Source organism: Macaca mulatta, chromosome 15, assembly GCF_049350105.2.
Source record: "Macaca mulatta isolate MMU2019108-1 chromosome 15, T2T-MMU8v2.0, whole genome shotgun sequence".
NCBI classification, from domain to species: Eukaryota; Metazoa; Chordata; class Mammalia; order Primates; family Cercopithecidae; genus Macaca; species Macaca mulatta.
The window spans coordinates 97,112,743-97,256,921 of NC_133420.1; positions in this window are offsets into that span (position 1 = coordinate 97,112,743).

A 144,179-nucleotide genomic window follows, 5' to 3' on the forward strand; every position below is an offset into this window, starting at 1 on the left:
TATGGGGGGGAAAATCATGGGACCTTCTGCCATTATGTATCCTTTAGATCTTAGGCTGTTACTTGTGTTTTAAAGTGTTTATACTTACTTTAAGAAGGTGGGACTTATCTTTGCAGGAATCAAAATGTTATACTAACAAATGCCAAATTGTATTATTCAAGACCTACAATGGCTTAGCCTGATGAATAAGTCCTATGGGTTTACCTAATTTGATTTTACTAGGTCCTTGTGTTTTGCAGCTGACCTCAGCTGGGTTGTCCATGGTTCCACTGGGCAACCAGGAGAGATGGAGGCAGGTGGTAGTTAAAGATACCAGGGTTGGCATGCATTGCATGTGGCCTGACTTTAAGCAGGGGAAGAAAAAGGTCCATGAAGGTTATGACTTGTACTCCCCCCAGCAGCACCCCCGCCTGTCCACTAAAATTCATATGCTGAAGACTTAACTCCCAGTACCTTAGAATGTGACTATATTGGGGGTAGGGTCTTTAACAGGGTGATTAAGTCAAAATGAGGCCTTTTGTGTGGGCTGTAATCCAATCTGGCTGGTGTCCTTACAAGAGATTAGGACATACAGAGAGAGACACTGGGGATACAAATGCACAGAGAAAAGACAGAGATAAGAAACAAGCACACAAGGAGAAAGATGGTGGGAATCGAGTGAGACAAAACAAGAAGCCCAATCAATGTCTTAGGAATCATCAGATGCAGCCAAGAAGACAGCCCTGAAGTATAGCAGGTGGTAAATTCTGTTGACCACAGTTTTCAGCCCTTTGGCTTATGAAGCATACTCTTCCTCTAGTAAACGGGCATGACCAGTAAAAACTACCAAGTCTAATATACACTTTTCCCATCCCATGTGCAATAAAATAGATCCTGTCTTTTCTCTGTGAGCAGGAGAGCAGGACGCAACTAAGCAAGACGGAGGTTCTTAGGGAAGCAGAGAGAAGGCAGATGAACAAACCAGGTACCTTCAGTGTTAAGATGACCTCCAAAGAGCAGAAAGGGGATGCATTGGTGCCACAGGTTACACACATCATGTCTGTGGTAGACAGAGTAATGTGCCCCTCAAAAGATGCCCGTGTCCTGATCTGCTGAACGTGTGAATATGTTACCTAAGTGGCAAAAGGGACTTCATAGATGTGATTAAGGACTCAGGCCTTGATGTTAGAGTTATCCTGGATTATTCAAGTGGATTCAATGAAATCACAAGGGTCTTCAAAGAGGGAGGAAAGAGAATTGCCGAAGGAAAATGTAATGTGACAATACAACCAAAGGTTGGAGTGATGCACTGTGAAGATAGAGGGAGGGGCCATGAGCCAAGAAATGTGGGCAGCCTCTAGAAGCAGGAAAAGACAAGAAAATAGGTTCACTTCTTGAGCCTCCAAAAGGAACCAGCCCTGTCAACATGTTACTTTAGCCCAAAAAGACTGATTTTAAACTTCCAACCTCCAGAAATGTACTATAATAAATTTGTGCTGTTTCAAGCCACTAAGTTTGTGGTAATTTGTCAAAGGAGCAATAGGAAACTAACACAATGCCTTTGGCCCTCCCCTCCCCTCCCCTCCCCTTCCCTCCCCTCCCCTTCCCTCCCCTCTCCTCCCGTCCCCTCTCCTCCCCTCTCTTCCCCTCCCGTCCCCTCCCCTGCTCTCCCCTCTGCCCTCCTCTCCTCCTCTCCAGTCTCTTCCCCTTCCCTACTGTCCTCTTTTCTTCACCACCAAACCCCCTCCCCCTTTTCCCTTACCCACTGAGCCCTTCTTCTCAACCTTCCACACTGGCTTTCTGGCCATTGTGAATCATGAATTGGCAGAGGCTGCCCTGAGGAGAGTGCTGTGTGGCCCCTCTAGCCTGTGGATGCTCACCCTGGTCACAGCTGTGAAGGTCTCTTTAGGACCAAGGGTCCAGGTGCCCTGCGACAGCTAACTTTCTATCACCGACATCCTGTCAGCCTGGACCCTGGACCCTGGACAACTTCAAAGTACATAGCAAAAATTTTACCTGAGCCTGGTAACTTCAAATGAATTGCTATTTTATGTATTGTAAAAAAATTTGTTCCAGATACCTTGCTCTGGGCTTTAGAGGCAATAGACCTTAGATGCAACTGTGCAAAGTTGGCACTATTTTTATTCCCATTTCTCAGATGAGAGAATGGATTCGCAGAAAGACAAAATAGCTTGTCCAAGATTGCAGAAACCAAGGCCTACCTAACTTCAAAGATTCACAGAGACAAATGCTTGTGAGGTGAAGATTCTTGTTAGGCAATAAGCTGTAATCTGATGTTTATATGCTGTCCACTAGGTGAAGCATAGCAGGAACCTCACTACGAGCACAGTGATTTTATATGATTTGCTTTATCCATGGTTCTGATTTGGGCAGCAGTTTGGTTTAATGAGCTTTGGAGTTAGAGAATGCTCATTGAGTGCCAGTTCTAGCTGTGAGATTTTGAACAGTATAGCAAAGTGGCTATTAAAATAAAATTATGCAAACCTTCAGTTCAGCACTCCCATCCCTGGGAATATAGTCCTTAGAAATAAAAGGGCCAATCACATAAAACTACAATACAAGGATAATTACTTCAGATTTGTTTATAGAAGAGGGAAAAAATGAAAAAAAAATGAATGCTTATCCTGAATGGCTGAATAAATGGCCTATATCCAAACCATGGACTATTATGCAGCCATTAAAACAATGAGCTAGATCTAATTTGGAAAAAAAATCCACAAAGTATTATATAGTGAGCAATAAGATAAAGGTAAGTGTATATAACACAAAACAATTTCTATCAATTCTATAAGTCAATGACAAACCCTCTGTGTTTGAGATTATATAAGCGTGGGGGGAAATGTATTAAATGATGTCACCAGACAAAATACAACATTCATTCTTAATTTTTTAAAATTGCAATAAAATAATGTTAGACAAATCAAATCTATACCAACATCAAGTAATTCAGTCATAACCCCAAAACTAGCATTATCTTTAATGGGAAGCACTAAAATAGTCCCATTGTAGTCAGAAATAGAACTTGACATGTCACAGACAACACAATTGGGGAAGAGAAAGGAATCACAATTCTTAGAGTTATGAAAAGAGTAGAAAAGAGAAAGGAAAAAATATTATTTACAGAGGCTATGACTGCATACTTGGAAAACAAGAAAACTAACTGAAAAGCTATTACAATCAATAAGAATTCAGAAAAGTATTAGGGGTATAGAAATAATAGATAGAAACATTAGCTTTCATACGTACCCATACATATGCACATATATGCAATAATCACATAGATGATATAACGTAAGAAAAGACCACATCACTATAGCAACCAAGACAGGAATTAAGTTAATAAAAATATGTAGGACCCATAATAAAATGTTTATAATAATTCTGAAGCCTAAAACAACTTTTTAAAAATGGAAATACAAACACATACCATGACAATGATATGAATTTTTCATGTTCATTTATAGTTGTGATGCAATCCCAAGGAAAATACCCAAAAGCCTATTTTAACAAAAACTAGATAGTGTCATTCTGAAGTCACATGGAAACATAAATCAGAATAACCAGAAATACTCTGAAAAAAAAAATGGTGAGACACAGGGAATTAGCCATAGTAGATATTAAAACATATTAAAAATCCTCTATTATTAAAACAGTATGGTAATAATATATGAATAGGCTGAAGGAGTAGACTGAAAAATCCAAAAAAGACATATATACAGACATTTATAGATATTTCAATACAGTATATGATTAAAAACTTATCTTAAGTCAATCATAAAATGATTCAATAAATGATACTGGCAAAATTGGAGATCTATCTAGAGATATATATAAAATTGGATGTATGCTTCAATCCAAACAGTGGGATTGTCTCCAAGAGGATCAAAGGTTTAAATGAAAAAAAAGACAACAGAAGAGTTCTAAATGAAAACATGGGAGAATTATCTCATAATATTAGAGTTGTGACAGTCTCTCTAATTAGGACTCAAATTTGGAAGTGATCAAAGAAACGACTAGTAAATTTGACTCTTAAAAAAAAAGTAGAAAAATTTCTCCATGGGAAATATGCTGTGCTTAAGGTCAAAAGCTAAAAGACAAACTAGGAAAAGCTTTTTGCAACTCAAATCACAAGACACTAACTCCCTAACATATAAAAAAGCACAAGTAGAAAATGAACAGAATACAAATGATAATGCACTAGAAAGGAAATATTTAGTATAAATTTTTCTCAAACATATAAAAAGATGCTCGACCTCATTAATTATAAGACATACAACTAAAAATACCTGACATCAATTTTTCATCTATCAGATTGACAAAGATCCAAAAGTTCAATAAAAAGTGTCAGCGAGGCTATGTAAAGACAGGCACCCTTAAACTCTGCTAGTGAGAGGACAAATTCACACAATCCATGGAGGTCAACATGGCAGTGTCTGCTAGAATTATAAGTGCCTGCCTTTACTCTTTGACCCAACAATACATTCAACAGGTACACTAGTACTTAGATTTAAAGACACATGATACATGTGAGGGGTTATTTTAGCATTCACTATAAGAGCAAAGACATGAAAACAACTTGAGTGCCCACTAATAACAAAGTAATAAAGTAAATCATAAATTTTAATTTTAGAACTTAATAAAATAGTGATGTGGCTTGGATACTTGTCCCCTCCAAATCTCATGTTGAAATGTAGTTTCCAGTGTTAGAGATAGGGCCTGGTGGGAAATGTTTCGGTCATGGGGGCTGATCCTTCGTGAATTGTTTGATGCCCTCCTCATGGTAATAAGTGAGTTCTCACCCAATTAACAAAAGAAAAGTCTAGTATAAAGAAAGTGCCTTTTTGTTCCAAAGCTAGCTTAGGGGAAAAATTATACACTTTTGCTTTTGGAGCAGAAAGCAGGTATTTTAAAAGGCATATGGCACGAATGGCACTCAGAGGAGGGCAATGCAAGTGGGGGATCATGAACTCATTTTGATGCTGTATCCCACTGGGTGATCGAGCTAGCCACTGCTGGCATCTTTGTGGGCAGAACTAGGTTGTAAAAGTGGTCAAAACTCTCCAGGTGGAAGAAAGTTTCATAGCAGGCATACTTTGGGTTGTGAAATGACTGTTTCTTGAGGCAATCTCCTGGTGGGAGAAAGTTCTGCCCTGGAGTTTCTAAGCATAATGAGCTTCTCCTGCAGGCTGTCTGGTAAAGAAGAGGTAAAAAGTTATGATTGCATTTCTAAAAAGCTCATGTATTAACCTGTTCTCCAAACTGTACCTCGGCCTCTTTGAGCCACAGCTGGAAAAACCGGGATTCAGGGAGCAGTGTCCTCAGGATGCACAGGGCAGTGGGGCCCTGGGCCTGGCCCAAGAAAGCATTCTGTCCTCCTAGAACTCTGCGCCTGTGATGAGAGGTGCTGCCGTGAAGGTCTTAAGGTCTTAAATGTCTTCAAGCCCTTTTCATTATCTTGGTTATTAGCTTTTGGCTCCTTTTTAATTATACATATTTCTGCAGCCTGCTTGAATTTCTCCCCTGAAAATGGACTTTTCTTTCTACCACATGGCCAGGCTGCAAATTTTTCAAACTTTTATGCTCTGCTTCTCCTTTAAATATAAGTTCCAACTTTAGGTCATTTATTTGCTCACACAGATGAACATAGTTGTTAGAATCAGCCAGGTCACTTCTTGAATGCTTTGCTGCTTATAAATTTCTTCCACCAGATACCGTTAAGTCATTATTTTCAAGTTCAAAGTTCCACAGATTTTAGGGCAGGGGCACAATACAGCCAAGTTCTTTGCTAAGGCATAACACATGTCACCTTTGCTCCAGTCCCCAATAAGTTCCTCATCTCCATCTGAGACCTCATCAGCCTGGCCTTCTCTGTCCATAGAACTGCCAGCATTTTGGTCATAACTACTCAAGCAGTCTCTAAGAAATTCCAAAATTTCCCTCATCTTTCTCTCTTCTTCTGAGCCTTTCACAGTCTTCCAACCTCTGCCTGTTACCCAGTTCCAAAGCTGCTTCCACATTTTTAGATATCTTCATAGCAATGCCCCATTCCTTGGTACCAATTTTCTGTATTTACCCATTCTTGTACTACTATAAAGAAATATCTGAGACTGGGAAATTTATAAAGAAAAGAGGTTTGATTGCCTCACTATTCTATAGGCTGTATAGGAAGCATAGTGGCTTGGGCTTCTAGGGAGGCCTTAGGAAGCTTCCAATCATGGCAGAAGACAAAGGGAAAGCAAGGTGTCTCATATGGCAGGAGCAGGAGCAAGAGTGGCGGGGGGAAGTTCTACACACTTTTAAACAACCAGGTCTTGTGAGAATTTTATCATGAGGACAGCACCAAGGGAATGGTGCTATAATAAATTATTCATGAAGAATCCATCCCCATGATCCAGTCACCACCCACCAGGCCCCACTTCCAACATTAGGGATTATAATTTGACATGAGATTTGGGTGAGGACACAGATCCAAACCATATTATCTCAGTGGGAAGTGGGGGATAGGAGGAAAGAGAAAAGAGAGAGAAAAAATAATTAAACTATCTTTTAGAAAGATGGGAGTACTGGTTATAGCCTCACCAGAAGCTGAGCAGATGCCAGCACTATGCCTCCTATATACTCTGCAGAACCATAAGCCAATTAAACCTCTAGTCTTTATAAATTACCCAGCCTCAGGTATTCCTTTAAAACAATGGAAAAATGGACTAACAACAAAAATTGTATTAATACCAAGGAGTGTGGTGTTGCCATAAAGATACTTGAAGATGTGGAAATGGCTTTGGAATAGGGGAATGGGCAGAGGTTGGAGGAGTTTGGAGGACTCAAAAAAGACAGAACGATATGGGAAAGTTTGGAACTTCTTGGAGACTGGTTACATGGTTGTGGCCAAAATAGCGATAGAGATAGGGACAGTGAAGGCTAGATGGAGGTCTCAGATGGAAGTGAGGAACTTATTGGAAACTGGAATAAACGTCACCCATGTTACACCACAGCAAAAAACTTAGCTGCATTCTGTTCATGTCCAAGGGATCTGTGGAAGTTTGAACTTAAGACTGATGACTTAGGGTATTCGGTGCAAGAAATTTCTAAGCAGCAAAGTGTTCAAGATGTGGCCTGGCTGCTTCTAAAAGCCTTGGATCAGGTGTGAGAGCATATAAATGACCTAAAGTTGGAAGTTACATTTAAAAAGTACCCAAGTGCCAGAGAAAGAAAAGTCCCTTTCAGGAGAGGAATGCAAGCAGGCTGGGGAGCAACCACTTGCTAGAGAGATTAGCATGACTAAAATGGAGTCAAGTGCTAATATCTAAGACAATGGGAAAAATGCCCCAAGACATTTTAGTAGTCTTCTGAATAGTCCCTTCCATCATAGGGCCAGAAACTTAAGAGAAAAGTATGGTTTTAGAGGCCAGGCTCAGGACACTGCTGTCTTGCTTAGCCTGAGGATGCTGCTCCTTGCATTCTGGCTGCTCCAAGTATAGCTTCAGCTCAGAGAGGCTCAGGTGCAACTCAGGACACTTTGCTGGAGGTCACAAGCCATCAGGCTTGGTGACTTCTATGTGGTGTTAAGCCTGCAGGCACATGGCATGCAAGAGTAAAGGAGGGGGTTGGAAGCTTCTACCTAGATTTCAGACAATGTGTCAGAAAGCCTAGGTGCTCAGGCAAAAGATACAATGGTGGGCCTGGAGGAAGCCCTCAATAAACATCACTTATTATTCTCTCATAGTACTGCTATGGAGAGGAGTACATGAAATAATGCATCTAAAGCTACTGAAGCAGAGCAGGCCTTCAATGAATATGCATGTCCTTCTCTGTCTCTTCTTTCAATTCCTGTATCACCTACCTAGTAATAGCCCTCATTGCTGGCAAATGTTCCCTGTCTTCTCAACAAAGTTTCAGAATCATTTTCCCTGACAGTGTGCCATCATAAAGGAAAGTACACCTAAAAGATGTAAATAGTGATAAATGACTTGTTGTCTCAAAGGCCATTTACTCTCCTTATACTACATTTCTCTAATAATTGTAAACCACAGATTTAGTCTTGAGCTGCTCAGCTAGAAGACAGTAGAATTATAAATGCAGCTAAGGAATCTCAATGATCAAATTCTGTTGCACATTAACAATTATGCTCAGTAATTTTAAATTTCCAAGTGACCAAAATTTAAGAGATATGCAAATTAATTAATTAACCAATACTTTTTAGCTTCTTTTTTCTCCCTTCTTGATGTCAATGTTTGCATTGACTGGATCTTCTTACTTCAGTCTAAGGAGAAATCATATCTCAGAGTGTGTCACTCATCATTAATCAATTTGATCAATAGTTATTAGGTGCCTGCTAAGTGCAAAACATGATGTTGGTCTCTATGCATGGTACAAGAAAAACTGTATAAAAGTCATGACTTTACTTTAAAAACTGAATAACACAAAGTAAACCAATACTTAGAATAAGAAAGTAAGATGTAATTAATTCCAGTCCTTTCAATTTAGAATTTTCCTATGAAAAAAGAGATTAGTATGCCAACAATTTATATCATAAAGTAGAGACAGGGAATGCTAACCTACTTTAGATAGTGAGCTTCACAATTTTTGAAACACCCAGTTACATTTTACATAAATAATGCATGTTGATTATTAATCATTCTTATCTGTTCAATAAGGGAGATCTAAGTGTGTTTACCATGCTACATTTTATAGGCAGAGTTTAGTTAACATTTGGGGATATAAATCTCACTTTTGAATAAGATAATGTCTAATTCAAGTCTTATTTGGAGCCTAGAGGGGGAGATCAGTTAGAGGTGAGGAAGTTTTAGTTTTACGCACTATCTTGTTTTTTCCCACAGCCCTTCAATATGGCTGTCATTATTCCCACTTTATAGGCAATACAGATAAGGGCTTAGGAAGAGAGGGGCCTAGCTCAAGCCTCCCTGAACAGTAAACAGCCACAGTTGGGGTCTGCTTGCTGCAAGGCACATGCCCTTGGCCCTCTTCAACCCAACGTCGAGTTCTGCTTGCACTTCACTGTAGGTGTGAGTGAGACAGAAGGCCAAGACTAGGCATGCCCATGACTGTAGCAGAGTGTCAGCAATGGCCATAGGGGAACTCAACTCTTTGCAGTGGCCTCCTGAGAGCAGAGAACTGAAAAACAGGCCATGATTTCAGATTTCAAGCCCTCAGAAGAAAGTGCTTCTGGTTGAGTAGAGGGAATCTACTTTTCAGGCCTTTGTAAATGATCACTCAGCTGTGCAGCATTTTTAGGGTGGGGAACTGCCTTTATTTATACAATTTCATTGCATATGATACCCCAGGTTCACCTGAGCTATCCTTCGGAGATCTCCTCTCTTCTTAGTAGTCTGTTAGTTATTCTGAAAAGATTGTGTCAAATAAAAATTTTGTTATCCACATGTTTCATACCCTGACTAATTTTTCATTCAGACACTAATCATTTTGGAAATACCAGGGCAACTGGGAGGAATTTCCAGGTTGTACTCCACAGAACAAGACTATTTAATCCGCCCCAGTTCATTTCCCATCCTGTAGACTTTCTGTGCCCTCCTCCATGACCTGTGTAATCTCTCTTCCAAAAAGCAAATGAGCCTCTAGTTGATCTGGACAGAAAAATATGCAAAAGGAATCTGGGGTGGGAGTGAAGGGATATAGATATAACCTGATACTGTAAGTATTCATCCATCTCTCTGAATAGAAGAATTAGGAAAATGAGTCCCTGTGGTGCAAAGAATGTAAGATAAATTCCTGATATTTTTCTTTCTTTTTGTTCTCTTCATTTCTCTATGAGAGTAGTAGTAATAGTGGCCACAACTTCAAGAGAAACCTCGTCTTTCCAGCCAGTGAATTGGAAAAATACACCCCACAGAACCAAAGAGTGGAAACAATATTGCAAAAGGGAGAATGGGAGAAAGAGATCCCCCAATTCCACATATGAATTGATACAAGTCCCAGGTTCACCCCAAACTGCATGTGTGCACCCAAAGAAGCACAAGCCTTGAGAAGTGAACTACCATATAAGTCACTGATCACATCCAAGACTCACCCTTTCTGTGACATATGTGAGAAGGAGATCCAAATAGACTTTGAATATGGAACGGACTTTGGAACCACTGTTCACAGAAGACAAGACAGGTTTATTATCTGCTTAAAAAACAACAAACAAAAACAGAAAATCTATTTTCTCCAGAGGATTTTAATAAGACCCAGAGCTTCACAGTGTAATATACAAAATGTCCAGGCAAAATCCAAATTACTAGAAATACTAAAACCTGGAAAATCTGACCTATGCTCAAGTAAAAGACAGATGTTGGCCATGCGGGGTGGCTCACACCTGTAATCATAGCACTTTGGGAGGCGATGTGGGTGGATCACCTGAGGTCAAGAGTTTGAGACCGGCCTGGTCAACATGGTGAATCCCTGTCTGTACTAAAAATACAAAAATTAGCTGGCGTGATGGCGCACCCCTGTAATCCCAGTTACTCTGGAGACTGAGGCAGGAGAATCGCTTGAACCTGGGAGGTGGAGGTTGCAGTGAGTGGGACTGCACTCCACTGCACTCCAGCCTGGGCAACAGAGCGAGACTCCCCGCCCCCACCCCCCAAGAAAAAGATGCGAACTCTGAGGTGACGCAGATGTTGAAATTATCAGGTAAAAACTTTAAAGCAGCTATTTAAACCTTTCTTTATGAGGTAAGCTGAGGTAGAGCATACTTCAGGGAAGGAAGGGAGAAAAGAGAATTGAATTGCTTGCTCTTTCTCATCTCCTGTATCCATTAGTCAAAGTTTGCCCTACAAAAAATTAACTCATCTTCACACTTTTGGTCATGTCACACAGCCCCTTTGGAAGCCCCTTAGCAAACAAGAGCTCATGTCCTAAATCAGAGGTCAAGAAACTTTTTCTGTAAAGTGCTGGATAGTCAATTTTAGTAAATTTGCAGTCCATGCAGTTCCTTTCATAACTGCTCAATTCTGACATTATACTGCCAAAGCAAATATATACAATACATAAATAAATGGGCATGATTGTATTCCAGTCAAACTTTACTAAAACAAGCAGCAGACTGGATTCAAGGCACAGGTCATAGTTTGCTGACCCCTGTCCTATAGGGTAATTCTTCATCCAAATTCAGAAGTAGTGGGGAGATCTAGAGATTTCGGGATGATGGTGTACATGATAAAACCAGTGAAGCCTATGATAAAACCAGTGAAGCCTATGATTGAGTCCATTTGTCATCTCCTTTGCCGTAAATTATGTGTGTTGGTCTGAGGCAGTGTTGTATAGGATCTGATGCAAATAGACTAGATAATCTGTAAGCTCTCAGGTTGTGAAGGCACCGTGGATAAATCCACACCAGGAATAGTCACTTCAAAGGTAAATCACTACCCTCTCCAGAGAGGAAAAGATCTAAAATAATAAGACACAAAGGGTCTTGGTGGTCTTCCCAAGGATGGTGTCACATTGCTGGCTCTATGTTGATCACTGCTGGTTGATTGGCCTTTATTGGTAGCAATAGCTATACAATCCTTGATGAAGGGAGCCCATTTGGGTCCATACAAAGCTTCCATTCCTGCTACCATATGGCTACTCTGTTAGTCCATTGCAGAATCCCTAGAAAAGACAAAAAAACAAAACAAAACTGATTGGTACCCATAGGATAAAACACTCTGACTACCTGGCTGGCTGTTGATAGATTTTTCTGCAGTTGATTTTTTTTTTTTATGGTAGGCATTAATACGAAATCCAAATATCTGTACAATTTGTGCCGATTCTCACAGACCCATCTAGAGATTTCGGGATGATGGTGTACATGATAAAACCAGTGAAGCCTATGATTGAGTCCGTTTGTCATCTCCTTTGCCATAAATTATGTATGTTTACCAGACCTCGTAGTCAATGATTTTCTGGTCTTGTTATTCTCTGTCTCCTCCTCAAGCCTCCATTCACCACCGCTCTCGGGTCAGTGTATATCTATCCCTCAAGCTGCCTCTTCCTCCATAGGAAATGATGGCAAGTCTACTGTACACAGCCCTGCCCACTAGAGGGTTTCCCTTTACCCCTTTTCTTCGCCATCAATTCAGGTCCAACTTGCATGGTGCTGTCATGTAGCGGCTGCCCATTTACAACTAGCACCAACATATTGCTCAGACTCATTACTGAATTGGAACAGAACCCTTTAGACCTTTATTAGTCAATTGTGGAAAAAATCTCATTGGTCAAAGGTATGATGAGTGAGGGAAAGGCATCAATGTAACTTAAGTAGTTAATACAGGGATCTGGGCCATCTGATTTTGTAATTTACTCATTCTTTAGGAGGTCCTGGACCCTTGTCCCCAATAAACTCCTTTCATCATACAGTTATTTGCTGTTGTGCCTGCTCTACTACTTGGTTCAATGGACCTGGTGATATCCAGACCATAAAGAGCATCTGAGTTCATAGAGGCGCTTGGCGCTCCATGATGACGTGTGCAGTCTCCAGTAGGAAACACTTAAATGACAGGAGCTGTTTTGCAAACATCGTAATTCTCTGCTGAAGAAGGCATGGCCTTCTCCAGAACTCTATGGATCTGCCCACAGCTCATTTTTAATGACTTTCCAGAAACTTCCTACGTTATCTTTATCTATCCAAACCGTTAGCCACCACTGAAACTGCAGCTTGTTGAGTCTAAAGCTGCTGCAAAACCCTATTTTTGCCCTGGGCCTTGTTTGAGGTCTTCTGAGTCAACCCATGAATGGGTTGCAGAAAGATTCCCAAGTATAGCATATCTTCCTCCAAAATCCAGAATGAGATACAAGTGTTGTGCCTCATCACAAATGACAGAAAGTGAGAGGTAGAACAACTTGTCGTTTACATTAGAATGAATGCCCTGGCACGTCCTTAACTATTGGACACCTGAAAACTTCACTGATGGGGCAGACTGTTACATCTCCTTTTTTTCCCATTTCCCAACTTTGGGCATGCATATTTCTTACTAGAGCAGCTAGTGTACACTCCACTTTTAGTTCACCAGTCCACTTAACATGGTATTATCAGTACAGTGGACCAATGTGATGTTCTGTGGAATGTCAAGATGATCAAGGTCTCTGGACTACATTATAGCCTTATAGCAATACAGTAAACATATACTGATATCCTCTTCATATTATGACATGCTACTTTTAATTCTCCCTATTGTTGCGTATCCAGAAGAAAGCATTCATTAAATCCATAGCAGTAGATTTTGGACCAAAGGCTATGTTGAAATTCTCTACTGAACATACTACATCTGGCCTAACAGTTGTGATTGTGACATTTCTAGGTTAAGTTAATGATACTCCACTTCCCTAAGTATTCTGATGTGTTCCTTAACACTACACCAGGGAAATCTGGGCATCTTAAACTTCATTTTTATAGAAACCATCATCATGTTCAACATTCTATATCCCTTTCTACAGAATATTGAACGAACTCCAGATATCCTTGCCAAAGCACTGAAGCTCAAATCATGGTGCATTCCCCATATCAATACATTTTTCTGTATTCAATGTATATTCTGTGCCCTCCATCTCTCTCAGCCCAACATTCTCAGGATCCATTTCATACCATGTGTTCTTCTGGAGCTTGTCAGTATATATCAGACCGAATAATTCTCTTGGTATGTAAACTATTGTTTTCCAAAAGCAGAGCTTGTACTTTTTCACTTGGGCTGTGCTGACTCCTGGCTGTGTTCTTTGCCTGGAAATAATGAGAGGTGATAGGGAAGATACTGACAAGAATAAGCATCATTGAATGGTATCCAGGCAAGGTGGGCTGTTGGGCTATTGGAGAAAGGGCAGAAGAACTTGGGAGTTTAAAATTCTCAGGTTCACCCATGCAGATATCCTCATTCTATGTTTCAATCAAGGCCCCAATTTTCACACAAGAGGCCTGTGCACGTTACACATATATAAGTATACTTTGCAGGAACTGTGCTTTATAATTAGATCCTGGGCCTGATTTTCATCAGAGTCTACCTTGAAGTTTTAGGCACTAAGAGTTTCTTTTAAAGACACTAAAGAGAGATTTTCACAGTGTGCAATTATAAGCCCTGGGACAAACACTTTCTTTTTGCAAGGAGTACAGTACAGTCACATTACTCCAAAATATATATAATTATCATTGTCCTCATACTGATGAAATGACACAATTACTAGATCTCTCAATGCTTTCCTTTTCACATGCACCTCACATCAACCAGCTGCAAGTGAATGCCTAAGTACTTGCAACATCATTGCATACCGGGGGTTATTAACAATCCATTTACTACCAGCATTGCAGTCCTTATTAATTTCTGATCTGTGGGCAGTCAAACTCCAAATCTTACGGAGGACCTGCTTTCTGTAACCATTTCTGAAACAAACTGTTTTAGCCCAAGTTTCTTAGAAAACAAAGTCTTCACCAAAGATTATGTGGGAATATATATTTTTGGAGCCCAGGGCAATGAAAATAATGGAATACAGAGTTGAAACACAAGCATGGGAAGCAATAGAAGGTAATGTGTTACCCCCTGGACAATAGTTCACAATGAGTCATGAAGAGATTTAGCCAATTACTCAGCAGCTTCACCTACCCAGTCACGCAGGAAACCTCCATACATGCTTTTCCTTGGGACAACCTATTGTAGGGAGGACAGGAGAATTTATGTAATGACTCCTTCCCATCTGCCGCTCTTAAAACCTTGCTACAAAGACTTGTTTCTGAGTTGTTTTCTTAGTCTTTTCAGCAGGTGTCTGGGAAACTCTGCCATGTGTACTTCATCAGAGCCTGGAAGTGATAATAGGAGCTGGACACTCTGTGACTGGTTGTCCTAACAGGGAGACACCTTGCCACAAGAGTGGCTTAGGTCTAATAGACACTTACTACACCCCTAGTCATTGTGCACGAGCTTGGGAATACAATAGGAATATTTTCTGTGATCAAAAAACTTTGTCTAGTGAAGATAACAAAACTAAACATTTTGTAAAATACTTACTACTATAATATAGGTTTTAAAAAAATGCTGTGGCTTCCTAGAGGTAAATGAAAGTCCAGTCATGTCTAGAAATTTGGCAGATGTTCCTGACAGCAATGACTTAAGCATACCCTGAGAATGACCCTATGACTTAAACATAATGTGCGTTTGGAGTTTTGAGCTGGGGAATCTGGGAGTGACCAACCTGCAGATTCATTCCTCATCTATAAGGAACATCTAAATCCCTGGCCCAAGCCGTGGAATGCAGGCCATACAGGGAATCAAGACCCTTTGTTTTGGGTTAAATGAAGGTGGTGGAAGTACCTTGCTAGGTGGAAGGAGCTAGGGGAAAGATGTTAAGCAAAAATGCTGTATGAACTGCATGATTTTTACAAATGCTAGTGGTTCTCCTGTCTAGCCTGCTGCCACTGGACTGCCCTGTATGTAAGTCCCCTCAAAAAAAACCTGTGCCTCATTTGCTGGGCCTCTTCTTTGGCCTCTCAAACATGGTGCCATCCATACTGAAATCAATAGGAGTCCAGCATGACAAGTTCCCAGAGGAAAAGATCATAAACTGCATTCAATTTTGTAAAACCAAAGTCTTTAGTTAGAAAGGAAACAAGAGTTCATTTGGCTAGCCCTTTATTCAATCACCTAATTAAGCCTTTATTATCTTGAGACCCAGAGAAGTTAAACATCATCCCAATCCCCATCTATCCCACTCTGCATAACATATTCTAGTGTTATTAACCATGCACTTTCCAAATCAAAGGTTTTACACATCTGAGATTTCGCAGATAGAATTTCCTGCTCTTCTGTGTGAGTCGTGGCAGACTAGCATACACTGCAGTATCAACTCTGGAATTTGATGGCTTTAAACAACAAAGGTTTATTTCTGCTTATGGTAGTCACCCAAGAACCCAGACTGATGGAGGGTTTATTTTAACACAAGCTTCTACAATTTCTGTAGCAGTGGGAAAAGAATATGGTAAATCACATATATGTGTTTATAGCTTCTGCCTAGAAATGACATATATCGCTTTCACCCACATGTCATTGGCTCAAACATGTCATGTGGCTATATTTACATGTAAGAGGACAGGGACAGGCTATTCTATGTACATGAAAGAGGGAAAAATCAGAAATACTTAATGGTTAGCATTAATGACTAGCACCTTCCTAAATTTTTTTTTTACCATTCTAATTCCTATTCAAGTTTGTAGATTCAGCTCAGATGTTGTCTACTCAGAGATGCCTCCTTGTGTCGTGCTCCCCACCTGCAGGGTGGGTGAGAAGATCCCACCTGTGCTTCAGACTTCATGCACTTACTTCCATTATTGCATAGACAATACAGCATAGACATTATCTCTCCACTTGTCTATCTCCCACATAGTACGGAGTGCTCCCCATGGACAGCAACCACTTTTTACCACTGTGTGCTCAGCACACAGCACAGTGCCTGCTACATAACAGACACTCAAATGCATGTTTGTTGAACTGAGCAAAGCTGGGTGACAGCACTGAAAATAAAACTTCCTTTTTATAAGACTCCATTATGCCAGAGCTAACTGAAACATCGTGGAGTGTTTTAAACATTTTTCAATGCCAGTCTCTCCTCTCCTGCTGTTTATCAAATTACAGTGACCTATTCAGGTGATAAAAAGAGCTCCCCTCAGGCAGAACCTAAATATAAACATTCTAGAAAACTGTTACCTTCATCCTTTTCACTAGTCAGATGAACCTTGCACAAATCCTCAAGTTTTGGGTTGTTCGGTTTTTCTCCCTAAACAGAGTTTATTCAGCAAGTAAGTAGGGCCTGGACTGGGAAAGTAACTCATTTCTCTCACACTTTGTGGAGATGTAAATCAGGTCATAAGCAAAAGTCATTTGGAAATCTTATTTCTCTGTGGGCTCATCTATTCTGCTCTGCTGCGTGGGTGAATCCCAGGAGCACCCTCCTGTCTTTTCTATGCCATTAAGACAGAAGAGGAAATTGTACTTACAGATTTCCTCAAGCCCAGACTCATTTGATTGTGGTCAGGAAAACTTAGGCCAAGTTCACTGGGAAACTGAACCCAGAGCCAAGGACAGCTCCGTGGCAGTGTGTGGCTAGTGGTAAGGCAGAAATGATATCCTGCCATATTTCTATGTGGATTCTCTACAAAGACAGCAAAAAAACTCTTTCCATTTTTTTTTAACCTAACACCCTTAACACCCTTCTCAGTTCATAATAGAGCATTTCCTAATCCCTTGCTAGGCAAGGTGTGGTTCAAAGACCAGCAGCATTTGTGTCACCTGGGACCCTGTTAGAAATTGATAATCTTGGCCCTCTCTCTACACTTGCTGAATCAGAACTTGCAGTTTAGCAAGATTCCCAGGTGATTCATGTAGACATTAAAATGTGAGAAGAACTGAGCCGGGCTCTGAACACATTTTATGGAGGAGTCTCATTAGTATAAGCACAGCTTTGCCTATCATGGTCCTCATCTAACACTTTGGGAAAGGTAAACACTCCTTGAGCCAGGAGGTATTGCACTTTCTTTATTCGTTGTTTAGGAGGTGACAGGTGATTGAAGGTGAAGGGAAAACCATTGTGTGTCCAAGGATCTCAGGACCAGTTCCTCCTGCAAACAGCTCTCTTTATAACTGGGTAGTGGTCAGCCAGGCTGAAAATACGGGCAGTCCATTTACTGTAGGCTGATTAAAAAAAGACCCAGAGATGCTGCAAAACTGTCTCCAAAGATCCCCAGCCTCCTATGCTACAAGCCACATCTGGGAGCTCTTTTACAGCCTTTGCCTTAGGTGAGAGTGGTGAGAAGTAGGAGACAGCAGGATTTGTGAGCTGGTTAAAACTTCCCATGTCATTTTTCTCCTTTGTACACACACATGGACTCTTCTGCCCCTGTTTCTCTTCTCCTCTGACTGTTGTTTTCTTCTTTGTGCTGTCTGATTTCCATGATCTCTCTCTTACTCCCCAGTTTCCCTCTCTCTTCACCACCCATGACGTCACTTAGGTTTACTGGTAACTTGACTATCCTGTAATATAACATTGTCTCATTCATCATTTTGCCCTTCCCTCCCCACCCCTCCGAGACTGAGTTTTGCTCAGTCGCCCAGGCTGGAGTGCAGTGGCGCGATCTCGGCTCACTGCAAGCTCCACCTCCCGGGTTCGCACCATTCTCCTGCCTCAGCCTCCCAAGTAGCTGGGACTACAGGCGCCCGCCACCACGCCCGGCTAATTTTTTTGTATTTTCAGTAGAGACGGGTTTTCACCGTGTTGGCCAGGATGGTCTCGATCTCCTGACCTCGTGATCCTCCCGCCTCAGCCTCCCAAAGTGCTGGGATTACAGGCGTGAGCCACCGCACCCGGCCCATTTTGCCCTTTCTTGATAGACTATTTTAGTTCACGTCATTTCATGTACCCTGAGATTAAGGTATTTCTCTAATGACTTCTGCTATCTTTTCATTGTATTTTTGTATTATTACACAATGACATTGAGTATTTCATGTGTTCTTTTACAAAGACCAATGCTAATGCACTGCATGCAGTCACTTAAAAGAAACTCAGCATGCTAGGCTAGCATGGGTAAAGGTCTTCATCCATTATCTCCACTCTCTCCTGTACTATCAATCTGTCCATCTCCAATGGCAACTGACCTTCAGCCTACAGCATATTCAAATCTCCTCCATCTTAAAAAAAAAATCTGGTTTCAGTCCTGTTCTCCCTTAAGCATACCACCCAATCTCCTTCCTTTGGCATGCTTAACTATTTCCTCTCTGCCTGCATTTCTCTTTTGCACTGCCACCTAAGTGAACTTTTTAAAACGTAAGCTGTTACTGCAACCCCTGCTGGAAATCTAGCACTGGCATTCTTCCTTTAATCCCAGACATCCAGACATTGATTGCCCTTTGCAGCTGAGTCCAAGGCTTACTTACCAACCTATTTCAGGTCATTCATTACCTGCTCAAATGCATACCCAACCCCACGGTGCTTCCTGTTGTCTTCTAAACACAATAACGGGTTTTCTTGCCCACTACCTGTATCTGTTCATTTTTCTATGTACATTATTTTCCCTTTTAGTATTTGCTGAAGTCCTGCTTAACCTTTCAAGACCCAGCCGAGGTCACCTTTCTTGTGTCAGAAGCCTAAAGCCTTACATGACCTCCTGTTTGTTCCTAAGCATCTTAGCCATGCCTCTGTCTCATTAATTGCCATGCAAATATTTATATTTCTGCAGCGTGAGCTTCTTGGACTCTTGGATTTTTATTCCACTTGTCTTTATAACCCAACGTCTAATATAATGCCTGATATAAAAAGATATGCAAATGTTTATTGAATTAAATTTCATATGGTCTCTAGATTTTTTCAGTTTATTTCATACTGTGATTTTAGACTCGTAACTTGGTTATCAATTCAATCAGGAAAGAGTCATTTATAGAGATACAAAGTCAGAAAGCATAGTTTCTGGGAGGTGTGCAGTTCTGGTTGGGATCCAGCCTCCCAGAGGAAAGTAAGGCATGGAGAATCACCATGCCTCTTAGTCCTGAACTTCCTCTCCCCGTATGCTTTTGATTTGACCTGTTGAAAAAGTAACTTCTCTAGCCTCCTTTGCCACCAAGAGATTACCCTGGATGATTTGGCTATCATGAAGGAGGAAATGCTGGACCTAGCCACCACTGGCCAGATATCCACTGGAAATCAGACCAGAGGCCAGAGTGGTCAGCAGTTAGGCCTCAGCACTTAGGGGAGTTGAATAAAGGGAAAGAAAGCTAGGAAACTGTGAATGGTTTCCACATCTGCTTTACAGAGTTAAGGAACAGATGCAGGCTGTGCTGGAAGCACCTTACAAAACCCCACTGCAGTCTTCTCCTCCTCTGTATTGCATACTCAGCTGGGTTTCAAACTTCAGGTGCATGGTTCCTTGATGGCACTGAGTGGCGCTGCCCAGAGCCATGCTGTGAACAGGAGGAATGACAATCCTGAGACCTCCCAAACTGGCTTTACCTCTGCTGGGGGTGAGCAGGGTTCTTGGCTGGCTCAGGAGCTCCAAGTGGTCCAGTAAAGTAAAACCCAGTATGTTTTACTCCCTAGAGGTCTGTGGGGCACTCCACAAGTACCTCCAAAGCCAGAGTGGACTGTAACACACATTTTGGACTTGCACTTGCCTGAGTCCAAACTTTGGAGTTTTTCAAATGTTTCATGGTGGATAAGGTATATCCACATGCTCCAATCAACTCTCCTATTGCCAGACATCACAGGAACTGTTCTCAGAAGAAGCTCCCTCTCCTCACATTTTATGTTGAGTCACATCATCATGCAATGACTAAAATAGGCAGAAACTTTACTAAAAAATAGTTAGATGTGTTCGTATGTATACAAGTATACTGTTTATTTATGTCTATGCAGTGTTTTTTGTTGTTGTTGTTTTTGGTTTTCTTTCTTTTTTTTTTTTTTTTTTTCTGAGATAGAGTCTCACTCTGTGACCCAGGCTGGAGTGCAGTGGTGTGATCTTGGCTGATTGCAGCCTCCGCTTCCCAGGTTGAAGTAATTCTCCTGCCTCAGCCTCCTGAGTAGCTGGGATGGGATTACAGGCCCCCGTCACCATGACTGGCTATTTCCTTTTGTATTTTTTAGTAGACATGGGGTTTCACCATGTTGGCCAGGCTGGTCTCAAACTCTTGACCTCAAGTGATCCGCCTGCCTCAGCCTCCTGAAGTGCTGGGATTACAGACATGAGCCACCACAACCAGCCCAGTAGATGATTTTTAAGTATTGAAATACTGCCATGTTTCTGGAAGCAATATTTTTGATATTTTTTTAAAATTCTGAATCGTAAGACTGAAATACTTATATTTTTCTTGGAACAATTTTTTTAATATTTTTTGAAATTCTGAATCTGAATCTTTTACAACTTGCGATATACCCAGAGAGCTATTTGCTGCATTGCAATTTCTAATCCAACAAAACTGCACTCATTTAGAAAGTACTCTTCTATACCTCCAGAATCCTCGAGAGGAGAATGAAAATGACAATCGATGAAGCCAAACTTCTATTGCAAGGAATATTTCTCATTCCAGTTCAAAGACTTTTTGAAAAAGTGGAATATAAATGATACAAAATTGAAGTTGATGCAGGTAACTGCATCAGATACTCCATCTACGATGATGAGACTGGAAGAGTCTGAGATAAACTGGCAATGCTCTCTTTAAAACAAGGTTGTAGCTCACGAGCCACAGAAAGATCCTTGAAAAAGGAAGCGTTTTGCAGAAACACCTCCTCAAAGTTGCTAAATAAAAGGAAGGATTATTTGAAAATGTTAAGCCAAAGGAAAATATTTGGAGTTAGTTTATAACCTAATGTCACCATTCATGATGTCTTACATTCCAGTACAATGTCAAAGATTTTTCAACAGCTAAACAAATTTGCAGGACAGTAGACTCTCATTATGACACCTTTTTTTTGGTAAATTGTTAAGTACTGAATTTATTAATAAGTTAATTAATACTTAATTATTTAATACCTAATTTTCAACTTTCTGGGATTACTAAAGTTTTTATTTTATATAAAGTTTTTTAGTAATTTTATTAATTTACTGCTAATAAATAATTTTGCAATAACAATATGTTTAGTATACATACATTTAAAACTTTGCATTTTTACTTGTCTTAAGGTGTATTGAATTTTTAGTTGTTACATATTAAATATTTGGTTTAATTTTTTGCTTCACTAACTCTGAATACATTAAAAAACATAAAATGCCAGTATCAATACTAGTATTTTAATGTTATGCAAAATAAATATCAAGTTACTGAAACTGGCATTTTGCTTTGGTATTGTAATTAAATAAACCAAATAGTAAAACAATAAATAAATAATAAACAATAAATAAATAAAATAATAAAACAAAAGCCCATAATTATACACATAACACACACACATTTATACACATATATAGATGCAGAGGGAACATTTAAGGTATAGAACTGGTTTCTATATCTTTCCCCCTTATATTCCAATTTCCACCATTTGTTAAATTGAATGCTAAACAAGTTTCTCAGAGCTTCTCAAAATAAGGACTATCATCTCAATCTGATTAAAACCATACTTTGATTGATCCTGTGTCACAATCGAATAGAAATTACAGGATACCAGGAGCTAGAAACGAGCCAAAAGGGTTTCATTGTTTTAGCCCTTAATAAATGCAGTGCAAGCAGTATTCATACATGATGGATTTCCTTTTCACCTCTGAGAGAGGGATTCATCCATCGTCAGTTCATTGCCTGTGAGCTGGATCGACTTACTCAGTGGCTCAGGTCAGTGGGTGCTGACCTCTGAAAGGGTTTCATTCTCCACAGCCAGCTCCCTGCAGCATGGACTCAGGCCCCCACTCCAAGAGGGACATGTGTTCTGGCCTTCTCTCTTACTTTCCTCAGGGAGCCTCAGAGGCCCATGAAATGTCTAATTAGAACTCTTTCAGTGCATTCGGATTAGGTTTCTCCCTAATCTTCAAAAAAAAAAAAATATATAGGCAAAGTATAGTTTCTAAACAAAGAAAGACTCTTAACAGGGCATTTGCAGGTATTACAAGTTTTCTTCCCTTGTTTCAGGTTCTCTCAGGCTGTCTTCAGGAAGAGAGAGCTTGCCCAAGGTCAGAGAGGTAGTAAGTGGTTCAGCCAGGACCAACCCCAAGTCTAGCTGCTTCAAGAGCTTACGTTCTTCCAGCTCTATCAGCTCTACCTACAGCATGCATCAGAATCCCCTGGAGGACTGGTTAAAACACAGATTGCCAGTCCCTTTCCCACCCCAGGGCTGAGGACCCACAAATTTGCATGTCTAATAGGATCTCAAGTGATGTCCTCAGATCGCACTTTGCAGAATCACTGCACTGTATCAATGCCCTCCAACCTAAGAGGGAACTTGTTAGGAGGGTACCCTGCCACCACCACTCCCAAGTGATTCTGATGTAGGTGACCCAGAGGTATATTTGGGATGAATTATGTCAGCCAACAGTAGCTACGGGTAAGTGCATAGTATCTGTAATTCCAAACAGCATGGCACAATGAAGTACAAAATACAAGTTTTAAAATAATTGAATGTGAATGACAGACAGCAATTTTTTTTTAATTTTATTTTTTTATTTGAGACGGAGTTTCACTCTTGTTGCCCGGGCTGGAGTGCAGTGGTGCGATCTTGGCTCACTGAAACCTCTGCCTCCCAGGTTCAAGTGATTTTTCTGTCTCAGCCTCCTGAGTAGCTGGGATTACAGGCACGTGCCACCACGCCCAACTACATTTTTTTTGTATTTTTAGTAGAGACAGGGTTTTACCATGTTGGCCAGGATGGTCTCGAACTCCTGACCTCAGGTGATCCCCCCACCTTGGCCTCCCAAAGTGCTGGGATTATAGGTGTGAGCCACTGTACCGGGCCAGCAATTAATTTTTGATGGTCAATGGCAGTAACCAAAGATGACTTCAGTGACACATTTGGGCCACATAATTTGCAGAGTTTAGTGCAAAATGAAAATTTGGGGTCATTTGCTCAAAAGGCAGGAAAAGCATCTTAATGACACTAAAATGTAACATTTTCCTTTCTTTCTCAGTCTCTCAACTTGTTATGCTGATTTTCACTTGCTATTTAACGAAGTTCAAAATTTTTAAAAATTGAATTATTTGCTTTTTTTTTTTTTTTTTTTTTGAGACGGAGTCTCTCTCTGTTGCTCAGGCTGGAGTGCAGTGGTGCAATCTCGGCTCACCGCAAGCTCTGCCTCCCAGGTTCACGCCATTCTCCTGCCTCAGTCTCCTGAGTAGCTGGGACTACAGGCGCCCGCCACCATGCCTGGCTAATTTTTTTGTATTTTTAGTAGAGACGGGGTTTCACCATGTTAGCCAGGATGGTCTTGATCTCCTGACCTCGTGATCCCCTTGCCTTGGCCTCCCAAAGTGCTGGGATTACAGGCGTGAGCCACCGCGCCTGGCCACCATTCATCTTTATGTTGTGCAATGTCAGCTTTGAATGCAAATTTAAGAGCATTTAATTTATACGCAAAATCACTGATATAACACAATTTATATTTCAGAGTTCCTACATATGTGTGTATTTCATTCTTACCAAAACAGGAAAAACACTGCACAAAACCAAGCTTCTTTTGTTTCACTTCTTTACATGTGCACATTCCATCAACACTCTCTACCTTCAGCTTATCGATCAGAAAGGAAAGATGGAAGGAAAAGAAACTATGGTTGCCCTATCTTTCGCTTGCCTTCTGTGTTACCATTTTCAGTGTTAAGTGGTTAGCTAATACAGGGAAGTAACATGGGTAAGAATGGGTATAAGATTTCGTTGTCAGTCTTTCTTACAACACCACTGCCTTCTTTCTGTGTTGGAAGTGAGTTCTGGTTAGAGCAGAAATCAGGGCTTCTGCAGGATATCAGCACCCCTCCTACTTGGGCATACTTAACATGCTTTCCTTGTACTCACTCACTTTGAAGTGCCATGCATGAAGGGTCCACTAAAATCCTGTGCTCATGGAATATCTTGAACACTTTATGTGAATAGGGGAAGAAAGAAGGAAGGAAACTCATATTTTGTGCATCTCCGTGTGCATGCTCTACTGTCCCATCAGGCTTCACTTACAAAATACAAGTTCAAAGATAAAATTATTAAGAATTTCAAGACAGGGAGCATAGAGCATTAAACCATGCATAGGACTCTTCTGAGCATGGGGCCCTGTGCCCTGCATGTGTTGCATACCCACAAAGCCAGCCTATTTGGGTGCTAGAATGATGACGCAGAAAATAGAAAATTATGGAGGGCATTCCAGATAGAGGATCATGTGAGATTGAGGGCGTGGAGGAAAGCACACATTCAGTGCCATAAAAATGTAGGGGAAATCCATCAATGATAGAATGGGTAAAGAAAATGTGGTACATATACACCATGGAATACTATGCAGCCATAAAAAGGAACAAGATAATGTCCTTTGCAGGGATATGGATGAAGCTGAAAACCATTATCCTCAGCAAACTAACACAGGAACAGAAAACCAAACACTGCATGTTCTCATTTATAAGTGGAAGCTGAACCATGATAATACATGGACACAGGGAGGGGAATAACACACACTGGGGCCTGTCAGGGCAGGGATAGGGAGAGCATCAGGATAAATAGTTAATGCATGCTGGGCTTAATACCTAGGTGATGGGTTGATAGGTGTGACAAACCGCCATGGCACACGTTTACTTATGTAACCAACCTGCATGTCCTGCACATGTATCCTGGAACTTAAAATAAAATTTTTTTAAATGTTGGGGAAACCTATGTTCTATCTCAAAAGAGGCTTGCTTTCTGTTAGACCTATGTAGTGATGTGTAGACCTATGTAGTGAGTGGATCCAAGGTCCAGGGATCTAGCTAGCTGGGAATAGCTTATTCTCTTGAGAACAGTACCCTCAATCATGAGGCAAGGCCCTTCCCCCCCCCTTTCCTCTATTAAAAATATAGCTTAAATTCATGCATAAGATTCAAGGTAAATGTGAGATTATTTTACTTTCATGTGTTATATTTTCTCACAAAAGCAAGAAACTATCTCACAAAAGCTATATATGTTATTGATCAGTGTAATAAAAGTTATCAGAAAATAATTTTCAGCCTCGAGTGCCTAGAGGATACTTTAGTTTCTTTAATGAAATTATAAAGAAATATTTCCACTTGTTTGTAAGTTTTTTATATGAAACCATGTTTATTAAATCATAATGTTATTACTTTCTTTTTCCCCTTGGTTATTACTATAAAATTCCAAGGCAAAACACCTACTATGTTGGGGATTGTTTTGTAACAAAGCTAACATTTTATGAAAGAGTAATATATCTTTTTGCTTTTCAAATTACTACTCTGTGAGCTAAAGTTAGATGTTACATCTATTTGTGTTAACCAAACTAGAAGAAAATTCTTGCCAAAGTACCATTATCAACTGACATGAAATGCATTCACTGTTTGCCTAGAGATTACACATTGTATGTTGTAAATTAAAGTAATATTGTAAGAATCCGGTTAACATTTCAATATAAATTTCAATTTTAAATACGACATAAAGTATTTTGTAATGAGTTTTAATATATGTAGTTAGCACATCAGGGTTCTAGACTAAATTCTAGTATTTGAGATAAAAGAATGTCTTGTTAATTTATAGCTTTTGGTACTAAATTTAAATTAGATAAGTAATTTGTTAGTACCTTCTCATTGCAAAAAATGTAAACAATACAGATAAATAGTCCTCCCTGAGCCTCTAGGGGTAACAATTATTATCAGAGTAATAAATATAATTTAAATGATGTTCTTTGCATTTATGTCATAATGTATATACAAAAATTTGATTATTTAATATGTCATGTCATTTTGAGATTTTGTTCTAAAACTTGCTTTTATAAAAACAAATATCAATATGTTAGAGAGTTCTAAATAAATATATTCATATATTTTTTGAGACAGAGTTTCCACTTGTCACCCAGGCTGAAGGGTAGTGGCACAATCTCAACTCACTGCAAACTCCACTTCCCAGGTTCAAAGAATTCTCTTGCCTTGGCCTCCTGAGTAGCTGGGATTACAGGCATGTGCCACCACGCCTGACTAATTTTTGCATTTTTAGTAGAAATGGGGCTTCACCACATTGGCCAGCCAGGCTGGTCTCAAACTCCTGACCTCAAGTGATCCACCTACCTTGGCCTCCCAAAGTGCTGGGATTACAGGCATGAGCCACCATGCCTGGCTAGTATATATGTATTAATTTTGACTGCTGCCAGGATTTCTTAGATGTTTGTTCATTTATTCCTCTCTTCATGACACTTTGGCTGTTTCCAATTTTTTACTTTCCATACAACCCTATAATGAACAGCCTGCCATATGCCTCTTTATTCATATGCAAAGGTATTTTTGAGTATCCAAAAGAAAAAAATAGAACCAACAAGTCAAAGGTGCGCATTTAAATTTTTATAGATCCTGTCAAAGTACTTTCCAAAAAAACTTTGCCACTTTACATCCGTATCAAATATCCATGCCAAAACTTGTTATTTTGAACCTTTTGAAGTATTTGGGTAAAATATATAGAATCTTTACAAATATTTAGGTAAAGACTTGTGTGGGTTCTCTTACAAGTGCAAAGAGAGTCTAATATTCAAGATGTATTAATAAAATTAGGTAGAGGATAAAATTAAAATTAACAGAGGATAAAAATAATAAAATACATATCAAACATGTGCTTGATAAAATCCAACTCTTCGTGATGGTTAATTTTATGTGTCAACTTGGCTAGGCTATGGTACCCAGATATTTGGTCAAACATTATTCTAGATGTTTCTGTGAAGGTATTTTTTAGATGAAATTAACATTAACATCAATAGACTTAGAGTAAAGCAGAGCACCTCTTGTAATGTGGGTAGGCCTCATTCAATCATTTGGAAGCCTTAAGAGAAAAAGGACTGACCTCCCCAGAGGAAGAAGACGTTCTCCCAGCAGACCACATTCAAGCTCAAACTGCTGCATCAGGTCTTCCTTGAGTCTCCAACCTGCAAGCCTACCCTGCAGAATTTGGATTTGCCAGCTTCTGCAATGGTGTAAGCCAGTTCCTTAAAATATCTATCTATCTATCTATCTATCTATCTATCTATCTATCTATCTATCTATCTAATCTATCTGTCCATCCATCCATCTGTCCATCTGCCTGCATGCCTGTCCATCCATCCATCCATCCATCCATCCATCATCCATCTTCTTGGTAATGTTTCTCTGGAGAGCCCTGACAAACTGATACACTCCTAATTTTAAACCAAAAACAAAAGAGAAAGAGAGAGAGAGAGAGAGAGAGAGAGAGAGAGAGAGAGAGAAAGACAGACAGACAGAAAGAAAGAAAGAAAGAAAGAAAGAAAGAAAGGCTCTTAGTCAATTAGCACTAGAACAAACCTTTTTGAATTTGATAAGGGTATCTGCTGCAATCTAAAATAAACAGCATACTTAATGTTGAAACACTGACATTTCCATCTAAGCTGGATACGTTTGGTTACTGTAACCATGATTATTTAAAATTGCACTGAGGTTCCTAGACAAAATGATAAAAATAAATTTTAAAATGAGAGGTATAAATATGAGGAAGAAAAAGACAAAACTGTAATGATTTGCAGGTGGTATGATAAACTACCTAACCACGGGAGACAGCCAATGATCAGTGCATTAGGAGGTCTTCCCATCTCTGTGTAGCCTCTTCAGCTCTCATGTGAGACTACTGCCTTCCAGTTTTCACCTCCTGCTCCCCTCTCAGGTCAGCAACTGTGGTTTCAGTCTTTCTGTGAGGTGCTCTCAGGGACAGAGCTCCCTGCTTGTTATCACAGTTCATTGTTTGCTGGTTCAGCGCAGTCTCTGAAGCAGTGCCGTTTCCATAGATCCAGTCTCTGCATGTGGATGTTCACAAACCTAAAACAGGAGAAGTTTTTTTACAAACTCTTTTAACATAGAGTCATACATGTAAGAAAACGGAGGGTTACTAACAACTAATCAGCTTAGAAAAGAAGGATATGGCTAACGTCACACCTCTAGCAAGGGAGATGGAATTGGGACCCAAGTGCCTTGACTCCTAATCTAGTGCCCTTTCCTAATACGGCATGGATGCATGAACATAATAGTAGTAACATTTTTGAGTGCTTACAGATGCTAGGGATTATCTTAAGTGCTTCATATGAATTAATCTGCTTAATTTTTGCAACAGCCTTGCGAGACGGATGTCTACTTTTATTGTTCTCATTTTAAAGCTGAGACAATTGAAGTACAGAGAAGTGAAGTAACTGGTCAAAGGTCACACGGCTAGAAAAACATGGATCTAGAATTTGAACCCAATCAGTTTGTGCATCTCTGTCATTATCATCATCACCATCTCATGCTTTCAAGAAGCCTCAAGAAAAATTTCTCCCTGGGTTTAACCTCTTTTCCATGAAAATAAATAAATATAATTTTGAGGTTTTCTAAAAGGCTACTTAGAAAAGACCCAATACAGAGTATAGCTCCTGGCCTGGTTGGGTTCTCATCACTCCAATATCATCAGCCTGTCCCTCTGGTCACTTCTTCCCAAATATACATGCAATGGAGATCCTTTACACACGTCTTAGGCTAACTCACTCTCACTAATACCCTTTCCAGATATTAGTGTTAATATAATTCTGGAAAGAACATGGATTTCAGAGTATAGACATGAGTGAGAACCCAGGCTTTTCCTCTTCCTAGCTATGTGGTTATTCTCTTAGTGCTGTATTCCTTTGAGGCATCATTGTCAGAATGAAATAAGTCATTTACTCCTTTACTTAAATATTTTTCATCCCTGATGCTACATTTGTATAGCCTTGTATCTTTAGTAAGAGCCAGACAGCAGAAATCCTACACCCAGCTCTGTTACTCACCAACTAGGAGACCTTGAGCAAGTACTTAACCTTGGTTACATTCCTCTGTGCCTCGGTTTCTTCACCTGTATGGGGATATTAATGGTATGTCCCTCTCAGGATTCTAGTGAGCACTAAATGCATTCAATATGTAAAGCTTTAGATGAAGATGTGGGATGCAGAATCCATTACATAAAAGATGGCCATTATTATTATTATTGAGTTGTGTCTGTCCTGGAAATACTGAGATGAATGAGAAGCTTATAGTGAAGGAGTCAGATGCATGAAGGGACACTTAGAATCTAACGTAGTTAAATGTGGGGGGGAGGGAGAAAAGGATGTACACTGAGAGATCTGAAAGCCTGGAAAAGAGACCCCTGGTCTGTGATAAGGAGACAAGGGGAATCTTGATGGAAGAGGGTAACCTGAGCTGAGTGTAAAGCATGGATTCAGAATCAGTCAGTGCTGTCAGAAGTGGGAGGTGTGATGTATGACAAGCCTTCAACCTGGTAGACATGAAATACATGTTTCATCCCTCCACCTTGCCCTCCCATCTTGTTCCCTGCTGATGGCTTTTCTTTCCAGGCTGACCTCATACGTGCAGACATCCTTTGGCCTGAGTGTACAACCTATCTGCACCTTTGGCTACCTCCTTGTCTAGGCCTCCTTCTCTTCAGAGGAATGAGCAGCAATCTTGTACATTTCCTTACTACCAGGACCAGAAATGCCGTATTCCCCTTGAACCAGGTGGGATAACCCCATCAAAACCTGACCAGGTCAACCATACAGTAACTCTATAACCTTGCAAATCCCAATTCCCACAAAGAAAATAGAAGAATCCTCACTGACCTCGAACATGCTCCCAATCAATAGAAAATCAGCTTCATTAACTTAGAGTCCCTCCAGACTTGCCTGTAGGTTGTCTATCTTTATAATGATAAATTAGCTAGTGCTTCTGTGTTATCATCCTTGCTCTACTGCGTGCCCATTTTATCTGGAGCTCTCGACATGGTGAAGTGGACAAATTAAAAATTGTGGATTCACAGAGAACTCTGTGTGTGTGTGTGTGTGTGTGTGTGTGTGTGTGTGTGTGGTTATTGTTGTTACTGTTCTGTAAGAAGACTGTCTGCTATGAGACTACAAGTCTCCATTCTTAGTGTATTTTTCAGTTGGTGTAAACAAGTACTAGCGCTCTGGGTTTTGGTTTTGCTTACATATAGTAGGTTCTTTTTCCCAAGCAAAAATATACCATCATAAATAGGAAGGAAAAAAATAAACCACAAATAATTCAGTTCAAGGCAGTATCCAGATTCTGGCTTGAGGGTTCCCTAGGTATAACACCCTAGCATTCTAGAAGTCAGGCTTGATAACCCCACAGTTAACAAAGAAATGTCTGCCATGCAATTACACAAAAATTATAACTTCTGGGTGATAGAAGATACTATAAAGAAAGCTAAATGACAAATGACAAACAGAGATATTTGTAACATGTACAACAAAGGATTTATATCCAGAATCTATAAAGAGCACCTACAAATTGATGTGAAAAAGACAAATGTCCCAACAGAGAAATGGATTTGAGAAATGAATAAGCAATTCACAGATGAAAAAGCAAAAACTCAACAAACATATGAAAAGATTTTCAACTTTATTAGTAATCAGAGATATACAAATTAAAACCATAATAACCTATCTTTTTCTCTTTTCACATTTGCAAAAATTTAAGTTTGAGGACCTGGCACTTTTGTACAGTATCAAACTCTTTTAATATAGAATTATACATGTAAGAAAATGTAGGGTTACTAACAACTAAACAGATTAGTATAAATATAGATATAGATATAGTATTAAATATAGATTGGTAAACCTGTTATTATTTTAAATATATCAATTTTAAATTGACTCCTCAATTCCATTCTACAGAGATGCTCACCCATATGTGCAAATATTTATGTAATAGGTGTTGATTGCACTATAATTTGTACATGGCAATAAATTTGGAAAATTCATATCAATAAAGGAGAATTTAAATAAATGTTAGTTCACTCATAAGATGGAATACTTTGCCAACCTTGAAAAGAGCAAGATAGACATGGAAAGACTGCCACAGCACATTATTGGTAAAGAAAGTAGTTATTTTCAGCGCTTTGGGAGGCCAAGGTAGGAGGATCACTTGAAACCAGGATTTTGAGACCAACCTGGGTAACATAGTGAGACCCCCACCTCAACAAAATAATTAAAATGTAGCTGGATGTGGTGGTGCATTCCTGTAGTCCTAGCTACTCAGGGGGCTGAGGCAGGAGAATCACTTGAACCCAGGATTTCAAGGCTGCAGTGAGCCAGGATCAGGACACTGCACTCCAGCCCAGGTAACAGAGCAAAACGCTATCTCTAAAACAAAAAAGATAAGTAGTTACGATGCCATTCATGTTTTTAAAAGTCATGTAGCATATGTGCCTATAAGTGTGTGTAAATGCATGGAACAAAATTAGAGAAAGACACAGAGCTATTAGATTGAATTACATGATATTGTAATATTTGACAGTTTTGACCTAAAAAATGGCAATGTTGGCCGGGCGCGGTGGCTCACACCTGTAATCCCAGCACTTTGGGAGGCTGAGGCGGGAGGATCACGAGGTCAGGAGATCGAGACCATCTTGGCCAACACGGTGAAACCCCGTCTCTACTACAAATACAAAAATTAGCCGGGCGTGGTGGCGGGTGCCTGTAGTCCCAGCTACTTGGGAGGCTGAGGCAGAAGAATAGCGTGAACTCTGGAGGCGGAGCTTTCAGTGAGCCGAGATCGCACCACTGCACTCCAGCCTGGGCGACAGCGAGACTCCATCTCAAAAAAAAAAAAAAAAAGCAATGTCATATGGTTCAAGATACTATTAAAATAATTAAATGGAGTATAATACAGAAGGTACATTTAAGAGAAGAAACACATTTTATAGTATTCTTTAAGTCTTTATAGGGGTTATGCATTTATGTATCATGGAATAAAATGTTTAATGTTTTAAAAGTAAAACTCCATATTTGACATATTTGTTATGAGTAATAATTGCTTACCTTGTGATATATGTCTGCATGATTAATATGTGTACACCTAGTGTGGTTATGTATATGTGTGTATGTGTATAATTCAGAAATAATCCTATTATGATCATTTTTGCAAACCTTACAATGTACCAGGCATTGTGCCAAGCACTTTACAAACATTAGACCACTCAATCTTCACAATAATCTGAGAAAATATTAGACTCATTTTTCAGATAAGAAAAGAACCACTGACACCAATAACTCTGTCTACATCCCATCTGAGAGAGATTAATATGCCCACCATCACAGGACTAGCATGCAATAGGATGAAGATTTGAATCTGAGCAGTCTAATCCGAGAGCACCGATCATAATCACTATGCAACCAAGGCCTTACACCATGTACCTCCTCCCTATGTTGTGGCCCCTGTTTGAAACCACAGCTTCAGTGTGGCAACCATTTAGATGACCAATGGCTGTTGTGCCATTGAGATGATCAGTACTTCTAGGCTTGCCACCAGCAATACCCTTTTTCACGTTGTTTTCATTTTTGGATCCCACATTTTGAAAGATTCTTATTCTGATCAACATGTAATAAATCATCAATAAATTCCATTTGTTCTATTATTATTTACCCATATTTTCATCTGCATCCTAGAAAACACAATTGGAATGTTTAAATAGACAACACAATTGGAATATTTAAATAGACAACACAATTGGAATATTTAAAGATGTGTTTTTAAATGAAAGGACCATTTACAGAAATATAGATAGGTTTAAGACAGTGGGTCTCAACTTTGCCCCTCAAGGGACATTTGGCAATATCTGTAGACATTTTTGATTGTCACAACTGGGGCAGTTGCTATTGACATCTAGTGGGCATAGGCTGGGAATGTTGCTAAATATTCTACAATGCCCAGAACAGCCTGCACCAACAAAGAATTATTTGGCCCAAAATATCAGTAGTGTTGAGGTTGAGAAATCCTGCCTTAAGGTAATAGACAAGAGATGGTAAGGTGCTCAGGAGCTAGCAACAGGAGGAAGCCATTACCACCTCTAGGTCTGAGGGGGAGGAAATGAGACAGTGTTTCAAACACCCAGGTGAGATCTGGTGATGGAAAAGGGGACTGCCTAACAGAAGTTATGGTCAAAGAAGGAAGTAGGCATTCCCAGAACAGCACTAAGAGGGTGAGGAAGTAGAAAAAATACCACATTTTTTTCTCCTTCCACCTTCTAATCTTCTGGTGGTGCTTCAGGGTGCCCAGGTGTTGCAGTTGTTAAGGTTGGCCTTTCAGAGCAAGAGCAGGGCAAAGAAGGGAGAAGATTGAAACTCAGGGATCAGAGAATGAGAGAAAACAAAGAAAACCTTATAATGCAATTAATAATTTCAATGTTCAATAAGGATTCATAATTGCAAAACATTATGGATTGAATGTTTGTGTCTCCCCAAAATTCATATGTTGAAACCCTAATCCCAGTGTGATGAGGGGATTTGGGGAGGTGGGGACTTTTAATGTAATTAGGTTTAGATGCAGTCATAAGGATGGAACCCCCATTATGGGATTAGTGTCTTTATAAGAGGAAGAGACTAGTGTTTTCTTCTTCTCACTCTCTCTGTTCATCTCTCTCTGTTCCTCTACCTCCCATACCCCTCCCTCTTCTTCCGCTTCTCATTATTCCTCTCCTCCTCTACCTCCCATACCCCTCCCTCTTCTTCTGCTTCTCATTATTCCTCTCCTCCTCTCCCTCTTTCTTTCTCTCTCTCTCCTCCCTACAGTTCCTCTTTCCCTCCTCCCTTCCTCATCTCCCCCTCTCTCTCTCCCACACTTTCTACCTCTCACATGAGGATACAGCAAAAAGACAGCTGACATGCACAGGGCCCTCAAAAGGAAATTAATCGGCTGGCACCCTGATCTTGAACTTCCCAGCCTCCAGAACTGAGAAATAAATTTCTGTTGCTTAATCTGCCCAGTCTATGCTATTTTGTTATAGCAGCCAAAACAACTAAGACACCAAGAAAGTGGTGATACATTGTGAAATCAGGTAAACCCTGGCTGGACTGTGGGGTTAGTACACAATAAGTCAAGTAAGCAAACCAACTCTGGGCAGTCGCTGCTACCCTTTCCTTTATTTGAGGTGCTGTCCAACTTTGACCTATCCTGGAAGCATGCTGTCAGCTATCGTCACTCCCTGATCCTGGCTCCAATAACCCTGTCGAGACCACTAATCATTTATGTTTCACAAATCCAGTCATCAAGAGCCAATCAGAGTGTCCAATGTAGGCATTAAATGGATATAATTCCCACCAAAAACATAAAATAATTGTTGTGTCAGAGAGCCAATAACTCATTATGGCTCCTTTCGAACTTTAAAAAATGTCAAAAAAATAATTTCATCCAAACCTCCATGAACTCCAGGCTGGAAGCTCCTGAAACAGCATGAACATGCACTCATTCCAGAGGTCACAGAACTTTCTGTTAGGTGCCATGTCAGACTGAAAGTGCACCCTCAGTTGTTGGGATGAGATTGTCTTCCTCCAGCTGTTAACAGGTTGGAGTTTTTCATAATACCAAACTTATGTCTTCCATGTTGAATATTTAGAATGGCTTTGACCCATAGATGTTAAGCCTCCTTAAATAGAAATAGTTCTGACTAATAGATCTTTTTAGTATTTCAGTGAGTATCACAGGGGTTCAAGAAAAGCTGAGAGTTGAGTGGGCTGAGGTAATATGAGAAGACTTCATAAAGTGGCCTTTGACTCCATCCTGATTGATGTTTAGAATGTGTGAGACAGAGGCAAAGTGATTTTCCCATGAGAGAGAAGATATGGTATAGTTCTGGAAGAGCTTCTGTGTATAGGTTACTTGACCTGGCATTCACTTATCATGAGAGGCAATGTAGGCTAGTGGTTAAGAGCACAGCCTCTGGAAATGTCTCAGTCTCAAAGCCTAGCTCTACCACTTATTAGATGTCTGTGCCTCAATCATCTCATCTGTCTCATTGGGGTAGTAACTTACCTCATGGGTTCACAGTGAATGCAATAATACATATAAGTACTTAGTAAGGATTTCCTCTATACTGGCTGTTCTTAATACTCCCAACATCCCTATCAAATCAGGCTAAATTGGAGGGATGCATTCCAATTGGACTGCCAATACCTCCTTACAGATGAGAGTTACTGAGATGAAAAGAAAATTAACTATATTCTTCCACTTTATACAGCTGGAATGAGGAAAGGCTAGGACTCAAACTAAGGAGTCCTGCTTGTTTCTAAATTCTGCACACCTTCCTCTCTCTACTACACTGTCTCTTCCTCCTGTGTGCTCAACAAATTGTGTTTCACTGGATGCAATAGAAGAGCCAACACAGCTCCATTCTATTTTTTTTTCACCCCCTGGCTGAAACAAGCTATTTCATTATAGAAGATTGTATTGTGTTACATACCCCAATGCTGATATTGGATATCTCAATCACTCCAAAGCAAATAGGTTTAGATTCTACCCAGGCTCTATTCTTTTGCTTTCTTAAAATGAGTTTTCTACCTTAGTATTGCTTTCATTTAATAAATCTGACAAATAATAATAATAACAAAAACAAGTAACACAACTGATTAAACACTTACCTAGTGTGCTAAGCATTTTACAGGTAACCTTTCATTTAATCATTACAACAGCATCTTATTACCTCAATTTTTACAGTTGTTGGAGTAAGGATAAATGAATTAAGCCAGGCTTGGCGCGGTGGCTCACGCCTGTAATCCCAACACTTTGGGAGGCCGAGGCAGGCGGATCATGAGGTCAAGAGATCAAGACCATCTTGGAAAACATGGTGAAACCCCAGCTCTACTAAAAATACAAATATTAGCTGGGCACGATGGTGTGTGCCTATAGTCCCAGCTACTCGGGAGGCTGAGGTAGGAGAATCACTTGAACCCGGGAGGCAGAGGTTACAGTGAGCCAAGATCGCGCCACTGCACTCCAGCCTGGTGATAGAGCAAGACTCCGTAAAAAAGAAAAAAAAAGAATTAAGCTACTTGCCTAAGACCGCACAACTAGCCAGTTTAGTAGTTGGAATTTGATCCCAGGTCTGTATGATCCCACTGTACACTCTCCTTAATTCACGATATATTTCTTAGAATATTCTATAAGCACAAGATTAAGAATTATAACTGTCGAAGTCATCAGAAAGACCTTAAACTTTGTTTCATATGATGGGATTATTTCACACAGTAGAATATTCTCTTCAACCACAGTTTACGCAGAAGCGCAATGTACAGAGATGATTGACCTGCTTCTCTGGTTACAGTGGCACAGCCCGTATTTAAAACTACCTACCTCCCCCCATAAAACCTTTTCATCTCCCATCCTTTAGCTCTGATGGAAACGGAGGCTTTAAAAACAAGTGAAATGATAATAAAATGTAGACCCTATTTGAATATTGATGAGAGGTGTTCAAATGTAAATAGAAATGTAATTATTCATATCCATAAGAAAAAGCTGTTCATTAGTATAAGTGTGATGTTATATGATTGTCCTGATGCAAGAGATAAAAATATATAAAAAGAATATAAAATTGTGTAATCTTTCAGACTAACAAGGCACCTAAGTGATTTTAAAGTTTTCTTTAAGAAATATAGCACTGGAGGGGTGGAGCAAGATGGCAGAATAGAAGGCTCCACCAATCATCCCTCCAAGGACAACAATTTAACAACTATCTACACACAAAAAAACACTTTAGTAAGAACGAAAAATCAGGTGCGCACTCTTCGTACCTGGTTTTAACTTTGAATCACTGAAAGAGGCACCGAAGAGATAGGAAAGACAGCCTTGAATCACTCATGCCATCCCTCCCCCTGCAGCGTGGTATGGAGAGCATTTCTGTGCCCTGGGGAGAGCCAGCAATTTTAAGGCATTGAACTCACTGCTGCCCTTGTTATGGCAGAAAACAAAATCAGACCAAACTCAGCTGACACTCATCCATGGAGGAAGCATCTAAACCAGCCCTAGCCAGAGGGGAATAACTGATCCCAGGGGTCAGAACTTGAGTTCCCACAAGCCTTACCACCATGCGCTAAAGTATGCTGGAACCCCAAGTAAACTTGAAAGGCAGACTAGGCCACAAGGAACGCAACACCTAGATGAGTCCTCAGGCTGAACTAGGCCCAAAGACAGTGGACTGGGTGCGGTATTGGTGGGGAGGCATACATGATCTACTAAGATGCCAGCACAAGGTTAAGGGAGTGCTGGCACCACCCCATCCCTAACCCCAGGCTGCACAGCTTGCAACTTCAAAATAGACCCCTTTGTTCTGATTGAAGAAATGAGATGAAAGAGTGGGGAGGACTTAGTCTTGCATCTTAAATAGTAGCTCAACCACAGCAGGATAGGGCACTGGTCAGAGTCATGAGGCCCCCTTTCTAGGCCCAAGCTCCCAGACATTTCTAGACACACCTTGGGCCAAAGGGAACCTGCTTCCTTGAGGTAAAAGACCCAGTTCTAGCAGAATTCACCATCTACTAACTTAAGAGCCCTTGGGCCCTGAATAACCAGCAGCAATACCCAGGTACATTGAGTGCCTTGGATGAGACTCTGAGACTTTCTGGCTTTAAGTGCCAGCTCAGCCACAGTGGGTAGGGCACCAAGTGGGCTCTTGGGGTCCTTGATTCCAGGACTGGACTCTTGGATGGGATTTCTGGACCTTCCCTGGGCCAGAGGGGACCACACTCCCCTGAAGGGTGAGTCCTAGGCCAGGCAGTATTTACCACAGTCTGGCTGAAGAGCCCTTGGGCCTTAACGGAAGATCAGCAGTAGTCTGGCAGTACTCCTGATGGGCCTGGGGTGATAGTGGCCGCGAGGTGAGACTCTTCTGCCTTTGGTAAGACTTCTCTGTTTTTGGAATGGGAAGGGAAGCATGGGAAGGGCTGCATCTTGTGGTTCAGGTGCTAGCTCAGCTGCAGTATAACAGAACACCAGGTAAATTTCTAAGATTTTTGACTCTAGTCCCTGGCTCCTGGATCGCACTTCTAGACCTACCCAGGGACTGGGCGAACTCGCTGCCCTGAAGGGAAGTACATAGGCTTGGGTGGCTTTGCCACTTGTTGATTGTAGAGCCACAGGGCTTTGAGTGATCATGGTGGTAGCCAGGGAGTGGTTACAGAAGGCCTTGAGAGAGACCCAGTGCTGTGCTCACTTCAGGTCTGACCCAGTCTGGTGCTACAGGTGGTGGCCAAAGGGGTATTTGTGTCACTTCAACCCCAACTCCAGGTGGCTTAGAAACAAAAGAGAGACAACATTTGTTAGGGAGAAAGTAAGAGAGGAGAACAAGAGTCTCTGTCTGGCAATCCAGACAATTCTTCTGGATCTTAACCAGGATCATCAAGTTGGTACCTCTGCAAGTCTGCAAGAACCACAGCATTACTGGGCTTGGGGTTACCCCTAAAGTAGATACAGTTTAGATCACAAAACCCAAGTCCTTCTGAATATCTGGGAAGTTTTCCCAAGAAGTTTGGGTACAAACAAGCCCACACTGAGAAGACTATGATAAATACCTTTTTTTTTCCTTTTTTTTTAGACAGAGTCTCTCTCTGTTGCCCAGGCTGGAGTGCAGTAGTGCAATCTTGGCTCACTGCAACCTCTGCCTCCCAGGTTCAAGCAATTCTCCTGGCTTAGCCTCCTGAGTAGCTGGGATTACAGGTGCATGCCACCATGCCCAGCTAATTTTTGTATTTTTAGTAGAGATGGGATTTCACCATGTTGGTCAGGGTGGTCTCAAACTCCTGACCTCGTGATCTGCCTGCCTCAGACTCCCAAGGTGCTGGGATTACAGGTGTGAGCCACCTTACCCAGCTATAAATACTTAACTCTTTAATGCCCAGGCACAGACAAATATCTACAAGTATTGAGATGATCCAGAAAAAAATCACATCTCCAAATGAACTAAATAAGCCACCAGGCACCAATCCTAGAGAAACAGATATATGTGACCTTTCAGAAAGAGAATTAAAAATAGCTGTTTGGAGGAATCTGAAAGAAATTCAGAATAACACAGAGAATGAATTCAGAATTCTATTAGATAAATTTAACAAAGAGATTGAAATAAAAAGAATCAAACAGAAATTCTGGAGTTGAAAAATGCAATTGGCATACTGAATAATACAACAGAGTATTTTAATAACAGAATTAATCAAGCAGAAGAAATAATTAGTGAGTTTGAAGGCAGGATGTTACAAAATACAGTCAGAAGAGACAAAATAAAGAAGAATAAAATACAATGTAGCAAACCTACAGGATCTAGAAAATAGCCTAAAAAGGGCAAATCTAAGTGTTACTGGCCTTAAAGAGGAGGTAGAGAAAGAGATGGGGTAGAAAGTTTGTCCAAAGGGATAATAACAGAGCACTTCCAAAACTTAGAGATATCAATACCCAAGTACAAGAAGCTTATAGAACACCAAGATTTAACTCAAAGAAGACTACCTCAAGGCATTTAATAATCAAACTCCCAAGGTTGAGGACAAAAGAAAAGATTCTAAAAGCAGCAAGAGCTCCATACAATGGGGCTCCAATACATCTTGCAGCAGAATTTTCAGTGAAAATTTTACAGGCCAGGAGAGAATAACATGACATATTTAAAGTGCTAAAGGAAAAAAGAAAAACTTTTACCCTAGAACAGTGTATCTACCAAAATTATTCTTCAAACATGAAGAAGAAATAAAGACTTTCCCAGACAAACAAAAACTGAAAGATTTCATCAACACCAGACCTGTCCTACAAGAAATGCTAAAGGGAATACTTCAATCAGAAAGAAAAGGATGTTAATGAGCCAAAAGAAATCATCATCCAAAAGTATAAAACTCACTGGTAGTAGTATGTACACAGAAAAACACTGTAGTAGTCCATTCTCATGCTGCTATAAAGAGCTGTCCACCACTGGATAATTTATAAAGAAAAGAGGTTAAATTGACTCACAATTCTGCATGACTGGGGAGGCCTCAGGAAGCTTACAATCATGGCAGAAGGGGAAGGAAACACATCCTTCTTTACGTGATGGCAGGAAGGAGAAGTGCTGAGCAAAAGGGAAAAGCCCCTTATAAAACCATCAGATCTTATGAGAACTCACTTAACTATCACAAGAACAACATGAAAATAACTGCCCCCATGATTCAATTACCTCTCATTAGGTTCCTCCCACAACATGTGGGGATCATGGGAACTACAACTAAAGATAAGATTGGGTGGGGATACAGCCAAACCATATTATTCCACCCCTGGCTCCTCCCAAATCTCATGTCCTCACATTTCAAAACACAATCATGCCTTTTCAACAGTTTTCCAAAGTCTCAGCTCGTTCCAGCATTAACTCAAGAGTCCAAGTCTAAGATCTGAGACAAGGCTAGTCCCTTCTGCCTATAAGCCTGTAAAATCAAAAGCAGGTTAGTTGCTTCCTAAATACAAAGTGGGTACAGGCATTGGGTAAATACTCTGGTTCCAAATGTGAGAAATTGGCCAAAAGGGGCAACAGGTCCCATGCAAGTCTGAAATCCAACAGGGCAGTCATCAAACCTTAAAATTCCAAAATGATCTCCTTTAACTCCATGTCTCACATTCAGGCCATGCTGGTGCAAGAGGTGGCTCCCATGGCCTTGGACAACTCCACCTCTGTGACTTTGCAGGTTACAGCCCCACTCCCAGCTGCTTTCACAGATTGGTGTTGAGTGTCTGTGGGTTTTCCAGGCACGTGGTGCAGGTAGTTGGTGGGTCTTCCATTCTGTAGTCTGGATAATGGTGGTGCCCTTCTCACAGCTCCACTAGGCAGTGCCCCAGTGGGGACTCTGTGTGGGGGCTTTGATGCCACATTTCACTTCCACACTGCCCTAGCAGAGGTTCTCCAAGAGCACTCCACCCCTGCAGCAAACTTCCACCTGGACATTCAAGCATTACCATATATCCTCTGAAATCTAGGTGGAGGTTTCCAAACCTCAATTCTTGACTTCTATGCACCTGCAGGCCCAGCACCATATGTAAGCCATCAAGGCTTGGGCCTTGAACCCTCTGAAGCAATGGCCTGAGCTGTACATTGACTCCTTTTAACCACAGCTGGGACACAGGACACTAAGTCCTGATGCTGCATAAAGCATCAAGGCCCTGGGCCCAGCCCACAAACCATTTTTTCCTCCTAGGCCTCCAGGCCTGTGATGGGAGGCGCTGCTACAAAGACCTCTGACATGCCCTGGAGACATTTTCCCCATTGTCTTGGCAATTAACATTTAGCTCCTCATTACTTATGCAAATTTCTGAAGCTGGCTTCAATTTCTCCTCAGAAAGTGGGTTTTTCTTTTCTATTGCATCATCAGACTGCAAAGTTTTCAAACTTTTATGCTCTGCTTGCCTTTTAAACATATGTCCCAATTCCAAAACATATCTTTGTGAATGCATAAAACTGAATACTTTAAACAGCACTCAATTCACTTCTTGGACACTTTGCCGATTAGAAATTTATTCCACCAGCTACCCTAAATTATCTTTCTCAAGCTCAAAGTTCCATAGATCTCTAGGGAAGGGGCAAAATACCTCCAGTCTCTTTGCTAAAGCATAGCAAAAGTCACCTTGATTCCGGTTCCCAACAAGTTACTCATCTCCATCTGAGACCACCTCAGCCTGGTCTTCATTGTCCTTGTCACTATCAGCATTTTAGTCAAAGCCATTAAACAAGTCTCTAGGAAGTTCTAAAGTTTCTCTCGTCTTCCTGTCTTCTTCTGAGCCCTCCAAACTGTTCCAACCTCTGCCTGTTACCCAGTTCCAAAGTCACTTCTACAGTTTGGGGTATCTTTACAGCAGCGCCCCACTAGTTAGTACCAATTAACTGTATTAGTCTGTTCTCATGCTGCTATGAAGAAATACCTGAGGCAGGGTAATTTATAAAGGAAAGAGGTTTCATGGACTCACAGTTCCGCATGGCTGGGGAGGCCTCAGGAAACTTACAATCATGATGGAAGGTTCCTCTTCACAGCATGGCAGGAGAAAGAATGAGTGCCCAGTGAAGGTGAAGGCCCCTTATGAAGCCATCAGATCTCATGAGAACTAACTCACTATCATGAGAACAGGATGGGAGAAACCACCCCATGATTCAATTATCTTCACCTGATCCCTCCCATGACCCATGGGGATTATGGAAACTACAATTCAAGATGAAATTTGGGTGGAGATACAGCCAAACCATATCTACCATAGAATATTATAACACTGTAACTGTGGTGTGTAAACTACTCTTATGTTAAGTAGAAAGACTGAACAATGAATCAACAAAAAATAAGAAATACAACAAAAGATAATAACTACAACAACTGTTTAACACATACAGAATACAATAAGATATAAATAGTAACAGCAAAAATTAACAAAGCTGAGGGAATGAAGTTAAGGCATAGAGTCTTTATTAGTTTTCTTTTTGCTATTTGTTGGTTTGTTTACGCAAACAGTGTTAGGCTGTTATCAGCTTAAAATAATGGGCTATAAGATAGTATTTGGAAGCTTCATGGTAGCCTTAAACCAAAAGTCATACAATGGATACAAAAAGAATAAAAAGCAAGTGACTAAATCATACCACCAGAGAAAATCACCTTCACTAAAGAAAGACAGAAAGGAAAAAGAAAGGAAAAGAAGACCACGAAGCACCCAGAATACAAATAACAAAATGGCAGGACTAAATCCTTATTTATCAATAATAAAGATAAATGTAAATGGACTAAATTCTCCAATCAAAAGTCATAGGGCAGCTGAATGGATTTTAAAAAAAAAGACCAATTGATCTCTTGCCTACAAGAAACATACTTCATCTATAAGGATATATATAGACTGAAAATAACAGGTTGGGAAAAGATATTCCATGCCAATGGAAACAAAAAAAAAGAGCAGAGTTAGCTGTAATTATATTAGACAAAATAGATTTCAAGACAAAAACTATAGGTAGAGACAAAGATAGTCAGCATATAATGATAAAGGGGTGAATTCAGCAAGAGGATATACATTTTGAATGTATATGCATGCAACACTGGAGCACCCAGATATATATGAAGCAAATATTAGAGCTGAAGAGAGAAATAGACCCCAATACAATAACAGCTGGAGACTTCAAAACCCCACTTTCAGCACTGGACAGATCTTCCAGACAGAAAATCAACAAGGAAACATTGGACTTAATCTACAATACAGAACAAATGGATCTAATAGATAGTTATGTAACATTTCATCAAAGACCTACAGAATATGCATTCTTTTCCTCAGCACATGGATCATTCTCAAGGGCAGATCATATCTTAGGTCACAGAACCAGTCTGAAAAGCATTAAAAAAATGAAATATCAAGCATCTTCACTGAACCCAATGAAATAAAACTAGAAATCAATAATAAGAGGAATTTCGGAAACTATACAAATACATGGAAATTAAACATTATGGTACTGAATGACCAGTAGATTCATGAAGAAATTAACCCATTAATACCTGAGGTTGCAACTTTTTTAATTTGAAAAATCAGACTTTGGCAATGACCTTGAGCAATAGACTATAAATAATTTCACATGCTTAGTGTTCCAATAATGGAATACTAGGCATAAATGGGTTGAAGGAATTTGAAAAATTTATTGAAACAAATGATAATGGAAGCACAACATACTAAAACCTATGGGATACAGCAAAAGCAGTACTAAGAGGGAAGTTTATAGCTATAAATGTCTACATCAAAAAGAAGAAAATCTTCAAATAAATAACCAAACAATGCATCTTGCAGAACTAGAAAAGCAGGAGCAAACTGAACCCAAAATTAGTAGAAGAAACAATAATAATCAGAGCATAAATAAATGAAATTGAAATGAAGAAAACAATACAAAAGATCAATGAAACTAAAAGCTAGTTTTTCAAATAGTTAAACTACATTGAGAAACCTTTAGCCAAACTGAGAAAAGAAGAGAGAAGACCCAAATAAAATCAGAGATGAAAAAGGAGACGTTACAACTGATACTGCAGAAATTCAAATGATCATTAGTAACTACGCTACTATAAGCATCTCTATGCCAATAAATTGGAAAATCTAGAAGAAATGGACAAGTTTCTAGACACATACAACCTACCAAGATTCAACTATAAATAAATCCAAAACCTGAACAGACCAATAACATGTAACAAGATCAAAACCATAAGTAAAATTTCCCAATAAGGAAAAGCCCGGGAGCTGATGGCTTCACTGCTGAATTCTACCAAACATGTAAAGAACTAATACCACTCCTACTCAAACTATTCAGAAAAGTAGAGGAAGAGGGATATTTCCAAATTCAGTGAAGTCAGTATTACCATGATACCCAAACCAGACAAAGGACACATCAAGCAAAAAAAAAAAAAAAAAAACCACGACAGCGAAACTATAGGCCAATATCACTGACGAATATTGATGCAAAACCTCAGCAAAATACTAGCAAACCAAACTCAACAACACATTAAGAAGATTATTCATCATAACCAATGGATCTTATCCCAGAGATTCAAGGATGGTTCAACATATGTAAATCCATCAATGTGATACATCATATCAAAGGAATGAAGGACAAAATCCATATGATCATTTTAATTGATGCTGAGAGGCATTTGATAAAATTCAACATCCCTTCATGATAAAATCCCTAAAAAAAACTCTATATAGAAGGAACATATCTCTACATAATAAAGACCACATACAACAGGCCCACAGCTGAATGGGAAAAATCTGAAAGCTTTTCCTCTAAGATCTGAAATACAGCAAGAATGCCCAGTTTCACCACTGTTATTCAAAATAGTACTGGAAGTCCTAGCTAAAGCTATCAGACAAGAGAAAGGTATAAAGGGTATCGAAATTGGAAAGGAAGAAGTCAAATTATCCTTGTTTGCAGATGGTATGATCTTATATTTGGAAAAACCTACATACTCAACCAAAGAACTGTTAGAACTGATAAACAAATTCAGCAAAGTTGCAGGACATAAACTCAGCATTCAAAAATCAATACCATTTCTATATGCCACCAGGGAACAGCCTGAAAAATAAATCAAAAATGTAATCCTATTTTCAAGAGCCGTACATAAAATTAACTACCTAGAAATTAATCAAAGAAGTGAAAGATCTCTATAATGAAAACTATAAAATACTAATGAAAGAAATTGAAGAGAACATCACAAAATAGAAAAATATTCATGCTCATGGATTGGAATAATCAATATTGTTAAAACGTCCATACTTCCCAAAGCAATCTACAGATTTGATGCAATCCCTATCAAAATACCAATGACATTCTTCACAGACATAGAAAATAACTATCCTGACTTCAAATTATATTACTGAGTTATAGTAACCAAAACAGAATGGTACTGGCATAAAAATAGACACACAGACCAATGGAACACAATAGAAAACCCATAAACAAATCCAAACACTTACAATGAACATTTTTGACAAATGTGCCAAGAACGTACACTGGGGAAAAGACAGCCTCTTCAATAAATAGTGCCGGGAAAACCAGATATCCATACCTAGAAGAATAAAACTAGACCCCTATCTCTTGCCATATGCTAAAATCAAATTAAAATGGATTAAAGACTTAAAACTAAGTCCTCAAACTATAAAACTACTACAAGAAAACATTGGGGAAACTCTCCAAGACAACAATCTGGGCAATGATTTCTTGAGTAATACCCCACAAGCACAGGCAACAAAAGCAAAAATAGACAAATGGGATCACATCAAGTTAAAAAGCTTCTGCACAGCAAAGGAAACAATCAACAAAGTGAAGAGACAACCCACAGAATAAGAGAAAATATTTGCAAACTACCCATCTGACAGGATATTCATAATTAGAATATACAAAGAGCTCAAACAACACTAGAGGAAAAAACCTAATCTGATTAATAAATAGGCAAAATATTTGAATAGACATTTCTCAAAACAAGACATACAAATCCTAAACAAGCATATGAAAACATGCTCAACACCAATGATTATCAGAGAAATGCAAATTAAAAATAGAGCTACCATACAATCCAGCAATTTTACTGCTGGGTATATACCAAAAAGAAAGAAAATCAGTATATTGAAGAGATACCTTCAGTCCCCTGTTTCTTGCAGGTCTGTTCACAATAGCCAAGATTTGGAAGCAACCTAAGTGTCCATCAACAAATGAATGGATGAAAAAACTGTGGTCCTTGTACGCAATGGATTACTATTCAGTCATAAAAAAAGAATGAGATTCAGTAATTTGCAACAACATGAATGGAACTGGAGATCATTATGTTAAGTGAAATAAGCCAGGCACAGAAAGACAGACAGTGCGTGTTCTCACTTATTTGTGGGATCTCAAAATTAAACAATTGAACCCATGGAGATAGAGTAGAAGGATGGTTACCAGAGTCTGGGAAAGGTATTGGGGAAGGGAGGCATGCTGGGAAGATGGAGGTGGCTAAAGGGTACCAAAAAAAATAAATAAATAGCTAGAATGAATAAATAAGGCCTAGTATTTGATAACACAACAGCGAGACTATAGTCAATAATAATGTTATTGCACATTTTAAAACAACTAAAAGTGTGTAATTGGATTGTTTGTAACACAAAGGATAAATGCTGGAGGGGATGGATACCCATTTTCCATAATGTGATTATGACACATTGCATGCCTGTGCAAAACATCACATGTACCCTCTAAATACATAGACCTACAATGTATCCACAAAACAAAAATGTTTTTTTAAAAATTAAAAGAAATGTAGTACATTCTCTACTGGTCAATATGGAGTAGGCTATGTTATAGGGGAAAAAGGATCTCAGATGCTTAATACAACAAAAGTTTATTTATCTTTTATGTTCCAGATCATCCTAACTCCAAGACTTAAGCTGATGGAGCAGCCATAGTCTGCAAGGTTCCTGGTTACCCCAGAAATGGCAAAGAAAGCTCCAGAGGTATTATGTCAGGAGTTAAATGGTCTGGCCTAGGAACATGTGCTTTCAGTTAAAATTCAGCCAGAGAAAGTCACACGGCCTCCCCATCATAAGGCAAACAGGAAATGCCTGGAAATAGCTGGTGAACAGCACCAAGGACCATCACAGGGACCTAGATGTAGAAACTGTGACACATCACTGCATGACTAGGTTAGGTATTGGGCACGTGAATCCTGAACTGCACCAACAAAGCACCCCAAAATTGGTTTTTTACTAGTCATCAGTGATGCTGGGATGAATTGAATTCACTTTCAAATATGAAATCCCAGCATCCTTTGCCTCCTGGAAAGAGTCCCCATTCCACACTGCTTCTTAGCCCAGGCCCCATCAGTGCCTGGAAGTCAGCTCCATTAGGGAACCGAAGCATTCGAGCTAGGAGGAAGCCATTCTCCTCCATGGCTTCCTGCTCTAACAACAGGCAGTAACAGGAACTCCCCATTGTCAGGAGAGGATGAAGATACTATTCAGAGGATACGCAGGTTGTTAGCAAGCACAGGGCTGCGGGCTACCTCTTCAGAGAGGTTTTATGGATCATAATCTAAGGATGGCGAGGGAAGAACTACAGGTGAGGATGAGAATTTGGGTGTGTCTGTGCCATCCCGAGGCCTCTCTCACCACCTTGGTAGCTGCTTTGTAACATGTTCCTTCCAAGTCCCCAGCTTTCCAATATTCCTTTGTCATTTCTAGTGGGGACCTTTTGACTGTTGTAGTTACCATGTCATGGTATATTTAATTTAAGGCACAAGGCTAGGGTTCAAATCCCAATGGGAAACATTTGTTGCTAGATCTTTTGCAAATTACTCAATACTTCTAAGCAAACATTTTGTCAATTCTAAAAGAATGAGGTAATACCCATCTCATAGAACTGCTGTGAGAATCAGGTATAAACACCTATAGGAAAAACGTATTGTCAACTACTACTGCCCCCTCCAGCATGCTCTAAAATTGCCAGGAATAAATAGTTTCCATTCAGCCGTAGTCCATGTGCTCCCTGGAATTAATACTGGTTTAGAGTGTACTGCTTCAAATGCAAATGGAAAAATAAACCGTTTAGAGAGAATCCCTAGCAGACTGCAATGTCCTCAAAGTCAAGGCCATTGACTTATTCATCTTCACACCCTGGCATCTAGCCTCATTTCTGGCACCCAGGAGTCACTTCACATCAAGTGAATTTGTGAGTGCAGGAGGAGTCAGTCGTGCCTTGTCGACCACCTCTTCTTACAAAAGTGTGTGATCCCAAGAGGCAAGGCAGTTGAGCAGCTAGTTCGGGGATTCTGGGATTAATATGAGTCAGAAACTGGAATGAGCATGTGGTAGCCCAAGGGATAGGATGGACTGAGTGATGGTGCTGACCCTGTGTATGGGTGAACCTGAGATTCAGGGCCCCTTAAATGTTGCATCCTAGGTGCCTCACTGCCTAAGCTCAGACCCAGTGTTTGGCAACCCTGTGCTTAACCACGTTCACTTTGGGAGTTCTTCAGAAATTGCAGAGGATTCACGCTCAATCAAGATTTGGGGGCAATCTCCCATTTATTCAGAATGACTGAACTATGAAATATTATGGCTATTAAATATTGATTAGTGCATAATTTTATTCACTTCAGAGCAGAAAGCTCACTGATGTGTGAGTGGAAAGATCCCTTGTGCCCCTCCACTCTGTTTCCTCACTTTTCAAATAAAGCGTTTCCCGTTTTAAAATTCTGTATTTTCAGATTGGCAGAATATTAATAGTTTAAGCTGGGGAATGGGAACATGCGGGAACATTATACTGTTCTCTCTTATTTGTGGTGTGTTCAAAACTTTGCATAAGACATTCAAAAAATAATCTGTTTTCTCTAAATATTCTCTACTGCTAATCAATATTTGAAGACATCAAACATCACAAATGATTCAAATATATTCCTAAGCTGTTCCAAATATTCAGATTAACAAAATCATTACAGCATAGAATTTGCTGTGATCACATTCCCCCAAGTCCTGGGCAATATATTAGGTAAATAAAAATTAAATTGTATGTAATCTGCTCAGACCCTCACTGAGAGTAACTTCATATGCAAGAGCAACGCTGAGATTCTGCTGGTCAAGTAGAAGCACATTTCAGATAAATATCTCATTACCATACATGAAGGATTGAAATTCTTTCCTCATCAGAATGATACCTTGTTATGCACCAGGGAGTTTCAGGTCACCTGCAAATGCATCTACAGAATGTAGAGAATGCAAAGTGTGGTCCCCTAACTCAGATGTCAACAAAATGTGATTGTATTTATTTTTCTGCAACTGAACAATATGATTTCTATTTCAATTTCCCTTTATGCCAAAATAGCATAGACTGAATCACATTCTATTTTGGATTTCCCTTTTCCCTGGGATTGTGTGTAAGTCTGGGGAGGGGGTTTAAATGGTATCATTGTGAAAAGGAGACACTCTATATCATCATCTCTCCAGACCAACAACGTTTGAGACATTCCCATTTCCATCGGTACATCAATTGTCCATGAAAGCAATCACTGGGTTGTCCTTCATGCCTACTGCCATGCTCCGCTGAGGGACAGGGGCAATTCTGTGGGCTCCCACACCATGCTGAGCCATGGTAATATCCATAAGGCTGTGTAAAATCCCATGTACCAAAACAACATAGAGGAGCGTAGTGTGGGGTGTAGTCTTTTTCCTAGGGAGCTACTTAGGACAGGGAGGCTCAAGGAGTCTTTGTCCTCAGATTCCCCTAATCGAACTGGAGGTGTTATCACCTCCCGGGTTAGTAACACATAGAGTAGAATGGAATAAACTCCCATATCCTCTTCCCCAAATCCACTACGTACATTCATTATTGGCTTCCCCTCTATTCCTCTCTACCATCACCCCACCACCATCCCCTTCTCCCCAAATTCAGGGTATCTTTTTCTAGTCTGGAAGTAAACCACCTTTTTCTAACTCATCAGATATTAGTCCAAATCTACTGTTTATGCCTTAAGTGCCCTCAAGGCTAGGCTTACGAAACTCAAAGCCTTTATTCTGCTGTTGTAATAACATCAATTGTCCACGGTAATCAACACCTCAAAGTCTGGGTCTGGGCTTGAAACAAAAAGGGTCATGGGATTTCAGGGTAATAGAAAATAATAGGAAAATTATTATTCCTGTTAATATTTAAAAATATTATTCTGCCACAAATATTCTCTGGTTTTGTTGCAACTAGCAATTTCAAGAGCTTCAGCTCATCTTCAAAGCTCTTCATCCCTTCAACTCATCCTTGGGGAATTCTAAAAGGTGTTTTTACTATTGTTTTCCTCCCCTACTGATATGGTTTGACTGTGTCCTCACCCAAATCTCATTTTGAGTTTTAGCTCCCATAATCCCCAAGTGTCATGGGAGAGACTCTGTGGGAGGTAATTGAATCATGGGGGCAGGTTTTTCCCGTGCTATTCTCATGATAATGAATAAGTCTCATGAGATCTGATGGTTTTGTAAAGTGCAGTTCCCCTGCCCACACACTCTTGCCTACCACCATGAAACACATGCCTTTACTCCTCCTTTGCCTTCTGCCATGATTGTGAGGCCTCCCCAGCCATGTGGAACTGTGAGTCCATTACATTTCTTTTTCTCTATAAATTACCCAGTCTCAGGTATTTCTTCATAGCAGTATGAAAATGGACTAATACACATACTAACTGCCTTCTAAAGCCTAAAAAGCACGAGTTGCCACTGTAAAAGCTGCCTGTTACATTTCTTGTTGCTGCTCAAACCAGCAGCACCATGCTGCCAAGTCAGTGAAGGCTTTTCTGCATTCTCAGTGTCCCCCAGGGATTTCAGAGAAACAGCCCTTTTAGCTTGTACTCATTGTTTAACTTTGTTGGCTGGGAGCCTATAGAGCTGGAGCAAGGGGTGATCTTACTGAGAGACACGGCCCTTGTTCTCCAATGCCTTTAGACTTTTTGTGCTCCAAGCACACAGCTTCCATGCTCTTTTTCTTTAGGGTGTCTCATCTTGCAGGTTCCTGGGTCCCACAGGCAAAGAGGGCTTTGCTGGGCCCTCTGGACATGCTCAGACAGGTTTAAATCCTAGGATAGAGACAGCCCAGGTTCTCAAGCTGAGACTCACAACCTTACACTGAAAAATGCATTGATACCAAAGACTGATTAATATGCATGTAAATACTGGCATTTGGCACTCATTACACCTATAGGTAGTAGAGGCTCAAAAGCCAGGACTGATAAATTTTGTCTCTATTCATAGATACCAGTCTGGCTACCTCCGTCTCTACTCTGAACTCAGAGACTAAGGAGGCTACCTGGGAGGACAGTCCATGCCCTAGAGAAATTGAGGAAGATAACTTCTTCACTGTTGGGAGTACAGTGGCTTTTATACCATAATCTTCCCATTCTCTTCTCAGATAAACCCATTGGCAAGTATAATTTTTAAATATTTCTTTTAAAACCACTGAACCTGACACATTAGAAAAATAAAATTCTTCTCTGTGGTAGGCTGAATAATATCCCCTAAATTTGTTCATGCTCTAATTCCAGACCCTGTGAATTTAGCCTTATATGGCAAAAGGTCCTTGCCAAGATGGTTAAATCAAGGATCTTGAAATGGGGAGGTTATCCTGGATTATTCCGGGCCTGATATAATCAAAACAGTCCTTATAAAGGGAATGCAAGAGTAGTCAGGGGAGAAAGCTACGTGAGGACAGAACCAGAGATTGGAGTGAGAGGGCTACAAGCCAAGGAATGCCAGCAACTTCTAGAAGCTGAAAGGAGAAAGGAACAGATTCCCTTTGAGATCTTCACAAGAAATATACCCTGCTAACACTTTGATTTCAGCCCTGTACAATTCATTTCAGACCTGTGACTTCCAGAACCATAAGACTTCCAAAACATTAAGTTTGTGGTAATTTGTTACAGGGGTAATGGGAAACTCAGACTCTCTCACAACTCAACAGAATTAGTGGAACAGCATGTGTCTTTTATCTATAATTTTTCCATATAGCTCTGGAGCTATCTAAGAAACAGGAGACTGAGAGCACCTAGAAGCTGTGTTTCTTACCAAGGAGATGCTTGAGATGAGTTTGCCTATTTGTTATCCATGAACTGGTAAGCTTCCTGCCAGATGGTGGATATCACATTGGACCTGAAATCAGTAGACCACTGATATGGTTTGGCTCTGTGTCCCCACCCAAAGCTTATGCTGAATTGTAATTCATGGTTTGGAGGTGGGGCCTGGTGGGAGGTGATTGGATCATGGGGGTGGTTTCTAATGGTTTAGCACCATCCCCTAGTGCTGTCTCATGATAGAGTTCTCATGAGATCTGGTTGTTTAAAAGTATGTCGCACCTCCCCCTTCTCTCTCTCTCTCTCTCTCTCCCCCCACCGTAACCCCCTCTCTCCTGCCAGCCATGTGAAGACTTGCTTGCTTCCCCTTCACCCCCACCATGATTGTAAGTTTCCTGAGGCCTCCCTAGCAATGCCTGCTGTGCAACCTGTAAAACTGTGAGCCAATTAAACCTCTTTTCTTCATAAATTATCCAGTGTCAGGTAGTTCTTTGTAGCTGTGTGAGAAAGAACTAATACAACCACTTCGAACCCTGGCTGTCTTTAGCCAGCTGAATGATCTGGGTTAAGTCGCTCACCCTTTCTAAAATGGAGGAGATCAATGACTACTTAAAAATATACTATGAAAATTCAGTGAGATAATATAAGTGAGAGAACTTGATATCCCATAAAAACTTTCACATATATAAGGTATTCTTATAAATAAAAATATAACATAAGGTATATAAAAAATATTCTAGTCATTTGCATTTCTTGCTTGTTTTGATTTCAGATAAATGGAAGTCACTTGGGTTTTCTTTTAAGGAGCTCAGATTTCATCAAAAGCATTGGACTCTGCTCTAGGGTCCTTTCCAGTTCTGGCATTCTATAATTCTAAATGTCAGCCTGAATGATGCTGTGATAGCACCATTAATTCTTTCATGGCAGATAGAGACCAAAAGTCCAGGAAGAAGCTAGAGTTGATCAAGAATGAAGGATAATATGGACCAGGGTACAGGCTCCTACATAAGAGTGTTTTATTCATGCATTCTTTATTCATTTATTCATTGCACATATATTCACTGACTGAATACAATATATGCCAGGGGTTATGCTAGGCACTGGGTAAGTTGGGAAACGTGATTGGGGGACAGGAAGAGTTATGACAATGAATAAGACAAGTTTGCAGCCTCAGTGACTTTTCATCAGGTGGGATAGGTAGATATGCAACCCATGGCAGCCTAAATGTCCCCAGGCCTCACTCCCCTGTGGTCTCCAATGAGGTCACAGGACTTTTATACCCACATTTCTTTGATTTCCATAGACCCATCTACCCACACAGAAAATCAGCCCCTTGCTAAATTGCGCAATGTTTCTGGAGGCCTAAAGGGATATCTCACATGTGCTCATCAATATGCTGTGCCTGCTGGCTGCTGTGCGACCCAGGCACGTGCCATCTGCCACCACCAGAGCTCTCAGGCAGGGCCCCTCTGTATTTCATAGATGTGGTTAAATTTGGAGCCAACCTTAAACCAAGAGCTGTAGCAACCTAAGCCTCCCCCACAATTCCCATGAGTTTCCATGGCTTCCATCCTCCTTATCCATTTTGTTTACCACTCACCCACTTCCAACATCCTCCTCCACATGCTTGCTGAAGAATTTAGCTACTTCTATTGTTTCTAAAGAAAATCATGAGCATCAAGCACTTTATGTCCCTCATTTCTTCCTTGACTTCATAAATTTAACTGACAATTTGCATAATAGGGAAAGGACAGAGCAGAGATTTGAAGGGATCTCACACTGCAGAGGGCAAGGCCTTTCACCATCCACTGGCTCCATCCCTCTCGCCCCCTTGCCCTTACCTCTCTCTCCTTCTCCTAAGCTACCAATCACACCCCCTTCTCCAACATTCCACAGGGCAGTTCCACTCATGTCTAGATGCACTGGAGACTGAGCTCCCACTGCAGGTGCTTATTACAGTATTTTCCCAATACAGATCTGTGGAATCCAGAGGAGGGGCTGTCTCACAGACAAAATTTTTCAAGATAAGATAGAATAAACACAATCCACAAAATTTCTCCCATTTCATGACCTAAAGCACCAGCATACATTCTTTCTGGGTTCCAGTGTCATTTCCAGTAATAGAAGTACGAGGATATAAAGCAAACATCAGCCACACAAGCTGCAGTGTGGTTTCCACTTACGGCTGTTTGTGTTGCTAAGGACGGTGGGGTGGGGTGGGGCCTGAGCACCTGCACCCTGGTGATGACAAATCAGACACAGCAGGACCCAGAGCAGGTGCCCTTTTCCTTGTTTAGAATTCTGAGTGTTTCAAAGTATCGGTCATGCACCAGATGTCACTAAATAGGTTTTATTTGAAATAGTCTGACTTAATGAGGCTCAGATTGTTGCTGTGAGCTTGCGGGGAGGGAGTACGTATACACAAGCAGAGGTGGATTTACCCTGGAGCTAATAAGCCTCATGCTTCAGGGCCTGTCACTTGCCTATGTTTCTTTCAAGGCCCTGTCCTCAATTTTGTATTTGTAATTTTATATTCACTTTCTTAAAAAGCACTCCCATATTGTTAAGTTTCATGGCCCACAAAACCAACCACCCCAGTACACCAGAGCCTTTGGCCCATATTGCCACCAGGTTGAACACAAACATGCACACACATGCTCATAGGGGTCAGCCCTTGCGAAATTAGAAAATGCAATATCTGTCACTGACATTCTTCTCCTCCACCTGCCTTTTTTCACAGAGCCTGTGGCCTTGCATTTTAGAATTCTCCATGCTCCCACTAACCATACATACCCACTCTGCTTGGTGCACTCAACTACTTATTTCCCACACCCCATTATCCAATATAGTGTTCTCCAAACTACAGCCCAAGGGACAAATCTAGCCCACCACCTGTTTTTGTAACTAAAGTTACACATCTTGTGTGTGGCTGCTTTTATGAGGCAGAATTGAGTAGTTGCAACAGAGACTAAATTGCCCCAAAGCCTGAAATATTTGCTCTCTGGCCCTTTACAGAAAAAAAGTATGGCAACCTCTGGTTGAATCCCCAGTAACTTTATAACTAATATTGACAATTCATTTCATCAGTCAAAGATCTGCTTAAAAATAAACCTACTCATGCTCTCTCCTACTGCTTCCCTCTACACTTGAAATGAAAACCAGCTGCTGCCCAGGCCCCACAGACTTTCCATGGCCAATACTGCCTGACTCTCTGGTCTGTTCTGACCATCCTCCTTTCACTTACCAATCCACACTCTCTTTCTTTCTGTTCTTCAGACAGGCAAAATTGGTTCCAGCCTCTGGGTCTCTCTACTGGCTGTTTCTGCTCACTAAAAGCCCTTCCTCCAGGTCTCACATGGCTGGTTCTTCTTCATGATTCAAGTATTGACTCAAACATTGTCTCCCCAGAGAGGCACTCCATGACCTCTTATCAAATATTGTACCCTGCCTTCCATCACATGTGCTGGTTTTGTGTTACATGTGCTGGTTACTTTTCTTTTAGCTCTTGCAATTATCCTGTTTGCTTGCTTGTTTACTTGTTTACCATTGGTTTCCTCCAATGGTGTGCCTTCCAGAACCATGGGCTTGTCTATCTTATTCGATGTTGGGAAGTGTCTAAAGCATATAGTAGTAGGCTATCAAGAAACATTTCTTAAACAAATAAATGAGCAGAATGGTGATGCTTTAATAAGGGGATTCTGAAACCTGAAAAGGAACAGCCATTAATACAGGAATTTCAGAATTACACACATAGCTGGAATTTCAGAATTGCACAAATTGCACAACTCTAGGAATGGCCATCCCTACATTGCAGGGAGATTAACCAAGGGTTCTGTTATGGTTTGGCTCTATGTCCCCACCCAACTCTCATCTTGAATTGTAATCCCCACATGTTGAGGAAGAGACCTGGTGGGAGGTGATAATGGGAATGGTTTCCCCCATGCTGTTCTCATGATAGTGAGGGAGTTCTCATGGTATCTTGATGGTTTAAAAGTGCAGCACTTCCTCGTGCTTGCTTGGTCTCTCCTGTTGCCATGTAAGATGTGCCTTGCTTCCCCTTTGCCTTCTGCCATGATTGTAAGTTTCCTGAGGCCTCTCCAGACATACAGAACTGTGAATCAATTAAACCTCTTTTGTTTAGTTTAGAAATTACCCAGTCTCAAATAGTATCTTTATAGCAGTGTGAGAACAGACTGATAAAGGGTAAATCAGATTTTCTTTCTGGGACTTATAAAGATGTAGGTTTTAGGTTTAACTCATGACCAGGAAACCACCCAAAGCTCATATAGATTTAGTGCAAGCCAGAGCTTAGGACTTCCACTGGAGAAAGAAAACTCACATTAGGGTTCAGGGTGAACCCATGAACCTATTTGTTTATTACTGTGACATATTTCAATAGACAGCTTCTGACACTGGAGCAATAACCAGAGACAGGACCTTCACTTTAAAACTTCCTTTTTGGTAGCAACAAGGATCCTTAAGTTCATGCATAGTCTTGGCATTAGCCAGTGATTTCTTTTTTCAAAAATCTCTCCCTGTTGCTGCTCCCATTCATGCCAGCCTCACTCCTGTCACCCTGGGCAAGCTCAGAACATTCTCTATGTGCTTCCACTTCCACTGCTTTCTTACTCTCCTCCCCATGCCTCTCACCACTTGCCCAAGGTCTGGCCATTTCCAAAGCTATACTTATACCCTACCTCCCGCTATCCCAGAGATCTACCAAATTCGCATTAATTTCTTCTTTTCTAACACCCTATTGCTCTTTCTTTCTACCACACTAGTTGCCTATGGCTGGATAACAGACCATCCCAAAATGTAACAAGTTAAAATAACTGGCATTTTATTTTATCTAATTATTTTGGATCAGGAATTTGGACAGGGCTCAGCTTGGCAATTTTTCTTCTCCATGTGATATAAGCTAAAGTCACTAGGTGGAATTCATCTGGTGAATGAGTAAGTGTGGTCTAAGACAGCTCACTCAATGTTTAACACATTGGCGGGAATGGAGTGTCTAGATGTTCTCTGGCATGTGTAGGTGGGTAGTCTGGCTTCTTTTCAGCAACTCAGAGATCCCAGATAGAGTTCCAGAAGACAAGAAGTGGAAGCTTCTTGGGTTGTAGTTTTCTCTGAAAATAAAATCTTTCATTAATGAGATAGTCTCCCAGATGGCTCCAGTCCCAAGAGTCTCATGCTTTAATTCCATCCCAGAGTGTATATACTCAGTCATTAATCCCTTCTTTACTTGGAAGGTAGAAGATTTCCAGGAATCTCAGACAAATCACAGTAGAATAGTAAGAGCTGTTTGTCTAAAGGACTAAGAGCTATGCACCAACATGGTAGAACAGGATTGCAAATGCATACTTCACTAAGCTGGCAAGAAAAAACAAAACAAAACAAAATACAAGCTTCTTTATAGTCTTTAACTGATCCAATCTTCCTTATTAACTGTCAATCTCCCTCCCAATCTTGCTAGATAGTAGGGAGATGGGGTGAGAATAAGGGCAGAATTTGAAAATTAATAGTATCTACATATTCAAATGCTTTTTTGGGGACAAACATTCATATAATTTTAACTTAAACTCTTTGAACAGAGCTGTTTTCCCCCTTCTTCTTCTTCCTGCTTTTCAAGATGGCTTCTGGGTGGAGGTGAAAGCTTGAGAGTATTTCTGATAATTAGGGAAGTGGAGACATAGGAAGGGGGTTGAGGTGGTGAGAGGAAGCTGGCCTGGGTACTGCCTCTCTCTGCCCACCTGGCATGGGGTGTCAATCTGATCTCAGGATTGGCATTTGCTGAGGACAATTTCATCTGGACTTATGGCATAAAGTTTATCATCTAATGCTCATGGCTGGCCTTTGTTGTTGATTTTCCTATCCTTGGTAGTTACTTATTTCTGACGCCAGGCCCTTCTTAGCAGCTCTGTGAGTTTTCACCAGTCCATGAAGCAAGTTTCAGACCTTTTACCCAACACATCAAAGCTCCGCAGAGCCAAGAGAGCTTTCAGAGGCTTGCCCCTCAAGCCACTTTCCTCTACTGGTGCTGCCCCATATCCCTCTACCAAATTTTTCCTAGAGACCTGAAGTCCTCATAAGGCCATGCTTGAAAAAAGGGTCACAGCATTACACAACTCCAGGAATGGCCATTCACAAAGAATACAATGTAACTGATGCCCCTGCAGTTGCAAAGCACAGAGGTTCCAGTGAGGGTAGCAGGCCACCAACCTCAGTGTTGGATTCACTCAAGATTCTCTCAAGAAGGGAAACTGTGAACACATGTGTTTACCTCTTTGACTGTCCCCTGGTTCCTATCTTCTTCTCCCCATAATTCCTCAGGCCTAAAGATGTAAGATTTCTCCCTGCCTTTCCAGTGTAGCCAAGGCTTCCCTTATATTACATGCTAAGTTTTCTCTATCAAGGTTTATAGAAACTCTATGAGCCAGTCGACCAGCCGTGATTCCTGACATGTTAATGGGAGCTCAAGGAATTTAGAAATTTATTTCTCTTCACCAAAGCCTGACTTTGAAGACAATTATCTTGCTAGTGACTCAAAAATCCTATTTGCTAGTCAAAGATGAGAAATAATTCTATTGCTAGAGTTGGCCTCCACCCTTTCCCTGAAGATCTTAAATCCATTGCTTCAATGAGTGGAAGGCCCCAGGGCAACCATCATTCTAGGAGATGGAATACTTCAGAAATTGTATTTTAAATTATTAGCCCTCATATGCATGTATGTTACAAACATTGTTTTCATGTTTTATACAAATATTGACATTACAGGGCTCTTAGGGGTTAAGAAATAAGATGAAATTTCTTTCTTATGCTGATAAAATATTCACTTCCTATTACCTTTTTCCCAGATCCTTTCTTAACTGGGGATGAAATCTTTTCTCCTAAGGTGGTAATTGAGGGATGGATGAGATGATTCCAAACCAGAGAGTTGATAAAATGGGAGTACACAGGTAAGATTCACATGTGATAAAAACACAAGGCTTGCAAATGTGGTGAGTGTATTCAGAGCAGATGCCTTCCCTGTTATCACTTGACGGAACCTCCTTAGGATGTAGAAGTGAATCCAAAATAGCAGTGATTCCATGCTCCAACTTCGGCTCCCATCCTAATCACAGGCTTCAGCTGAGTTGAGGCCATGTGCTCTGGCAAGGCTTTCTGTGTAACTTAAATCAAACTTCATCTCTGATTTATTAGGATTTTGTTAAATTGCTAATACCATTATTCTACCCCCATCCATTTCATCAGCAGCAGTTTAAACTCAGTCGCCTTGAATCAGTCACAAACAGTCCCAAAGGTTTATTTGGCCTTATATTTCTTAACACAATTTATAGCATTCAAATATTGAGTTAGATTTCAGGATGACATTTATCAAGCCTACTGTAATATGCCCTTGGCTTTTTTCTCTTCATCCCTTTCATCTATCTTGGCAGTAAAAGTGCTGCTGCTTTACCTCTGTTCCATATGATCAGGTAAAATCACTTTTTCTTTCCTAGGCCCCAATTTCAGCAGTGCCTTAGAGTTCATCTACATGGACTGCTTAAGTTTCTTTCCTTCCATAAAGCTTTGTAATAAACTTTCTTCTTCAAATACAGTTTCCCCCAGGACGTACCCCAAATTTGGTCTTTTTCAAATGCAAGAATTGCTTACATTCCTGCATTTGATATCTTTCCCAAAGACGGGATATTATCTTTCCCAAAGAAAGAGGGATATCATCTTTCCCAAAGAACAGATCCAGTCTCATGGACCTCCAAGCACGTGTGTGTTCATGGGAACAAAGAGCTGAAATACTATGACCTAGTCTGAAAAAAATCTCATTTAGAGGGCTCATTGTCTGAAGTGGATTACTCTCCAATAGCTAAGTTTCCAGGACTCTGGCCTAAGAGGCAGAATTCCCAGGATTAACAGAAATGTAACTGGTCTGTCCTGAGCTCTCACAGACTCTAAGAGGTTAGAGTGGGATCAGCCAGTCCAACCCCACTTATTTCATATCTGGGGAATCTGAGATCTAAAGAAACTGCAACAAAGGAAGCTTATCATCCTAGTAAGTTGCCAGGCAAAGTCTCAGATGTGCCCTGTGGGTATTTTAGCATTAGTCATTCCCTGTGTTAAAAAATCTCACATTGTACAAACTTCAAGAGAAAAAGAGCACAGGATCTAAGAATGGGCAATTCCAAGTTTGCATTAAAACTCCAGCACCTACTGGATATTCAGGCAGAGTATATTTCTCACCTTTGAAATGGGGTACAACACTGCCTCCTTGGAAAATCACGGAGCACCCACATAGCACGTGGGACATTACAGAGCTTGGTAAATGGCAGCTAAAGAGTAATGTTAAAGAACCTGGGCCATGGACATCTGGGGGAAAAGGCTTAGGAGTTGGGAGGTAGGTGGAAACTGAGAACAAATAGAGAGATCAGTGAAAACCATGTGTGGATTTGGCATAGTCTACCAAAGTGTAGTTTAAGATTGCAGGACCAATTTGGAGGACTGATTATCTCAGCCAGCCAGTCAAACCACTACAGCCCAGACAATTCAATTTTCTGGAGTTCTCTGGATCCTACCTCCTGTCATCCATTTAATTCTTGCTCCTTTCTCATAGAGAGAAAGAACAGAGGAATTAAAGAGAGAAGAAAAAGAGGCTGGTCAGAGCCTGCCACCATTACAGTGAGAAAACTAGACCACACCTAAGTGAGCCTCCCCTCTCTCCCTCGCTTTTATTACTGGTGCTGTATAGTGAGTGCGTACTTCATTGTTCGACTGCTTCTCAAAACTGGAAGTCCTTTATATCATTCAGTCCTCCTGGCACACGGCTGGGCACAAGGACAGGCATCCAATAGATCATTTGTAAAGTCATGAGGCTGAAAGGGAGTTGAGAATAAACCCACTCATTTTCCTACTGAGAAGATGGAGCGAGGAAGGAAACTAGAGAGAGTTAAGAGATAATCAGCCCTTCTTATGTTTGGATGTAAAAGTGGGTATAACAGTGTCCAGAAGATCAAAGCTCAATCCACACTCCTTCCTCCTAAACATGCTTTATGTCTCTCTATTCAAAGTGGCTAGAAGGCAGCCCACGGCTTCTGTTTTCACTCAACCTCCTGGCTGAATCTTGCAATATTGCTTCATTTAGTGGGTTCACAATCATGTAAGAGAACAATTTCCTCTTCCTTGGAACTTTTATATGGCCTTTGTTCTCCTGCTAGGCCAGTTCCCAACTAAAGTTGAATTTCCAGTTTGGACGTGAACACATGGCCATGTGATTTAATACATTCTCGCTAGTAGAACTGGAAAAGTCTGTCTTTAGAAATATTGTATACAGCTGCAGCTGGGACCCAAGACTATGGTTTACCCGCAGAGAATACTAGGACCAAAAAAAATCCTATATTAAGGTTCAGTGATCCCAAACTCAGACAACTGTCGCCAAAGCTGGGCAAGTTAATGCCACCGTCTGCAACAGCTGGGTTTCCACAAATACCACCACGCCTCTCACTCATCAGAGGTATTGTGTCTCCAAAGCCATGTTGGTTTTGCAAGACGGCCTGCTACTTGGCACCATTTCAACGTGTGAATATTTCCATTTAAGATCTCCCCATCTGGCAGCGGCCTAGGCCGTCATGCCCTGGTGTGCTGGTGGTGTTCTTACAAGAGGATCAGGCTACTGGGATTGTAACACCTGCCTCTGGGCTATGAGGGGAACAGCCAGGGAAAACAAAAGAACACAGGGTATGGCTGCAAATAAATAAATTTAAAATGTTGCATGCTGTTGTTGTAGCCAGGTGACAGAAACCCATCTGGATATAATCTGCTCCTTGGAAGCAGAGTCAGATATCCAAGAAGTGACAGCTGCACACATGCAGAATTTTTATCCATCAGCGAACTTGCAAAGTTTAAATTATCTATAGTGCTCCATTATTTGGGATAGTTGCACAACTCATGATAATATCTTTTCAGATACATCTTTTCAGGGACACCACAAATTTCACGATGCTTCCCTGGGCTCAAAAGATTCCGTCAGTCTAATCACATGCTAGTCTCTAGGAGATGAATAATGAGAAAAGTCAGAGCTGCTACGTCTTCATCCTGGTGACCTCTCATGGAGAGCTTAATTAAAGTGTTTAGGGGGAAGGAGGAGGATATATGGTAGAAGCAGGTTTTAATTTTCCTTCTTAGCTGAAAATGTTCTATTATTCTATCTCAACACTAATAGAATCCTGATTTATTTATCAAAATTTTCATAGATGTTTTCATGTACTTTTGTAGGTAGTTCTAATATTTAGTAGGCAGATCTTCTTCCGCTTCCACTGGGAAGTTAGAGCGGTGCCTTCCCATACCCTTTGAAAGCCAAGGGGATAGTGCCTAGGACAATGTTTTGCATACCGTAAGTGCTCAATAAATATTTGTTGTGTTGAATTAAGAAGAAGGGATAAATATATCCACAGAGGGAAAAGGGTAGGGACTATGTCAGAACAGAACTCAGTTGTTCCGATAATCTCCAAGAATGATCCAGCAGAGGGATTTAGGAGTCAGCTGAAGTTGACTGCTCACCAGAGCAGGTTGTTGTAAGAATGATTCCAAGTCCTTCATCCATACTACTCATGCCCCTGTTAGTGAGGGTTTTGTAAGGATGCAGTGGTGAAATGGCAAGTTTGCTACTTACTAGCTATATAGTCCTGCACAATATATCTAATCTTTCTAAACTTCAGTTATCTTATCTGTAAAATGGTAATAATAATTAAATCTATCTAGTGTTCTGGGGTCAGCTTTCACTGGCTTGCAAGAGGTGATTATCTGCTTCTCTTCCGGACTCTGAGTTCATTGGCTTCACGTAGAGAGGTCACAATGGCCAGGTAGGAGTATTTACATCGTGAAATCAGTAAATGCTACAAATCAGAGCAAATTTTTTTGGAGAGCCAGCTGTTAATCCTTTTGTGAGGATTAAATAAGACAATTCATGTTAAAGAGCTTTATAATTCCTTGCATATAGTAGATGCTTGAGAATTATAAATTATTACTGTATTTCATAGACTCTAGGGCTTTTATACATTTTTACATCTGTGAAATCAGGAGGTGATTTATAATCAATAGCATGTTATAATTGACAGCATTTTTTTCTCAGTGGCTCACAAAATAATGGCTCATGTCACAATCAATGGATTGTTAAGGGTCAATGAAACATTATTATTATTATCATCATCATCCTCATTATTATACTAGGCCCTTTATAACAATCCATGTAAACTATCTTTAAAATTTAAGAAAAAACACACTAATGTGCCACCATATGTATAATAGCAACCTGCTGATTCAAGGGGGAGCTTTGAAGTAGACAAGATCTCCCATCTTCACCCCTGCCTACAATTGGCAGCTTGCCCTCCTGCCTTCCTAACTCCTCCAACAGCCCTCTCTCAGGAATGATCCCACAGGGCCTCTAGCATGTATGAGTGACTCCAGCGAATGTGACTTCCTAGAGCAGGTTTGCACTGACAGCCTAATGGCTCACTGGGCAAGGGGAGCTGAGATCCCCTGCTAAAGACACTTACAGCAAGCAGAAGAAGGGGGCTACTCTGCTGTAGAGGCTTTCCTGACACTGAAATCATCATGCAGGTTGCTGTTTGCAGAGCTGCTAGCTTTACAACTCTGTGGCCTGGTGGGTGATACATATCCAAAACTCAATACATGTTTATTGAATAAGCTGATGAATGATTACATGGATAACAATAATAAAGGCATACCAAATATGAAGATTTTAATATATGAAATAATTAAGTGTTATTTAGGATGTACTAAATTGTACTCAAATATCTTGCTGGTAGAATGTAAATTGCTTTAGCACTTTTAGAGGACAATTGCTGGTATGCATTAAAATTTCACATGTGTCTACCACACTTTCAGGAAACCACTCATGCACAAACTAAAGTTCACAAGGATCTTCGTAGCTGTGTTGTCTCTAGTGGGAAAAAAAACTGTAATGAGTCTATCTACGAATAAGGAATGGGTTAATAAATGCTACTATACCCATAGCCATTCTGTATGCAGCAGTTAGGAAGAATGAGGTCAATCTGTATATATCTATCTACGAATAAGGAATGGGTTAATAAATGCTGCTATACCCATAGCCATTCTGTATGCAGCAGTTAGGAAGAATGAGGTCAATCTGTATATATTAATAGGAAAAAAAATTAGTGAAATAAGAAAACAATTTACTGAATGCTATACATAATATGATTTTTAAGTTTTTTAAAAATGAAAATGATTTTTTCTGTATTTTTGTATTTGAGCCTAAATGCACAAAAGAAGGTAACAACAGTTACCTCTAGGAAGGGGTATGGTCTAGAAAGCATATAGTCAAGGTAGACTTCAGCTTTACTTTTGTGCTTAGATTTTAAATTTTACAACCAAAATGTATTCCTGTATGATTTGTATAATTAACATCTTTAAAAAATAAAAGGGAAGCATAGCTAATGGATGTTCAGGCTGAGGCATAAATTTGTGCAGCAGCTATGTGAGCATGTTCTCTGCTGAGGAGGGAGCTGACGTGTCTGAACTGTGAGCAGCCAAGCACAGCAGTGCAGAGTTACTTAGAGTGGCTGCCCCTCCTGTTCTGGAAGATTATGAGCCAAGACAGAGGAAGGCAGGGTTCCCCAGATGCCACTGCAGTGACAATCACCTCCAGGTCTGTCTGGCAGGAATGTACAGGCTGATGGGATGGCAGAGGCCCCTGCTTCCCTCTGCTGGTGCCCAGAGAGGTGGGGATCAGGGAGTGAGGGACAAGGGAAGAGTAGAGGGAGAGAGGATTGGGGTCATCCAAGACAAACATTGGTACCTGGTAACTGTGCCAAGAGCAGGGCCTTTCCATAGCTGAGAGTTCAGGGGATGTGATTTCTCCCCTCCTCCTTCATCCCCTCTACTCTAGACAAGGTGATTTTTCTGTGTTGGCACCAAGTGCAAACACTCCTCACACCACAGGCATGAAGCCAGATGATAGCTCAAAAAGCCATCTTGGTCACTCCTTGCTAGGAAGTTAGGAATTAAACAGGTCCTGGAAAAAATAATCACAATACACATAGAATGTTCTTTTTCCTTCCTGGGAAACCAAAATGTTTGTTGTCCCTTTGTGAGTTCAATTTCTTATTTTCTAAAATTTTCACAGAATGGGATTCCACCACCTTGCTTGGTCTCCATCCAACTGTCCATCTATTCATTCATCCACCCAATCACATTTATTTAGCACCAACTACATATATCAGTACTACAGGATACCTGATCTTTAAGGTGGAGAGTTTCAAAGAAGGCTTTGAGGAGGTAACATGAAGAATGGGTACAGTAAGTAACGCATATCCAGGCAAATTTTGGGAGTATGACTGTAGGGTGAGAGTAGGATGAGGGAAGGGATCAAGCAAGAGTACTCCAGACTAAAGGGAAAACATGGGTTACAGCACATGTTAGCAACTCCAACTCCCCTACACCCATAGAAGAAAAAAGCAAGTGTGGAGCAACTCTAAACTTAGTGATGAAGAAGTGAGTTAGAGTCCCTGTGAAATGGGAGAGTTCCCGGTTCCCCCTCTCAGTACCTGCAACAGGGGTGTGGCTTGCCTGATAGGTCACCGCCCTGCTGTTTCTCAAACCCCTTGTGGGAAGGGGAGCACACAGACGGGCAGATGCAGAGGCTGGGGCAAGCACTTCGGGCTCCAGCCCCATGGTAGGGTCTCAAGGTGGGTGCCTGCAATCCCAGCGTTACAATGCTCTATTAGCCTTGCTGTCCACAGATGGCTTTAAGTGTTAACCAGCTCAATGGACCCTCTGCCTTTTTGTAAGGTCAGAGGGCCAGTGTGAAAGCTTTCTGTATCCAGCATCCCGGAAGTATCAGGTCACACATGGGCTTGAAGGATGAATGCGGGGTTCTACTGAGTGGTGGAGGTGGCCCTTGGCGGGATGGATGGGAAACCAGAAGTGGGGGATGGAGTGGGAACATGATCTTCCCCTGGAGTTGGGCTGTCCAGCAGCCAAACTCCTTTCCAACCACCCCCAGCTGAACATTCCTCTTCCTCTGTCTCTGCTGCGTCCTTCCACTGTCTCTGCTGCGTCCTTCCGCTGTCTCTGCTGCGTCCTTCCGCTGTCCCTCTGCTTGTCTCTTCATCTGCTGGTCTGCTCCTGGATCCTGGGGTTTGGGGTTTATATGGGTACAGGATAGGGAATATGGTAGCCCGAAAGGCAACTTCTTGGGTGCAAAAACAGGAATGCCTGTCCTCCTTTAGGGCCACGAGTCTTCAGGCTTGAGGGTGGGGCTCTTGCCAGGAAACCGCCCTCTTCTACTCAGTATTTCCCTGTCTCCTGTCTATATCACCTGTGGGATGCTAGATGAGTTTTTACAAAGCACAGGAGCATCATTCAGAAGGATTTTCATGTGTGTTAATGAAATAGCAATAAAGGTGGTGGAGATAGAAATGCAGTTAAGTGATTCAGGACTGGAAACCAAATTTCTGACCAAGGGAAACTTAGTTAAGAGGGTGATGGCATTTTTCACTTCCAAACTGTGGACAGCTGTACAGTCTGAAATGCTTAGGAGAGACTCCATCAAGCTGAAAGGCAGGAATCAAGTTTCCCTAAGCCAGGTTGTTTGAGCCCTCTACCTCCTTGGCCAGCCTTTTATAATTTTTTAATTAAAAAATCAGTTCCAGGGGTTCTCCCATGCTCAATAAAAGAAACCGTGCATTCTAACTTGCTTTCAAATACCTTGCCACTTTTACTCCAGACACAGCCAACATAAAAGCCAAGAGATAAATCAAATTGCTTGTCAGAATATCAGGTAGGCTGGGGACTGCTGGGAAAAATAAGAAACCTGCTGTGGACTTCAGTGGCTCTAGAATTGGCAAAAACATGTGAAATCATTCCTGAGGAGCTCAGGTGAGTGCTCTGCAGGTATCCAGGCAGGCACTCTATCCTCCTTTAGGCTCTGAATCCAGCCCAGATTCATGATAACATTTGCAAACGGTGTATTCATAAAACACTTTTTGGTGATACTCTAAAAGGGAGCTGGAGGGTTATTTTATTAATGATTAACTGACGACACAACCAAAGCTTACTGAGCAGCTACTGTGTCTTCTTAGAGTTAGAACTCAAGGATGGAATGGGGGAGGGGGATGGCTGCAAGATGAGGTAAAAAGAATTCAAGACTGGCAGGTATCAAGCTGGGCCCCTGTTGATTTCTTTCAATAGGAATGGCATCGTGTTTGAGAGACTAAAGAAAAGACCTGGAACCAGTGAACAAGACAGAGGGTTTATTAAGGGAAATTACATACAGGGCAGCCCAGTCCAGTGGTGGTGGACTAGACAGGAGAACTGTAACAATTTGTATAAAGCATGCAGTTTATATAGTGTTTTCACTTAACACCCTCGTCCTAGCAACCTCTACCCATTAACCTTCACTTAATTCAAAACAAAGAGCCTTGATCCCCTGTACAGTCTGTGCTCCACAGGATGGGCCAGGGGATAAGGAATGAATCTTCATGCTGGCTACTTCTGGATTCCTTAGCTTAGAGCTACAAACACACATTCTTCTTAAGACCATAGGATCATTCTCAGCGTATGCCTAAGTTACGTTATTGCTGTCAGGTGTGTCTGTCATACAGAAGGCTCTTGATGGGATATAGTACACAGTGCAGACTAGGGAGGGGCCTTAGAGTCCCACTTTCCTGTTCATTCACTGTGCGGCTTTGACCTGTGCACTTCAGTTTCCTGTTCTATAAAATGGGATCAAAACTATCTTCTAGGCTGGGTGAGGTGGTTCACACCTGTAATCCTAGCACTTTGGGAGGCGGAGGCGGGTGTATTGCCTGAGCTCAGGAGTTCGAGACCAGCCTGGGCAACATGGTGAAACCCTGTTTCTACTAAAAATACAAAAAAATTAGCTGGGCATGGTGATGCACGCCTGTAATCCCAGCTACTCAAAAGGCTGAGACAGGAGAATTGCTTGAACCTGGGAGGCAGAGGTTGCAGTGATCTGTGATCATGCCACTGCACTCCAGCCTGGGTGACAGAGTAAGACTCCATCTCAAAAAAAAGAAAAAAGAAAACTGTCTTCTACTTCAGGTGGTTACAATCAAAAGAGATAAGCATAAAGCATTTAGCTCAAAGAAAATCAGACATTACTACAAGGGCAAAAAGTAGACTGCTAGGCAGCTTTTTATGAGTGAGCCTGGGACACAGTAGGAGCCTAGAAGTTCTGGACATTTTTAAAATAAGAGCAGTGCAGATTCTACACTATACACCTCCTGAGGGCAATGCCTCACAAACGAATGCATTGGGTTTCCTTTAATTCTGTATTGGTTCAATTCTACATAGTTACAACTTTAATTTTTCAAATATTCAAGTTATGGAAATTACCCTTTGCAAAAACAACATTAAAATACTTAGAATCTGAAAAACAGATGCATTCTATTTGGAATGTAAATTAAGCCTTTAAAGAGGCTTTTAAGAGGTAACTTTTCCAGGATAATTACATTGCAAGGACTCTAGGTCAAATTACTCTTTAACCCAAATGTCACCTGGCTGTGGATACAAACAGGGTTACATCTAAATTAAAGCCAAAATTACAGTGCTTCTAGAAATCCCATAGTCACACTAGCAAATTATGAGTACCCCTTGCCCTGGATATTGCTAGAATGCTCTGAGAGGTGTCTCCATGTGCCCATGGGGACAGGAACTACGGGTGCCACACAATCTCTCTCCCTGGTTCTCTCTCTTGCCACAACCCACTTGCACTGGTTAGTTGCCCATAAAGGAAACTCTGTTGCCCCTGATGCTATGCCTCTCATGGGATGCCAGTAATGACAACAAGTATGCTGTCCCTCCTTGAAACTGAGAAGTTAATTCCATCAAGTCTGCCTGTCCTGCTTGCTTTTGGTCATTTACTTCTTGTTATTTTTTTCTTTTTCAATGAAGCTGAAGGCTGCAGAAGCTAAAGGTCTCTCACCTGAATAGCTGAAACTTAACTTTTACTGGCTACTTTATAGATAACATTCATAGGTTACCAGGGTAATGAGCACATCAGTTGTTTTTTAGGAACTTGGGCCAGTTCCTATTCAATTCAAATTGGTTGAGACCACTGTATTAGTCCGTCCTCATGCTGCTAATAAAGACATACCCAAGACTGGGCAATTTATAAAGGAAAGATGTTTAATAGACTCACAGTTCAACAGGGCTTGGGAGGCCTCAAGAAACTTACAATCATGGTGGGAGGGGAAGCAAACATATCTTTCTTCACATGGCAGCAGCAAGGAGAAATGCCAAGCTAAAGGCATTTCCTATAAAACCACGAGATTTTGTGAAAACTCACTGACTCTTACAAGAACAGTATGAGGGTAGCTGCTCCCATGATCCAATTACCTCTCAGTTGGTCCTTCCCATGACCTATGGGGATTATGAGAACTACAGTTCAAGATGAGATTTGGGTGGGGACACAGCAAAACCACATTATTCCACTGCTGGCCTCTCCCAAATTGCATGTTCTCACATTTAAAAACTCAATCATGTCCTTCCAACAGTCTCCCAAAGTCTTAACTCATTCCAGCATTAACTCAAAAATCCAAGTCCAAAGTCTCATCTGAGCCAAGGTAAGAAACTTCTGCCTATGAGCCTGTAAAATTAAAAGTCAAGTTCGTTACTACCTAGATACAATGGAAGTACAAGCATTGGGTAAATACACCCATTTCACATGGGAGAAATTGGCCAAAACAAAGGGGCTATAGGTCTCATGCAAATCTGAAATCCAATAGGGTAGTCATTAAACCTTAAAGTTCCAAAATGATCTTTTTTGACTCCATGACTCACACTTTTTTGACTCCATGCTGATGCAAGAGGTTGGCTCCCATTGCCTTGGGCAGCTCCACCCCTGTGGCTTTGCAGGATATAACCCTTCTCCCAGCTGCCTTCATGGGTTGGCATTGAGTCTCTGCAGCTTTTCCAGGCACATGGTGCAAGCTGTCAGTGGATCTACCATTCTGGGGTCTGGAGGACTGTGGTCTTCTTCTCACAGCTCCATTAGGCATGCCCCAGTGGGCACTCTATGTGGGGGCTCTGACCCCACATTTCCCTTCCACATTGCCCTAGCAGAGGTTCTCCATGAGGGCTCCACCCCTGCAGCAAATTTCTGCCTGGACATCCAGGTATTTCCATACATCCTCTGAAATCTAGATGGAGGTTCCCAAACCTCAATTCTTGACTTCTGTGCACCTGCAGTTCAACACCAAGTCAAAGCTTCCAAAGCTTGGGGCTTGAAGCCAGGGCCTGAGCTATAATTTGGCCCCTGTTTGGCCACAGTTGGAGCTGGGACACAGGGCACCAAGTCCCTAGGCTGCACATAGCAGGGGGACCCTGGGCCCAGCCCATGAAACCATTTTTACCTCTTAGACCTCTGGGCCTGTGACTGGAAGAACTGCCATGAATACCTCTGACATGCCCTGAAGACATTTTCCCTTTTGTCTTGGTGATTAACATTCAGCTCGTTACTTATGCCAATTTCTGAGGCATTAGTCCATTCTTATGCTGCTAATAAAGACATACCCAAGACTGAGTAATTTATAAGGGAAAGAGGTTTAATTGACTCACAGTTCCCTAGGGCTGGGGAGGCCTCAGGAAACTTACAATCATTGTGGAAGTGGAAGCAAACATATCCTTCTTCATAAGGTGGCAGCAAGGAGATGTGCCCAGCAAAAGGGGGAAAATCTCCTTATAAAACCATCAGACCTCATGAGAACTCATTCACTATCATGGGAACTGCATGAGGGCCCACCCCCATGATTCAATTACCTCCCACTGGGTCCCTCCCATGACATGTGGGGATTATGGGAACTACAGTTCAAGATGAGATGTGGGTGGGGACATAGCCAAACCATATCAACCCCCAACCCTTCAACTGGGCCTGCATAAGTACTCAAGAGGTGGCTTTTTGATGTCATAGGGCCAAAAACTCCACCCTCAGATCATGTTAACGCTGCCATTTTCTGTACATATGTCCTATGAAATGGCATGAACACCCGTGCTTGTGTAGAATGAACCTGTTACTTCATTTTTCCCCACTGCCAAATGATATGCACAGAAGACAAGAGGATGAACAGAAGAGCAGAAGAACTGCAGGAACCACAGCAGAGACAAGAGAAGGAGCATCTATACACTGAGAAGAGTTCAACTGGGGATGGCTGGAGAGGAGATCAGCCTCTGAACTGCCAAACTCTAGGGGAAGATCATCATCCCACTCCATCCCCCTTCCAGCTCCCATCCATCTCACTAAAAGCCACCTCCATCACTCAGTAAAACCCCCACATTCATCCTTCAAATCCAAGTGCAACCTGATTCTTCCCAGATGCCAGACAAGTACCTGGGTACCAAGAGGGCACTGAGCTAGTTAACACATAAGCCATCCGTGGATGGCAAGTCTAAGGGAGTGCACTGTAATATGTGCCCACTTGGGCTTTGGGAGCTGCAGGCACTCACCTCGGACACTCCTGTGGGGCCAGAGCCCAGGGGCACTTGACCCGGCTCCTGCACCTACCCATCTGCCTGCTCCTCATCCCATATTTGGTTTGAGTACACATGGCAGCCTAACAGATGAGCCACACCTTTCTCACACATCCTGCAAGGGAAGTCAGAGAACTCTCCCATTCACAATCACCTTTTCATGACCTAGACCACCCCACTTCCCTAAGCAATAAATATACCTAAGTCTTATCTTTAGGGAGGTGGATTTGAGAGCTGTTCTCCCACCTCCTCACTTGGCAACCTTGAGGATAAATCTTCTCTCTTTTGTAAAACCTGTGCCGTAGTGATTGGTTTACTGCACACAGGCAGAAAGGACCTGGACCTGGCTGGTAACACCAAGATCCCAAAGCTTTCAGTTCTTGGGGAGCCAAAGTAACAGTAGGTGCTCTGCAGAGGTATGTAAACCAAAAATTAAATTCTAAGGCCCCTCCAACCATCTGAATAAAGTTCCTCCTTGCCAGGGCACGCTTAAAATTTACCCTGAAAGACTGGATCAGGCCATGATGAGAAATGGGGGTTGGATATGCCTCATTATACCTCTGGCATTAACATCAACACAGACCTTAAGTCTGATAAGAAGAACTTACAGTCCGTTCTCTCTGAAGCCTGTTACCTGGAAGCTTCATCTGCATGATAAAACTTTGGTTTCCACAACCTCTTATTGCAACCCAGACATTTCGTTCCTATTGATCCCATGTCTTTAGATAAACTCAACCAATTGTCAACCAGAAATTGTTTAAATATATGTATAACCTGGAAGCCCCCACCACCCCCACTTAGAGATGTCTCACTTTTCTGGACTGATCCAAACTATTTCTTAAATGTATTTGATTGAAGTCTCACGGCTCCCTAAAATGATCAAAACCAAGCTGTACCCCGACCACCCTGGACACATGTTCTCAGGACCTCCTGAGGGATGTGTCACAGGCCATGGTCACTCATATTTGACTCAGAATAAATACCTTTAAATATTTTATGGAGTTTGACTCTTTGTTAACAGGTGGTATGAGTGAGCCCTGTAAGCCAGCGACTGCACTTTGTTTCCTTGGGCCCAGCAGCTACTCTATGTGGCCCAGGGTCTCAAAAACTCTCTTGTGAAATTGGTTCTGTTACTTTCTGGCCATAACTGGCAATGCCTCAGAGACATTTAGTTGACCCAACAGGGAACAGAGACCAGGCTATCCCTTCCAAGATCTTCACCTCCCTTCTCCTCAGCTGTTCTAGTCCCAAACACACTCTGTCCACCTTCCCAGGTCACAAAAAGAGACCCCAGGGCATCATCAAACACCATTCTTAGGTGTAGTAAAGCTGGAAATTCCCAGCAGGGAGTAAACATCAGCTCCACCAGCCAAAGGTGCTGCTGTCATTTGCCAGCCTTGGTAGTCTATAAACTTAAAATGAAGTTTTCATCAACTTGTAAAGAAAAATAAACTTAACTAGCACCCTGATTTTGTTACAAGTTTGGATTCGTGGGGAGGAATTAGCTGTGGTTTATACTTAACACCTGCCAGCTCGTCACAGCTGTTTCTCCCTCTTGGACCTGGTTAAGGTGACAGAGGCATAAAAACTGTTGAAACTATCCCAAATGGAAAATGCAGATGATTCACTACAGGTAAACTAACTTAGTCAATATTCACTACAAGTTGATGCAAATTATCACAGTAACAGTTCCTTCAAAAGACTGGTTGGTGAGGTTGTGATATACTAATTAAAATTATCTGGTTATATGAAGCTCATTATTAACCTTCTTCAATTCTGTCTAAAATTAACCTCTTCTATTTCAGTAAATTCATCAGAGAATTTATTTGAATGAATTAGTTTATTAACTCACCACATATTACTGAATTTCTATTGTGTGTCAGACCCTATAACACCTATTTTAGGGGTGTTATATATCATCAACCAAACATATCAGACCCTGACTTCATGGATTTTCCTTTATAGAAGGACAGACAAAAAACTGAAAAAAAAAAATGTACATTAATATTGTCAGGTAGTGATTAAGTGTTGTGAAGATGAAGAAACTATAGGATGGAGTTATTTTAGAAAGGCTGGTCAAAACAGCCTCTCTGCAGAGGTGACATCTGAACAAACATAGGATGGAAAGGGGCAGCATATTATATGATTATCTAGAGAGAAGCATGGTCCAGGACAGGGAACAGTATGTGCAAAGGCCCTGAGGCACTTGACATGCTTAAGGAGCAGAAAGCAGTGGTGGAGAGGATTGAGAGGTTAGGGGTAACACCAAGAAGTGATCCAGAGCCAGATCTTGTAAGGTCTGTCAGTCACAGTGAGGAATTGGACTTTACTCAAGTGTTGATCCTGAGAGCACTAACCAATAAAACTCTTACACACAAATCTTAGACTATCAGAGTCTCTACCCTGGTAAACTCAACTGAAGGCAATTGTGAACAATGAATTCTGTTATATAGGCCTGTACCTGTACATAGAGAAGTACAAGATGATGACAAACCTATTCTGATCAATGAGTTAATTTTTTAATTAAATTCCTGGCATAGGCTAATCGTTTTTTGTCATTGGGCTCTTTAAAAGTGGAATACTGACAAGAAAGGTAGAGGAGGTGGAATGTATTCTGATGAGTTAGACACTGGTTTTACTCTAATTTAGTTACCTTTAGTTCTCATGAGTCAATTAGTTCATTTAAGGATATAGAGACCGTATTAACAATATTTGACTACATGTGAATAAACATCCAAAAGTAGAAATTTCTAGGAGTTTGCCAGCCTGGCCAACACAGCAAAACCCTGTAGCTACTAAAAATACAAAAATATTACCTGGGCATTTTGTCACATGCCTGTAGTACCAGCCACTCAAAACGTGGAGATTGCAGTGAGCCAAGATTACACCACTGCACACCAACCTGTGTGACAGCAAGGCTAAAACAAGAGAAATTTCTAGGAATTTGATTATCCACTTTTCCTACGTTTGAAAAATATAAAATGCTCAACATAGAGAAATTGTTACTAAACTTTCAAAAAATTTCCTGTTACTAATAAATGGTCCACTGAGTGTTCCTGCTCAGTTGAATTAAATCTTATCGTACATAATCTACACAGACATTTGATATTATTGGCACAGTACAAAATTAAAAGTTGAAAGCATCTGATAATTTACCCACCAAAATAATTCGTTTGACCACCAATATACCTGATTTCAAAACAATAATGATGAGGACTAAGCTCTAATTTTTTCTTATCTTGCCAAATTCCTACCTAAGGGGTCTGGGGAGTCATGCCCTACAAACCATAAATTCTCATCAGATGGGTTTTATTTAACCCTATATATCTTAAGTTACTTTCCAATCTGACTCTGGCATAACATTACATGACAAGAAAATCAAAATATTTTACCCCAAAACATGTTTCTTTACCATATTTTGAAATAGCCCTGCAAAGCCATACTTGGTGGGGGAAAATTTGCATCTGTAAAGAATCTCTATTAACATAGCTAGATCTTTTACTTCCAGGCCCTCCCAATCCTGAAGAGATTAACTGAGACTCTAGCACCTTTTAAAGGTCTGAATAGGAAACATTTGACATCTATTGTCTCTAATGGCAGACACTATGAGACTGCAAAAGAACCTTGATTTTTGGGATGCCAAGGCAGGCAAATCACCTGAGGTCAGGGGTTCAAGACCAGCCTGGCCAACATGGCAATACTCTGCCTCTACTAGAAATACAAAAATTAGCCAGGTGTAGTGGCACCTACCTGTAGTCTCAACTACTCGGGAGGCTGAGGCAGGAGAATTGCTTGAACCCTGGGGGAGGAGTTTGCAGTGAGCCAAGATCATGCCACTGCACTCCAGCCTGGGCAATGAAGCAAGACTCTGTCTTTAAAAAAAAAAAAAAAAAAAAAAAAAAAAAAAAAAAAAAACCTTGGTTTCCACAATCTTTTATCTTAACTTGAACATTTCCTTTCTATTGATTCTGGACCAAACCAATGTATTTCTCAAACATATTTGATTGATGTTTCATGCCTCCCTAAAATGTATAAAACCAAGCTGTACCCTGACCACCTGGAGTGGGCACGTGTTCTCAGTACCGTCTGAGAGCTGTGTCCCAGGCCATGGTCAATCATATTTGGCTCAGAATAAATCTCTTCAAATATTTTACAGTTTGACTCTTTTCATCGACAATGACAATGATAATGACTCTCTTCATCGACAATGAAAATGTGCTTAGCCCTGCACTTCATTGCTATGATTCTTCTGCTAGTTGCTTACCAAGTGTCTATTCTTTACTAACAGAATCTCCACGTTGTTGGTGACCGTCATGCACGTCCATCTTGGGGCTAGCACCACTAGATATCAGCTGTGATGGCTTGAAGAAACAGTGTAAACCGGCAGTGTAAATAAGAGTAGGGCATTTATAAGTGGTTGAGAACGGAGAATAGGAGTATGACTAGACAGAAGATAGTAGGGATGACTAGTTTTTGGGGATCGGTCCAAGTGGTGGGGGTGACTTCGTAAAGCCCTGTTGCAAAAAGTAGGGTAAGGACAAACAGACCTGATAGAATGAAGGGATGCATTAGGCTCATAAGGGTTGTTACTGTTCTTCAGAAAAACGAGTGAGTTTAAGGGAAGTAGGGGAGAGTACTTGCGACTTCCAGGAGGAAAAGGAGGGATTAGCCTGGCTGTCGGATGGACACAGCTTTATTGTGGAATGGTGAACCTAGTGGGGAGGATCCTGCAGGTGGACGGCAGTTGGGGTACTATAGTAGGGTCCAGTCCATTGAGGCTGTAGAGTTTGAGGGGTCAGATTCTTAACAAGAACTGATCATCCAGCTAGGGTGTCTTCATATGGCTGGGAATCTTCCACTGTGAGAGTTACTTAGAGCATCTGTGATGGTCCTGTAGGCTTCCGAGGCGATCGGGCCGTGTCAGTCTTCAGCTGCTAACCTGAGAAGATCTGGGAAGGAGCCAGAGTTCCAGGGGCTCTGGAAGTGGCTGCCAGGTGAGTTGAACAGTTTGATTTTTAGTGGGGTCCCGCACAGATGGGACACGGCTTAGGAGGAATCCTGGGCTGCGGATACTTCTTGGCCTACTAGCCAGATTTCTGGCACTTGTAGCAAGCTCCTGGGGGAGGCAGTCCTGGAGGAATGCCTGGCTGCTGTTCAGGCATTTGGAAGTTCTTGTGCACTGGAGATGTGGCTGGGGTTTCTTTCACAGTGGAGGCAAGAAATTGCAACTCAGAAATACATTGCTACTTGGCTGCCTCTACTTTATTATTGTACACCTTGAAGGCGAGGTTAATTAAGTCCTGTTGTGGGGTTCGAGAGCCGGAATTTAATTTTTGGTGTTTTATTTAATGTCGGGAGCGGATTGAGTAATAAAATGTATATTGAGAATAAGACGGCCTTTTGACCTTTTAGGGTCTAGGGCTGTAAAGCTTGTCAGGGTTGCTGCTAAACGAGCCATGAACCAGGTTGGGTTTTTCATATTTGATGAAAAAGAGCCTAAACGCTAACTGATTTGGGATAGGTCGGATAAAGAAAAAGGAGCATTAACCTTGAGTATGCCTTTAGCTCCAGCCACCTTTTTAAGAGGAAATTGCTGGGCAGGTGGGGGAGGGCTAGTCGCGGAATTAAACCATAAGCCAGACCAGGTGTGAGGAGGGGAGGTGATAAAAGGATTATTGGGTGGGGGAGCAGAGGCTGAGGAAGAATTGGATCCTAGCTCGGCCTGGCGAGGAGCAGCTGGAGGAGACCGAGAGAGGTCAGATGGGTCTGTAGAAAAGGAAGATTAGAAAGACTCAGCGACGCTTGGGGTTGGGACTGAGAGGACAGGCGGGAGGGAAAGGAGGAGGACTTGGGATGAGTTGCATTGGGAACAGAGACTAGGGAGGGAACAATGTGTAAAAGAAGGCCTGGATGTCAGGCACCTCAGACGTTTGCCTATTTTTCAACAAAAATTATTTAGGTCTTGTAGGATGGAGAAATCGAAAGTGCCATTTTCTGGCCATTTAGAGCCATTGTCAAGTTTGTATTGAGGCCAAGCGGTGTTGCAGAAGAAAATAAGGCGTTAGGTTTTAGGTCAATATCAGGTGTGAGTTGAAGAGGCTTTAAGTTCTTGAGAACACAGGCTAAGGGAGAAGGAGGAATGGAGGATGGAAGTTTGTCCATAGTGAAGGAGGCAAGCCCAGAGAAGAGAGAGTAGAGACACGGAGAGAAGGGGTTGAGGGATTCTTACCCTGTAGAAAAGCGGGAAAGGGGTTGGGGCGCAGAGGTAAGAAGTTGGGCGGTCCTTGCCGACTCCCCCCGACACAGAAAAGCAGAGAAGGGGTAGAGACAGGGAGAGAAGAGGTCGGGGATGCTTCCCCCGCTCGCGGAGAAAAGCGGTGCTTGCCGCTAAGGGTGAAGGACCAAGGCAGGCGTCCCTGTGTGGTCAGACACATCTGAAAGGTGGGTGAGTAATCAGGCAGGCGTCCCCCAGTGTTTAAACACCAAGGGAAGACTGTCTTCCCGAGTCCGTGACCAGCGCCCGAGTTTTGGGTCCATGGATAAAAGGCGTCTCCTTTGTCTCTACCAGAAAAGGAAAGGAACTGAAATTAAGAGAAGGGAAAGATTGAAGTTTTGGGCGTCATGACTGAAAGGAGAAAGAGGTTGAGGGATAGTGAGAGAGGTTGGAGAAGAGGGGAAAAAGAGGTTGCCTACTCGATTTAAAATTGGTGAGATATTCCTTGGGCTGGTCGGTCTGAGGACCGGAAGTCGTAGGTGGATCTTTCTCAAGGAGCAAAGAGCAGGAGGACAGGGGATTGATCTCCCAAGGGAGGTCCCCCAATCCGAGTCATGGCACCAAAATGTCAGAGTCATGGCACAAAATGTCAATGCGCATCCGTGTGAAGAGATCACCAAACAGGCTTTGTGTGAGCAATAAAGCTTTTTAATCACCTGGGTGCAGGTGGGCTGCGTTGGAAAAGAGTCAGGGAAGGGAGATAAGGGTGGGGCCGTTTTATAGGATTTGGGTAGATAAAGGAAAACTACAAAGGGGATTTGTTCTCTGGCGGGCAGGAGTGGGGGTCACAAGGTGCTCAGTGGGAGAGCTTTTTGAGCCAAGATGAACCAGGAAAAGGACTTTCACAAGGTAATGTCATCACTTAAGGCAAGGACCCGCCATTTTCACTTCTTTTGCGGTGGAATGTCATCAGTTAAGGCAGGGCAGGGCATTTTCACTTCTTTTGTGATTCTTCAGTTACTTCAGGCCATCTGGGCATATACGTGCAAGTCACAGGGGATGCGATGACTTGGCTTGGGCTCAGGCCTGACAGTGACAATGTGCTCAACTAAAGCCAACATCTCCAGGTTTGGGAAGGCTGGGGTGGGGCGCAGGGAAAAGTATCTGGAAGTCATTTGGTGGGGCTTTCAAGGGAGGTGCCTCAGCTGGTGGGGTGGGCACCTGTTTTCAAAACACCAGTGAGTCCCACCCAGCAGTTTCTGATGCAGGTGGTTTGAGGTGCGGCCAGAGTATTTTCATTTGTAACTAGTTCCCAGGTGGCTGCTGGTCTGGAGACCACACTATGAGTGAGAACCACTGCCTTTAGCTAGAGCCACAGTGACTATTTTGTGACTAGAATATGACCTTCAGGATAGAAATCAAGCCCTAAGTATTGTAGAACATAAAGACAGAAGAATCTGGGTTTCCACTCTTTGCTTCGAGTCATCCTACCTACCTAGACATCCTTTTCCTGCTAAAAAATTAAAATCCTTATCTTAAGCCACGTTGGATTGTCTACCATATTCAGCTGAACCTAATTGCATTTGATAAAAAGGCCTTAGGCCGTATCTGTTTCCTTCCTCCAACTTTTTAGAAAATACTAGGTCTTATTTTTTTTTCTCTAATTTAACAGAAATTGGAATATGACTTTAGCATTTGAATCCTGGCAATAAAAACCTTGAATCTTATATTAAACTTGGCTGTATAGCTTCAGACTGACAGTGAATCAGTGTTTATCCTAATAATTGTATGAGCAATTATGCACGCAGATCCCAAGGTGCAGAGGTGGCAATGAGGTGATTTTTCTAGCACTAAATGAATTGTCTTCAGGATAGGGATAGAGGGAGTCCTAAGGCCTACTTGCCTGACATATCCATATAGGAATTTTTCTCCCCCCATGGAAACCATTGGATCAACAGACTTTTGTCTCTTATGAGCAAGGAATAATAAGGCTATGAGCTCATTCCAGTTATCATCCTATCTGATTACGGAGGAAAAACACAATGTTTAAAGTTCCTGCGATGAAAAGTTATTTTGGAAAATTACACTATTTCTAAAGGTTCTTTGTTAAAACAGAATTTTGTGTGCTTGCTTTTTGAAATATGTTTCTATCAAAGATTAAGAAAAAGCATAGCTATCAGTCTCAAATAAGAACAAAGATGTTTGTAATTGGATGTTGCCATGGGTTCTTCTCTTCTGCTCCAGTTGAAATAACTAAAGGGGTCAAAACATTCATCCCTCACCCACACATTCTCCAAATCATTGCCTGGTGACACTTTCAGGGGTTCACATACAGGAAGAAGGCAGACCTTGTTTTGCCTGTCTCCCTCATCAGGGCAGGTACATTAGCTCCAGGACAGGTGACTATTTGGATGTTTCACAAATTCCGCCTACAGGATAAGGGCCACAAGTGGTGTGGGTAATTCAAGCACTGGAAATTAACCTTTGTCTCAGATTACATACAGCAGACAGCTGGATCTGCATTTAAAGGCAGAGTATCTGGGAAGAAATAAAAACACCGTACTCTCAGAAACCTACGCCTTAAAATGTTCAGCAAATATTTTTTCAAAAGCACTTCGTTGACTTCCCAGTTTATAACCTCTTCCCCCACTTTCAAACTAACCTACAGAATATAAATCTTCTTTCCTATAACTTTCTAAGATGCAATAAGCTGGCTCTGGGTCACTCCATTGAGTCTCCCCAAAAATGCATGTTTTACTGTGGTTCCCATTCTCTCACACCGGTCCATGTGGCTTCTCAGGGTCCAGCCTCATTGTGCCAACAGGACTGAAGCCTAATGAGAAAATTAGGTGATGAAGGGGTCCAAAAACATGGCAGGTTGTGTGGTTGCCATTTACTTTAAGCAGAATTAAATCCCTCCTGAATAGAAGGCAAAGGTAGGGCAAGTCATGGGCTAACAATCTAGGGTTTTGGTTTTTTATTTTTAACACGGGGATCATTAGCTGCTGACTCTCCCTTGTGGGTGTGATAAGCATTCAGCAGCCCCCAGGTAGAGATGAGGCCAAGTTTCCCTACAGCCCTAACTTTCCCATACATACACAGACCTCGGGTAACTAGGACCCCTATCCTTTTTTGGCTTTATACATAGTCAGCAAAGTTGGGTGTGGAAAGGGTGGGTCATATCCATGAGAGATAAATTTGTGTGTGTTTGTTTTTATTATACTTTAAGTTCTAGGGTACATGTGCACAACGTGCAGGTTTGTTACATATGTATACATGTGCCATGTTGGTGTGCTGCACCCATTAACTCATCATTTACATTAGGTATATCTCCTAATGCTATCCCTCTCCTCCCCCTCCAACAATAGGACCCGGTGTGTGATGTTCCCCTTCCTGTGTCCAAGTGATCTCATTGTTCAATTCCCACCTATGAGTGAGAACATGCGCTGTTTGGTTTTCTGTTCTTGCGATAGTTTGCTGAGAATGATTGTTTCCAGCTTCATCCATGTCCCTACAAAGGACATGAACTCTTCCTTTTTTATGGCTGCATAGTCTTCCATGGTGTATATGTGCCACATTTTCTTAATCCAGTCTGTCACTGATGGACATTTGGGTTGATTCCAAGTATTTGCTATTGTGAATAGTGCTGCAATAAACACACATGTGCATGTGTCTTTATGGCAGCATGACTTATAATCCTTTGGGTATAGGTATATCCCCAGTAGTGGGATGGCTGGGTCAAATGGTATTTCTAGTTCTAGATCCTTGAGGAATCGCCACACTGTTTTCCACAATGGTTGAACTAGTTTGCAGTCCCACGAACTTCATTGTAAAAGTGTTCCTATTTCTCCACATCCTCTCCAGCACCTGTTGTTTCTGATTTTTTAATGATTGCCATTCTAACTGGTGTGAGACAGTATCTCATTGTGGTTTTGATTTGCATTTCTCTGATGGAAGTGATGATGAGCATTTTTTCATGTGTCTGTTGGCTGTATGAATGTCTTCTTTTCATGAGGGATAAATCTGAAGGAGCCAGCAGATGCCCCAGTGCATAGCCAGGGTCAGTCCTGCACATAACAAAATGAAGTCCTTCTTTACATCATTCCCGGGCACAGGCAATGGGGCGAATGTGTAATTATTCATTCTTGCAAAAATGAAGTGAGAAGAGCAATGATTCAGCACCCAGGTAGCTTCTGAATGTTCAAATGATTCTTCTTCAAGGGCCACCCACTTTTTAAATATAATAATTTTCTCCTCTTTTGAGAGATCTACCCAGAATCACTTCCAAGTTCTGGGTTATTCATCAGGTAAATCCTTCTCTATCTCTCTCCCACCTCTCCTCTAATCTCCATTTTGCTCTGGAGGCAACCCCCCAATTGCCCTGAAGCATATTCTTCTTCGAACACCCCCTTTCTTTTATGCTCTTCCTCAAAATCCTTCTTCCTTTTTTTTTTTTTTTTTTTTTTTTTTTTTTTTTTTTTTTTTTTTACAGTAGATGTGGATGACCTAATATACATGGAACCCAAAAGAATGGAAACTAGTGCTACTACCTTAAAGGGCAAGAGGTGTAAGATCTTTCTAGGGCAGCACAGAAAAGAAATGGGAAAAACAATTTTCCATATTAGTATTCCTGGATTCCTAACCTTAAAGTGCAGCCATCATTGTGGGTACACTGAGGACTTCCGGCATGGCTCTTTAAAGGAGCCCAGAAGTGCCAACACACTCTTACTACTGTAAATGTTAAATAACAAGAAAACAATTAAGTTTCTGGGATGCACTCAGTGGGTGTTTATTCTTTGCAATCTTTATTGGCATCTAAAGTCCTGGGTTGAGGAATTAGAATCAACAGTTCTTTTTCCATTTCAATTTTTGCAACACAGTGGGAATAACTTCTTTTTCGGTTTGCTTTGAATTATAGGCAAAGGCTCACAAGTGCGTGTTTGAGATGTTACCAAGGTGTTCACATTCAAATTTCCTAGTAGGAGGTACTCAGTGAGGTTCTGGAATTGATAAAGCTTTTCAGTCTGGCACTACTTGACCTCTGGCAGTAAATCCATCCAGTCCCATGAAAGCTTGAGTCTGAGGGGGCAAAGTCAAGAGCCCGGGTCAGGATCAGCCATTTCAGGAGGATACACAATGCTGCCTCGACAATAATAGCAACCTCTTTTTGGTCAATTAATGTTCTCCCAGTGGTCCATGAGTGCAAATGACTCCAGATAGTGATAGTTCAGCAGAATAAATCAGAAAAGCTTCCTACTCTCCCTGTTATTAGAAGGGTATGACTTTTAAAGTAATAAAGCGCATCATTTTCATTTTGTCTCCCCATAAAAGAGCTTGGACCAAACATCCCTAATGCACAGCTCCCAAAATGCAAATTGTTTTCAGCCAACCTGCAGAGTTGATTTTCTTTTTCCTGATGGCCTCCTTTCCTTGATTAAATCCTGGAGCTTCATTTGATACATTAAGTCAGGACTGCAGTCCCTGAAAACAAACCAAATTTAAAATACAATTCATTATCTAGGAGGCTGTTTCTTTCCCTGATTAGTTTGCTGAAAAGGAGAGTGAAAGATGAGACGAGAACCAAAGAAAAGAATAAAAAAGACAGCAGGACAATGGAGAGAAGGAGAAAGGGAGATGACGAATACAGTAAATAGATTTGGAAACAGATGTGCAATGAATGAAAATCTGTCCAATTATTTTCTCAATTAAAAAGCATCTCATCCTGAATGTCTGTATCAGACTCTTATCTATATTCATTTATTATTTTCTGCATGTCTGTCTTGCACAGAGAATGCTGTATGAACATCTCAGCAATGCATTTCTTTGATCAGAAATTATACGAATGACGATGCTTCAATAAAAGATTTCTAAAAATGTGGAGAATTTTTGGTAGCTTTTGAAACAAAGGATTTAAAAAGTAACATAAACAGCGTTCAGCATCATGATCAGTGTCGGGGTCATCATTCGTTTTTGACATCGATGCCATTGTTGATATTAGTAAACCTGCAGCATAACTATTTTGATCCCTAAAGCAAGCAAGAGTTGGAATTAGGTTGAAATTACAGTCTCAGGATTGGATTTAATGCTTTTTCTGAATGTACAGAGAAACTTAGGTGGCATTTAGCAAATGAGTTAATTTCTTCCTTTAACGATGCTTAATTAGCAAACATCAGGCAATTGGAATGAGTAGGCAGTTTCTACAGTAGAGGACAAGGACTTAAAAAGCCTGTAATTCCCAGCACTGTAGAAATCACTAAAAGGACTTTGAGGGTTTTGGGGGTTTTTTTCCCAGTTTAGTCTTGTTGAAAACAATATGAAACATTTACTCACTTTCAAGAAACCACCTCTGTCCTCCAGACCTTGATCATGGTGGGGAGGAAGACAAGCAGCTTGGGGCTTGGTGCTTATTAAAGTCTTGATAGACATGAGCTGAATCAAAATCTGAACAAGAAGACCAAATAGTTTTAAGGGACCCCATTTACACCTCAGTTTCCTGCCCCATCACCACACTCTCAAAAAACTTCTCTCCTATAATCCCACTATTAGGAAAGCATTCCTTTGATTTAACAAGCTTCTATTTAAAAAATGAAAACAAGTCATTGGGAAGGTTAACATAATCAGCAGTAAGGAGACGTTCATCGTTCTTCCAGTAGTATGACTTAGTTATCAAGTGTTTGTTTCTTGCTAACGTGGAGAGAAATTCTTGCAATGAAGAAGGACTTCTACTAGCATTAGACCTGGGGAGTTTTTAGGACTCAGGGTAGAAGGAAAGATTTGAGCATGGCACAGAGGTAGAGGCTCTGGAAACTAGAGCACATAGACTATCTGGGAGGAGGAAGGAAGGAATCTGCCTCAAAACATATTCTGGTTGGTTTCCACACAGCCAAGGTAATGCCCATCTGTCAATTTAGTCCCACCCCCAGCCACTCTAGGCCCAATCAGGTGAGAGGAAGGTGGAGCTTAAGTGTCTCCCACCCACCTTCCCTGGCTGTTTATTTGGCGGCCAACCTGACTTACAATGCACCAGTCCTGATGTCTCATTTCAGAAGCCTAAACTTCCTGTTTTCTACCCTCAAGTCCCACTTCTCATGTGCACTATGTTTTGTTTTGTTTTTGTACACTATACTTTTAAACCTCAATTATTGGTCCCATGCCGAAATTACTTTTCCAATAAACTATTATTAAACATTTCTTTAGGACAGGTTCCTACTATCCTCTTTTCTCCCCACCATTGACTCTAGCACTCCATTAACCATCAATGATTCTCCTTAGTCGAATTTTCAACCTAGCTTTCCACGGATTTTTCTAACATCTACTTTTCTTCGATGCTAAACTTTCCTAGATCTTTGTCTGAGGTCTTTTGTGTCTTTGAGGATACCAGTACTGTGGCTGCAGATGCACCTGCCCCATGGGTGATGAGCAGGTCACCCAGGCCTCTTTGGCTTCACCCAATGTCAGTGGCCTTGATAGCTCAGCAATGCTTGCCTCGTGTAGGAGCATGGGGCCGGTGGAGAGGAGGAGGGTGTACCTTGTCTATTGCCAGATTCTGCCTCTTTCTCTGAATCTGGGAAAGAAGAGTGGGGAACTTTGAAGAGTGGCTAAAGCCCCAGCTAGGGAGTCAGAGAGACTTGGATTTGAATTCTAGCTCTGCCACTTGCTGGCTATGTAACCTTAAAAAAATTACTTAACATCTCTAAACTTCAATGGCATCATCTTTAAGACAGGCAAAATCATCCCTTTCCTAGGATTATTTGATGAATCAAACGAGGTGACAACATATGTGCCAATCCTGTATACATAGATAACATAGTATATGTAGACTATCAGTTATTGCCTGATTATCTGTCATGCCTCGCCAATTCCTCACGTGTGACAATGAGCTCTTGGGTACAGCTTTGCCCATGGTCTGCCCCAAACATAATGGAGCCTTCCACGAATGTCCAAATCCAGCCCAAGTGGTTTGTGTTGTTCTTCCCCTTTCTCATGAGCAGAGCTGCTCTGCAATGGGCAGGATGGATGCCCTTAAATCCAGCCGCTCAGAGTTTTTTTTTTTTTTTTTTTTTTTAGTCTTCTCTTTTAGCTAATGGTTAATAAAATAACTCTGTCTTCCCATAATGCACACTTCCCATTCGGCTGCCACTTTCTGAACAAATCACTTATTCCAGTCACTAGTGGCTCCTATCAACAGCCATGTAGCTGGCATCTTTCCCCATACATTCCTGTGGCATTCATATTTCATGAAAAACAATGGGGTAGGACCATACAGCAGCTCTTGGAAAAAAATAAAGTGTAGAAAAGAATGAAATAAAATGGTCTGCTTACTTGGAGGAAAATGTGATAAGCCTAGAGCCAGTTTCCTCGGGTGATTTATAGAAAAGGATTTATTACACAACAAAAAGCTTTTATTTATTATTTTTCCAGCAAGCATTTGTGCATTATTATTCATTTGGCAATTCAGCTGGGTATTTGGAGGTGACAGCTTGCCAATTTTTTTCACAAACATTTTGGACTTTAACATCTTAATCTGAAATTATTGCAGTAATTACAAGGGGGTAATGGGTAGGAGGATGTGGGGAAGGTAGCAGCATGTTGAAGATGCTAATAGTAAGAGGAACTGTGATAAATATGTAGTTCTGACGGTTGCAGATAGAACGTTTGCCTGCTGATGAATAACAGAGACAAGGCATCAATGTATTGCCCGCTTTTGAGGTTTTGTCACCATTTAAAAAATGATCACACCTATGCAAGCCACAGTGGCACTTTCCTCCTGTTACATTCTCTTTGAGGGCTGCAGAAAATCACTGAGGCAATTCAAAAGTTATACATAATCAATATTTATGAGGTGTCTCCTCTGTCTCTGGTGTGCTCTTTAATCCTTTATCCCACTTTATTTTCTTTATAGCACTTGCCACTAATATTTGTTGTATTTCAGCTTATTGGGTTTATTATCTGTTTACCCAATAAGAATGTAAGTTCCATGAGGACAGGAACCTCGTTGGGTTTGGTTCACTGCTGTATCTCTATTACCAAGAACATTGTCTGGCACACGGTAGTGACATAATAAAGATTTATTGGATGAATGAAAGAATACAAAATATCGAGGGAAATTAAAGAATGGTAAGACATTTTCCCTAATCTTGGCTTATAATCGTGCTGGAAAGGAAACTGTATAAATGCTAAGAAAGCCTGCAAAGGAAAGCAGTGACCAGAAACTCTTGGGTCATCTTTGAAGGGTGTTCCCTACAGATGCTGATTATGTGATTCCTGTGAAGAAAGAAAAATAACCTGTCACTGTCCCCTTTAAACATTAACTGGTAAGAATAAGCTCAGGCCATTCTTGGACCTGCTTTCCCAGTCCCTGCTTTGTACACCAGGCTTTAGTCTACCCTGCCCTCTTTCATTTTGATCTCATGGCTGAGGTCCAGAAGCTTCCCCACCTGCCAATGTTGCCACTTGATTTGCCTCCTCCTTACCCCTATTCAATACATCCAGAGACTGACTTAATACAAATGCACCTCTGAAAGAAATATCTTCAGAAATATCAACACATATTTTCAAATTGTGTTGTAAAAAATAAATCCATGTGGCTGTTAATAGTAATTTTATGGAAAGAGGTTTGCAATATCAAATAGGTTTGGGGAACATGGAGTTAACTGAAACCATTCCCATAGTTTGTTTCCAAGTCTTTACTGCACTGGCATGCAGTTAAGTATCTGAGAAATGGCCATATACATCATGGGTATTTCCTCCAAATTTATTTGACCATGGACCCTTTCTCTTCTAAAATATACATAGTCTATTGCTGTTACTAGAACATAATTTTTAAAATACTAGTCTATAAGCTTTATAGAAGAAGGGCATATAGAAGTTGTTAGCCTGAGCTAGCCCTTGGGGGATTTTGAAGATTGACTATTTGACCATTAAATCAAGAATTACCATGATGTTTAAGTTCATAGGGCCAGGACCATAAGAACTCAGAAGAGAGAAAATCAAGAAGGTTCTATGGAAGAGATGGACTGGAGCTGGGATTCACATTATAAACAAGATATAGATAGAAGCAAAAAAAGGAAATTTCAAGTGTGGGCAAAAGTGAAAGACGGGGAGGTCATGACAATGAGTATTTTTATTTTCAAATTTTAATTTACTAAGATCCCTGAAAATTCAGTGGGACTTGATTAATGCATTCTAACATCCAGTCCTAGGTTTTCCTATTAACTCAGTGTGTTAGTTTGCATTTTCTAAAGCAGATACTAAGATAGGATTCAGAGTATAAGAATTTTATTAAGGGAAATGCCTGTGTGACAGAAAATGGGGACAAACCAGGGAAAGCCATCAGACCATTATGCAAGTCTGACCCCAAGTGAAGGAGAAAGGGAAGGAAAATTAAGTAGAAGCATCTACTAAACTGCCATGAAGTTTAAGGAGGTTTCAGCAATACTGTCAGGGGATCCTTATGTCAAAGCCAGCCGTCAGAAGAATCCTACATCTCCCCAGACTAGCTCTGCCTTAGTATTCCTGCTGCATGAGCAGCCAGCTCCTGCGGAGCACTGCCTTGGTACAAATAAGGTGACGGATTTTCAGAGCTCAGCTGCTGGCCCCTTGATCAATTAAGCTCCTTGTAGTTTGGGTTCAGCAGGCACGTTTTTGTCACCGTCACTCTGAAGACAGATCTTTAGAAAAAGTGAACTGGCCTACATATGAGAAGCAAACTACCCACAAAGCAAAAGTTGTCCATCTGAAATCAGTGATAAAGGCAAAGCAATATCTGATGCACATGATGATAGACCTAGCCTGATAACAAGAAAGAGAGTCTTGCTACTTCTCATTTTGTAATTCTCCAAATGAGAATATCTTAGTTTTCCCAGGGATAGATTCAGTTACTGTGGGATCTCAAGCTTGTAAAAGTGGTGTTGGGGATGAAGGAAGAGTATCATTAAGAAAAAATATAAATTACAAATATGAAATCACTAGGGATTCTCCTGGGGCCTTGAAATGGGCCCCGGTACGTAAGAGGCCAACTTAAGCCTCATTTGCTTCATGATAAATCCACTCCTGTTCATCTGCAAAATATAGCTAAGAGACTTGGAGTATATTGCATGAGCACATTCAAAAATAATTCACTGCTGATTGATTCATGAAAATGTAAAACGCCCCACAAGTGTTTAATTATCTGAACTGTGTGTGCTTTTCACGGAAAAGAAACAGCTGATGAGAGATGGAGCGAGCAAGCCACTGAGGTTAATGCACAGTGAGTGACCCTGGCATGCTCTTCCCAGCAGAGCTGACTGAGCTGCTGACATAGACCCAGGAGGACACATTCTCAAAACCTGGCTGCAGTCAGTCCTCGGAAGGGATCGCAGTATGGCCTTGGTCATCGGACTTTCTCTTTCTCTTTAGGGATACGGAAAAAGGGAGACAGGGTAAACCTGCACCACAAAAATAGTTGTTCTTTTAGCCAAGCAAGAAAATGGAGTGTGAGAGACAGTAAATCCCGAGGGCTGCCACTAACCCATGCCTGTGCCGTTTGTAAAGATCCAGAAGCGATTAAAAGGTTCCCAGAATATTTTTTCTTAGAGGTTTTCAAACTACTCAAATGATGATGCTTCTAATGAAAGTAATAAAGCAAGAAAAAAGAAAAAATACAAGAGGAATGAGGAAGAAAGAGGGAAGAAGTGAGGACAGAGAAAAGGGAAAGGAATATGGGGTAGAGAGTAGAAGAGAAAGAGGAGCAAAGGACTAAGAAGGTCACAGTTTTTAGCTCTAGTGGGGCCAGAGACCTAATTGCTTCTGGACCTTTTTAGCATGATTTTAAAGTAGAATAGGACCCAAAGTATTCACACAAATCTAGGTAGGGGAAGTGCTGATACAGAATATGCCTTTATTGTACTCTGAATATCAAAGGGGCTTCACCCCTGTGGTTCTCCAGTTTGGTTGCCAGTCTATCCAAAAATTTTACATCAGGAATAGCCTTTCTTACAGACAATGATGCTATGATACACTTCCCAACTCAACCTGGAGTGCCACTGTACTGCCTGCCTTACAAATCCAAGCCATCTTCCAGGCATAATCTTCTATCACCTATTTCCTCCCACCACTCCACCGCATTTCTAGGTATCTTGCTCTCACTAATACTTTATTAACCTTCTCATTTTTTTGTATTTTTCCCTACCTACCCCCATTGCTTCACCCAAACAGATCCTTGTCTGACATACTTTATTACAACATACTGCCATTTCCTGATTACTTTCCTGATTACTTCTGTATTACCCCATGTCCTATAAGCTCCAAAGGTTTATCATGTATTAGGTAGCACCTATCCCAGTGGATGACATACAGCAAGATCTGGATAAACATTTCTTTGAAAAAGCATCTACTTGTGTGAATATACACTTCCCTTTACTGAAGACTCCTATGGCTTGTGCTTAATAGTCTACTTTTCTTTAAAATCCTGCTTGAAGTTTGTGTTTTCCCGAAACATTTATAGAAATGCTTACTTTTCACAATCTCACACACACTCCTGATACTTAATTTTGGAAGCTTCTAGGTGCTCCTTTGCTTTTTGTTTTCCTTCTATGAAGTAGCTTGTAGCAAAACCAAGGATCAAGAAATGTTGTACTAAAAATATTTATCTGCTTGAAAACATCAGAATAACCAAGAAAATTAGGCTGTAAGGGGCCAAGACCCCAGGAAGAAGGGAGTTTGTCGATGTGACCCCAACATTCATCTCAGAGTGTATGTAGTTTTTTGGCATGTTTTGCCGTGGGTCAGAAGCCAGGCAAAGGGTGGCATCTAAGAGAAGCCAGCTGAGCTTTCAGCAACCTTCTGGAACTAGGAAGAAAAAAAATGCAAGTTTGTGGCTGCCAGTGCATCCAGGACTCGTGTAGTCCAGGCTCTGAAAGAGGGGACATGCAAAGAAGTGCAGGTGGTTTACCCTGGCAGGCATTTGATGACTGAATGAAAGGCTTAAAAACCAGGTTAATACCATGTGAAAATCAAAGGGAAGTTTTTAGCAGTCTCTTAGTCCCAGAGAGACCAAAATCAGAGTCCAGGATAGAATACATCCCAAGATCTCATCTGAAGGAACCCTCTAGGAGTAGGGCAAAATCAGGAGTAACTTGAGGTTTGCTTAGTTCCTAATTGTACTGAAGTCAAGTGTCCCTCATCTAGCAGCCTGCCAGAGGATAGGGTAAATTCTCTCTGAAAGAAGATAACGTCATTCAGAGCCTCTCCAATTTTCCATATGCAATGTGTCTAGCAAGCAACTATAATTTACTAGGAATAAAAGAAGGACAAAGCAGAAAGAAAAGAGAAACAGACCCACAGGTGAATTCGATATTAGTATTATCAAACATCAGCTTGACCATGTTCAGAAAAACAATAAGATGGAGATTGTAGCAAGAACTAGAATTTATTTTTTAAAATAATTAAATGAGAATTATGTAAATGGTATTAAGATCTCAATAAGTGTATTTAACAGACAGTTGAAATCGCTGAAGGTTACTTCAGTAAAAGTTGAGTCAGTTGTAAATATCCAAGCTAAATCAGAGATGGAAAAAGAATGTAGAATATGAAAAAAGCAGGAGACAAAATACAGGGAAAAAGTCTAATATATTTATAATTGGAATACCAGAAGTGAGAGACAGGACTAGCTGGATTTTCTAGGGCTAAGAATCCCTAAGTCTAGCTGGGAAGGTGACTGCATCCACCTTTAAACATGGGACTTGCAACTTAGCTCACACCGGGCCAATCAGGTAATAAAGAGAGCTCACTAAAAAGGTAATTAGGCAAAAACAGGAGGTAAAAAAAATAGCCAATCATCTATCGCCTGAGAGCACAGGGGGAGGGACAATGATCAGGATATAAACCCAGGCATTCCAGTCAGCAACGGCTACCCACTTTGGGTCTCCTCCCATTTTTTGGGAGCTCTGTTTTCACTCTATTGAATCTTTGAACTACACACTCTTCTGGTCCATGTTTGTTACGGCTGGAGCTGAGCTTTCGCTCACCATCCACCACTGCTGTTTGTAACACTCACCGCATTGCCCAAGATTCCATTCGTTGGAATCTGTGAGGCCAGGAACCCAGGGTCAGAGAACAAGAGGCTTTGCCACCATCTTGGAAGTGGCCCACAGCCATTGCCCGCCACCATCTTGGGAGCTCTGGAAGCAAGGACCCCCCGTAACAGGAGGTACGAGAATGGGAAAGAAGCAATATTGGAAGAGAAAATGTTTGATAATTTTCTTAGACTTTTGATTCAAGAAATCCTATACTCTAATAAACAGGCTCAATATAAAGAAAACCACACCTAGACACATCATAATAAAACTACCAAACAGTAAAGGAAATTTTAAAAGCTGCCTGATCCAAAGACTCATTATAACATAGGAGCAAAAATTAGGCAAACAGAAGACTTCCCCAGAGAAACAATGGAAGCTAAAAGACAAAAGAATGATGTCTTTAAAGTGTAGAGAGAAAATGCTTGCCACTCTAGCATCTATCACCTGAGAAAATAGCGTTCCAAAATGAAAGTAAAATGAAGACCTTTCTAGTCAAATAAAAATGGAGAGAATTTTACCCCTTGCAGAACTGCACTTACAAAAGGGAGAAAAGGAAAGCGGAAGGGAGGTTTCTTCGGCAAGAGGAAAGTTGTATTCAAAAGGAATTACAGAAATGCAGGCTGTGATAAAGATCAATGAAAAAGAAAAATAATGGATAATTTCAAATTACAATAGACTGTCTTAAACAATAATGATAGAGGGGTTTAAAACACACGTAGAATCAAAATGCATGACAATAACAAAACATGCAGACATGAATTCACTAACAAATGAGCTTATTTATTGTCCATTTTGTATCATCAGTGTTTGGCACAGTGGAGGGCACATAGTGTCTTACAGTTGAAGGCTCATAGTTGTTGGTTGAATGCTAGTTAGAAACCCTTCTTTCACAGATGAGGAGGAGAAAAGGGAAGACCAGAAAAATAAGTTTAATGGCAGCTCACAGATTGTTTTTGCAGACCAGAATTCTTGGTGCTGACTTCAGAGTCCAGATTTGCAATTAGACTACTTAGGGACTAGTGACATTTTAGACTACTTTCCATTATGCGAGCATGCCTGAGATTAAACCTTATCCCCCATTTCAAGAGCCTGAGCCCAGTACAGTTCTCTGCATGCTGACCCACCTGGTGCCCATGTTTTATCCAAGCCCTGGTATAATCACTTTCCACCTCTCTTCCCTAAATAGTCTTCTCTAAGTGGCAAAGCGTTGAGAAACCCAGAGTAACCTCCTAGGCCTGTGAATAGGTCGTGGTTATTTATATTGGCTCAAGCCCGTCTTTCTCCAACTGTTGAGGCTTTGTTCTGGAAGAAAGCAAGGTTGATGGAGGAGAACAGTGCAGCAGCCTGTTGCAGGAGTGTGCCTGCAGAGCTGTCAAAGTTCATTTTCCAAGCAATTCTTCCAAAGGTCTTAAGATGACAAACTGCTTCTGCCTTGTGGATGATTTTGTTTTTAAAGGGAAAGCCCGGGAGGCTGCAGGCAGTTGCTAAAGGCAAGGGAATAAGATGATAGCTTTAGCTTTTTCTCCACTTCCCCCACCTAACAAAACCTAACAAAAAGATCTGGCATGGAAGATGCAATATGGGATTGACAGACTGTACAGTGAATTGATGGTATGGAATATTTTAGCAGCCCTTTTATAATTTCCCAGGCTCTTAACAATCAAGTTTTAGTTCATGTGTAAAATGATCAAGGAGGTCATGACACTCTCCCACAAAGTTAAGGAATAGACAAGATTGATAGAGGCAACCTCTGTCAGCCAAGACGCAGCTGTGCAGAGAAGAGGTGGCCTCAATTCTGCTTGTTAGATCACTTGATTCCAGTTCTTACCCTGCTCAGAGGCAGGATCTGAGGCCAATCATTTAACTTCTCTGAGCCTGACTTTCTCCATCTGTAAGTGGGAAAGATAGTAATACCTATGCAACCTACTGGACATGACTTTGGGGAAAGAACAAATGAAATTACATGTATAAATAAGCTTTTTAAATTGAAGAGTCCTGAGGACAATTTCAGTTTTTATTATTTGCCTTAAGAATGTTGCAAATATTGCAGATTGTGATAACTGAGGAATAATGCTCAGTAGAAAATGCTAAGAGTGTTTAGAACTAGAAAAATACTTAGGGACCTTCCGGCCTAACCTGTTCATTTTTCAGGTAAGAAAACTGAGTGAAAGTCAAATAAATTGTTGCTTTCTTTTTTTTTTTTTTTTTTGAGACGGAGTCTTGCTCTGTCGCCCAGGCTGGAGTGCAGTGGCGCAATCTTGGCTCACTGCAAGCTCTGCCTCCCGGGTTCATGCCATTCTCCTGCCTCAGCCTCCCGTGTAGCTGGGACTACAGGCACCCCACGACCGCACCTGGCTAATTTTTTGTATTTTTAGTAGAGACGGGGTTTCACCGTGTTAGCCAGGATGGTCTCGATCTCCTGACCTCGTGATCCGCCCATCTCGGCCTCCCAAAGTGCTGGGATTACAGGCGTGAGCCACCGCGCCCGGCCTAATAGTTGCTTTCTTAAAGTAATGAAATTAGAAAAAGAAGGAGAAAGAACATTTATCAAATTCATTCCAAATTCTTCAGAGTCCTCCTGGTGCACAGGGGTCAGGATTACCAGATCCCAGTGTTTACTATTTCTTATTCTTTGATGCCCACAGACAGTCCTGAGCTGGAGGAGGAGATTAGCAAGTGATCAAAGAGGGATGTTAGTAGATATAAGCATCTATCTGATGTTTTCCTCCTGGCATAATATCAAGAATTTAAAAAGTCCTAGGAGTCTTCTATGAAGAATGAAGGCAACCTATCTGAAAAATGTTATGTCAATAAAATTATCTTCCAGTGAAGGCCTGGATACATCTCCTCAGAATGAAAAGGTATCCTGAATGCCACTTCAGGACCATTTTCTGAGACCTCTGTTGTTCACTTCTAGCTGCTCAAAAGTCAGAAAGGAAAGCATGGATCTCCAAATAATCTGACATCACTTCAAGAGCACGTGGAAGGAGGAAGAGAGGACATGTGATATGTGAGCTTACACCTTTGGTGTGCATAACAGATGTTTGAAGACATGCTACTGAGGTGCTCACAAGCATGTCCATATTCAGGAGGGAAGCTTCTTCATTGAGTCCTAGGACAATTCCTAATGAATTGGGTTGGAATTTCTCCAGCTGGACAGTTCTGGGGTGTATACAAAGAAGATAGATCCACTATCCACTTGGTACAAGGCACTTAGAACAAGTTACTTGAGCCCTTGATCGAATCACTATTAAAATAACACTTCCTACCCCAGTCTCCTTCAGTGCTGCATGGCCTCAGGAGTCTTTGAAGATGAAGTGGTCATTTGATCCTGAACTTATTACCACCACCCACAGCATGAATCAAGGCTTTCCAGCAAGTCTTTTCCCCCCACCCTTCAAAGGTTAGAAATCAAAGAGCCCCAGCTCTCAGTGGATCCCAGAATGCTGCTGGGTAACCAAAGCACATATTGGCACTGTGTCAATGCTGTTGTTTGGACTTGGGTGTTCCCCAGATCACATTAATCCTTAAACAGTGTTTTCCTCTGATGTGGCAAGCCTTAGAGCCTGCCCCAAATCTGGAGATTCATTGATTTCATGTCACCAGGGACTGAATAGAACACCTCTAGTTCAACGAAATAACTGTCACTGACTCAGAAACAAGAAATAGCCTGTCCCCAAGGGGCCAAATCACCAGGCAAAAGAGACCTCCCTAAAGTATGGCATGGTCCCTTTGTTCTGTGCCAGTCAGCGCCTGCCTGAAACTGTGTTGTCATCTCTGATTCATCCCTTCTTTCATGCAGGGTGACTCAGAGGGGGGGAAGTGCTGTGTAAAGCCCTGCTACATTTAATTGATAAAATACAGCCAGTTACTGCCAAAGCAAAGGGGGCAAATGGATAGTGCAAGGATGCACTGAAGTAGAACACTAAGCCACATGACAAGTGGCTGTGGCTACAGGCAGCTGAGGAGGGACAGTGGTGGACTGGCTTAGCTGGCCATCAGCCATTTTGAACAAAAGCACATCAGAAGCTCTAGGGGACAAAGAGGCAGAGCCACAAGTACAGATATGGCCCATAAATGCCCCCCCCCCAAGGGACACTACAGAGAGGCAGGCCACACACATTTGCAGTGTGAGAAGAAGCCCAGTGAGTTATTTTAGTAATCTCTTAAACATGTGCTAATGAAATGCTGTCTTATGAAGGACTATCACTGACAGGACAGTAGATTATACAGAGAGGAACAAGATCATTGCTGGCATGGCAATAATTAAAGAACACATACACATGGATGTACATACACATACCTGTGTACATACATGCACACAAACATATAGACCTATTTTTTAAAAACAACCTGTTTGTTGCCCTCCCCCTTTGCATACGATCTGAAGCTACTCAAATGCAGACAAATGCTTGATGAGTGGGTTAAAAACCAAAATCGTTATTTAAAAACACTTAAGTTTAAATACCAAGTATAAATATAATTTGTTTCAGTGAGAAAAATATTCATGTAAAGAAGAGACATGGAATTGAAGTTATTTTCTTAAATATTTAATTGAGTTAGAATATGAGATTGTCTTGATTCACTTAACTAGAATTTGGACTTGTGATCTCTGAACTCAAGAAAGCTATTTGCAGTGATCGAGGAAGTCACTTCAGAATCTAGAGAGTGGGACCACGGGCAGACATGCACAGAGACAATGGCGACACGTGTGCTGAGAGGCTGTTCCATTTACCTGCCACCCTGGTTCCTGGGCTCCTCCAAGGTGACTTTGTGTACCTAATGGGTTTGTGTTTTACACTATAGGCAATGATTTACAAAGATAATTCCAATCGTGGGATAAAGAATGACTTACAGGTAGGGGGAGATTAGAGGTAGGGAGAATAGTTTTAGGAGGTTATTGTATGAGGTCCCTAACACATTGTGGCCTGGGAATGGAGACTCTGGAAAGGTAAAATTGGTGGCTCTTGGGTACCGAAGATATATTGAGGCAGGAATTATATTCCAAAGAGAAAAGAGGGTCTTGCCTTTACAGGCCTGGCACCCAGTTGTAATAGTTTAATTTCCAGCATATGCTATCATAACCCCTAAATCTAAATGGCTTAACACAAGAAAGGCTTATTTTGGGTTCACATTAAGTCCCACATGATTCAAGCAGAGCAACCTTACCCATCTACTGACCCTTCATCTCCAATGCCTGGTCTCTGTGATTTCCTACAGAAAGGGAAGACAGAGATGGAAGAAAGACACCAGCTCTTAACATTTGACCCAGAAATTGCACATCTCACTTCTGCCCACAGCTCACTGGCTTAAACTAGTCCCATGGTGCAACTTCAAATAAAACTGGGAAATGTAGGGGCATTCAGAGAACATTTGGTAAGCACTAAGCAGCTTCCATGTATACGTGTGATCCCATTAGTTGCCAATTTTTAGTAGCTCCGAGCCTAGATCTGTTTAATGACAGCACCTCAGTCTTGCTGCAAAGTCCGAACATTGGCCGTTATCTCCATGACCTCTGGGACTAACGTGCCCATGTTCCTCTCTGCTGGGCTCATAAGGTGCCTCGTAGCTGCCCGTGTGCCTGGTGTTAAGCACGGCTGTCTTCTGTGACAGGATGTCTGTACGGTCAGGGTGCCAAAAGGCAGAATCCTGGGAGGAGTGGGCAAAACATCCCTTCCCCCAGCTCTGCATCATACTTGACTTCAAGCCTAGATGTACCAGTCCTGTGCCTAGAGCCTCCCAGCGTCTTTGTGAGTCTCCTCGATTCCTTACTCTGTCCCACAGGAGTGAAGACAGGTGTGGGCAGGCTCAAAAAGGCCTTTCCCATGTCGTCATCTTTGTGGCCTTTGTCCTATCTCTCTTTCTTCCCCAGGCACCTCTACCTCAAAATGTCTCCTTCCTCCTTACCCAAAGACCAGAAGTCTCTGTGGATAGAGAGTAGATACAAATAGTTATAGGGTGGGCGGTGGGGAGGAAGATACCTAGTTCTACTTGCCAGAAGAAACTGAGGCCTGCCAAGATAGCAGATATGGAAACGTAGGTATTCCACAGAAAAGGCCAACTGATTTCAATTGCTAAAAACTGCATGGTGAGCAAGATGATGCACAAGGCAAAGCAGTCCAAAATATGGCACTTGACATTTACTTTTTTCAGTGTGTGTTGTAGACACTGCAGTCTACAGAGCCAAGGTTTTATTGTCTTGCTGCAGGTCACTTCTGGTTTTCTTCTACCATCTGATAGACTTCTGTTGCTGTCCAAGTCTCTAGTGTGAAGATAGCCTTAAAAGAATAACAAAAGTCATTAATCATATGTACCTAGTACTTGATTAAGAGAGGTAGAGAAGGACTGCAGAAGAGCTACAGTTCCCTTTATTAAAATGGAAACTAGAGTCAAGGTGTTTCCTCCTCCAGGTCATCAGTGCAACCTATGGAAGAATCTGACTTATTGCGCTATCCTCTTTTCTAAAGGAAAAATACAGAGTATTATAGTTAAAAAAGGGTTTTAACTAAATTTACCTAGTCCAATCTGTCCCATTTTATAGATAGGGAAACTGAGACACAAATGGTTTTTTAAAATTCTCAAAATTACAAAATTGACAGACCAGGACAATAAAATATTTAATTCACAACCCCCTTTCCTTTTCCAGATCTTCTATACAAATCCTCTATCCCTCTCCCTCTCTCCCTATCCTCTCTTCTCTCTCATTAAAATCACCTTAAGCAAAGAGTATGAATAAAATGAGTGATATATAGAGTAGCCATGCTTCCTAGTAGCTATAGTAAGATTAAAACATTATCTGTGAATCTTAGCGTCCATCAGCAGACAGGTGCTCCTGGGGTTTGTCAGCAGGTGCAAGAAAGAGGAAGCATGCTGATGATTGAACATTTTTTCAACCCAATGCGCTCTCAGAGGAAACAGCCAGGGCATCACATGTTTGTCATTGCTTACCATTGAACTCTCAGAGCATTAAAGCAACACAATGTGTGGGGGCTGTGAGCCCATTTATCAGTAGACATACTGAAGAAACAAGATGTAAGGGAGTCAAAAAGAAATTAACATGGTCGGGATGTTGCTTCGGTACCTCTTCCCATTGTATGTAAGCTCTTAAAATCTTTCCCCAGAGCAATGTGTTATCCTTCTCGCTGAATGATGAGACATCGGACGCACACCATTATAGAGATGTGCTTTCAATTTTTTTTTCTCCAAAAGTGATGGGCTGTGTGATGAGCCAGGGTTAAAAGCAGTCTGCAGACATAATTATGACAAGGAGCTAGTCATTTAACCTTTCTGACTTTCATTTTGTTTTTTTTTGTTTGTTTGTTTGTTTGTTATTTCCAATTTATAAAAGGAAAGAATTGAATTAGATGACCTCTATGACCCCTTCTAGCTCAGACATTTCAAATCTATAAACACAAAACCACCTGCCTCACACTGGGATTAAACTCATAATTTTGTTTCATTAGTGGTCTGTCTTAATCAGCACAGGGACAAGGAGAGAATAGAGTTTTTATTTGACTGGTGGACACTAGGAACACCCAGGTTCTTACTTGGAATCCTCTTCCTCAGAAAGATTTTGTTTGTAATGTAGTCACAAATCTCCTTGCTCCTAACTTGCTGGTTTACTGATATGTAATGTTAAATCAAACAAAAAATAGCTTTGAACAGATACCTATGCTAGAGCTGAATGCAAGGCTTTGTTGAAAAAAATCCTTTTTTTTTTTTTTTTTTTTTTTTTGAGACAGAGTCTTGCTCTGTCACCCAGGCTGGAGTACAGTGGTATAATCTTGGCACACTGCAACCTCCGCCTCCTGGGTTCAAGCGATTCTCCTGCCTCAGCCTCCCAAGTAGCTGGAATTACAGGCTCCCACCACCACACCCAGCTAATTTTTGTATTTTTAATAGAGATGGGGTTTCGCCATGTTGACCAGGCTGGTCTAAAACTCTTGACCTTAGGTGATCCGCCCGCCTCGTCCTCCCAAAGGGCTCAGATGACAGACGTGAGCCACTATACCCGGTCTGAAAAAACATTATTAATTGCACATGAGAATCATATTAAACTCTACCTATCCCAGTTATCTAAGGCTTCTAGAAGAGAAGTGACAGGAAATCTCGTCTTGAAACATTGACATCTCTTTAGGAAGAATTGGAGTTTTTATTGGCGCCTTTCTTCTGTAAATATAATGGCCAGTTAAGGTGGATAATGTTCATGGTTAATCAAATCTGGATGGGTTTACATAGAAAAAAAAATTTAGTTGTCTGGTTCTTAAGAATTTTTTTTAACTGAGTGCATAAAAACCCGTATAAAGATGTGACACCCCTGTGTGAAAGAAGATGCCCTGTTCTCAGAGCTAATGGAAAGTGTCATCTGTGTAGAATCAATTATTGTAGATGGCTCATTCATTCACTTATTTCTTCAACCACAATGTTTTTCAGTGCAAAAAACGCCCTAGCATTAGGTGCAGATATTGTGAATATAAATAGAGATGGTGTATGTGCTCAAGGCACTCATTGTCTAATAAACAGGGAGATGAACATACCCTGAATGTACACCATCTATAATGCAGACACAAGAGGTGAGAAAGACTATGGGAGACACGAGTAACTGTCTTAGCTAGGGAGAGCTGGAGGTAGCACTAAGAGGTAACATGTGGGCTTTGTCTTCCAGAATGGATGGCAGAAATGTGCAGTGGAAATGTTAGGAAAAGGCATGTGTGCTAGACATCCTGTTTGCCCTTCCAGATCCCACACTTCTGACCTGAATGAATCATATCGACAGGTTCTTGAACCCTTTGGCTTTAAGTTATGATGGTGAGCGGGAAGCCCAAATAGGCAATTGGTGGAAGAGGAGAGTGAGGTCAGGATATTTTATTCCCCTGGTTTCATTGCTGAGAAGTTGCTTCAGGCGGGCTGTTTCTAAATCAAAGGACATGGCTCCTCTCAAAGTGACCCTACAGGAACCTCTCTTTTTGAGTCCCAGTAAATATTGTCCCCTCTTCCCTTCCAGCACATGAGTGGTAATGTCTCCACTGTGGCTGACCCTATGTTACTGCATCAACCTTTGAGGTTCTGCTCCCTGCATTCCCCCTCCTGTGAAAGTTTCCCTTTATACATAAATCCCTTTAGACGTCATTTTGGGTGTGCTACCTTATCCCAGTTGGTACTCTGGCTAATGCAGCATTTGAGAATGAGTGGACAAACAGATCAGAGACAAAGAGTGGAAAAACGTACAATGTGTTTGGGAGCCATTGTAGGGTTCAGAGATTCTGTAGTATAAGGCGCTCTCTGATGGGGCAGAAGTATCAGATGTTTGTACACTATGGCGTCAGGACATGACAGGATTAGATCTGAGATTAGAAGGGCCAACCTGGCAACAATGTGGATAATAAACTGGAAAGGGGGAGTTGAGAGACTCTTCTGTGGCTCCAGCTGCCTTCAGAAGATATTGCTGTGGTTCCAGGTTTAGCTAGGTGACATCAGCGGCTGGGGTCCTGAAACTCTACCCCTTTCCTCTGGCTTTGTAGCCTGCTGTCACTAGTTTTAGGTTATTTTGTCATCCCATATTTGGCTTTCAACTCCTCTATCACCTGGGTAACCAATGGCTTTGTAGTAAATTTCTTCTTTTATAAATACTTGAAGTGTTTTTGTTTGTTTGTTTGTTTGTTTTTCTGTTTAGACCCAGATGAATACAAGGGTCTTAACAGCCAGGATGATGAGGTGGCAAAGAGTGATATGTTCCAAAAGGGAAAACTCATTGGCAAAGGGTTGCTATCTCCTCTCCACCCTGAAATGGTTTACTCTCTTTAATGATAGGCAAAACAGTGATTTTTACATGGATTCCCGAGCAGGCTGCCTGAGTTAGTTAGCCTGCCTCACTGATCCCATGTCAGTGTTCTCATCTGTGTGCCGTGTTTCCTCACATGCAAAATGAAGAAAATCACACCTCTTTTAGGAGATTGTAAGCATTAAATGATCTAATACAGCATGTATAAAATTATTTTAAAAGTTCTAGCTGGATATTCAGTCCCATATAAATACTAGCTACTATTATTTGCCTAAGGCCTCTGAGTTGGAGCACGAAGCACGTGTGCCTCCCTGGGTCTCAAACACCAAGGGTCATCCACATTTTTGAATCATAGGTTTTAGCTGCGATATCCTTTTTAAGGATCACAGCTTTGAAGGTTGGAGGAAGCATGTGCTGATTGACAGGGATGCTGTGAGGAGAAATAATTTTCCAGGGGCAAGCAGTGGTTACCATGGTTTCCAACTGGCAGAAACTCCAAGGTCAATTCCTGGAAAATATTTCACTGCTGATATGAGCAGGGTGGTTCCTCTACATTCCTAATCACTTCCTCTGCACCAGGGCAGATTGAGCCTTGCTTTCAGGCAGCAGGAAAGAGAAATCTGAATAAGTAGACATCAGAAAACATAGCCATCCAGCTGACCACTGACCATGAAGTCAAATACAGTTGATTCCCCAGGGGAGCCAGAAAAGGGAAGTGTCATTTGGAGCAATGAAATTTTAATAACCACAGAGGGAATAAAGCATTTTGTTATAAGACTCAGGTCTGCATTGATAAAGATCACTGGTGACAACTTACACTATTTGAAATTTTTGTTCTGTTCTATGAGTGACTAATTTTTACTTCTCCAGAAATGCAAGTCTCAAGGCACTGGGGGAAATCGCAGTGCACAAAGCCTTGGTAAAAGCCACGGCACAACCCAGCACCTCACTTAACTCTGTGCATCTATTTCATCCTCAAGTCACTTCTCCTTCCTTTGGAATTAAGCTCCTCTGACAGCCCAGCTGCAACATCTATTAAATATTTTTTCTCTATAGAGTGGCTCCAGTTGTTTCCAGGAAGCCTTTCCCACAGGGAAGGGGATTACTTTCAGAAGCCTGTTCTCCAGGGCAGTGGCCTCCCCACAGGTGTTCAGCATTTCAGGGCAGCCCCATTAGCCAGGCTCTGAAGGTGGGTGTGTTCATTACGGACAGGATGAGGAGTTGTTTTCTAAAAGATCTAAAAGATGCAAGTTTCTCTACCATGGAAAACTCTGCCTGAGTAAAATACCAAATTTTAAAAAAAAGAAGAAGAAGAAAAGAAAAATAACCTTTTACCAACTGGTAACAACTCAGAAAATAACACTACAAATTAAACAGTCATTCGAATGCTTTTGAAAATGTTTTTAAATGACAACTTAGAGAAGTCAAACCAATGTTGTCTTCTACTTATGCAGGATTAACACTCATCTTTTTATAGGGAAGGGAGGGCCTAGCCATCTACTTACAAAGCTGTAATAAAGAATGAAGAAAAAGAAGTTGTGTTTAGGACTTGTGACATTTTTTAATGGCTACATATTCTTTGTAGCTACTCCTATCAAGAGGTGAAGTTTGTTTCCCCTGCTCTTAAATCTAGACTGGTCTTGAAGATCGCTTTGGCTAACAGAATGCATTGGAAGTGAAGTTGTGAGACTTCTTCGTCTTGGCTTCCAGAGGCCTGTAGCTTCTTCTCTCACCCTCTTGGATATTGCCCAGTATGAACAAGTCTGAGCTGGTCTGCTGGGGGGACCAGATGGAGGAGAACTGAGGCACCCTGATTAATGTCACCAACCACCAGTAATGTGAGTGAGGCCTTCTTAGACCACCCAGCCCCTGTCAAGTCACAGATGGCTGCAGCTGCATAAGTGACCTCAGGCTAAAGCAGCGGAACCATGTATTAGTCTGTTTTCGTGCGCTGATAAAGACATGCCCAAGACTGGCAATTTCCAAAAGAAAGAGGTTGAATTGACTTACAGTTCCACATGGCTGGGGAGGCCTCACAATCATGGCAGAAGGCAAGGAGGAGCAAGTCATGTCTTACATGGATGGTGGCAGGCAAAGAGAGAGCTTGTGCAGGGGAACTCCTCTTTATAGAAACACTGAATCTCATGAGACTTATTCATTATCACGAGAAAAGCACAGGAAAGACTTGCCCCCATGATTCAATTACCTCCCACCAGGTCCCTCCCACAACACATGGGAATTCAAGATGAGCTTTGGGTGGGGACACAGCCAAACCATATCAAACCATCTACCTGAGCCTAGCCCAAAGCACTGACCCAGAGAATCATAAGCAAATAAGATACTTGGTTGTTTTAAGCCATGAAATTTTGGAGTGGTTTGTTACATAGCAATAGATAACTGCCATAGGATTCATTTCTAGTTTAGTGTTTGATTCATCTGAGAAATCAAGAAAATCATATTCAATTACAAAAAATATTCAAGCAATGAAGTATTCCCATTTACTAAATCTTTGAGACAACATTAGAGGATTGGAGACATTATTTAGAAAATGTAAACAATCTGTCAAACAATTTGATTCCTTCATACATGCTCGCTCTGAATACCCACCTTCATTTCTCAAAAGCAATTATTTTTATAAAAATTATGTGTAAAACTGACAAATTCTGACAGTCAGAATTATCCTGGAACAATATAGTCACAGGCTTATTGATCATTTATTATTGGGTAATTTACTATTGTTCTGATCATTGGTTTATCTAAACTCTTTCCCTGTGTAGTAAAGAATTTAACCCAGCCCAAAGACAGATTGTGGGAGGTAATCTCTAAGTCCTTGAATTATCATGCTGGACAGGAGTGTCTTTGTTTGTCTGGGTGTCTTGGGTCAGCCATGTAGTGACCATGTGTTTTAAGGTAGGAGCCCTGAGCCACAACAACACTGTGATTTAGGGTGGGAGTTTTGGGTTGTGTAGTATCAGCTTGACTTCCTGTGGGGCTAAACGTTGAGAAAAATCATGTGGGCAGTTGACCGTGCCTACGTGATGGAGCCCCAGTGAGAATTCTGGATATCAAGGCTTAGCAAGCTTCCCTTGTTGGCAATACTCCATGCACATTGTCACACATCAATGCTTTGAAATAGCACTTTCCTTACTCCATGGGGAGAGAATAATTAGAAACTCCACTTTCAGCTACCTTTCCTTGACTCTGCCCTATGACTTACTTCTTCCCTTGGCTAATGTTAATCTGCATCTTTTCCTTGTAATAAGCCATAACCATGAGTATAAAATAGCTTTCAGTGACATCTGAGAGTCTTTCTAATGAGTTATCAAAACCAAGGGTAGTTTTGGGAACACCTTGAACTCACAGTTGATTTCAGAAGAGTGTAGTCCTATGTGAGCTGTTCCCCTAACTTTGCAGTTAGTCAACTTTTGCACCCTTTCAAGATGCAATTCAACACTGCCTCCAGGAAACCTTTCCTGACTACCTCAATTTAAAAAAAAAATCTTCTGAATTCTTACATTGTGTAGGGCTAACCTGTAATTATCTTGCAGTATTTGGAAAATGGCTTCTGGCTTTGCTATTGATCATATTGATAGGTAGATCTATCACATGTCATGTATTAGATTTTAGTGCCTGGAGGATTCAGCCTGTTTCTTGAACCCTTTCTACTAGCCAGCACATTGTTTTCAATTAAACTCTGTGGTGTTTAAAAAGGAAATTGCTGCTTCTAGCATCAACTAGGAATTTCTGAAATATAGGTTAATTAATAAGACTGAAATAATTATTCATTCATTCAACAAATGTTTATTGGCTGGGCACGGTGGCTCATTCCTGTAATCCCAGCACTTTGGGAGGTCGAGGTGGGCAGATCATTTGAAGTCAGGAGTTTGAGACCAGCCTGGCCAACATGGTGAAACCCTGTCTCTACTAAAAATACAAAAATCAGTCAGGCATGGTGGCACATGCCTGTAATCCCAGCTACTTGGGAGGCTGAGGCAGGAGAATCACTTGAACTCAAGAGGCAGAGGTTGCAGTGAGCCAAGATTGTGCCACTGTACTCCAACCTGGGCAACAGAGCGAGACTCTGTCTCAAAAAAAAAAAAAAAATTAATTGAGCATCTACTAAGTACTAGGCTCCAGGGATCGGCAACAAGCAAAATAAATTTCTATTTTTAGGAAATTTCCATTCTGGAAGATAAAGATGACAAATAAAACATACCTTTTTTTTTTGAGGCAGGGTCTCACTCTGTTGTTCAGGATGGAGTACATGGTGTGATCATGATTCACTGCAGCCTTCACCTCCTGGACTCAAGCATCCTCCCATCTCAGCCTCCCAAGTATCTGGGACTACAGGCATGCACCACCATACTTGGCTAGTTTTTTTTTATTTTTTTGTGGAGCTGGGGTCTTGCTTTGTTGTTCAGGCTGCGTATATGCTATTATATTAGATAGCGATAAGCACTAGAAAGAACAATCAAGCGGAATAAGAAAATAAAGTGTGGTGAGGATAATTAGTTTAGAGAGGATGATCAAGGGAGGCTTCTCAAAGCACGTGACATCTCAACAGAGATCTGAATGCAGCAAGAGAGTGAACCATGCAGATAAGGTTTGCAAACCTGGCCTAAATGTTTCCATTGTCTAATGACTTCAGTAGCCAAATGCATTCAAGAATGTGGCTGTTCAATTTATTGAATGGTAGATTACTTAAAAAAAAGGTTTTTTAATGAGTAAGGAATTCAAATCCAGTCTTAACACAGATACATTCTCATAGTCCCTTTAAAAATAAAAATTAAAAAATTACTGACATGTAAACAGTTTGCATGTGGAAGAGGAACAAAGAACGTTTATAGCTGATTGAAGACAAAGTTCAACCTTGTAATAGTCTTTATGTTTCAAATTTCTTGAGGAGACACTCAGGGGGACAACTTCTGTCTAAATAATCATCCCACTAGGGGAGGAACCCTTGAAACAAATCGCCCCTTTGTTAGACTGAGGAATGTGCAGTTGAAGCTTGACAAGCTATGGCACAATTCTAAAGATAGGTGAGTGATTCAAATAGAAGGATCTTCGCAAAGGTAAATGTGAAGAATAACTTTTTGAATATAAATCGCAAAACCCAGAGAAAACTGTCTTATGCTTTTTCACTGTATTTTGTTTCAACAAACAAACCAAGTTTCACTAATTTATTTTATTTTATTCTATTTTTGAACAGAAAGAAATCTCATTACAGGGAGAACTGGGAACTCCATGATAAGAAAGGTACGACTTTTAAATATGGTGACTGTGGGCTAGGCCCGGTGGCTCACGCTTGTAATCCCAGCACTTTGGGAGGCAGAGGCGGGTGGATCACCTGACGTCAGGGCTTCAAGACCAGCCATGGTCAACATGGCGAAACCCTGTCTCTGTTAAAAATGCAAAATTAGCCAGGTGTGGTGGTGCGTGCCTGTAAACCCAGCTACTTGGGAGCCTGAGGCAGGAGAATCACTTGAACCCGGGAGGCGGAGGTTGCTGTGAGCCGAGATCATGCCACCGCACTCCAGCCTGGGCGACAGAGCAAGACTCTGTCAAAAAAAAAAGCAATTGTCAGAGCTGTCCCATTCCCACCTTCTGATTTCGCTTGGTCCTTGTCATTGTTCTATTCTTCATGATGAGCAAGGAATGTACAATGGACATCATGTTTGAATATGGGAATTCTTTTGTGATCTGGAATTCCTCTCCCCACAAGGCTCTGTTCTTTGGCACTCTTGCACATATGCACTGAAATAATTAAATGTCATGGAAATCCTAAAATACTTTGAATCATCAAAAGGGGCTTAAATTATGTCAGGATAGCTGTGGTGTTGAGTATGTTATGTATTCTAGTTCTTTAAAAACGATGAGCCAGGTATTGTGTATGTGGTAAGGCTTGAGTAACCTGAATAATCATTAACTAGGATATACCAGAACAAATAATTTTTCAAGCAAGTTTTTTTTTTTTTTTCTAGATAGCAAGACAAGATGTCTTGGTTTGAAACGGATGGGAAAAGGAAAGGGGATATATGAGAGCTCATTTGTCATGGTAGTGTTAGAGCTGAAGTCCATGTTTTTAGGTCTCCAGAATACCACTTTTATTTAATATTTTCCCTCTTCTCTTTCTTGGTTCCCAGCAAAATGGTGAAAATCTTGCTGAGAAATGGTACCATGAGAAAAAGTTGAGAAAAGAGGGGGCAGATCTGCCCCAGAGAAGTTGCTATGGGGCAGGAGAAAAGAGGGAAGTGCCTTGCCCATTTCTCTCTCTTTTCCCCTCCAAACATACTAGAAGACTGGTATTTAATGTGTTGGCAGCGTCTTTGTAGAGAAATGAACATCTTTTCTGGGTACCGGGGGAGGGAACGTGCTGGTTGCCATACCTATATTTGTCAAATGGGAGTCATGCTAAGAAATCCAAAAATAAAAATAATTTTAGGGTAAAGTCTTAGGAACTTAAAATCCATTTATTTAGAATTAAATAAACACCTTCTAGATACCATTCCTCAGCTAAGTGCTATGAAGGACATTAAATAAGTATAACAGATAGTCCCTACTTAGCATTCAGCATCTAATTAACTTACATATTTGACTAAGGGTGGTGAAAGACATGAAAGAAAGATAATACATGGACCTGGCTTTCTAAGACCTCATGGTTTTGTGGGAAATAAAAGACATGCACTTGAAATATTTAAAATGTTTAAATAGTCCTAGGCAGGAAATATAAGCGCCTGAATGGTTTGCAGAGTCTAAACAGTCATTTGTTAGAAGAGAAAACAAGGGTGGGCTGCAATGGGATTCATTGATGAGGAAGGACGTGCTAGTACCTGTGGGGTCTTTGTTTGTAAACCATTTTAATTCACAATGAAGTATACTTACCATCAATCCATGAAGAGAAATTTAGGCAAACATATATACATAGGACAGCAATGCTATAAAATGGGCCAAGGCACTGCTAGAAAAAATAACATAACTTAAAAGTATATTAAACCCTGGCAAGAATTTAAAAATATTGAAGATAAAGTTACTATGTGACCCAGAAATTTCACTCACATGTATATACTGAAAATAACTGAAAACATATGTCCTCCCAAAAACTTGTACATGAGTGCTCATAGTGGCATTACTCACAATAGCCAAAAAGTGGGAACAATTTAAATGTCTATCACTTGATGAATGAACAAATTGTTATATCCATACAAGGTAATGTTACTGAACAAGGAAAAGGAATTATCTACTGACATATACTCTTCACAGATGAAGTCTGAAAACATTATGCTAAGTGAAAGAAGTCATACTCAAAAGATGACATATTACATGACTCTATTCATATAAAATATTCAGAATGGACAAATCCGTACAAACAGAAAACAGATTAGTGATCCCCAGGAGTTGGAGAGAGCAGAGAACAGGGAGTGACTGCTTAACAGGTTCAGATGAGGTTTTTTGGGAGAGTGATAAAAATGTTCCAAAATTAGAGAGTGGTGATGGTTGTACAACTTGGTGAATATACTAAAAAAAATCACTGAATTGTACACTTTAAATTGTACACAGTATGTATCTATTTAAAAAGATAAATTTTATGGTACATTAATTGTATCTTAATAAGGTTGTTAAAGAAAAAGCCTAGAATGAATAGCTCTCTCAAAGTTGCTAAGAATGCTAACTCCTAAGAGTACAATTACAAAACAGACACCTCAGAAATGAAGAAAATAAATGGGCAAAATATAGGAGATTCATAGAAACAAGATTCTGTCTGGAGTTTTGTTTCTCTTAATGTTGTATAAAGAATTAAAAACAAATCCTATAAGATACACCTGAAATAAGGGTGAAAATGGAGTGTTACGTGTCATTTTACATTGATAATTAAAGGCATGGAATTATTATTTGTAAATGCCTTGTTAAAGATATATCAAAGTCTGATCCTTTTTAAAAAAAAAAAAAAAAAAACTTATTTAGAGCCGGGTATGGTGGCTCATGCCTGTAATCCCAGCACTTTGGGAGGCCGAAATGGGCAGATCACCTGAGGTCAGGAGTTCGAGACCAGCATGACCAACATAGAGAAACCTTGTCTCTACTAAAAATACAAAATTAGCTGGGCATGGTGGCACATGCCTGTAATCCCAGTTACTTGGGAGGCTGAGGCAGGAGAATCACTTGAACCTGGGAGGCGGAAGTTGCAGTGAGCTTAGATTGCACCATTGCACTCCAGCCTGGACAACAAGAGCAAAACTCCGTCTCAAAAAAAAAAAAAGTATTTAGAAATAATTTCAAACATACAGAAAAGATATAAGAATAGTACAGAGAACACTCATCTATACATTGTGCTGTACTTTATCATTTGTGCTTGTGCTGTCTCTCTTCCTTTCTTATCCCTTCCTCCCTTCTTTCCATCCCCTTTCTCTTCTCCCCTTTCTCTCTTCTCTATGTATATATATAAATGTATTTATATTTACATATATCTCAAATATCTATCTCAGTATATAACATTTGAGACAGATAATACATATTTGAAAGTTGGAAATATTATGTCCCTGTACCTAATTTATCAATGTGCAGTGTATATTTCCTAAGAATAAGAATACCATCTTACAGTGTTACATATCCAGAGTAAGATTACCAACTTCAGGAAATTTAACATTGATATAATACTTTAATATAATCTACTATCCAGCTTCCAATTTTGTCAAGGAACATGGCATGTTAGTTATCTATAGCTGCATAACAAATTACTCCAAAACTTAGCAGTTGAAAATGGCAAACATTTATGATCTCAGTTTCTGTACGTCAGGTGTCTGCGTGTGGCCTGGCTGGGTCCTTTGACCAGGTTATAATCAATGTGTAGGCTACGGCTGTGGTCTCATCTGAAGGCTCAATGTGGGGAGGATCCACTTTCCTGCGCACTCACGTGGTTGTTGGCAGGATTCAGTGCTTCACTGGCTGTTGACCAGGAGTTTCTCTCATCTCTTCACCCCATGGTCCTTTCTTTAGGGCTGCTCACAGCATGGCAACTAGTACCTTAGAATAAGTGAGGGAACAAGCCCCACAAATGGAAACTTCCAGCAATTCTCTGTAACCTTATATTTGAAGTGACATTCTATTACTTCTGCTATCTTCTATTCATTAAAAGCAAGTCAGTAAGTCGTTAGTTCAGCCCACATTGAAGAGAAATGATTATACAAAGGGGCAAATATCAGGAAGTGGGACCATTTTAGTGGCTGCCTACCAGACCCAGTAATTTTTTTCAGTACAGGATTCAGTCTAAAATCATATATCATAGTTAACATATCTCTTTAGATTTTTTTTCTTCTTTATGATACTGACACTTAAAAACACAGTTCCTGTTTGTAAGATGGAATGTTCCTTGTTTGGGGTTTCTATAATGCTTCCTCATTATTAAATTCAGGCTATGCATTTCCAGTTAAATAGTACAAAAGTAGTAGTATCTCCTCTTTAGGCCATCATATCCAGAAGCACATGATGTCTGTCTGTCCTTTATTGGTGATGTTTGTTTCAATCACTAGTCAAAGGGGTATCTGATTTCTCTACTGTATAATTACTATTTTTTTCACTTGCAACCAAAAGGCAATCAATGGGGAGACACTTTAAGAACATGTAAATTGCTCATTCATCACCAAAATTTTATCTAGATTGAACATCGGGTGACTCTTGCCACAAACAATCTTAAATACACAATGGTGGTAAAATAATTTTTTTCCCCAACTCCAGCTCTCCTGCCACATCTACCAGTTGACACTAGGTATTTGTATTAGCCTGCTCAGGCTGCCATAACAAAATGCCACATACTGGGTGGCTTCAGCATCAGACATTTATTTCTCACAGTTCAGAGGCTGGACATCCAAGATCAAGGTGCCAGCCCAGTAGGTTTTTCTTGAACCTCTCTCTTTAGTTTGTAAATGACATCTTTCTTGCTGTGCCCTCACTGGTCTTTCTCTGTGTACATGCCCCAGGTGTCTCTTCCTCTTCCTTTGAGGATACTAGTTTTATTGGATGTGGGCCCCACCCTATTGACCCCATTTAACCCTACTTACCTCCTTAAAGGCCCTATCTCCAAATACAGTCACATTAGGGGTTATAGATTTAACATATGCATTTTAGGAGGACACGATTCTGTTTATAACAGTATTCTACTGTAAAAAGAGCCATCCTTCTCATACATTTACTTATTTATTTCTATGCTTATGAGTATATAGAATGGATTCTATATACTTTTCTTTTTCAATGGTTTATAATTTGTTACTACCAATAATTATTTTGGTGTTCAAACTGTCCCAGACATGGGCAGGGGAAGCCGCTCCAGCCTGGTTCCTCTGTCCTCATGATATGCCCCTAGTATGTTTTGTACAATTCCTTACATCCTGGAATAACAAGATATTTCAGGCTCTCACTAAATAGAGGAGGTGGTTGCACAACCCTGGGAATGTACTAAATGCCACGAGATTATACACTTTAACATGATTGATTTTGTTATGTGAGTTTCACCTCGATTAAAAAAAAAGTTCCAGGCTTATCTTGCATATTTCCTGCCTCTGCCCTGGAAACATTTTTTCTCTAAGGATCCCTTGTTCCTCTTAGTTAGAATACTACATTCAAAAGCAAGGTGTGACTGTTAGGTATGGCTGCTACCAAGATTTCTGCTTCAGTGGGCAAAGCCAGGAGATTATCTATCTATCTATCTATCTATCTATCTATCTATCTATCTATCTATCTATCTATAGATATATAGATATATATAGATAGATCTATCTATCTATAGATATATAGATATAGATAGATAGATAGATCACATTAATGCATACACTTGCATATATACACATTTCAGAAATTATGAGTCCACAGCAATACCTCCAATTGCAATCCATTCTTCTTACATCCAGGTCTTCTCTTTCTATATTTGTAACTTTCTTCTCCACAGTGAGAACCCTGGCTATCAACATCAATGTATTTACTGATTTGCTCAATACTATGAAATACCTAAAATCATTTCAGAATCCTTCTGTGTCTATGCTGCTACAAAAACAAACCCAGTAAAAAGAGTTTAGTGTTTCTTTAAGTCCTCCCCAACTCCCACGCTACCTAAGTCTAATGGAATATGGTCTAACGTGTATTCATAAACTACTTAGATTTCTTTTTCCCCCCTTTCAGTGTGGTTATTCATTTGAAATACAATTGGGTTTATTTTTTTCAGTTTGGTTTTTAGTTTTTTCTCCTTTCCCATCCTTGTCGGTTTAATCTTTTAAATAAATAGAACATTAATAAACTTCCCCAAATTAAAAATAATACGAAGAGCTATACCATAGAAGTGTTTCTCCCTCTCATATTCCTTCCACCCTGTTTCCCACCTTCTTGTTAGGTGACCTGCTTCATCTCACTTCATTCTTTACTGGTTTATTCCTCCTATATTTCTCTTTTTTTGAAAGATATGCAGGTACATGTATTTCTCCCATTTTTCCTTTTCATCACAAAGGTTAGCACAGTATATATCTACTCTTTTGCAGTTAGTCAGGAAGAAACACTTTCCATGAGCTTTGGAGACGAGCAGCCTTCTCCACAGTATCTTAGGTTCATTCAGCAACACCTGAGTCTCCACGGAGAGCCAAAGCTGATCAGTGAGTCCCAAGCCTACAGTGAGCTGGCTTCATAGTATAGACCTTTCTCAGGAATGCTTCATGCCTTGCCCAGCCAAAAGGCAGCGCTCTACACTGCACTCTTTTCTGTGCCGTGTTGACACCCTGTGGTTTCAATGTGCAGACCCTTGTCTGTCACTGCCTTAGATGACTGTTGTAGACCCTAACCTTTTCGGAGTACAGACATATTATCTAAATTCTCCTTGTTGTCTGGTTCTGCCTTCCCTCACAAAATCAATCCTCCAGGAACAAAGCTTCCTCCTATACTATTTCATGATGCTCAACTCCTTCCCCTCCCCTCCATCTCTCACCTTACCTCAGCAACTATCTCTTCTCTCTCTCTTTCTCATGCTCATGCGCATGCAAACACACACGTGTTTTCTTGAAAGGCTTAAATTTTCCAAAACAGTGGGTGGGGGGGGGGCTCCCAAGGAAAAGGGGTGAAAGTTTTAAAAATAGGTGCTTGCTGGGTAATTTGCCATTAAACATCAGGGCACCATTCTAGTAGCGGGATGGCTCTTAAACCCTTCACTTCCGCTCGCCAGGGTCCTGCCCTCAGCCCTTCAGGGAGGGCTGCCTCCCGACATCAGCAGCTGGGGAGGTGCGGGCGGGGGCAGGGTGCCAGCCAAGCTAAGTGGAGGTCCCAGGAGGCTGGACATAATAACCACAGTGACTGTGGTTGCTCCGCCCCGTCCTCTGGCAACAGCCAGAGCCTTCCCGGGTTTTGCCTTCCCCCGTCCCCGCCCTTCAAAGCTTGGTAAGGTCCACCTGTGGCTGTCCTACAACAAAACCACTTCCAGGAAAAGGAAGGGGTACGTGACAGCCCGAAGAAGTCAGGCTACAAACCGGATGACAACCGTAAGGAAGAAAGAAAAGAGCAAGCCACGGGGGTCCTCATAGGGTTAACACAGCCTGGCGTAAACAAAGGATGAGGATGAGGGCGAGGCAAAATGAGAAATCGGGTGCAAGGAGTAGGGAAAAAAACCTTCCACCCTTCCTTTTTGCATCCAGAGGTACATTTTCATTCCAGAATAAACCCAGCCACAAATGAGGGTAGCTAGGAGCATGTCCCTACTTAAGCAGCTGAAAGGATGAAAGACCCTCCCAATGTCTTTGATACAGGCTGCATATTCGAACACATTTTGAAACGTGCATCTGTGCTGTGTTGGGCCTGGGAACGCCGGCGGCTAGGGGCTGGCTGTGGGCGGGTGAGAAGGAAAACGTTGCCTGGCGTTACCTGCGTCTGGAATGGGTTCCCGGAGCAGTGCTAGGCAAAACCCGGAGTGGATCTTCGGAAGTAAAGCGGGCGCTGCTCCCGGGCTCAGCACCCGGTCTCTTAGGCGCCGAAAGGTCCACCGTTTGCGCACACCACCCCTGAGGGCTAGCTAGCGGTGGGAACCTGGAAGGGGCCGAACATGCTGTTCAGAATAATTTAGGAGGGAGAATATTATTCCTGCTTGGTAGTGTGAAATCACTTATTTATGGCTTCCATTCAGTCTCCGGTTTGCAGATAATCCCCCTTTCTAAGCGGTGAAACTCATGAATGTTGATCTTGCAAATCAAGCTGACACTAGCAGCTTTTGTCCACCGGGACATACATCAAGGCCTGCCTTCTCCCCAGCACGTTTCCCCCCTCCTCGCCATGCGCATCCCAGGCTCCCGGATTCATGAAAGGCGCGCTCCGCCCCAAAGCGACCTGGGGGTCTCTAGCAACAATCCAGGGGCTTGTCTGCCAAGCGCTAGGGCCCCACTTGGAGCGTCCTGTTCAGAGCCTCCAAGACAGGCCCTCAAGACAAATGGCCCCGACAGGAGGAGGTCACCCGATGAAGGGCTGCGGGAGCTCTAGACCCTTGCCCAGAGGCCTAGGCGTTCGTCCTTAAACACGCAAGCCGAGCCAAGCCCGGACAAAACCCGGTCTCCGAGGAAGGAAGCAACGAAACAATCGCACTTATGTAAAGGGAGGATCGAGGAGAGAGAGAAGGCAAAGCCAGCCAGCATGCAAGGATCTGAAATAATGAGATCAGATGGGGGATGGCGGATGTTAGCTACACCCACAGAAGCCATCAATAGAAGAGGCTTTGCTAAAAGTCAAGCCGATCTCTGGTTTTTAGAGTGGCTAGGTGGTAACTCTGGATCCTGCTGTAATAAGATGCTTTTTAATTAATGCTAATGAGCTAATGTTTATTAACTGCTCAAAGCTCCAGAGGAATAGATGTGAACTGCGCACCAAATATGTCTTTGAGTGTTGTGTGATGAACGTGATTGCTGAACGAAATAAGAGTAGTCACAGGCACCCTCATTCTTAGGGATCCAGGCTCATGAATAAAGATATTCATGTGGCCAGGTGCAGTGGCTCACGCCTGTTATTCTCTACTAAAAATACAAAAATTAGCCGGTCGTGGTGGCACATGCCTGTAGTCCCAGCTACTTGGGAGGCTGAAACAGGAGAATCGCTTGAACCAGGAAGGTGGAGGTTGCAGTGAGCTGAGATCGTGCCACTGCACTCCAGCCTGGGTGACAGAGCAAGAATCTGTCTCAAAAAAAAAAAAAAAAGATAATCATGCTTAATTTAAATTGAATTATGTGGCTGTTTCCAAATTGGTCTCTGTAGCAGAGGCCACTCATTGTGCTTCAGAAAGGTACTGTTTACCTGTGTGTTTCCCGTCTTTCTGCTGAAAAGCATTTCAAAGCTGAGGTTGAGCTGCGGGAAGGATACGTTTCCACACACAAGTCTGTACTTTCAAAAATTATCTTGGTACAGGATAAGTAACCAAGAGAGTCAGGATTCCTGCTGGCCTGGCAATATTGCCTTCTTCCCACCACCCCACCCACCTCCCCAATTTACAAATGAAGCTAGGAAGAAGTTGAAGACCTGTGAATGACAGGCTAGTCCTCTGCCTCCTGGTCCCAGCAAACAGGAGCACTGATTCTTGGCCTTTCTTAATCCACTTTCAGCTCTTTGCTGTGACTCTGACCACGATAAAGTTCACAAGAGAAGAGATCATAAAGGATGGTTGAAGTCTAGTTTTCTGAACAGGAGAGGTGATCAGAGTGACCATTTGGGGTTGGCACACATTTCCCAGACAGGGAATATGGCGAGTTAAGGCACCATGGGAAGAATGTCATCCATATGTCATTGTTCACTCTTTTACATTAGTTATGTACTCCAGTCCTAGAATGCAAAGGTCAACAGAATGCAGCAAGTTAACTGCCGCCCTTCTGTGGGATGAATTCTTCAGGAACAGTCTTGACTTTGTCAGTGATTCTTACCTGCATGCCTTCTTGGATCTTGGTGTTTTCTGTTTGTTGGCTTTGACTGTGTCCGGATTGTAGGTTATTTTCATCCATGCAGGCTTCCTTCCCTCTCACTCCCTGATCTTTGAAGAATGACCCCTCTCTGACTCCACGTGGCTCGGGTAAATCAGGACATGTGACCAACACGGAATATGACCAGGCCAATCCTATCCTGTCTTCCAGGAACTGGGATTTTTAATAGAGAGACCCAGGATATAAGAGGTTGAACAAATTATCCCGTAACTACACCCTAAGGACAGGGTTCCTAAGGGTTGTGAACCCTGGAACCGCCCTGTTGCTGGTACCTTCCAAAACCTATTCTTGAGTATTTCTCTCCATTTTGTGGGCTTCAAAAAACATTTTTTGTTCTTGTTTAACTTCAATTAACATATTAATACACAAGTCATACAGAAAATAGCAAGTTTAGAAAAAAATTATTTTTTTGTGAAATATACATCAGAAAACTTCACTAAAGTGTATTACGAACAACTATAAAGTAAATGTTACATATGTGTTTACTACCTGGGTTGGGAAATGAATGTTATCAGTAGCCTAGGTGCCTTCTCTAACCCACTGCATGCCTCTCCTTAATGATAAAACCAACTTGCTTTTCCCTAACTACTCTGCTGACATTCTTGATCATTATTTCCTTGCTTTACTTTACAGTTTTATCACTGAGGTATGTATCCCTACACATGTGCTTAGTTTCATCTGTTTTAACATTTGTGTGAAAGGAAAGAGGATTTTGTCTTTACTCAACATTACATTTGTGAGAGTCATCCATGTTATTATGTGTAGAAGTAGGTTATCCATGTTATTGCTGTATGATAGTCCACTTGTAAACATATCACAGTTATTTATTCATTCCATACCTGACAAGCATTTGCATTGTTTCCACTGGGACTATTACAAACAGTGCTGCTATAAGCATTTTTGTTTATGTCTCTTGATACATGAAATCACATTTCTCCAGGGGAAATCTCTAGGAGTACAATTGCTGGGGTATAGGGTTATGTACATCTTTACCTTTGCTAGATAATGTCAAACTATTTTTCCAAAGTAGTTGATCCAATCTACAGCCCCACTTGCCCTAACAGAGAGTATGAGAGATTCTGTTATTCAACCTCCTCTCCAAACTTGCTATTTTCATCTTTTTAGCTTTTGCCCATCTAGTGACTTTGTTGTTTTGATGATTACCAGGTAACTGATGAGGTGTGCAGCTTTGCATATTTGTATTGGCCATTTTGTTTCCAAAAATGAATTACTATTTCTCTCTTTCTCTTTCTCTCTCTCTCTCTCTCTCACACACACACACACACACAAACACACATACGCATGTGTATATTAACAGTTTACCTTAAATTATCAAAATAAATAGATCAAATTTCATGTTTTATTCAACCACCAAATTCAAGGAAAATTGTGTTCAAATTTTCTTACAAAATGCATTTGTTGTTTAGTCTATATTTACCTCAGCGGGTATCATTTCTTAAAACTTTGGGTGCTAATTAGGAACTCTTACTCTTGAAACTATTTCATTTGACTTTCCACTTGAAGATCTGCCTAACTTCACTAAAACTTGACATTAATCTCTGCTCTTAGAAAATAACTATTTCCTTCATGGCTATTGAGTGATATACATCTTAACCGTAGATGCTAGCATAAAGGTGAACAAATATCCTTCAAAAAGGGCCTGTCATGAAATGAAAACTTTTGTGGTTTCTTGTTTTTTGTTTTTGCCTGGTAGATTTGTCTGTTCATGTCTAATGAACATATAATGAAAACAGAATATCAGCCAGCCCTACCCACGTGTGACCAAACACACCTTTGTACCACTATATTTGGGCATTTAGCAAACTTCTTACTCTCTGCTCACTCGCCACCAATTTTTGTTCTGTGTTTTCCTCCTTGATCAATAGAAGAATAATGAGGAAATGTCAGGCATAATGACACTTAATGAGAACCTTCTAAGTGCTAAAACATTAGGATATGGTTTTGGATTCTGTTCTAGCCCAGGGGACCATCTAGAACAGGAATGGCAAATTGGTTTCATTTCACATGTCAATTCCAATTTGCAATGATGTATGGAAAAATATTCCAAAGTCACACCTGGGTTTAGGAAAGACTGTCATGACAGTTCAGTCACATCTGCTGCGGTGTGGGTGAATAGTTCTGTCATCTGCAATCTAGAGTGGTGGTTCTCAAATTTGGCTGTCCCAAAGGGGACTCATCTGGGGCGCTTTTACATATACCAAGTCCAGGCACCACCCAAACCAACTACATCAGAAACTCTGGGAGTGGCCCAGTTATCCATATTTTTTCAAAACCCTCAAGGTGATTCCAATGAGTAGGCCAGATTTGAGATGCATAGGTGTTAGGGCAGTGTTACTTAAACCCGTTTTCATTATTGCTACACCCTCATCACCACAGCCTTTCCAGGATCCTTTTAAGATATATTTTTTCCCAATTGCCACCCCATGAAATTTTAATACCACAGATATACTGTGTATGTATTTATGTGCTATATGTATATCTGTACTTTATACACAAAAAGGGTAAAATTTTGTCAGTTCCCTCCATCTCACAGCCCTTGACCAATTTTCACCCGCTTGAAAGCAATACTGGCCCTGTTGAGAATCCATGATCTAGAGAACAAGAAATAGCTTTTAGAGAATGATTTATAGTAACAAAAATAATACTTGGTACAGTTTGAGATTCGGGTGTTAATACTTTACTCTTTGAAAGCAAAACTGCGACCGTAAGCATAGCAGTGGAGGTACAAAATTAAGCACTGTGGCCACGGATTCACTCAATTATGTTGTTAATAGATGTTAGAAATAATTAAGGGAAGCTGTTAATTGAACCGGGTGCTATCGATGTGATGGTCCCCTGCTGGTAGATAAGTACTAAGAAGTGAAAATGTTTACATTCCTAGCAAAAGAAACTGCTTCTATGGTAAATAATCCCCAATTACTCAGCCATTATTTTTATTTTTTATTATTAACAAAATTGATTTTTTTTTTCTGATGGAGCTTTGTGCTTTATGGTGGTGTCTGATACTTTACCATTACTCACCAGCTTAAAGAAAAAAACTCTTAGCATGAGTGTTAACCTAGAAGCGGATATCTATTCATCCATAAGCTACAGAGATCCTTATCATTATATATTTTATTTATTTACTTTTATTTTTTATGTTTTTGAGATGGAGTCTTGCTCTGTTGCCCGGGATGGAATGCAGTGGCATGATCTCAGCTCACTACAACCTCAGCCTCCCAGGTTCAAGCGATTTTCATGCCTCTGCCTCCCAAGTAGCTGGGATTATAAGCACACATCAGCACACCCAGCTAATTTTTGTATTTTTAGTAGAGACAGGTTTTCACCATGTTGGACAGGCTGGTCTCGAACTCCTGACCTCAAGTGATCTGCCCTCCTCGGCCTCCCAAAGTGCTGTGATTATAGGCATGAGCCACCACACCCGGCCTCAATATGTATTTTCACTTTTACTTTACAACGGAAAAAAACTCAATATTTTATCAATTATGTCAGATTAAAGACTTATAAATAAAGTAAGGACACAGATGTAGGTGATTCTGTTCCATTTCCCAAAGTGTCCCCCTAGCCGGCCTTGATAGCTGACTTGAGTGCCAACCCTGATGCACACTTGCTCTGTCATCCCGGGCAAGTCGCTTAACCCATCTGTGCCTTGGTGTCGTCACATTTGAAAAACTGAAAAATATCTGTGCTACCACAAAGGCTTCCGGTAAGAAGAAGCATACAAAGCTGTTTCTTTGGGTGGGCACAGTGGTTCACGCCTGTAATCCCAGCACTTTGGGAGGCCAAGGTGGGAGAATCATTTGAGTCCAGAAGTTTGAGAGTGGGACCAGCCTGGGCAACGTAGTAAGGCTCTCATCTCTACAAAAATAAATTTTTAAATTAACGAGCCATGGTGGTGTGTGCCTGTAGTCCAAGCTACTCTGGAGGCTGGGAAGATCACTTGGGCCCAGGAGTTGTAGGCTGTGGTGAGCTATGATGGTGCCACTGCACTCCAGCCTGGGGCAACTGAGCAAGATCCTATCTCTAACAACAAACAACAACAACAACAAAGCTGATTTATAAAAGTAGAAAGGTGCTACACAGATGAAAGATAATGGTGATCTGATGCCACTTAACAAATATTTTTTAGTCCCCTAGAATCCAGTTGCTACCCTTAACACATGGAGCCCAAAGATGAGTAAGACACTTATTCTGGTCTCAGTGAGATCCCACGGACAGCCTTCCTGCCAATACATCTTATTGGTGGTTTCCACTACATGTAGATTCTTGTCCCCAGAAAGAAGAAGAGGTAGACAAGCTCAGAGATAGGGATCAAGTAACAAATATTCAGACCCAGTGAGTATTGTATCAAATAGGCAGTTGCAGTTCAGCGCTGTCTTTTTGGTTTAGGAATCACCGATGCATCTTCAGTGCTACGGTATAGCATTAGTATAACGCGGTGGTATAACCACAGCGCTGCCGCTGTATCCCAACAATGTCACAGTTGTGCTCTGTGCATTTGTCCACTGATACCAATTGGTCAGTGCTGGATCCTTTATTAAGAGTAAACACTTTGAGGGCAGGACCTGTGGGCTCCTCAGTGGGCCACTGAGCTCGCTGATTCCTGATTCCAATTACATGCTAGCTGGTGGGAAGAGGAGCTGAACATGGGTATTGACCAGTGAGGGAGGCAGACCACTCGTCAGACCCAGGGTCTTCTTCATGCCAATGTCATTCTTAACCAACTCTGTCACCTTAAGCCCTCATCTGAAATGGCGAGTTCCCACCTTCTGTCTGGTTTGTCTCTGGCAAATCCTGCCATAATACACAAGAGCAGGGCTGCCGCTTTTCTCCCCAACATCCCAGTATTTCTATGCTCTCCTGCCCTCACCCCTCCTTCTCCTACAAGCCCCATGGCAGTGGCTTTTAAGAATCTTATTTAGTGACACACAGAAATGAAATGAGAATGCAATGAGCTGAACCTGCTGTCAGCACACTGGGTGCAGGAGAGCCGAAGATTTTTCCCAGCTGTGAGGACAGCCTGCCACACTGATCCAGTTACCAACAGCCCCTGCTACAGAGGGGAGGAAAGTCAGTCTATGCCCAGGCCGAGTTTAGCATTGGCAGGCTTTTGAGCACATCTAGGAGCCTGAGAAAGGAAAGCCAGACACAGAAGGGGGCAGCTGAAAGAATGACTTAATAAGGAGCCACATGAGTCGCCTCAGCCTTGGGGTAAATGAAGTTTGCTGTAGGAGGCTCCCTTGGCAGGGGCTCCCATGAGACATGCCAGCTGCCTTAAAAACCCTTTCCACTCCTTGCAATTAAAAGTCTGCAACCTCGTGTGCCACACACTCAAAAATGTGCGTAATGCATTTCAGCAAATGTAAGTGGCAGATCCCCCAATCTTGAGTCCATCTGTGGTGGAACTTTTCAAGCCCTGCACTAATAGAGAGATGACACAGGCCAGCTGGTTTGAGTTGGAGCCTGAGAAGCAGGGAGAGGGCGGGGGAGTCACAGTCTTGCTGCTAGCAGTAAGGCCAATGTGTTTATTTTTTAATGATGAGCACCTCAACACCAGCAACCCGTTTTCTATACTCAAGGCCTCCTTAAAGTTCAGCTCCTCCTAATTATGTAAGACAGCCAGACCTATGAAGTATGGAACAAAAAGTTGTGATGATGGTATCACAGTTTTAATTTAATTTGTTTTGTATTCTTGAAAGAGTTCAGCAAATCACATATAATCTCACGAAAGTATGCTGACACAGCAGCTTCACTGAACTTAGAGACTCTTCAAATTAGAGTAACTGGCCCAAGCATCAGCTATATTGCATTTTTCAGAGATCCCACTTGCATTAGGCACTATTCTAAAAAGGGCAACCACTTTCTCTCCTGATTTAATCATCAGTATCACATTTTTATAACAGATAAATCTGATATAATCTTCACCGCACTTAAGGTTGGTTATTGACCTAGAACACTCTAAAATTATTTTTTAGGACATAAAAACCTCCTGGTAATGCTGCAAGTACCCACAACAGGTATCAGCAATGAGAGCTGTTACCTGAGCCCAAGCCCGTCTGAGGCACTGCCACCCTCCCCTACTCTTACATAAAATGTTACCTGTTACCACTAACACTCTTCCGTGCTCTCCTTTTACTGAGAACAGGACATTCACACACCACTTCCCCAACTCCTAACACTCTCCTTGAATCACAACAGAGCAGAGACTGGAACAGAGCACCTCAATTTCAAAACGTTTATCTCTTCTAGTTGAAAATGATTTTCTAAATTATTGCCAAAATATAGCTTTTATCCTCCATCCTCATCCATTACAATGTATTGCAACTACTACCCAGCTAAACATGACGTATTACTTATCACCATGTTCACAGTGTTGATTCACAGGACCCGTAGGACATCTCTGAATATGCCTGTTCATCAGCATACTGGAGCCTTTTGGATAGAGTTTTGCTCCAGGGCAGAGTTTCCAAGGCTGCATTTTGCATACAGAATGTCAAAAAATGTTAATATGTGTACAAAAAGGGTTCCATGGTCCACGAGGTTTGGGAACCACCAAATACCAAATAGCCCTTTTGGAGATTTCTTAATTCGAATTACCATAGTAAAGACTCTAAAATGTCCTACAGTAAAGAAAACATCCATTTACCCAGTGTTTTACAAACACATTTGACCCCAGAACATACCCAGATACCTTGGGAAAACACAACTGTCAGAGAGCAGAAGAACAGGGCATTCCTAACTGAGAAGCTGTTAATAATCAGGAATGGATGCTAGTACACCTTGTTAAATGATGTTCAGCTGTGGAGTGTGCAGGGGCATCCTGGACCTAAACTTAAAGTGTTACACAGCATTGATTGAGTTTACCTGTGCCAAGCACTATGCTAAATCTTTCACTTATGCATAACCTCCTTTATTTTAATCTCTACAATAACTCCATGAGGCATATTCTAAATATACCCAATTTTGCAACTAAGGGACAGAGAGATTAAGTAATCTGCTCAAGCTTACACAGTCTTTTTTTTTTTTTGACATGGAGTTTCGCTCTTGTTGTCCAGGCTGGAGTGCAATGGCACGATCTCGGCTCATCGCAACCTCCACCTCCCAGGTTCAAGCTATTCTCCTGCCTCAGCCTCCCAAGTAGCTGGGATTACAGCCACCCACCACCATGCTCAGCTAATTTTGTATTTTTAGTAGAGATGGGGTTTCTCCAAGTTGGTCAGACTTTGAAATAAAAGTCTTTAGTACTACAGCCTCTCTAACCAATAAATGGCCTGAGCTCAAGAAAGCTATCTCCCACCCTTGCTGTAAGGCTGTAAGGACACATTCATTGAGCATGATATGCCAGGTACTATGCTAAAACTTTAATAAGTGTCATCTCATAATCCTAGAAACAACCCTTTGAGGGATCAATTAGCTAGTAGCCTATGAGCATTCACTGTATACCAGACATTTTTAAGCACTCAAAAGTGTGCTTAAACAATTAACTCATTTTATTATTTCACTCTATTACAAGGGTTACATAATTAGCAGAAGGGAGGAGCTTCAAATCCTGGCAATCTAACACAGAGATTGTTCACTTAAGACTACACAGTACTACTTGTGAAACAAAACTGGCAGAAGGTAAGACAAATGATCAACTTCCTTTTGGTGCCCTCTCCAGGTTAGTGAACCAAGTAGGTTCTAGGTTAGAATCATCACCAATAAAAGTAGGGGCTAACATCAGTGATCTCTAAAATTTCTTTTGGATCTATTCTACAACACTATGGATTTTTTGAAATGATTTTTTTTACTACCGCTAAAGCAGTGAGACCCCTGGAATTTCTGTGTAAGAGAGTTTTAGAAGTGGCAACTCGTTTGTTAGATAAAAACAGGAAACTCAAAACTACAATTACATGGCCAGCGTGCTATATTTGGCTTATATGCTTATTCAGAGCAGATTTTAGAGGCTGGGGGTTAACAGAAATTGTTATAATGCCTCTCCCAGAAGCTACCCCTTGGTGTCTCCAGATATGATTCATTGTTTCAGAGGTGTGAGAAAAGAAGAAACTCCTGCTTTCGGGAAACCTGTATTGGGTTTGGTCTGATATTGAAGAATTTTGCCCTTCCTGAATTGTGGAGGTCATCTCACCCTCCAGATAAGCCAAGTAGAGGGTGACAATGAATCCATATATGACAAAGAAAGTACTCATGCTTCAGTCCTGGATCTAAGTCATTTAGCTAAATGCTTTTCCACTGGAATAAGATTTTGGACTTTATTTTAATCAGCAGGTTTTTCCTTTGAGAGGAATTTCAAATCTCCCTCTTAGGAAGGTCATGCTTCCTTTGCCTTGCTAGGCCTCGGGATAGAAAATAGTATTCTCTGGAAAAAGCTATCATTTAGTAAATAATTGATTGGCTATTGCTTTGGATTTGATTCGCTGAGAACCTTCGACACAAACTGTGGAGGGTTCAAGAATGAATACAAAGTGTGTGCGGTTTTTAAAATTTGGTGGTCTAAGCAAGGCAGAGGATGTCTAGCAGGGCAAAAGTGTTCCTTAACCCTGTTTTGTTTGGTTTAATGTTCACAAGCCATAGAACATACAAATACAACAGTCACTAAATGCTTTTTCCCGTTGAGCAAATTGTTTCGGTTCCTACGGATACCACCATCGTACTCCAGTGGCTTAAAATAGCACTTTGGTCACAATGTCAGTCCTTAGTAGACCTTCCAGTTTTTCTAGCTAGCATTTCCCTAATACCTGTGATAATGCCTCTCCCAGAAGCTAACAAATTAGTTCAGGTGGAGGAATGGGGCAGGGAGACAGCTGGCTTCATGTGAAAAAGAAAAATGCTTTCTAGGCCTATTCGAATGCAACAACATAGAGGAAATAACAAAGGGATGTCTAGTTCCTGTGTGGGGCAGGAGGAACACACTTAGAGAATGTAGGAACTGTCAAAGCAAGAACTCTCTCTCGGCTGGGTGAGGTGGCTTATGCCTGTAATCCCAGCATTTGGGAGGCCAAGTCAGGTGGATTGCTTGAGCCTAGGAGTTTGAGACCAACCTACAATATGGAAAAACCCTGTTTCCACTAAAAATACAAAATTTAGCCAGGCATGCTGGTGCATGTCTGTAGTCCCAGCTTCTCAGGAAGCTGAGGCAGGGGAATCACTTAAGCTTAGGAGGTCAAGGTTGCAGTGAGCCGGGATTGTGCCACTGCACTCCAGCCTGGGCGACAGAGCAAGACCCTGTTTCCAAACAAACCAACCCTCCCTATCATCAGATATGTGCCAAGTGCTGGGAATGGAAAAATGATAAGACTCAGTGCTGTTCTAATAGAGCAAACAATACTTCCTAAGGTTAAAGAGGAAGTGGGTGATGCTGAGAAACTAGAGATGTAAACTACTCTTTTCCAAAAGTTTAATGGTGAAGAGAAATGTAGCTCCAGGTGATTGCAATGTTGAGTGAAGAATTTGTAGTGTGTGTCTGAGGGTAAGAGTGCTTGAACATATTAGTAAATGATAGAGCCATGTTGAGGATGAGGAGAAACCGACAGTGTCTTTCAAGGTACTTGTACCATGGTATCAGTACATGTGTTTGCACATTGATCTATTGATTTATCCCATTCTCCTTACTATGCACTAGACCAGTGCTAGACTCTGGAACAAAATGATGTCCCCTGACACACACACAAAAATTCACTCTCCACTCTTTCTTCTTCCCTGAACTCCTTCCCCAGAAACCACTTCGAGGTGTGCTTCTGCCTCATGGTCACAGCCACTCAAAGTCAAGTCTTTCCAACTGTATCACTTCCTTTGTTTTGAAGAAGGGTCAGAGGAAGTGCTTTTACCATGTGTTTTATGCCTTGGGCAAAGCCCACAGGACCTGATGGTTTGGCGCCCCCCAGGGGTACCCAAAGGGCCTCATTCCTGCTCACTAATAGATAAGGGGAACTGAGGGGCCCATGGAGGCCAGCCTGAATGACATGTACCCTAAACTTTTCTAATATTTAGGGGTCAGGGGAAGGGGAGACTGCAGTCCCTGGAAGCTTTCTTTAGTGTAACTTGAGGCTAAGAATCCTAAGGTGTGAAATGAAAACTCATTCTGCTCTGCCCTAGTCCAGTGACATTAGACAAGTGGCTTAAATTTCCTCATCTGTAAAATGGGGCCAATAATGGCTAATTTGAATGCTTTTGTTAGAATAAAATTAGACAGTGATTTAGAGATGAACTTCAAAATGGCCCGGAGAAGCTCATATGACCCGTTTTCAGTCTCCAAAGTCTGGAGGGTCCTTGTTGTCTCAGCCAGTAAATAGAGTTGAGACTAAGCCAGTCCCACTCCTAGAGAGTTATTCCTCATACCCAGAACTAGCAGACCCAGACACACTGCGATGGCTCAGAACAGGGGGCACTTGTGTTGCCAGGTGCCAAGTGTTGTTTGTATGAAATTGGGGTCCCCATGGTCAGCTGATCCCACATGCATGCTGATTGGCTAGCCTCTTCTCTAGATAGCAGTTCAGTTTCCATGGATCTCAGACTAGCACAATGCAATCAGTAGGGATGTGAGGCCCTTGTTGTTTTGCTTTTCCCTTAGTCTTTAATCATCAAGTGGGAGTCAAAAACTCACTGCCTTAGTAAGAAACCCCAGGCTTTGTAATCAGTTCTTCCCTGAAAATTAGGTCATGGTGTTTCAAAAGACAGTTTTCTAAAGGAAGATGTGTTTTAAAGAAGTGTTCAAACTTGCTGGCATTTTCACAAGGATAGTATTGATCATCCATGTCAACCTTCCTGAAGAACTGTTTGTCTACTTTCCACTATTGCCACTTGCAGTATGCCTTATCAAAGTAGAGGGCTGGGGTGAGACAGACCTGTGTAATGAAGAAGCCGAACAGAGATTCAGAAGTGTTAAGCCTCCCCTAGGGGAAATAAATGATCACTGGGACTTAGGCTATCAGTAGAAAAATGAGCTGTCTGCACTTAAGTGTTGATACCTTTCATCATAAAAATCATAGAATATTAGAGCTACAAGGAGCCCTAGAGCTTTTCAGTGCATCACTTCATTTGATAGACATAAAAACTTACACCAGACAGGTGGAGTGATTTTCCCAGGGTCACCCAGAGAGTGAAAGCTTTAGGACTTGTACCCGTGTCTTCTAACTCTCAAGCACAAAATCCTATTCACCACATTTGTCTTATTAGCTAGTTCTAGGAGACATGTTGAGCTTTGTAGAATGAAGGTAGAAGGACAATATTTATACACAGAGGGGCTGAGATCAGTGAAGGTGGGTGGGAAGCATGGGGAAGTTGACCTGGGGCCCCTTTATTAGCCCAGGAAGGGAGTCAGTCAGCAAGGAGGAGCTTGCTGAGGTATGGGACATCACTGGGAAGGATGAAGATTGTGGCTTCAGGACATTACTTTAGGGCATTCGGAGAGGTTTTAGGACAAATTTCTGGTCGATCACACTCTATAACAGAAGAGGGTGGGGGCAGTGAACATGTTTGTGTTGTACACTTCTATAGCCCCAGCACCTGGCAGACTCATTCGTTTATTTACCACATTTATGGAACATGTATGGCTGCCGGGGAGAAAATGAGGTGCAGGTATTGCCATTGGCTTGCTCCTTGTGGTGATTATAGTTTAGTGGCAGAGGCAGGAAACCAAATTGTACGTAAATAAATGTAAAAATTACAATGTATTGAGAAAGCAAAACTATACATTTCCACGGGTAGATAACTTGCGTTGTATGTACACGTATTTAAAAAATGGATGAGAAAAAACACACCAAACTCATTGTGGAAAGGAGACTGGGGAATCATGCTTTAAGTGAATTGCAGGAGTTTTTAAAAATAAAAATGCACTTATGTGTTAGAAATCAAAAGAGTGGCCATTCCCTTTGGGAGGTAGTATAGTCATTGGAAAGGAAAAGGGGTGGGGGAGTTTTGATTTGAGCATTGGGTGTGTTCATCGGGTGAAAATTTATGGGGCTAAATTTTCAAGTATGACTTTTCTCTAGTGTTACATTTCCATAAATTTAACCAAATTGTATTCAGATGGTATTTTTTCTATTAGTATTTTTATTATAATTTTTATTATATTATTTGTTATTTAGTATAGTATACTCACTTCATATATACTACTTATCAAGTGGTATAATTTTGTTTCAGTATGAACTTGGATTAGTTATAAATATTTTATAAAATGTAAAAAGAAGTATAAAATCACTAAAAATGTATAAAAAGTATAATTTAAATGTTTTTTAAAAGGAGAGAAAATTGAATTATTTAAAATGCTCAATTAAAACCACAAAAGGCAGACAAAAAGTGGAAGACAAAATAGAAGCAAAGAAGAAAGGCAATGAATAGGAAATATTAACAAATGTGGTAGATAACAATCCAACTATATCAATAAAGCCTTTGAATGGCAATGGACTTCATACACCAATTGAAAGACAAAACTTATTGGAATGGATCAAACCCAACTACATGTGGTCTGCAAGAAACCCACTTTATAATGTATAAAGTGGTATATAAATCTACTTTATAATATATAAAATAATATATAATATATAAAATTTGTATGTGTATATAAATTATATATAATATATAATGTGTATATAAATATATAATATATAAATATGTTATATTTATATAACATATAAATTATTTTTATATATTTATATAATATATATTATATATTTAAAAATGGATGAGAAAAAATATATAAAAATAAATTATATATTATATATAAATTATAATTTATAATTATATAATATAAATATATAAATTATATATTATATATATAATATATATAATTTATATACACATTATATATTAATAATATATAATATATTATTTATAATATATATACACATATATTATATATTATAACATATATAATGTGTATATAATATGTGTATATAAATGATATATTATATATTATATATACACATATAAATTAAATGAAATTAAATGTAAATGCATGGAGAAAGGTATGTCATGGCCGTCACTAATCAAGAAAAGCAGAAGCACCTACATTAATTTCAGACAGCAGACTTCAGAGCAAGGAAAGTTATTAGAGATAAAGATGAACATTATATCATGATAAAGGGGCTCATTTTCTAAGAAAACTTAATATTATAATATTTAATGTGTGTGCTCCTAACAAGAGTGTGAAAATATTAATTATATGAGGCATAAACTGATAGAAATGCAAGGAGAAATAAATGAATCCGCTTTTATAGTTGGAGGTTTCAACACCGCTCTACTAGAAATGACCAGATCCTGGAGGCAGAAAATCAGTAAGGACAGAGCTGATCCCAATAGCACTATCAATCAACTGGATATAATTGACATTATTGACCGTTTCCTCTAACATAAGCAGAATACACATTCTTTTCAAGCTCACGTAAAACAGTCACCAAAATAGGCCATATTCTGGACCATAAAGTACATCTTAACAAATTGTAAATAATACAAATCATGCAATGTCTCCACTTGGACCCCAGTGAAAATAAACTATAAATCAATTAGAGAAAAATAGCACACAAGTTTTGAAATATTTGGAGATTAATAAAACATTTCTGAAAAACACGTAGGTCAAAAATATCTCAAGAGAAATTTTTAAAATTTTTGAATAAAAGGAAATTAAAATACAACTTTCCAAAATTTGTGAGATGCAATAAAAGCAGTGTTTAGGGGAAAATGTACAGCATTGAATGCACATACTAGAAAAGAAGAAAGATCTAAAATCAATAATCAATGTTTCCACCTTAGCAACTAGAAAAAAGAAAAGCAAATTAAATTCAAAGTAGCGGTGCCTCACACCTGTAATCACAGCACTTTGGGAGACCAAGGCAGGAGGATAGCTCAAGCCCAGGAGTTCAAGACCAGCCTAGGTAACATGGTGAAGCCCCATCTCTACAAAAAATAAAAAATTAGCCGGGTGTGGTGGCATGGGCATGTAGTCACTGTTACTCGGGAGGCTGAGGCAAGAGGATTGCTTGAGCCTGGGAGTTTGAGGCTGCAGTGAGTCATGATGACACTGTGCTCCAGCCTGGGTTAGAGCCTGTCTCAAAAAAAATTAAATTCAAAGTAAGCAGAAGAAAAGAAATAATAAAAATTAGAGCAGAAATCAATACAATTAAAAATAAGAAGTCAATAGGAAAAATCAACAAAACAAAAAGCTGGTTGTTTGAATGAAAGGATCAATGAAATCAATAAGCCTCTAGCCAAACTAACTAGAAAAAAAGGCAATAAGGATTACTAATACCAGAAATGAAAGAGGGGCCATCACTACAGATTCAGTGGCATTACCAGGAAAATAAAGGGGTACTACAAATAACTCTGTGTCCACAGATGTGATGAATTAGATATAGTAGACCAATTATTTAAAAGATACAATATGCCAAAACTCATACAGGAAGGTAAAGACAACTTTAATAGTTCTGTATCTGTTACATAAATTGAATCAATAATTAATAACTTTCCAAAACAGAAAGCAGCAGGCCCATCAGGGTTCACTGGTGAATTCTATTAAACATTTAAGGAAACTATACCAATTTTATGCAATCTCTTTTAGAAGATAGAAACAAAGGGAATATTTTCTAACTTATTCTATGAGGCCAGCATTACTCTAATACCAAAACTAGACAATGATATTACAAGAAAATCTCTCTCTTAAATACAGATGCAAAAATGCTCAATAAAATCTTGGCAAATTGAATCCAACAATGTATAAAAATAATTATACATCATAACCAATGGGATTTATTCCAGGTATGCAAGGCTGGCTCAACATTTGAAAATCAATTAATGCAATCCATCACATCACAGGCTAAATTTTTTAAATTACATGAAAATATCAACAGACACAGAAAAGAAATTAGACAAAATCAATATTCATTCATGACTTATAAATTAAAAAAAAACCTCTCAGTAAACAGTGATACAGTTTGGACATGTATCCCCACTCAAATCTCATATTAAAATGTAATTCCTAGTGTTGGATGTGGGGCCTGGTGGAAGGTGATTGGATCATGGGGGTGGGTTTCTCATGAATAGTTATTAGTACCATCCCTTAGCTACTGTCCTCACAATAGTGAGTGAGTTCTCACAAGATCTGGTTGTTCAAAAGTGTGTGGCATCTCCCATATCTCTTTTTCTCACTCCTGCTCTGGCCATGTGAAATGCCTGTTTCCCCTTTGCCTTCCATCATGATTGTAAGCTTCCTGAGGCCTCCCCAGAAGCCAGATGCCAGCATCATGCTTCCTGCACAGCCTGCAAAACCATGAGCCAATTAAACCTCCCTTCTTTATAAATTACCCAGCTCAGGTGTTTCTTTACAGCAATATGAGAATGGCCTAATACAACTAGGAATAAAGGGGGACTTCCTCATCTTGAAAAATAATATCAACAAAAAAACCTAAAACATTATACTATTGATGAGAAACTCAAAGTTTGCCCACTAAGATCAGAAACAAGGCAAGGATGTCCCCTGTCATCACTGCTTTTCAAATTGTACTGGAAGTCCTAGATAATGCAGTAAGATCAGAAAATAAAAGAGTTATAGATTGAGAAGGAAGAAACAAAACTGTCTTTGTTCATAGATGACATATGGTCTATGAGAAAATCCAAAAGAATTGGCCGGGCGCAGTGGCTCACACCTGTAATCCCAGCACTTTGGGAGGCCAAGGCGGGCGGATCACGAGGTCAGGAGATTGAAACCGTCCTGGCCAACGTGGTGAAACCCTGTGTCTGCTAAAAAGACAATAAAATTAGCTGGGTATGGTGGCAGGCGCCTGTGGTCCCAGTTACTCAGGAGGCTGAGGCAGGAGAATGGCGTGAACCCGGGAGGTGGAGCTTGCAGTGAGCCGAGATCGCACCACTGCACTCCAGCCTGGACAACAGAGCAAGACTCCATCTCAAAAAAAAAGAAAATCCAAAAGACAGAAGAATCAACAACTACAACAAAAAAAATTCCTGGCACTAACAAGTGATCATAGCAAGTTTTCAGGATACAAGATTAACATACAAAAGTCAATCGTTTTTCTATATAACAAAAATAATGAAGGATAATTTGAAATTTAAACCTGAAAACCATTCACATTAGCACTCCTAAAAGTAAAATGCTTAGATGTAAATCTAAAAAAATACATATAAGATCTATATGAGGAAAACTACAAAACTGTGATGAAAGAAATCAAAGAACTAAATAAATGGAGAGATGTTCCATGTTCACGACAGGAAGACTCAATATTACCAACATTTCAGTTTTTCCCAACTTCATCTGTATATTCAATGTGATCCCAATCAAAATGCAAGAAAGTTACTTTGTTGATATCAACAAAGGAATTCTAAAGTATATGGATAGATAAAAGACTCAGAATAGCCAACATAGTGTTAGCACAGAAAAACAAAGGTGAAAACACAAACACTACCTGACTTCAAGACTTACTGTACAGTTGCAGTAACTAAGACAGTGTGGTACAGGTGAAAGAATAAACAAATAGATCAGTGGAACAAAACAAGTCCAGAAATGGGCCCACATAATATAGTCAACTAATCTTTGACAAAGGAGCAAAAGCAATACAATGGAGAAGAATAGTCTTCAATTAATGGTACTGGAACAACTGGACAACTACATGCAAAAAAAAAAAATGTACCTAGATACAGACTCCTTATACCCATCCCAAAAGTTAACTCACAATGGATTATAGGGCCAGGGTGTGGTGGCTCATGCCTGTAATCCCAGCACTTTGCGAGGCTGAGGCGGGCAGATCTCCTGAGGTCAGGACTTCAAAACCAGCCTGACCAACATGGAGAAACCCCGTCTCTACTAAAAATGCGAAATTAGTTGGGTGTGGTGGCACATGCCTGTAATCCCTAATCCCAGCTACTCAGGAGGCTGAGGCAGGAGAATTACTTGAACCTGGGAGGCAGAGGTTGCAGTGAGCCGAGATAGCGCAATTGTACTCCAGCCTGGTCAACAAGAACAAAACTCCATCTAAAAAAAAAAAAAGATCAAGGCTTAAATGTAAAACAAAACAATGAAACTCCTAGAAGATAACGTGAGAGAAAATCAACATGACCTTGGATTTGGAGATGACCTTTTAGATATAACACTAAAGACACAACATATGAAAAAAATAATTGACAAACTGAACTTCATTAAAATTAAAAGCTTCTGCTCTGTGAATGACTGTCAAAAGAATGAGAAGACAAGCCACTGACAGGGAGAAAATATTTGCAAAAGACATATCTGATAAAGAACTGTTATCTAAAACACAAAAAGAACTATTAAAACTCAACAATAAGAAACCAATTTGATAAAAATAGTATGAGCCAAAGACCTTGACATCTCACTAAAGAAGATATACAGATGGCAAATAAGCACATGATAAGATGCTCCATATCCTGTAACATCAGGGGAATGCAAATTAAAATAACATTGAGATACCACTACCCAACTATTAGAGTGGCCAAACTCTAGAACACTGACAACCCCAAATGCTGACAAGGATGTGGAACAACAGGAATTCCCATTCATTGTTGGTGGAAATATAAAACGGTATAGCTGCTTTGGAAGACAGTTTGCAGTTACTTACAAAAGTAAACATATTCTTATTATAAAACCTGGCAACTGTGCCCCTTGGATTTACCCAAAGAAGTAGAAAATTGTGTCCACACAAAAACATGCACGTGGGTGTTTATAGCAGCTTTATTTATAATTGTCATAACCTGGAAGCAACCAAGATGTCTTTCAATAGGTGTATGGATAAATAAATCATGGTACATCTAAACAATGGGATACTTGGTGCTAAAAGAAATGAGCTATCAAGCCAAGAAAAGACATGGATGAAACTTAGTGTGTATTATTAAGTGTAAGAAGCCAGTCTAAAAAGGCTACATACTATATGATTCCAACTGTATGACACTCTGGAAAATGCAAACTATGAAGAAAGTAGAAAGATCAGTGGTTACCTGGGGTTATGAGGGAAAGAGGGATTAATAAACAAGGCATAGAGGACTTCCAGGGTGGAAGTCCCCTGACATTATTCTGTATGATATTATAATGGTGGATATATGTCATTATATGTTTGTCAAAACTACCACAACAAGAATGAACCCTACTGAAAGCTATGGACTTTGAGTGATAATGATGTGTCAATGTAGGTTCATAAACTATGACAAATATACCACTCTGATGGAAGATGTTGATAATGAGGGAGGTTATGTATGTAGGGGGTGTAGGGAGTAGATGGGAAATCTCTGTACCATCCTCTCAATTTTGTTGTGAACCTAAAACTCCTTTAAAAGATAAAGTTTATTTAAAAATAAAAAGTAAACGAAGTATATTTCAGAGCTGCAGCTCTGCCCATAGATAAAATTTTCTACTATGGAACAGAAAACCAAATACCACATGTTCTCACCTGTAAATAGAAGCTAAGCTTTGAGTATATATGGACACAAAGAAGGGAACAACAGACATCAGGGCCTACTTGAGGGACGAGGGTGAGGATCAAAAAACTACTTATCAGGTACCATTCTTATTACCTGGGTGACAAAATCATCTGTACACCAAACCCCCACAACACGTAATTTATCTACCTACACAACAAACCTATATATACATGTTCCCCTGAACCTAGAATAAAAATGTTCCACTGTGATACCTAGAGAACACTTACCTTTTCTCATTCTCAAACCATGCCGTGATAATGGTCTTTACTTTGTAAGACTGAAAGACCCAAAACATGATCTTCCCACTCCTTCCATTTTCCCACCAAAGTCCCTGCAGGCTCACAAAGGTGAACCCAAAACTCAGCTATCAGGAAAAAGAGATAACCTGTTTAAAGTTTGAAAGTGGCTGTTTCTCACCACTTTTAGTTTTCAAGTTATTCAAAATGTGTTTTACTGACTTAACTAGAGTATCTCTTTCCCCCATTTGGGAGCAGTGATTAGAGAAGCAAGCTGAATGGAGGCCTAAGCCTCCAGAAACTTCTCTCTTCAATAATTCTCTTTGAAGGAAGACATAGCCACCAAGATGGCTCTTCAGTCCTCATCTGTCTTGGGAAGAGCCAGAGGGAACATCCTTCAGTTCAGCAGTTTAGTAGTTAGTGATAAACTTTTGAGCACTGACTCTCCGTACCTCAATTCATTATGTTTGACTCTTCTAACCTAGAATGGTGGGGAAGAACAGACAGGATGACACACAGCTTGGCGTAAATAAAACTGGAAGGATCAACAGGGCTCAACTAGCACAACAGAGAGAGGAAGTGATGCATCTATGATTACCCATATAATTAGAAACAAAGTTTATTCTAGAACCCCGAGACCCTGAAATTCTGCCTAGCATTTATCCTCCGATTTTTCCTACCTCTGCACTCTGAGGTCCTTGACAATCCTCAGATGCTTGAGGACTCTAGATAATTGAATTAAAATAGTATAATATTATCAGTTTCCAAAAGATGTAATGGAAGCCTCTTCATTTTTTTATTATTATTTTATTTAATTTATTTTATTTATTCATTCTTTATCTTTGCTACAACTGAAATTTCCCTAAATTGGAAGGCTAACGCTTGTCATTCATTCAGTCAGTCAACAAACACATCATTGCGCCCTTAGTTCCAAACACTAGGCCAGACCCTAGGACAGAATGAGGTGCCACATAAACAAGGTCTACTAAGCTTAGAGCCTAGAGGATGAAGTACTCTAAATCTGACATTAAAGGAGTGACTGCGTGTTTCTTTTATGAAGAGACCCTTGAAGATAGAATGTGGAAGGTTTTCTTCCAGGTCACTTGGAGGTGCTTGGTTTAAACCCTGTTACTAACTAGTAGAGAGAGTAACCCAGGGTCAGAAGAAATGGATAGTCAACTCTTTCTCCTACTCAGTGGTAAATCCTAGCCTTCCCCGTGCATATTCTTGAATCATATCATTATTCTATGACTTATAAAGTCCATCCCTTGATTTAATAGTGGGGTTAACATGCTTCTTTAATAATACATAGTAGTGTTAGGTGACAGCTTGCATTCTAGTAGCAAGAGTAATGCTGAAGTAAGACTAGAAATTATCAATACTTAAGCCCTAGCCTTTTTAGTCACTTCCATTTTTCAGTAAAGGAAAATCAACTTTTTTCCTCATTGACTTCTATCCCGCTTTTTTAATAGTAAACATTAAGAGATTTGCGTATCAGGTGTCTAGTCATCTCTGTCTGGTCTTGCCTTGTCATTAGGTGTTAGTTTAAAAGACGGATAGCCTGTGAAGCTATTCTAATTCATGATACAGCATTGTCACTAGCGTATAAATAATTAATGAACACCGACTTTTCTAGTGAAGAAAACTGTCAGGCCTGTTAGATTGAAGTCCAATTTCAGTTCCCTTCCTGTGACTTTTTATTGAAATTTTTACAACGTAGAATCAACTTTCAGTAATGCAATAAAATAACACTAATTCAGACTGTAGAGGCTTGAGGGGGTTGGAGGGGAACCAGTCAGTATGAATAAAAAACATGTTTTTTGAAGTGAAGATATATTAAGAAATGTCATGAATTGCACTCTGCTACCAAGGGCTTTTCCAGTGGAACTGTTCTCGTAAGAGATGGCTTGGTTGCCAAGAGAGACTCAGTCTGGCTTAAGTAAAGGGACATGCATGAGGATAGCAAATGCTCTCAGTGTCCCATGCATACTTCCTCAGCATTCCTGATTCTTACATGCCGATGGCTTCTTAGTGAAGGTCCACTTAAGAACTATCTCTGGCTGTAGGAGCCTGTGAGGTCTATGCTGGCTAGGACTGAAGTGTTGGGAAGTTATCTATCCCTGCAGAGAAGCCTCAAACAATGGAAGGCAGAAGTTGGTGGATAAATAACTCAGCTCCTCACTGCTCTTATGGGACAACTCTGAGGCATGTTGGAGAGGCCCCCAGTGAGATTGTACCCCAGTGGCCCACAGCAGTAACCTTCTTATCCACACACATTACATTGGCTTTCTTTCCTTCCTTGTTTCAATTTCCCACTCTTCTGCCAGTGTTCCCTGGGACCACCTCTCAAACAAACTACTTTCCCTGAAAACCTTGTTTCAGGTCTACTTCTGGAAGAACCCAATTAATACTGTAATGAAAGTACTGAAAGACTACAAGAGATGATCTTATTTCCTGTTTATTTTCTTCTCCTACATGTTATTAAAAGAAAAAGGTTAGAGCCACTACATTTAACACAGTTTATTCAGGCAAAGAACAATTTATGAATTGGGCAACACTCACACGAGTTACCATAATATTAGCAAAGTGTTATCATCATTTAGTAAAAGGTAGGTGAAAAACCTAAAAAATAATACAATGCTATCTCGTAAATGTAGACTGTCTTTTCCATGTACTTGCATATTGTTGAAAAGACAATTATTAAATTGTATAGTGAAAATGGAAACCAGAAGAGGTTTAGATCACTCCACTCAACAATGTGAGCAGTGGGCTTTTATAGGACAAACATGGAAGCAAAGCAGGGAAATCACCCGATTGGCTTCAGGTAAGCTTCTGCCTTCTTTGTGTATGGTGTGATGAGTTGGCTGCCTTTGGTTGGGTGAAGATGGGCTATTCGTGACTGGCTGAAACCTGGCTATTTGTTATCAAAAAAAATCCACTCCTAGTTATGTTCTGGTTTATGTACTAAGCTGGGTTGCAGTTTGTTAGGTAGAAACTCAAAGTACAGAGATAGCCTTAGGCCAGTGGCCTTTTGCTATTTAGTTTAACAACGTCTTAGCATGTCTTATACAATACTGTTGACCCTTGAACAGCAGGGTTTGAACTGCATGGGTCCACTTATACATGGATTTTTTTCAATAAACATATTGGAAAATATTTTGGAGATTTGTGATAATTCAAAAAACCTACAGATGAACCACACAGCCTAGAAATATCAAAAAAATTTAAAAAATAGATATATCATAAATGCATAATATTTATGTAGATACTAGTTTATTTTATCGTTTACTATCATAGCTATTATAAAAAGTTAAGATGTATCAAAACTTGCACACTTACTGACCATACATGACACCATTCCCTGCAGAAAGAAATGTAAACAGAGATAGATGCATTATTAAATCATAACTGCATAAAATTAACTGCAGTACATACTGTACTACTGTAGTGATTTTGTAGCCGCCTCCTGTTGCTATTGCAGTGAGCTCAAGTGTTGTGACTATCTGCTTAAAATGCCCTGATGCTAATTATCTCTGCGTGAACATTCGTTTTTTCAGTAAATCGCATATTGCAGTAAAACGCGATCTCTTGAAGTTCTTGGGTATTTTCCATCGTGTTTTTAGCAATACCATAAACCTTGAATAACACTATGGAACCCATACAAAGTGCTACTATTGATGCTGAGAGTGCTTCCAAGAAGCAGAGAAAAGTCATGACTCTACAAGAAAAAGTTGAACTGCTTGATATGTACCATAGATTGAGGTCTGCAGCTGTGGTTGCCCACTGTGTCAGAGAGGCAATTCATCTTGTAAACAGATAACATAAATTTACAGTATTGGTAAATACGGTACAGTACTATAAATGTATTTTCTCTTTCTTATTATTATTTTTATTTTTTTATTTTTTATGAGATGGAGTCTCACTTGGTCACCCAGGCTGGAGTGCAGTGACTGGATCTCGGCTCACTGCAACCTCCACCTCCTGTGTTCAAGCGATTCTCCTGCTTCACCCTCCCAAGTAACTGGGATTACAGACACGTGTCACCACACCTGGCTAATTTTTGTATTTTTAGTAGAGACGGGGCTTCACCATGTTGGCCAGACTGATCTCAAACTCCTGACTTCAGGTGATCCTCCCACCTCGGTCTTTCAAAGTGCTGGGATTACAGGAATCAGTCACTGTGCCCAGCCACATGATTTTCTTAGTAACATTTTTTTTCTCTGGCCTTACTTCATTGTAAGAATAGAGTATATAACAAATATAACAAAAAAAATGTATTAATTGACTATTTTTGTCACTAGTAAAGCTTCAGTCAACAGTGGGCTATAAGCAAAGTTTTTGGAGAGTCAAAAGCTATATTATGGATTTTCAACTGTGTGGGGGTTGGCACCTCTAAGCCTTGCATTGTTCAAAGGTCAACTGTACTCTGTTCATATTAGAAGTTAAATAACTTTTGTGGGGTGAATTGATGATATTTTGTAGGACAAAGTGGTTTGCTAAATTCTGGCTTCCCTTGAGGCTCAACTGGGGACACTTAGCAATATGCAGGAAGAAGGGAGGTGCTGACAGCTACAGGTCAATTAATTCACTGCATTGTTAAAGATTTGTAGTCACTCTGAAATCCTGTTTCCCAAGGATAAATTTTGTCTCTAAGGTTGATAATGAATCAGCTTAGACATTTCTCGTGTTTCTGTTGATTCTAGTCTGATTGTCTTAGATCTAGATGCTATGCACTTAATAAAGAATGACATGTACGCATTGGGAGGCAGCCTGACAGAGGGATTAAAAACAAGGAGGGGCTCTGGCACCACACTGTCTACTTGAGTCCCGGCACTGCCACTTACTGAGTGACCTTGGACAAGTTGTTTAACCCTCCATGCCTGCTATCCTCATTTGTAAAATAGAAATCATAATTCTCAGCCTTGCAGACTCATTTTGAGGATTATTTCTAGAACAGCACCTAGACCTGTGCTTAGCACATAGTAAGTCACCATAAAGTTAGCAAGTATTATCGTCATTTAGTAAGAAGTAGATGAAAAGCCTAAAAATAATACATCAATCGCTAGTAAACATCAACTGCTTTTTCCACGTGCTTGCATATTGTCAAGAAAGATAATTCTTAAACTTTGTAGTGAAAATGGAAAATACTTATGAGTAAGGTTTGCCATTACACAGATAGATGGGGGTGAGGGGGCAAAAGAAGAAAACCAGCCCTTGTTGAGGGTCATCTACATGCCAGGCACTTTATGGAAATTGCCTTATTAACTCACACAGTTTGCATGGCATTCAATCCAGATCTGCACAGTCCAAATCTTGCTGTCCCACTCTCTCTCCCAAATAAAACAAAATTCCTGCCCAACTTTATCCAGTAAACTGTGTAAGAAGTGTAAGAAGGCATGACTGTGGATTTGAGTCTGCCCGGTCCTTGTGACCTTGAGTGACCTCTCTGGCCCTCTCTGGCCCTCTATCTCTTCCTGTTTTCCACCTTAGTTCTCTTTTCTTTTCTCGTGGGACAGACTCATCTAAGATTAGCTCCAGATACTCATGCCCCTCATTGTCCCGGTTCGGTTTCTCCCTATCTCGGTCCTGTTTCTCCCTAACTCTGGACCCTGTTGGCCATGGTGCTTCAACTGCCAAATCCATTGTGAAGCAGCTAAACTAGTGCCTGAGCTGGGACGAACAGGGAGCCCAGGCCCCTGGGTGTGCCCTGAGCTGTGTATACTTCCTCTTGCCTTTGACTTGTTTTCATTCCATGGGTCGGAGAGAAGACTGTATTTTTACTGTGGCTCCAAAGGAAAGATGCTGCGTCAGTATTGCTTTAGGCATCCCATAGTTGGGGAATCTTCCCTGTGTTCCTAAATTTCAGTGAAGCAAGTGACTTTTCAAAATAACAAATCAATTTGAGGTTTCTTATGTCCACAGCCTTGCTTCTTAGAGAGCTGTTTTGATGTTAAGTTTGGGGAGTGACTCCACCTTTGTCCTTAAGTGTCACTGAACTATATACCTGGCATGTAGTTAGGTTAAGCAAAATATCACTGGTAAGTGAAGTTGCGTAGAGGCCTTTCAATACCCTGCTTAAGAGCTTATATGCAAATATGGCCACTAGTAAAGAATAAGTGTTATGTAAACAAGAAAGTATGCAAATTCTGGTCATGCTCATTAGCAAAGGCTTTTCTTGCAATAGACTGAGTGCAATTTTTCAGGATTTAATAAACTGGACAAAATACATCAGCAAGTTCTTTTTTCCTTTGCTGTCCTTACCTAGTCAAGACTAATAAAATACCACGTATTTAATGACATATGCATTGCCTATTTCCATTGCACGTGGGAACTTAAGCATGCAATCTTTTTTCTTTAATTATCTGACTCCAAACATTCAGTATTTTTGCAAGATCTGAAGTTATTATTTCACTTTTGAATAAGAATTGCTTTTCCCCTCCAGACACATAATCTCTAATCATTTTCTTCAGAATAAAGTTGACAATTCATTTTTCTCCTAAGCAATAAGACACGACTGCCTCTGTGCATAATGAAGGATTCCAAAAACCTGGATTTACTGTGAAGCACATAGCAAAACTAATTGCATTTAACCACAAAAGTCTGATCAGCATAAACAATAGAACATAGACACTCACTGAATGACAGCACCAGAAAGGACTTTAGAGTTAATTTATTATAAGCTCAGCTTACAGATGAGAAAACTCAGGCCTAGAAAGATCTGGGTCTAAAATCTCACTTCCCAGGGCCTCTGCACAGTGTTCTTTTTACTTAAGCTAACCTACTTTCTCATACATTTTGAAAAAAATGTTTGAATGTACTTGACAAGAAATCTAATTTCCTGAAGTACATGTATATTTTAAATTTTATTGCAAGACCAGGTCAAATGTGACATACACCAGGCAAAATTTCCAACTCTCTCCCCAGGCAGGAAGAGCCTTTCTCTCTGAATTCCCGTAAGACATTCTTCACCTATCACATAACACTTGCCTCTTCCCATCTTATATTACATTTACTTGGGTCCATGTCTTATCACCTCTAGTAGACAATGAGCTCCTTAAGAGGAGAATTTCTTTCATATCTTTCCAATTCCCTAAGCACTTATTACACTGACTATGTTAGTGCAGACATAGAATCTCGATTTCTTTCCCTTATTTCTTCTCCCCTGCCCCTCTAAACTTTTTCCAAGTCTCTAAAATAATATTAACTCTTCTATTCTGAGGAAATAGTTTTCTGTTAATTTTAAACTGGTAAGATGATGGGGCAGTGCAGCTGATATGCAGGAGGAGTCTGCAACTTGATCATGTAATGGTATTATACTTCATTTCTTTATTTTTGGCTTTAAGTAAATCCAAGCAGGGTGAAATAAAGCTCAAGCTCAAACTTGTGGAATATTTTAAGTAATTAAGGAGTTTAAATTCATTTTTCTTCTTGCGCTTCAGTTTTAAGAGTAATTTAATTAAAATTTGCAATTTGCTTTTTGTTATTGTTGCTTCTAGAATTAGGATTAAAACTGAGATTCCATTGCAGCCACCTAGGAGAAAGTCAAAGGTTGGGCAGTGTTATTTAAAGACCTCTTCTGGCTGTTTTATATCTTCATCCATTTGGTCAAAAAGTCTTTATTGAACACCTGCCATGTGTCAGTCTGTTACTGGACTAGGTACTGTGAATATACAGTGGTGAATAAGAAAGAAGTGGTTCCCTTCCTTCAGAAAACTCATAATGATGGCAAACTCAGAATGATGGGGAGGGCAGGTAAGTCACTGAGACATTATAGTAAGGTGTGATGGCTTTGATGGGAGCAACTCAGGGCTTCTGTGCAAATGCACAGAAGAAGCATTTACACTCAATCATGAAGACAGCAGGGAAGGCTTTCTGGAGAGTGGTATCTGTTCTGAAGCCAGAGGGCTGAGTTAGCCAGGATAGAGAAAACCACATGTGCAAAGTCCCAGAGGCTAGAGAGAGAGCTTGATGTATTTAGGAAGTGAAAGGAGCCCAGAAGGTCTAGGGTTTGGAATGGAGGCTCAGTTACAACGGGGGCCTCAGTAATGTGAATAAGTAAAGTGGGCCTTCATGACCTTTCAAAAAAGGGCGCCTGCAAGTTGGCTCCTGCTGCTTATTGCCAGGCAGAAGGATAGCCCTATATTATTATATTTACAAATCTTCCAACAGAAACTTGGAGTCTGGATTTTTATAAGAAATTGGCCAATTTTTAAATGTTGGTTATTAGGAAACTCTTTAAACACAGTGTGGTCCAATAACATGGTCTGCCAGCTGGATCCAACCTATGGCTATTAGTTGATAATCTCTGATCTAGAGCAATGATTCTCCAAGTGGGGTTCAGAGACCAGCACCAGTATCACCTGTGAGCTTCTCAGAAATGCAGATCCTCAGTGTCTACCTCACACCTAATGAATCAAAAATGCTGTGGGTGGCCCAGCAATCTGTGATTTAATCAG